General features: G+C 40.3%; 3 protein-coding genes across 4 annotated transcripts; all 3 read left to right on the top strand.

Annotated features, from left to right (window-relative positions):
* Positions 1 to 20822: 20822 nt before the first annotated feature.
* Positions 20823 to 21776, top strand: LOC108933693 (transmembrane protein 121-like). The gene has a single exon (XM_018750893.2). It carries the CDS (start codon positions 20823 to 20825, stop codon positions 21774 to 21776), a length of 954 nt encoding a protein of 317 aa, XP_018606409.1.
* Positions 21777 to 58054: 36278 nt separating this feature from the next.
* Positions 58055 to 131906, top strand: LOC108933753 (phosphofurin acidic cluster sorting protein 2-like). Of its 2 annotated transcripts, XM_018751034.2 has the most exons (25): positions 58055 to 58409; positions 89231 to 89318; positions 100575 to 100664; positions 100967 to 101092; positions 104107 to 104269; positions 105381 to 105472; positions 106583 to 106663; positions 108605 to 108664; positions 114191 to 114342; positions 115240 to 115333; positions 116750 to 116833; positions 117734 to 117861; positions 118082 to 118214; positions 118744 to 118848; positions 120080 to 120186; positions 120866 to 121020; positions 121334 to 121444; positions 122342 to 122444; positions 123041 to 123073; positions 124424 to 124466; positions 124737 to 124779; positions 125721 to 125859; positions 126444 to 126667; positions 127572 to 127685; positions 128523 to 131906. In XM_018751034.2, exons 1-25 carry the CDS (start codon positions 58159 to 58161, stop codon positions 128636 to 128638), a joined length of 2835 nt encoding a protein of 944 aa, XP_018606550.2. In that variant the 5' UTR covers positions 58055 to 58158; the 3' UTR covers positions 128639 to 131906. The 2 variants fall into 2 exon arrangements, with proteins under 2 accessions (XP_018606550.2, XP_018606551.2); XM_018751035.2 differs by lacking the exon at positions 123041 to 123073.
* Positions 131907 to 136411: 4505 nt separating this feature from the next.
* Positions 136412 to 143597, top strand: mrpl45 (mitochondrial ribosomal protein L45). The gene is made up of 8 exons (XM_018750816.2): positions 136412 to 136498; positions 138417 to 138615; positions 139532 to 139649; positions 140561 to 140659; positions 141249 to 141297; positions 142327 to 142476; positions 143071 to 143244; positions 143429 to 143597. The coding sequence occupies exons 1-8, from the start codon at positions 136436 to 136438 to the stop codon at positions 143513 to 143515; spliced, it is 939 nt and encodes a 312-aa protein (XP_018606332.1). The 5' UTR covers positions 136412 to 136435; the 3' UTR covers positions 143516 to 143597.
* The last annotated feature ends 582 nt before the right edge of the window (positions 143598 to 144179 follow it).

Below are 144179 nucleotides of genomic sequence, written 5' to 3'. Positions count from 1 at the left end.
TTGGTGGTTGGTTGTTGTTAATGGGATGGCTGGCTTGGTGGGTTAGGCTTAATTTGGTTATTTGGTGCATTTAAATCTGGCTTAGTTTCAGTTTGGTGGGTGGGTTAGGTCAGTTAAGTGTCTTGGTTTTGGGGCATGAAGATGTATGTTGGCTATGCTGGGTGTTCTCTGTGGTTTTGGTGTGGTGGATGGACTGGGTCCTTGTGTGTAGCTGTTGAAAAATGCACATGGGGCATAACATCTTTTCCTGTTTCTTTTCTATTAAGAATTAGAACAAAAAAATCAATAGATGTTACATCAGAGTACACATTTAAAAATCAATAATGCAAGTTAAATTTCTTAGTTTCTCAATGTGTGTAAAAATATAAAATCCAGGACCTATAGCAACTTTCATGAATTAATGTCTTCAGCTTGAATCCATCTAAAACAAACTAAAAGCTGTCATTCTTTTTATACAGTAATTGCCCCTGCAAATCCTACACTCTCATTCACTCTTATAACCCTACATTTAATGTTTCAGGAATACCACCTTCAATTTGCCATAGACCCAAATTATTTGTGCACCTATACAAGCCTGCTGAAAAGTGCTTACCAAAAGATAGTGTCAGTGGGGGATGTATTGAGTCAGTGTGACAGCTCCAGGCTGTGGAAGAGATAAAAGAACCTGCAGGGATTTGGTGAAGGTAGCAGGAATAGTCAGTGGCCTTAATTTGGTGGTGCTGTGAAGTTGGTGCCATAGCTCTATAGCCTCATAGCAAACCCAGAGGCAAGGTATTACATCTGCTGAGAAAGGCACTGCTACCTTTTTTTCTGTTTCCTGTTTGGACTTCTATTCTGGGCTATGTGTGTTTGTATCTCTTGCAAATTCATTTTGGGAATATACTACCCCCCCATGGCATGAAAATTACCACAAAAGATCACTGAAAGGAAACATGTTGTTCCTCTTAAGAGGGAACTGGTGAAAATTAGCTTGCTCTAATTGAAGTGGTAATATTTAGAAAGCTTTTTTAACAGGAAAATCATAAAGCCATCTGTTAAATAATGTGCTTGCCTAATTAAGCAGTCTAACTTGTCTAAACCCTGTCAACTCTAATCTCATTCTATGTTGTCCAGAAGTGATTTTTAGCAAATTACACACCTGAAATACAATCCACCCATCATGCTATCTGAAACAGTGTCTAACAAGCTCTAGGCATTTGTGGGCATGTCTCATTTCATCCCTGCCTTAGGACTTAAGGCCTCAACCAATTCTTGCCATCTCTCCTTATCTGCAACATGTTGTGCCACTCTCCCATGTAAGATTCACTTCCTCTAGAACAGATGTTACAATTCTCCAAGTAGTTTTTAGCCTTTCCTGTTTTCTCCTGGTGTCCATCTGAGGGTAAACTTTAGGATAGGTTGCTGGTCCATTCTTAGTATGTGCCCAAGCCATCTCATCTGTGGTACTTGATTTCTTGAACCACAGTATAGCATTTGGTATTCATATGCAGTTCTTGAGATCATTACTGGCCAGAATGTACTACATTCTTCTGAGGTGGTTATTTTGGAATGCCTCTAACCTCATGTCACTTTAGACCACTCTCCAACATTCAGAGCCATATAACAAGGCAGACTCTTATTTACTCTTGTAAATTCTAATCTTAGTTTGTAAGATCCATTGTTTTGACCTTCAGATGGGCTAAAGTATAAAAGGCATTGTGGGCTTTTCCAAGATGTGTACTGGTATCTTTGCTGACAGCATTATCAGAACTGACAAGACTTCCAAGATAACTGAATTCCTTCACCTTTTCAAATGGGTACCATTTATCACTTGTGTTCATAATAGGCTTGATGGATATAACTTTAGTCTTGAAGGTATTGAGAAATGGACTGGTCTAAATATCTGTTCTGTCTTCTTGCAGGTCTACATGCTTGGAGAAGAGTAGATCATCTGCAAAATCTCTTCTAGTTGAAAGTCCACTGGATACTTCTTGGATTGTCAGCTCTTGTCTTCAACATAATCCAGTTAACTAAATATAGAATTGAAGAAATGATGCAGCCTTAGTGTAGATGTGATTCTACAGGTAACTACTCTATTACTCATCCATCAAGGATGACACTGTATTAAGTCCTTTTAGAATAATTATCAAGGTTACAATCTTTCTGGGGACTCCATAGGATATCCTGATGTAGGCTGCCAAGCTTTTTGGGAGTCAAAAATTAATGTACAACAGGCTATTCTGCTCTAGGCAATGTTCTATGATGTTTCTCATGAGAATATCTGCAGCCTCCATTTTCTAAATCCTGCTTGTGTTCTTGACTTGCTGTCAGTAGCTGAATTCAACCCAGTAGAATTTTATGGAAGACTTTTGATGGATCTGAAAGCATAGTGATGCCTCACCAGTCCTCACAAACTTGGAGGTTTCCTTTCTTTGAAAGTTGGACAATAAGTCCAGAACGTCATCCAGTGATGTATGGATGAGTGATCCAATGTACGTGTATCCAGTGACCTAAGTCACCTTGGCGAATACGGTGTGTGTGTGTGTGTGTGTGTGTGTGTGTGTGGGCTCATAACTCTACATAGAGGTCTTTGGAAGCTGTGTATGTATAAACATACTGCAGTGCTGAGGCATCAGTGCATTGCACTTGTGTGTGCTGAGTGTAGAAATGAAGTTGACACGTTCTGTTCCACTGAACCTTGTGTGAACCTGGTTGCTTTGTGACTTGTGGACATAATTTTCAATGAGGATGCCATCCTTGCAGTAGGACAGGATCCTGAATGCGGAGGTAGTCCAACTGTGTCCTCAGAATTCTGAGGAGCTGCAATCCGGCAATAAGCACCTGCGCACTGATAGCGGTCCAGCGATGACCGTCAAGATAGCGGGTTTTATTGGACAGATCGAGGTTTATAACAATGCTTCATGGGATGATTATGGCAACAGGTTTGAACAATTTTGTATGGCAAATGCCATCAATAAAATCGCAACCTTATTAGCAGTAATAGGTGCTGAAGCCTACGCACTTTTCCGGATGCTGTTAGCTCCCGAAAAACCTGTGGCTAAAAGCTACGCTACCATTAAGATGCTCATGGAGCATTTATCGCCTGCTCCATTAACCATTGTAGAATGCTTTAGATTCTATGCAACCCAGGAACCACAGGAGGGGGTTGCAGAATTTGAAGCCAAGGTACATCTGGCAGAAAAAAATGTGAGTTTAAAAGTTTAGAGTGCTAAGAGACAGGTTCATTTGTGGGCTTGGATCTGAAGCTATCCAAAGGAAGCTCCTAACTGAAAAGGAACTGACATTAAGAAGGGCTGTAGAGATTATAATGGAAAGGGCTCAAGATGCCCAGGCTTCAGCACTGTCAAAGACTGCTGGTGCTAGCCAGGCACATTCAACACCAAGGTGCATCACATGGATCCCAGTAGAGCCCTGATTCCATTTAATAGGCCTAAATGGAAGTTGGACCGACCCAGGGTATGCCACTGTTGCAGGGGCTCACATCATGCTCCCCAAACCTGTTTCTATAGGGACAAGTCTTGTAAAGCCTGCCAACAGAAGCCACAAGCCAAGCATGTGATATGGGAAGAAACCCTAACCTTGCAACAGGGGTCAAGTGCATGCCATGCATAACTCGGATGACAACAGTGGTAGTGATTTAGAGTACCGATCACCACAATCCATTCAAAAACTGTAACTACCCAGCAGTTGAGCCACTCATGTATGGTGAAGGTTGAAGACAAACTCCTAGAGATGGAGATTAACACTGTTTTGGGGGTGAGCGTCATAAAGCAAGTCCAGTTTAATCAGATGTTTCCTGGGCTCCCCACCCACAAGGCCAAGATGTCCTTGACAGTCTATTCTGGTGAAAAGTTGGAGGTGGTCCAGGAGGTTAAGGTGTTGGTAAAAGAACTGGAGAAGCTGTTTGCTCTAGACCTGTACATGTTGAAGGGACTGGACCCCCCCACTGGTTGGAAGGGAGTGGTTATGTAAGATGGCAGACTGGGAAGCAGTCCAGAGTTTTTGGCATTAATCCTAGAGTCGAACGGTCAGGAAGGAGCAACATCTTGTATCATGACTTGGAGTCCATTGCGAGAGTTGGTACAGAAATACCCGATGGTCTTTGACAAGACTTGGACAATTAAAGCAAAGTTGCAGTTAAAAGGAGTAGTTTTCATAAAGCTCGGCTGGTCAGGCGACCTATGGTAGAACCAGCATTGTTAGAGCTGGAGATGGAAGGTGTAATTGAAAGTGTCCAGTCCTCCGAATAGGCTGCTCCTGTTGTGACCCCTTTGAAACGAGATGGTAAAGTGAGGTTGTGGGGAGATTTTCAGTGACAACTAATGCTGTGCTCCAGATGCCAGTATACCCGCTGCTGTGGATTGACAAAATATTCGTGAAGCTCACCAGGGGGACGGTGTTCACTACACTTGACCTGGCATCGGCGTACTTGCAGATGGAGGTGGAGGAGGAATTCGGGCACTTGTTAACTGTGAATACTCACCTGGGTCTGAAACGCTACAAGCGTCTAGTTTTTGGGGTGGCATCCGCCCCTATGTTATGGCAACAGGCCGTGGACCAAATATTGAGACATTCCCTAAACACAATGCTACCTTGACAATATAATCATCACAGGGCGAACTGAGGCAGAACATTCGCTCAACCTGCATCTAGTAATGGCACGCTTACAGGAGTACGGACTAAGACTGAGTGGGGATAAGTATTTTTGGAGCACCCAAGGTGCACTATCTTGGACATGTAATCAACAAAGAGGGGCTACATAAGTCAAAAGAAAAGGTAAGAGCGTTGCTTGATGCTCTGCCTCCCAAAGATGCACAGCAAGTACGAGCTTTTTGTGGTATGCTTAATTACTACAGATCATTTATGCCCAATCTGTCAGATTTAACATCCTTTGAACCAATTACTGAGAAAAAGACAATTGATTTGTATGGGGTGATTGTTAAAAACTTGTTGCTCTCAAAGCTAAGGAACTGATGGCTTCAGAGCAGGTGCTGTCATTTTGATCCTCAGTTGCCTGTCTGTAGATAGTTCATCATATGGTTTAGATGCTGTACTCTCTCACATGCTTGATGCTAACAAGAAACCCATAGCGTTTGCTTCCCGGACGCTCATGGATCCAGAGAAATTATGCTGTGGTGGACAAAGGTTTGGCTGTAGTTTGGGGAAATATGTAAGTTCTAACAATATTTGGAAGGCAGACACTCCACATTAGTAACTGACCAACCGCTGACCGCCCTGTTTCATCCACATTGGGGGGGTACCAGTTAGTGGCGGCAAGGATCCAAACATGGGCACTGTTTCTACGAGGCTTCTGCTATGATAGTCTACTATAAATCTGACAAGAACAGCAATGCTGATGGCTTGTCCACCTTCCATTGCCATTAAACGACTGTTTGGAGGACATTAACTTATATCATGTTGAAATGGTTGACCCTCTGCCCCTATCAGTCAAGCAAATAAGGCTCTGCACTCAGATCCCATACTCAGTCAAGTGTTTCAGGTGACAATGAAGGGCTGGACCTTGGTGTTGGATTTTCAGGGTCCCCTGAAACCATATTACCAAAGACAACATGAGGTGACAACACATGATGGGTACCTGCTATGGGGTGTAAGGGTAGTAGTGCCCCCTGTCTGTCAGCAGGCAGTGCTCAATGTCTTACATAGTGGACATTTGGGAGTGGTGTAGCAAAAAGCCCTGGTCCAAAGTTACGTGTGGTGGCCAGCTATGGACCAAGCACTCAAAGATTTGGTTAGAAGGTATGACAAGTGTCAGCTGTGGATACCCGTTGGCAAAGAGTGCACATGGGTTTTGCAGGGCCGATCCACAATGGCATGTATTTGGTAGTGGTGGATGTGTTTTCTAAGTGGCCTGAGGTGATCAAGATGCCTTCCACTACTGCCGCCTGTCTTGCGGAAGAAACAAGAACTTTGCTCACTATGGTCTTCCAGAACAGTTGGTCTCCAATAATGGACCACAGTTTGTGTCTGCTGACTTCCGGGGTTTCCTGAAACAAAACGGAATGCAGCATATCACGTCAGCCCCTTACCATCTGTCATCAAACCTTTAAGTATGCGGTAAAAGGCAAATGGTCTTGCAGGTGCCTGGACCAGTTTCTGCTGAGTTAGTTGCCCCTCATGCAACCACTGGGTTGTCGCCTTTGGTCTTGATGTTCGGGAGGCCCATTAGCTGCTTGCTGGATATGTGTTCCAGATGTTCGTTGGAAAGTGCATCTCAAATCAGCCCAGTTGCCAGCCAGGGACGTTCGCTCCCTTTACATCGGTGATATGGTGCTGGCTCAGTTACGGGAGGGGGAGAAATGGGTCCTTGGAACCATAGTAAAGATTAACGGGCCGGTTTCGTATGTGGTCCAAGTCAGACAGGAGATGTGGTGTTGGCATATAGACCAGATACGCTCCGCGGATACCAGCTTCCCCAACCAAAATCAACTGGAATGTGGCATTGACCTGGAGGATCCTGTTGCTGAGGGTCCTCAACTCCCTGCACCAGATACCCCAGATATTTCTCAGTTGGGGCCAGAAGTGACTGAACCACTAGAACTGGCATAATCCCCCGGGACTTTGGCCTCGCCTAACCACCCAGAAAGGTCTCCAGGGAGTCCGACACCTCCTGTGCTGTGGCGCTCAACACGGGTTCCTAAACCACCCCAGCAATTGGACCTGTGACGGCTGGGATTTGGTGACTTACAAGGAGGCTAGTTTGTTTCTGCAGGTTCTGTTGCCATTTTGAGTTCCTTTAGTGTTAAAGCAGATCCCCCAATATAGATTTTTAAGGGACTAGGTCTAGTAGGGGAGGGATGTTGTGTACGTATAAACATACTGCAGCACCGAGGCATCGGCACATGTGCATTGCACTTGTGTGTGCTGAGTGTAGAAATAAAGTTGACGTGTTCTGTTCCACTGAACCTCATGTGGACCTGGTTTGCTTTTGCATCACGGATTGCAGACATAACAGAAGTAACTTTGGAGAAAAGTGTCTGCTAAATGTAAGTCCTTTAGACCAGTTATCACATTACATATTTTTTTCCATGTACTTTGGAAGAAGTCCGAGTACATTTGAAGTATTCAGGTTGGCATTTAGCATCTCTGTGTGAATATTGTCAGCGTGACAGGCTTTTCCTTTTTTAATGCTTTAATGGCATGTGTGACTTCAACTTTTGTTGGAGGACTAGAATCAATGTCCAACTCTTCTGCTGATGGTGGGTTTGCTGGGTCTGCTGGTTCTGGTCTAATTAATACTTCACAGAAATGTTGGTCCCATCTTACTGCTTGTTCATGCTGTTGTGAGATTTTGTTTCCGTATTTGTCTTTAACAGGAGTAGATTGTTTGGTGTTTCTGCCACAGAGCTTTTTAGCAATTTTATAAACAGTGCTCATTTCTCCTTGCCCAGCTGCATGTTCAGCCTCATTTGCCAATTCCTCCATAAATAATTGTTTATCCCTTTTGGCATTCTTCACCTCTGTTTGATCTTCTAAACTTGCTGTGATCTGTGTAACTCTGTGTTGAAGATCTTGGCAGATTACTGAACAAGTTCCCGATTTTAATTTTTTTCTCTTTCTATAGTCTACGATACTTGTAGCTGTCTCTGCATAAATGTTCCTTATAGACTCCCATTTGATGTCAGGCTTTTCAGTCGCCATATTGGCCAGTAACCCAAAGCAGTTTCTCAGTTCTATAAATTCTTTGTTGGTTTTTGGACATCTTAGCTTGGCAATGTCAAGGTGTCCTACCCTGACTTTCCTGTTCAGCTTTGTGTAGCTTCAGCTTGACAGTCACTTTCACTACATGATCGCTATAGACATCTGCCCCACAACAAACGCTAACATTTTGTAATGACCCGCGCCATTTACCATTGATCACTATGTGTTAAATTCGATTGGTTGTACAACCATCAGGTGAAAACCAAGTGAGCTTGTAGATGTCTGTGTGGAAAGATGGTACCACCTATTAGTTGCTCTCCAGACAGAAATTTACTAATTGTCTGCCATTTTTACTCTTTTCCCCACAGCCAAGTTTGCCCATCGGACTCCCGCAGTTGCCATTATTTCAACCAACTTTCACGTTCATGCTGTGGTACTTTTGACAGCTAGTTGCTGGACTTCATACCAGTCATCTGTCAGTTCTCCACTTCATTTGTTAGTGCATATCACCACAAGATAACTTCAGTGCTTCCAGTCGAAGCATGATCTGATCAACCTGTTATTGATTGCTTTCCATTTAAGCAAGGTATTAACATCTGCTTTTGAGACTATGATGGCTACACTGTATTTGTGACTGTGTCCTGAGTGCAATATAACTGGCCCATTTAGTCACCTCTCTTCCAGCACCAGTCCAGTAGGATGCAATAATATCAATCATGTCCAACTTGTACCTTTCCACCTCACTAAGGACTTGAGCTAATTTTGATGCCTAGTCAATGGTTTGGACATTTTATGTTCTTACATAAAATGTTTTTTTTGGCCCAAAGAGCTTTGATTTTGCACTCCTGAGTTCCTGTAGCAGGCTTTCAGTGGGGTGGTCATATTGCCAAGTGATTTGGCTCATTAGCACTGGCTTCAGTTCACAACTGACAACAAAAACAATGGAATTGTAATTTGCATTTTTTTCAATTCTGAATAAAAACAAATGAATGCAATGTACACAGACCAAAAATACCTTTTACTAAGGGTAAATCTAGCCATTCTGATTTTGCCTGAATCAAGAGTTCTTAGTCAGCTGATACTGTACTCCAGTGGGGAACAGCAAATATTGTAAATTTCCTCTATCTTGAAAATGCTACTGTTGAATATGCTTTTTTCTGTCAAAATATTGCAACATCAGTATATCCCAGGACACATCATGTGGGACCTTGTTTATAAAACTTGGAAAGGATTTCAGTCTAGCTGGTAAAATGTCACAAAATGACATGTAGTGGTGGTCAAAGCAACTTTTTGTTCATCCCTTCCAAGGATTCTGCTAGACTCACAGATACTGCAGGAATCCAACTTTCTGAAGATGGCTGTTTCACTGACCTGTTCAAGTGCAGCTCCTGCTCTGTCAGACCCCTGAAGTCTATGCCTGGGACCCAAATTAAGAGTCAATCTCCATCAGGTCACTAAGTCTGACTCTCTAAGTTATGATTGTCTGTCCTCCTTAGAACTGTAGGAGGTACACTATCATATCACCAGAACAACTTAAAGAAAGCAGTAGAGCTGCTATACTCAAGACTGCCCCTGTTATCTGCTTTGTCTCATTTGGCTTTTTGCTCTTAGTCAAACAAAAACTTAGTTTAATAAATCAGATTGTCATCTTTATTATAGCACTAGGGCTAATTCCACTTTTGTCAGTTTGCATTGCAGAATTTCACTGTTGTGCTTGTGGTAAAGCTACCCAAATCTTCCATCCACCTGGAACCACCATGCCCAAGAAACATTTCGGTGCAAGTGAGTGTACAATAATCAGCTGTCAGTTTATTTCATAGTACATTTTTGTACACATATAAGCTCAACATCACAAGAAAATAAGGTTGAAGACATGAGGGAGGGTGTTCACTAACACTGCTTTAACCTGACATTTAGTTCATTGTTTATGCTTTTAAGTGAGCTGTGCAACTTATTAGCATGCCTAAAATGGAAAACACTAAGGTGATCCTAGCTCCCATCTCATTTTAACTAAATTATATTGTAAAACTACAAAGATCATGCAATGTGAAAACCTAAAATAATTCTGTAGGCAACTGACAATATTAAGTCTATTAAAGACAACCTGTGAAATCTTTAGTTGTCATAGGACACTTAGTCCCCCAGAAAGAACAATTCATATCACATTTGTTCATTTAGCAGATGCTTTTCTCCAAAGCAACGTACCTCCCATAGAAAATACAACTTGTGCTTCACGACATTGCACCTGATCACTCGCTACACCCCAACCAGACCGCCATGCTCCCCCACCCCTCTCCACTTGGTGGGTCTGACACAAGAGGTCCAAAATCAGAAGCACAAAGGTTTCTTGTTCTGGTTCTAATGTACTGGAATGACCTCCCTTCGTCACTCAGAACCCCCGAATCCCTCCCAACACTTAAGGACCCCAAAAATCCTTAAAATACATTTTTTTGACCATGCAAACAAATGCGCACACACATAGGAATAGAACATGCAAACTTCACACAGACTGGGAGGGCAGCATTCAAATTATCCTTTGATGCTCTTTCTGCTGTTCATCAGATTGACTACATCAAATCCTAGAGGAATCATCTTATAAGCTATCTGTGCACTAGTAATGTGTACATTTGAAGGATATGCAGTATTTTCCTACGCAGTTTGCTCTGATTAACATTGTTATGGTGCAATAAATGTGAAAATTTATCATTGAGCTTCTTACGTAATTTTGCCTGAACCCAACCCTCTTTCATAGAAGCAGAACAATTTTATTTTATCAACAATGAAATGCAATAAAACAAAAAATAACACAAAATAGCAACAAATTGTACATTTAAGTAAAGAAAGTTAATGGAAGCAAATAGTATTGTGGCGTGTAGCGCTGTGGGTTTGGATGGGGAGAAGAAAGATGCTAAGGTAGCGTTCGTTCTGAACGCTTTCTTTGAACATTAGCACGCAGGGAAATAACGCTCTCGGTTCAAGGACCCTGTTTCCTCCAGGACCTGTGCGTCTAGCCAGCCTTCCCAGCCTGCTTAGCGCCCCCCAGGCTTTCTCTTTTTCTCTCCGGCAGATGCAAACACCCCCTTATATTCTCCGTACGTCGCCTACCCCTAACCAATTACAATAAAACACGTTTCCCGCTCAGAACTAAGACGGGTCGTTACAGTATGTTTCATTTTCAAAAGCTCCGTTTGTGTGTTCCGTGAGGAGGATCATGGGATGTTACCTAAATGTCATAAATGTTTAATCTGACCCATCTTGGTGCAGACAGATACTGACAGGTTTGGGAAAATCTTTTAAACTCTGATCATTCATAAAAGACACAGGTGCCTTTTGCATGACACATATCTTTAAAAATATTTTTGTAAGGAAGCTGCCTTCTTTATCCAGAACAAAAAGAAACTAGACTGTTGACAGATGTAAGATGGAAAGTGATGGTTTGGTAGAGAAAAATTAACTTTTGGCTGTCAAACTCCCTTGACACCAAGATACTGATATTTTTGGTTGATATGCCCCGGATTCTCTCTCCATGGTGTATCCTTCTGACTTTTATTTGTGACATACTCTCTGCATTTCTCCTACAAAATACTAATGATCTGTTCAGGCTTCTAGTCCCATCTTCATTTCGCTAAAAGCTTAACAGAGGAGCACAGACTGTAATTGCCTGAAAGACTGCCCTATTACAAATCACTTCAAGTCACTTAATTTCTGTATGTGAACTAAAATTAGTTTTAGGCAGATTTAATTGTGACTTGTTATATTTATAAACAACTATAAAGAAACCCACACTTTTTTGAAATTTAATTGGTTTTTTTAACCTAAATGTCTGACACAGTAGGAATCCCCCAAGGTTTGCTGTCTTCTGTATCCTTCTCATAGTGGTCTCATTAAACTGGACCATGCGACAATGAGGAAGATCAACCACAACAACGGTCACCTCAGCCCCAGAGATTGACAACTTGTTTTCACTGTCAGGCTTGCAAAATGTGCCACTGATTCTGGTTCCTCACAAATATAGACACAAGTGAGGACACAGGTACATTGTTATTCATCATATGTAATGTATAAATAACAAGGTATTCCCAGGCAATCAGGTTATTGCATTGACATTTCAGTGGCTTAAGTCCTTTAATCACATGGCTTGGGTATTTTGACATTAACTCAGAGTTCTGACATGACTTGGCCTCAGCTGTTACCATGACAACCAGTATCCCCCTCAAGATGGGCACTTTTATAATACCTGAATCAATATCCCAATCCCTTAGTTTTTCTCCATCAGACAGGGACAAAAGATTTATGGGGAGACCTAGCGCCTCTAAATCATTGACAGTTTTGCAGGATGCTTAAAAATATGTCTTAGCTTTGAAAAAGATTTTGGAGCATATAGTGGAACAGATGTTTTATTTTACCTGATGCCTGAACTGCTCATGCTACATGATTGTATGTTATGTGACTGTATAAAGAATGGACAGGTTTCCCTCGTGTAATGAGGACTTCATTCACAAGAATTCTGAATTATAAGCAAATGTAATTTGTCTAAAAATTCACATTAGTCCGTCAACTCTGATGAAAAATGACTTAGAATAATTAACATTTCAATTCAAAATATGTGCCTGAGTGATTGAAATCTTACTGCAAGGTGACCAGATTCCTGGATGACTTGGCTTCTCCAGCACATATCAGTTGTCAGTGTTGTTTCCAGCTCACAGTCACAAAAATCTGGTGATACTTTGTCATGCATGACAACTATCAGTCATAAAGTAAAATAAAGTGCTAAAAATTGAAAAAGTAAAACCTTATGTAAAACAGTAAAGATGCATAGGACTCTCTTGAAAGGAAATATAATTTCAAATGACTTTGTATGAATTGATTCCTCATTTATGGCAATGAGATGTTTCAAATCGTTCAGCGCAGTGGTGTCTCAAAGCACTTGTCAATAAAATGATGTATTGTACAGGTTACAAGATGAAGCAATTCACAATATCAGCATTTTAAAAATTACAATAATACTAGAATTATTCCAGTTTCCATCTGAGTTTGCATGTTTCCCCCTGGTTTTTGCACCCCCAGATGTGCACTGGCAAACCACTTCTGTTCTTCCCTTGCCCTGGAAATCACTCAAGTGGTAACTCTGAGTCATCCTTGACTCAGTGGCACATCAGTTCAGTGTATGCATTCACATATTCATGTGCACACAATAAGGATAGTTTAGAGCCACAAAGTCACCTAGAACAAATATCTGACTGAAGTGAGATTCTGTTGGAGGACAACCTAGGAGGATCCATGAAGCTTCCGTGTTCTCCAGTATTTTTTATGCTGTTTTGTCCAGTGAAAATCCAGATTTTTTTTTTGCAATAAGCTTCCTGAAAAATTGCAGAGGAACTAAAACCTAGCTCATTTGTACATTGTGGATTTGTGTAATTTAAAGTAAGGCAAGAGAAGCCTGTACAGACAAAGTTGAGGAGTCCACTGACGAAGATTCCAAAATTTGTGAAAACAGAAAAGATATGCTCAAGTGTGCTTTTGCCTCTTTGCCTTCCAAAGCTCCTTTCAGTACACAGTTGTAATTAATTGGAATTAATACACTAATCAATTGTTCTATTACCATCATTGTATTAAAGTTTTTTCTGTCTAAAAATTTACACTATATTGTGTTATGCACCAGAATGCATAATAAAGCTAGAACTGGAAAAGAGGTAAAATATCTAGGCATTGCACATTAGCAAAGGCCTATAAAAAAATAAAAATAAATAAGGGGTGAAAGAAGAATGGAAACCAGCAACCATATGTCATTCCCAGTCTTTATTCATGCTTAGGAAACATTTTTTTTTTCCTTGTCATCGTCTGAAGTTGCCACCTGACCAACCTCAGGCTTATTGGTTAAGTAGCATGACTCTTCTCTTCCAGCAGAGAAGTGGTGACTACTTTTTCAGCAAGTATTTCACGTTGCCACATAGGCAATGCAATTTCTGTGAAATTAGGTCATATGCTTACTGCATGTAAACCAAGGAGATGTTGGCGGCATCAGAATGGCTAAATTGATTTTACAGCCCTTTTGATATAATAAGAAGTGAAGACCTTTCTTCTTAAGGACTGTTTCCCATTCCATTAGAGTAATTGCTTTAGCCTGATTGGCAGAAAATGATGTGTGGCATTCTCAATTAAATCAGACATATAATTAAAGTGAAAGAGACAGTCAGTTGACTATGGAAATCAGATGAATGGATCTGCTTGCAAGAACAATATTCTTTCGAAATTGTTGATTGAGTTGACACGCAGCAGTCATGTCTGCTAGTAAATTACCTCCTGTCTTCTATTTCATTGTGTTCATAAGCTATTGTGTGGAAAATGCTAAAAGGAGCTATTAAAGTTACTTCTCAGTTTTAGACATACTTCCTCAACTTGGTTTTCAACAATTTCCTCCAAACAGCAGCAGCTTTGAGTACAATGCAGTGGTTTGCTTGCAAAGTTATGATCTTGTTCAAAGATGAAGTCAGTGAAATGAGTCCATTCCAGTCATTGTCATACTAAGGAGAATATTTTTATTTGTTTATATTTTTGTTTTTCAGTGTGTAACAACAATATTTTATTGAGATAGATAAATCTGTAACGAAATATAATGATATACAGCTGTTAGAAAGGTTTGCAAACCTTTTGAATTATTTTGAGTGTTGCAGGAATGGTTCCTAATATTTGATCTGATCTTCAGAAGTCATAATAATAAATAAATGAGTGCAGTATTATTTAACACACATTTTGTATTGCCATATCTTTATTGAAGAAATGATTTAAGCAAAGTCACCGATAGAAGAATGTCCTTTATTGGCAATAACCTTAACCAAACACTTTTTTTTGCAACTGCTGTTCAGCCCTGCACAGCAGTTAGAAGGTATTTAAGCAAATTCCTCCATACAGAATTATTTCACTTTATGTATAGTTCTTGCTTGAACATTCTGCTTCATATCACACCACAATATTTCAATGAGACTGAGGTCAGTATTATGGCTATCTTGAAATATGGATATTGTTCTGTTTGAGCAACTCTCTGTACACTCACCACAAAGTTCAGCTTTTGTTCCAGAAGTGAGGCAATTTCATTTATATTTGCATAACTAATATAATAAAAATTTAATAATAAATTTAATAATAATTTTATAATTTGAAATCAAACAAAAATCTAATAAGATAAAATAAAAATCTAATTTATATAACTTTTTTCCTCCATAGTAACTTCCCATGAACACTACTTTTTTCAGTGTTTTTCATTTATGGTAGACTTGTGAACGTGTTGTTGAAGAACAATACCCAAATGTTGTAAATTTCTGAAAGGTTTAATATTGTAGCTATGTATTACCTGTAGTTCATAATGGTGTTTGGAACTGGTGCATATTTGATTAATTACCAATTAATTAGATTAATTACCAATAAAAAGCTAATACATTGTATAAACAAACACATTCTTCTTTTTCAAATTATACACTCACATACACAAAACAGTATATGCACTGTGTACTCAGATCCGTAACAATGTTCAGATTAAATTGTACCTTATTATATACACACACATACAGGGAAAAGTACTGTATACTCAGATCAAGAGCAATACTTTTCACATTAAAGCACACCCAATTATACACAAAACACATTAGATGACCAGTGTTGCAGTGTTTGCAGAATTCTTAATAGCTGCAGCGTATTATAAATTTAAATTTAAAAAAAAAAAAACAGTAGGCTCTTCAACCCGTGTCAGTCACAAACTTTCAAAAGAGATCTTCCTCCTTGATAAAGTTTTTTTTTTTAAAAAAAAAAAAAAACTATCCAAAATGGCAGGATAAGCGTTGAACTGTGATGTCCTTCGTGCAGTCCGTAATTTGTCCACACTAGCTGTAACATGAGAAAAACAATATTTCAGCATGCAGAATGAGCTAAAGGAACCTCTGTGCACCTGGGACACAAAACAGCACGATCTTGCCAGCCTCTGTGCATCAAGTTTCTGATGCGTGCTCCCATGTTAATATATTTCACGTGCAGTGCTGTCGCAATCGTTAATTAACAATGTATGGCAATGTTGCAAAAAACTATGACATCCCATGCAACTAACTTAACATAAGAATGAAGTAAAAATATCATGTGGCTCACAAACATGGATGTTATCAATGGTCTACCTCACTGTGGACTAATGGAGAGCCAAGTCTTCATCTTTTTGTAACCCGTTCCAGTCTTTTGAGCTTCAACAACTGTTCATTAGGTCATATTACACTTGAACAGAATTCTGCTGTGATGAGCAAGTAATCAAACCTGTATTTATTATATATTTTTTTTTTTTATGCATGCCAGGGCAGGTCAACCCATAGCTGAATTAGATAAGATACTTGCATTATTGACTGAAATATCTGACAATTATCCTCTTCTCAATATGTCATTATCTTATACTGTAGGTTCACATACTTTTCCATTAATAATCTTGATTGATACAGCTATGTGTTCAGTAAAGACGTGAAAATGTAAACTTCAGCTTGTGTTTGTCAGTTAAGACTGCCCTTATTTATTATTATGAGTTATATGATCAGATCGTGTTTTATGACCCATTTAGGAAGAAATCCAATTTCAGAGGGTTCATAAAGTTTTTCTCAACTGCACAAGGAAGCTCAGTTATTCTTTTAGATGCATTTTAAACTAAGTTGATTTTTTCATGTGATTTTTTTTTTAATCATTAAAGTGCTATTAAGTGCTATTTACAAAGAAAGGGTGTGTTTAAGCCTAATTTAAATGGTGTATTTCTGTTACACAAAGAATATAGAGTGTCATGGAACTAAATGAAGAAGTTCATGTTGTAGTGAATAAATGCAGGTATAACAACACACAAGACAAATGAGGAACTAAGCAGGGGAATTCATGACAATTCAGATGAGCAACTAATGATCACAGGGAGGAGGTGTTAGCTATGAGGGACGACTTTGCAATGAGAGACTCTAGTCACTCCTCTTTTAAAGGCTGTCTTGACTGGTAAATGCCTGTGAGATCCTGAAGAAGGATCCCTCTGATGGGAACTGACATGCCTCATACCTGGGGACCACACAGTTGAAAATTTAGGGACCCTTTTCAAAAGCTAGATAATAACTTTCTGTTTTAGAAAACAAAGTATTCATTTTGCCACTGCATCCCAAGAGTATAGACCTGGCTGAAAATAAACTTGTACAAACAAATGAAATAGCTAAAAAGGTATATCTCACATTCCTTCAGAGCACACAGAGAACAACTCTGTATTATTTCGCCTCTTCTACCTGTCATTTACACACAGGTACAAGCACCTTTCTGATAGGTTTCTTAGCAATCAAACAACACATGACAAAAAGTTGAAGTGAAAATTATGGAATTTTGGAGTTATACATAATATGTCAAATATGACATTATTTTCAAGCAATATGAAAATATTCCATAAATCCATGAGGAAACAAATGAACCCTTTCATGTGAGGACTGGGTTTATGGCTATAAGGCAGAGGATTCTGAAAAAGATTATTTGGAAATATCATTCTTCAAATTATTCTTCTGTAAGTTTTCCCTCTATAAGCGAGATTGTCTTGCAAAAGAATTGTAGTGTAATAATAGGAATTGCTACTATATTGTATGAAAATGTCAGTCAAGATACAGTGCAACAAAATTTCATTTAAAATGCAGCAAACCCCAGTTTAAACAGCATGTCTGCAACTTATTACTGGGGATGCCCCAGATTTTCCTTATTGCTTAAGTGGTGTGTCAGAAAAATAACATGTGGTTTCTTGCAGTATTTAATTAAGTGAAATCTGTTCTCTCAAATAAGACTTGAAACTAGTCTAGAACTGGCATCAAATAATGAAAGAAATACGCAACAAAATATATGTAGTAATTATCCTGATAAAGATGCATAAGGAAATGCTTGCTAGGAAAAATGTCTGCCTATGCAAATATTTCTTGATGTCCCTGGAAACTCTCAGGTGACAGTAATTCATTAAACTGTAGTCATAATGACTGGTCAAATCAGTAGCCAAGTGGACCGTAATACCATTAATGATGAGCTAATTACAAATGAAATTAATACTAGGAATGGTACAGAAAACTTAAACATGACTTAAGTATTTCAATAATTAAAAAGCCAATAAACAAAAATAATTTTCAGTCCTGTACTATGTTCAAAGGAAAAAACATACATTGAAAATGTTCAATTCTTGGATGGGCTCTGGGCTGTTGCGATCCTGACAAGGACAAGCGGTTTATGACAGTATGGCAAAAGTACCGGTTCATGGGACAAGAGAACTGACACTGACTCGGAGCTTCTTGGTTCCGTGACCTTTATTCTGGAACTCTTAGGCTAGGCACAGTGCCGCAGAGAAGGTGATGAGGGCAGTCATGGCCCTAGTCTATCTCCCCTTCCAAGGCAAGTTCTTTCTCACGGTCAAGCAGTGGCTTAAATGGAGGAGTCATGGCAACTGAGTGTTTGTTAATAATAGGTGTAAGAGTTAGGGTGGCATGGTTACCAGCATGGTAGATAGGTGTAGGCTGTGGTGAATGTACACTGATGTTCCATATGCTGCATTCTGTTCGTGCTGAGGTTGCGTCCTGTGTATTGTACGTGTGTACTGATATGTGAAGGTATACTGTCCTCCTGCATGCATACCACAGAAAGCAAGTGAAAATACCCATTAATGTTAGATACATTCCACGAGAATGAAATGTTCACCGCAAACATAAAAGTTGGATGACTCAATTTTTCTTGAAAATCAGGTTTTAGTCATGTAGAATTCACTCCTTGTGAAGCGATGATTTCTTGAATATTACCTACATACAACCAAGAGCAACAACCGCTTGCCCTGACAAGCCAGAGCCTATTCTGGAAACACAGGACACAAGGGGGAGGGGAAACAACCTGGACAGGAGGCCAGTCCATCGCAAGGGGTGCAAGACTCAAACCCCAGACTCACCACCCAGCAGGAACCAACCAAACCCACTGCGCAACCACCCCCTACATACAGTGAAAGTTCACTAGGTAGTAGATGTCCCGAAAGCATGAGCCATGAGACAGGGTGATGTCTCGAAAGCATGAGCCATGAGACAGGGTACACTCAGAAAGGGACACTAGATATTAGTAGGTGGATCAATGTTTAATCTACATACATGCTTATATAATATCTGTGCAGGTTTTTACTTGTACAGTTTCATATATTGAGTCCAAGCCTACGGTTGTTTGAACTGTTAATGCCTTGGGAGCCAATGAGTAGAAATTTGTCCTTCCACTTCTCTGTTTTTTTTTTTCTTTCTTTCCCCCTTTCTGCCTTTTTCTCACCCAGCTGACTCACCTTCATACAGTCAACGCAAGAGCTCTGTATTAAAAAGGCCAAATATCTCCTCACCCATACTGACTTCCTGAACCCTTGACCTGGAGGACAACTCAGAAGACCATCTTGAACAACTTAATCTCTCTGCTAAATTCTGGAAGTTTTCTTTTTTTCCTTCTCCATTCAAAGTCTACATGTCATGGACATGGGATGTTCTAGAAAGCAAAAGGAATTTTGAAACATGTTAAAAATTAAGAGCAAAATAAGACCTGAGGAAAGGAAAGTTTTGCATTCATTGGAAGACCACACAAGGGTGGCTCTTATTCTCACTTCCCTCGGCCGCAACACAAACGTTTGGGAGGAAGCTCCTTCCTTGCAGCTGTGCCCGGCTGAGCGCTTTCGCTGGACTGCCAGTGCTTGAATGTCCATGGAGTGAGAGAGAGTGGGGGGTAACAAGCAGAGAGATTTTTCTTCAAAAAAATAAATACATTCAGAGGAATAGTTTCAGCAGAAAGCTGCAAGTGCCACTGGCTCGAGGGGTCTTGAATGGACAAAGGACAACAGTATTCAATACAGTGGCCCCCCATCGCTGGTCGACACCCCGCCCCCTGCCCCAGGTGCCTCCGGCCAAGAAAGCTCAGCGGAGTTGACGGCACTCCAGTTGCAGCACAAGCTCTCTTCCCCACCCCCACTACACACATCTCCCTCCTGCAGCTTGTGAGGGACTGGAGGGGAGGGAAAGACGGAGAGAGGGAGAGAGAAAGGCACAGAGGCAATGATCGTCACGGGGGGGCAGATCCTCCGCCAGGAGGAGCCATGCAGACAGCGGCAAGGCTCTCAGACAGAGCTGAGCTCACCCAGCGGCGACCGCATGTCTCTGCTCTGATCTGCGCTCCCAATGATCCAACCCCCGGGGCACCCACCCACCACATATCTCGAAATGGAGAAGTACACCTGGATGCTGGAGGGGGTGGGACGTCTGAAGTGAAGAAGGAAAGAAGAAAAAATGCATTCACCATGATCTTCCCCTTAAAAAAAACTTTCTCTTTTCCTTTTGCCATTTTTGCTCTTGTGAATTAAAGTTTACTTTCCTTCTCTTTGGAAAACAGGTTTCTAGACTGCAGAGGTTGAGGGTGAGGTTGTAACAATATTTCAGAGACTCGGATTTCCACCTTGTTTCTTTGGCAGCTACAAAAGCCACTTTGGTTATACGTTTGAGCTGCACAATCTGGATTAGACCTCTTTGGACTTCTTAATAATTTGTATAATGTCATTTTCTTTGTTGGAACACAAAAATAGAGAAAAGGATCCTGTGCTTTCAGTTTCTCTCTGCCTTTTTGTGGATTATATGTGCAGTTACCCCCTTTCGGTCAGTCTCTCATGGAAGATTGCTCCCTGCCAATCATAATGATTAATTACAAAGAGAGGAAAAGAGTAAGTATACTGCCTTTATGATTTCTTTCCTTCAATTCTCATTCACTCCATCATGTGTCAAGCAGAGCATGACAACAATACGGCACTGCTAGTGGTTAACACAGTTAGAAAGGAATTAATCTGTGTCTGTTATGAAAAATCATCTACTTAGAAACAATAATCTAACATCCATAATAACATGCAGCACATGTTCTAATGCAAAGTTTTTCTGTGTCTACTCGCTTGCTGGCTGCCCGGTGTGCGGCACAGAGAATAAGACGAGGGTGTCTGTGCATCCTGTAAGAGGTACCAACCAAGATTTAAGTGAAGGTTCGGGAAAGGGTTGCCCAGCTGATCCTCCTGTCCTTTAACTTCTTGGGGACAAACCAGAGTGGTGACACCCCATCTGGGAGAAGCCTGCCACACCCCCCACACCATAATGGTGCGGCCACCACCACCTACCAACAAGCCCCACGTGTGCCTGTCCACTATCCTCATTATGAGCAGCATGGCACTGATGGATGCCTACCTGGTGGAGCAAAACCAGGGTCCTCGCAAGATTGGCATTTGCATTATGGTGATGGTGGGTGATATCTGCTTCCTCATCATCCTTCGCTACGTTGCTGTGTGGGTGGGTGCCGAAGTCCGCACGGCCAAGCGTGGCTATGCTATGATCCTATGGTTCCTCTACATCTTCGTACTGGAGATCAAGGTATACTTCATCTACCAAAACTACAAGGCTGACCGCAGGAGCCTGGACTCCATCTCTCGCAAGGCCCTGACTCTGCTGTTGTCCATTACTGTGCCTGTGCTCTACATGATCCTGGTGGGCATCGATCATATGGAATATGTGCGTGCATTCAAGAAGAAGGAGGAAATCCGCAACCGGCTCTTCTGGGTGGTGGTGGACCTCCTGGATATCTTGGACATACAAGCCAACCTGTGGGAGCCCCAAAAGAAAGGGCTCCCCCTTTGGGCGGAGGGCCTGATGTTTTTCTACTGCTACATCCTCTTACTAGTCCTGCCCTGTGTGTCACTGAGTGAGATCAGCATGCAAGGCATCAACATTGTGCCCCATAAGATGATGCTCTATCCCATCCTCAGCCTGGTCACCATCAACATCATCACGCTTTTTATCAGAGGCGGCAACCTGATCTTCTACAAGGACATGAGGGTTTCTGGAATTCTGATGGGAAAGAACCTCATAGCCATCATTCTAAAAACCTGCAGTTTTGTGCAGTACAGGGCACAGTTGCAAAATGTGCCCCCCACCCTAGGCATAGAGCTCCAAAAGAATGCCACCCCGCAGGCTCCTCCAATGCTTACGCCACCCCAGGTTGTGATTCAGGACATGACAACCTTGCCAGAGGTGACTACCTGTGAACACACATGACGCACAAAGCAAAGTGAAGTAAAAAAAAATGACAGTACCATAGTTCGGAAACATGCTGAAATATTTGTCAAGTCTTGGTGCCAATTATATAATAGAAAGCGAGGATTTCCAATGAAAGTGAAGAAGACGTATTTTTCAGATCCATATCAAGAAAAAACTGATCAAAAATATATATATTTTTATATGTGTAAATTCAGCTGTGTGGTTATTTATGACTTCAGTAAGTGTGATGGAATAATGTAGTGTACTGCACATTTCAATTTTTTGTCATTCTATGGTCAGGGTAACTGTTATTGCAAGGCTACTTAACAGTAAAAAGTCGAGTTCAAACACTTTTTAAAATGAAAGCGTATTTTATATGTAGTTATTTGATAAAGTATTGTGAATTCTTGGGACTTATTTTTATGATATAAACCTCTACTCAGAAGCTGTAATTATTAATATAGGTATTCATAAGCATTTTTTATCGCAGTTCACTACAGCCACTGTAGTTTATCATTTTACAGGTGAAAATAAAAGAAAAAAAGCATTTTTCCATCTAAATCCACCGTTTTTTTTTATACAGAGTAGTGATACTGTATAGGTGAGTATACTGAAAGGATAATGACAGACCCTTAAAAATTTCTTATGCTCAGCCTTATTAACAATTTAGGTAGCTCAGAAGAAAGATACTGGTCACAGATATAAACATGATTAAAGTACCCTTGCAAGGCAGCTGAAATATTCGTTCAACATTGGCCTTTAAATGATCACGCAGTCATAATAAAGAATAGCATTTGATCAATAGCTATATTAAAATTCATAAGCTAAGTCTATTTAAGGAAAGAATGGACAGATGTAACTATGCTATCAGGTAAGAAATCACCGCTACACTCTTCATTTTTATGCAATTTATTTTTGGTTCATCTTTCTCAGCTTCACCGTTACTTATGATGCTCCTTACCTGATAATTAAAGAAAATGAGATTTTGAAACAAAAAGTTGAGAGAAGAGTTGCCCGTTGAGGAAGATGAAGGGCAATGATGAAATGTAACAAGAACTAAGAATGTTTCCCAGAGGATTTGTAATTCTTTCAAGGATAAATGGTGCTAAACCCTTGCTGATCTGGCTCTGCAGACCAGTTGACTCAGTGTAGTGGTCACTTAAGTTTATTATACTTTTAACTGTGCTCTGAAAGGCAGATTAATGTGTGGACACAGCTTGTATAGAGCTTAAGGAACCAGGCTTTGCACTTTGTGTCACGATTGTACAACCATTCTTTTATATAAGATGACATATGTTTATAGAGCAAATGAACTTTACTGCAGTAACTGAGGTTAAGTGCCTTGCTCCTATGCTCTGTTTGGGGCTTGACCAAGCAACCTGTAGGTTACAAATCCATGTCCTTATTCATTATGCTAATTCTTACCTTTTATGCCTCAAAAAGTAGTTACCTTAATTTGACTGAAGTTTTCAGATATCCACAAGCGTAACTGGGTCAAATAAAAGTGTGTGCTACAGCATGTATGTTGCTTTGGGGGGGAAGCATTATTGTGGAGCTATGTAATTTAATGGAAAGCACAGTAAACTGAAAGGCGTGAAAAATTGTTGCTCACTGTTTTCAGTTTTACTTCATCTATGCAAGTGAACTAAAGAGCATTTCTGTGTCACTGACTACATAACTTTCATTGTACTTTCAGATTAACATGGAAACATTATTGCTTATTAAGAATATGTTAAGAATGCACTTATTTTTTGGGTTATCTTAAAAGTTCTTGTTGCTTTTTTTTCTGAAACAACTGAGCGATATGCCACTTCACCTGATGTTACAGGTGTAAAGTTGGCGATAGATATAATTTATTCTCTAAAACAGTCTTGCTGGGAAATGGACTGACAGTACTTCATGTGCAGTCAATTAACACAACACATTCAAGTTTTGTTAAGAGTTACAGATGGTCTGTGGTGCTATCCATGGTGAAATCGACCTCTACAAATTTCTCTTAAGACTTGATTTTGAAGTTGAAGATATTAGGCAAAACCCAAAACTAGTTAGAAAGAACCTGAACGGAACTCAAAACTGCCATTAAAAAAAAAAAAAACCTGACGAATGCAGTAGCCTAAATATTCCCTTTTAACCACAACCTATATTTGTGTTTGGACTGCAGCCGAATCTCAGCGCTTCTGAGATTCACGAGAGGCACACTTCTACTCACCGAAATGGGCTGTGCTCCAACTTTTATTGCCACTCCAACAAGCAACAGTGAAAATGAGAATCGCACTAACAAATAAGCCCCAACAGCTCATCTTATAAGCTTAGCCTGGTTGCTCATCCTAGATTTAAGGGTGACGATCAAAGACATATCAGTCTATTTTATATGCACAATGAATTACCCCTCTGTTCCATCCAGACATAACACCTTACATGCTGTTCTGCCTAATAGCGGTAGTTTCAAGCGCTCACTACAACTGCCCAAATCATGCAGCCTACTGGCTGGCTTTGCAGTGTATCGCTAATAAATAACACTTTCTGTTCCTAAAATGGATCTTGAACAAGTTAAGGCAGGCCTGCTATTATGAGCCTCCGATTATGATGATTGGATCTGTTGTTCTGCTGAAGGTGGCATAAGAAGCAGGTCAGTGCACTTACTGATCATCTGTCTGGCACCTGAGAAGTTTCATTATATCGCTGTGGGACTATAAGCAGTCTGCACCACCAAGCATCAAAACCCCTTCTAACTTCATCATTAAGCTTCTGAAATAACAAAAGTAACAAACTGTACACCTCCAAATGGACTGGGCATGAAACTCCTCTAATTCCATTTTATTAGGTTCACTGGAGATTTCAACTTGCAGAGTGTTCTGTTCAGCACTGTAAAGCTGTTCAAAACCTCAATCATTTTTTTTTTACCGCTTAAAAGAAATTTTAAGTCTTTTTGGCCATTTTTCAGTTTTTTTTTCTTTGTTTTTTTGTTATTATTGCTTTAAATGGACAAAAACCTTCCATGCCTTAAGAAATGAGTGACCTGATTTTCACACACGCCTTCTACATCACACAAATATGAGGGAAATTAGAAAAACAACTGAATATACCTTTTGTGAAAATCACTATATTGAGATTCATTTAATATTAATTGGTATGCACATCATGTGCGCAGCATGGCTAGCACAGCATTCCTGTTTAACTTAATGAATAGTGTAGGTTCCAGGTGTGTTTATTTTGTGTTTATTCCACATTTACATTTACATTTATTCACTTAGCAGATGCTTTTCTCCAAAGCGACTTACAATGGATACTATATAGTGTTACTAGCCCACACACCTTATTCACCAAGGTGACTTACACTGCTAGATACACTACTTACACTGGGTCACTCATCCATACATCAGTATTCCAAAATAGCTTTTTTTTTATATATATTTCCATTTTAATTTTTCACTTTTTGTCTACTTGGAAGCAAAAACTTCACTAGGAAGGGCAGGAATCAGTGTGGGTCACTCCATACATAGAAAAAAATTAATGTAATATTTCTGCACAAATGAGTCATACCTCTTCTGCAGTATGACTAATAAGAGAACGTAGCATTTTTGATAATTACAAAAAAATATGATGAAAAAATCCAAAACGGAACAGAAAACATTGAAATGTTTTACTATATTTCTTGTGACCTAAAAACTGAGAGTTGTACAGTTATTTGAATATAGATATTTGATAGTTTCAGTTTAATTACAGCTCACTTAGCAACGTTGCAAACACCTAACTCTGTCTTGTAAGCTTTTAAATGAAGCACATATGCATTTGTCCAAAAAAGAGAACAAACTGAATGCATTCATCTGACTTAAAAAATGTAACTAAATGTGATGGCAACCATGAACTCTGTAATATTCCAGAATATAAAGAAAAAATGTAACAAAGTGTCAAATAAATAGTCAAGAATCCCTTGTAGCATTCTGAAAATAGAGCAGACGACTGAAATATTGCTTGTTATAATACTTTGCCTTCAACTATCCATGAGGGCATAACTAAAAAGATTTAATTTTAGCAAGTTAAACTAGAGGGATAAAAATGACTCTGTGGACCCAATTTTTCCAGCTCTTTCAAAACTGGTTTACATTTGATGATTTCTGAGCCTTTAGAAAACACACAAATGATCACAGAACTGCAAAAACATCAAGCAGCACTAGAGATTAAGTACTAGCTGAATCCTTGGACCCTGTCTTTATTTGTCCTGAGAATCAAAATAGAGACTGATCATACCAACACTAAAGTGATCATTAATGCGCTTATGTTTTTTATTTTTTCTTGTTATAGCTGCAAACCACACCTCGTGCTGTAATGATATACAGGTGCTTTATAATGTGGAAACTTGTAAAAATATTAATGCATTTGCTGTTCTTTAACCCTCAGATTGTTTTATTTATGGGTTAGGAAATATTGTCTTTACAACTGTTTCTAACTTTTCTACTTTATACTAATTGCTTCCTCACAAGCATGAGCTATAGATATCAAATATATACAATAATTGAGCAGAATATAAGGGGGTGCGGTGGCGCAGTGGGTTGGACCGCAGTCCTGCTCTCCGGTGGGTCTGGGGTTCGAGTCCCGCTTGGGGTGCCTTGCGGCGGACTGGCGTCCCGTCCTGGGTGCGTCCCCTTCCCCCTCCGGCCTTACGCCCTGTGTTGCCGGGTAGGCTCCGGTTCCCCGTGACCCTGTAAGGGACAAGCGGTTCTGCAAATGTGTGTGTGTGTGTGAGCAGAATATTTGTTAGGTATGGAACTTGTTTTACATTTATAAGCACTATATCAACTGATTCTTCTTTTGGTTGTTCGCAGTGAGATAATATGTTGCAGCTTAATGCTCCACTGCAGTATTTTCCTGATGAAAAGTAATAATTAATTGAAGTGATGTAAGAGCCTGTCACTAAACACAAAACACCTTATTGGCAGGACAGCTGGTAGTATAGTGGTTAGGGCTGCTACCTTTAGAGCTGAAGGTCACAGGGTCAGTCCCCAACTCTGTTTGTAGTACCCTTGAGCAATGTACTTACCCTAAATTGCTCCAGTAAAATTACTCAGCTGTATAAGTGGATAAATAATTATAAGCTTGTGATAATAATAAGTTGCTTTAGAGAAAAGTGTCAGCTAAATGAATAAATGTAATGTCAGCCAAGAATGGGTGCTGGTTGCTGTGGGTGTGGAATGGATTAATGCATCATGTCTACACATAGACTCATGAGTCAGGGTTTGTTACCTCCAGTGTTGTGCTGGAGAGACATTGGCAGTTTGGGTTGTAGAAAAACTCATGATGTCAACATTGATCCTGTGCAGCAATGCCTGTAATAAGTTCATAAAATGTTGATTTGTCTTACTATCAAAATGATCATTTTGACTGTTGCCTATAAAATATGACATGAATACAGTACACACAGTCAATGAATTGTGACAAATTTTGCAACATCTCACACTGTCATATCCATCCAGAGGTGTAAGCTGAAGTGAACTCAGGTGCGATGTTTATTTTCAAGAGAGTGGTGGATTTAGTGATGATTGTGGACATGGAGCACTGGAGATCCAGTGACTGGTTAACCATGAGGCTTGAGTACTGGGAGATGCACAAACATGGAAACATGGCAATAAAGAGACTTGGGTGTCGCAGGAACGTGGAAAGCAGGGAAGACACGGAAACCCGAAGACGTGGAAATATGTCGGGCGATGACAGGAATACGCAGGAACAGGTACGAACAACAAGGGGTAGGTACACAGGAGCAACACCCACTTCCTCTCTAGCAGAAACATGACTGACGTTGATCAAGAATCCACAAGTTAATAACTGATCTTCTCCATACTTACACACCTAGTTACTGCTTGAGTAGATTGTTACTTCATTGAGACAAGGTGTGTCAGTCTCAGCCAGGCTTTAAGGTTTTACACACCATTTGATATTCAGTTAAAATGACAGTAACCGAACTACAAAATTTTACGTATTTCAACTTGTTTATAACCGTAAAATAGTGTGTGGAATTTGCTGTTCCTTCACTTTAAAGCTTTTGTTTTATTCAAAAAAAATTAATATACATTAATTCTGATTTCAAATTTCTGCTCTCATAAGGAATTTCTTTTGTGAAGTGACAGCTTGTTAAGCAAATTTAGAGAACAAATTTCATATGAATGTCAGTCTGAGTTCTGGTAATACATGTGTTTGTTACGTGAAGGAAGCCTGTAATGGAATCACTCACTCACTGTCATTAACCACTTGTCCAAGTTGGAGTTTCAGTGGTCAGAAGCCTATCCCAGTAACATAGGGTGCAATGCAAAACAGAGTACGCCCTGGACAGGGTACCAGTCCATCACAGGGAAGCTGGGATGTTACACTTAAATACAGAAAAAGCACAGATGTGGCTTCTTTCAATGGTGAAAGCCATTGTTTGTTTTTATAGTAGTTTATTAATTTTAATTTGGAGGGTCTGTCAGAGTATTGAAAATGTCTGTCAAATGTTCAGGCCTGCCAACCACTTCTAAATGAAGAGCTCACAAAGGAAGTGTCAGTTTGAGGCACAGGTAAGAGATGGCTTTTGAGGATACGGAGTTCTGTCGGAAATTGTTATACTGGGTTGGGTTGAAAGACTGTATCACAGATCAGTTATTTTAATTCACAGAACCTGAGGTCGATGCCTATGAGCTCAATTATGTTACATGAACTGCTGGAAGACACCTATCTACACTCCCAGTCTTATCAGACTAATCCGCTGTGAAGAGAATCATGATTTGTGAGATACATAACCACAGAATTTTCTTTTGAAATATGTTAACTGTAACGGGAATCCTTGCCTTGGTTTTGAAGCTATATTCATTTCAAATGACTGCTGCTTCATCTTTGAAATGTTCTGGCATTCTGCGAATGTGAAAATTCAAAAAGGGTTGAGAAGTTTTGTACATAAAGTTTTGGAAATTTCAGGAAAACAAGACAGAAATTTAAAAATTCAAAGGACTTCTATTGGGTAAGATGCGCAATCAATATTTCAAATGAAATTGCACTCTAAGGTTGGAACAGCAAAGTTATTCTATTGATTGAATAAAGCTTCTCAAAGAGCAGTCATATACAATCTCAGTTGAGCATAGACCCTTGTGAAAATAAAGTTTCTGTACAATTGTGAAACGCTTTGAACAAAAGTGTCAGCTAAAGAGTAATAAGTACGTACTATACGATGAACAGAAAACTGTCCTATTAACACACACACAATGTCTACAACCGCTTGCCCCGAGTCCATCACAAGGCACCCCAAGCAGGACTCAATCCCCAGACCCACTACAGAGAAGGCCCCAGCCAAAGCCATTGCGCCAACATGTCCACCCATTCCATTAACAATTACTCTTAAAAATACCAACCATCTTCTGTAATATGGTAGTTTTCATTTATGACAATGCTGATTGAGGTGATTGTTATACTCAGTGTGGTTAACATAAGGAGCAGCATTTTATAAAGAAATCATATGGAAGAAGCAACAATATTACTAAACAACAAAGACAGAAAAAAGTAACAAACTAAGCACCTAAGTTCAATAGTTTCCAAACTCACATCTGAGTAGTTTACCACGGATCAATAGATTGTTAATTCTGTTGGCGACTACTATATATTAACGTATGCTAGATTGTAAAGCTTTACGTTGGACATATCCGTTGACGACATAGGGTATGGACTGATCCTATGTTCAGACAAAGTGTTAAAAGTGATGGATGTACACCATCCATGCAATGCCCTGAATTTCCAGCTGTTCTGAGCAGTGGGTGATGTGCTTCCAGTCTTGGATGAGAAGCTTGTTGTTTCTAGGACATTGCTTGTTCTCACTACTGAAACTATAGGTCATCTTCGTCACTGACTTGGTTGCTGCTTCAGCAGCTGCCGGCTCACGTTCCGCTGGTTGTTCTCCCATTATAAAACTGCATAATAGTAAATCACCCAATAGGTGAGGCGAAATAAGACAACTCCTGTTGCTGATCAATGCTGCATCCCCAGGTATTGAACCTGGTTTATCATGCTTTATGTCACACTATGAAATAATCAGAATTAAAATCTGCGCATTTCATTGCAAAAAGCTTTCAAAGAAGAGAATGAACAATAACACAATGGATAGTTGAGACCAAAAAAATAAACTTAACTTTTATAGGTCAATAAATTTCTCTGCACCTTCATTCACAGTCTCCTGGAAAAGCTCAGAAAACATTATCCTGCCCATTTCCTGTTATCAGCAATTTGGTACATAAAGGTGCTGCCGTGGCAGGTTAATCTAGCTGTCAGAAGCCTTCCCATAAATACAGCCAGGGTCATGGTTAATATGTATTTAAGCTCTCAGCTGTTTCCTCTGTGCACTTCAAACCTGTGTGGCAAAGCACAACTCAGTGTAGTTCATCCACTCACCAGTAACAGGTAAATGTAATATGTCACCTCTCAAGTAAATATAAAATATCTCTGATTGTTCAAATACATTATTTTAGACACCTATTCAATAAATATTGTAGATTTACAATGGTTAAGAAGCCTGACTTGTAGCAAGAGTTGGACTTCACAAGTTACTTTATCTTTGAACAAAAGTGTAAGAAACAGTATATATACTGGAGAACAGTGAGCGGACAGCCTGTGATCAACTGATTTCCTCAACTTGAACCATCTCCTCGGTGGATATTAGTCTGGTTTCAAAGTTAGTCACTCCACTGAGACGGCGCTTTCGGCAGTGTCTGATGCTTTCCAATCTGCTAGAGCTGCCTCCCTCTCCTCGGTCCTCATCCTCCTTGATCTGTCTGCAGCATTCGACACTGTCAGCCACAGGATTCTACTCTCCTCTGTTAGTCGGCTTGGGATCAAAGGAGCGGCACTAAGATGGTTTGAGTCCTACCTATCTGGCAGATCCTATCAAGTGGTCTGGCGGAGCTCTCGTTTTTCTGTCTCAACTGGTGTCCCGCAGGGCTCGGTACTGGGTCGTCTTCTCTTCTCGAGCTACACTTCCTCCCTCGGCCTGGTCATACCCTCCCATGGATTCAAATACAACTGCTATGCTGATGATACCCAGCTCTTCCTCTTCTTTCAACCTGGAGCGTCAGATATCTCCGCACACATTGCTGCCTGCCTGTCGGACATCTCTGCACAGATGTCTGATCACCACCTGAAACTCAACCGCTCCAAAACAGAGATTCTTCACCTCCCAGCTGGCCTGTCCTCCTTTCACGATTTATTGATCAAACTGGACAACTCACTCATTTGCCTACCTCCTCGGCTAAGAGTCTGGGAGTGATGATTGACTCAAGTCTGTCTTTCTCTCAGCACATTGAAGCCACAACCCAGACCTGCAGATACGTTCTGGACAATATCCACAGGATCCATCCCTACCTCACAACTACCTCACAACTGACTCTACCCAACTACTTGTCTAGGCCATGGTGACATCCCGTCTGGACTACTGCAACTCTCTTCTATGTGACCTTCCTGCAGCTGCCATCAAACCTCTTCAGCTGATACAGAATGCTGCTGCATGAGTTGTTTGGTTTGCCAAAGCATTCCCACGTATCTCCTCTACTCATTTCTCTGCACTGGCTTCCTATAGCTGCCCGAATCAAATTCAAGACCCTGGTTATTGTCTACAAATGCATCAGTAAAACTGCTCCCAGCTATTTAAAAGACTTGATCAACCGTTACACCCCAGCTACACCCCTTTGCTTATCTACTTCTGCCCATTTGGTGGTCCGCGCATGACAAGTAAAGCATGGAAGTTCTCGGTTCTGGCTCTGTTGTGGAATGACCTCCTACTCTGACTTAGAACTGCAGAAACTCTGTCTACATTCAAGAAGGGTCTGAAAAGTCACCTTTTCTGGACCCACTTCGCCCAAGATCTCTCCAGCTCATGTATGGTGTAGATGTTCATGCACCTTAACTCTATGATCATCCCCAGATAACCCTTTACACAGCCGCTACTCTGCGCTACGCTACATTGTATGTAAATGTTTGGGTACCTTATAAAAAACCTTGTAAGGAAGGTTATCAGGATTCATCTATCCTGCATTTTCTGCACCTACTTGAGCGATCAACATCGGTGGAACAAGTGGAAAGTAGCAAACTAGGTTTACTGAAGAATCACATGTCTGCAGCTATGTCTCTTTCTCCTAATGTAATGCAGAAATTTGTATTTTCGCTGAGATGTACATCGCTTTGGAGAAAAGCGTCTGCTAAATGAATAAATGAAAATGTAATATATATATTCAGTACTGTGCAAAAGTCTTGGGTACTTAGATGTTTCACAACAATATTTGTTTTATACACTTATTTAATGTCTTCAGCATTAGTGTCAATGGGAAAGAGTATATTTTAGATTTCCAAGCATTCCTTTTGCAAAAAGTTACAGTATTACAGTATGGGTTTTGTATGTCATTAAAGAAAGAAAGTACACATACACACAGGCTGAAACTTGGCCCAAGTAGGGTCGCGGCAAACCGGAGGCCAACCCAGCAATACAGAGCGCAAGGCTGGAGGGGGAGGGGACACACCCACGATGGAACGTCAGTCCATCGCAAAGCACCTCAAGCAGGATTTGAACCCCAGACCCACCACACAGCAGGACCCAACCAAGCCCACCGCAACCCCGCTCGGGACAAGTGGTTACTGACAATGGATGGTTATTAAGCTTTGTAGGAAGTTTATTAATTAAGAACATTATTTTTGGAAGCATTCTCACTTTACAGCTTTTTTTCCCCAACCAAGTGCCTAAAACTTTTGCACAGTACTGTATGAAAATATATATATATATTCACTCATGATATAAACCGAACACAAGCTTAACAAATGCATGTTGACAGTTGCTTAATCATGTGCGTATGTAGGTACTAGCTTCTAAATTAAATACGTGGCTAATCATTCTTAGTACTTATTAACTGAAATAAAGATGTGTATGTGATCATCTAAATTTAACCATAACTCTGTGCTTGACAAATAGTGTTTAATTACAGATTTTTATGAATTCTTTTTTTGAGATTGTTGTGCTGAATCTAATCATTGGTGCTGAAATCAAATTAAGAACTGCAATCAAGGCAAATATTTTAATTCACTCTATTGATCAAATTCTCTTTAGTTATTAAACTCTGAGGGGGAAAAACCTTTAAAAGGGTGTTTTGGTACAAAAATATAAAGAAAATCCTAAAAAATAGAGAAAATGCTAGTGCATATCAAAATTCATAGCTGAAAAATTTGTACCATGAGGGTGCCAGCATAAAGATGAACTGAACTGAGATTTTGCAATTAGTTAAGACATTTAGTTACAGGCCATATCAGCATACCTGTAGCATAAAAATATGCTGCAGTAACATTATAGACAAATGCGAGCACAAGCTTTTTCACCATTATTGTTCCATGGTATGGAGCAGGCAGTACCCCTCACAAGTTCACGTTGCTCTCAATTGTTGCATGGCTTGATTTTCTGCATTCACTTTGGGTTCCAAATTTAAAAACATACACAGTGCTGCTTAAAAGAAAGGGAACCGCTTGTGTTCATTAGTTTTACCACAAAATGGTTATTTAATGAGAACTAGTCTTTCTTATGTGACATAACAGATGTGTAATGACCAATTTCATATGTTGCTTTACAGGAACTTGTCTGTAGTAGAAAAACAGATGTAGCAGAGATGCAAAGTTAAGTGAACCCCAAGTCATATTGATTAAACAAAGCAGGTAAGTAGAATTAAGTGTTTAAATCATAATGATTTATTCATTATAAGATTTAGTTTTTTTAGTTTATTTTAATATTTTATACAAGGATAATGGCCATCCATTTAGGTTTCACATACATTCAAGCAGCACTGTAAATGGTACTGCCTCCCTGTCCTTTTAAAATGGGATTTTATGGACTTTCTTGGGTATTTCATGAGATGGGGATGAAAGTAACAGGTTCCAAACATTTCATCTGCGTAAATGCAACCTTATCTTAGATTTACTTTACATCACAGGAACTTTAAAAGTTACAATTCTATAAGTATTTTAAAATATTCATTACTTTTGAAATTGCATTCCAGACTTATACAATATGAAGACAAAGAATTTTTTTGCTTACATAGCTTGCTGTAATCTAAAACACACACTGCCGACAGAGTAAATGTATGCCCTTTGAATGCCAGCAGCCATTGCAAAACCAACAGACTGTAACAAGAATAAAAATGACCAAAAAAAACATGTTCTTTGATGATGTTCTTCATCAATAGTTCTAGTTAATTTCATTAGTCAGATTTTTAAGCAGAATTTGGTTGTTATCCTTATAGTTAACTTTTCACTGTAGTGTGAGTGGCTTATATAAACACAGTGCAGAAATTGATTTGGACAAAGGAGAAAGCTAAAAGATTGCATAATGTCAAAAAAATAGTCAGGTAACCATGAAGGATGAAATATTATATTGCTGTTAACAGAAAATTCATCCTAGGACTTGAATAAGAAAGTGGTATAGTAAAAGAAATGATATTGCATATTTGTATCACACGTCTTGTGATGTACCTGGACACACCATCAGCATTAACACAAGACTTCAACAGAGAAGTGATGTCTGGCACAAAGATCAGAGAAAAATATTTAAGATACAAAGGAGCGGGATCCCATTTTATGCCAGACTGTCTTTCAAACTGTCTTTGTTCAAACCGCTAGAATATGAGTATGGTAAATTGCTGAGTATGAAAATGATAAATGTGGTTTAATGCAGAGTTGTCAAGTTGCATTCGTTATCTGTTTTTGGTAAAGTTTTTGTAACTGCTGATTATTGCCTCTAAATATTTATAAAACTAGCAGCATGCAAGATATTTTGTCTTAATTTTTTGAGGGGGTGTAAGCATAGACCACCATATTCTAATATGGACTGACAGATTTTCTTGAACCATTTCCTCCTTTTTTTCATAAGTTATAACCTCAAGTATTTTCAAAATGACTCCAGATTTGACATGCAGCATAGCTTGAAGCTTCCAAAAATGGTGACGATGACTTGTCAAATTCTAGTCAGAACTCTTCTGGTGTAGGGTGGCCCAGAGCGGTGACAGACTGGTGGAGAATGAATCCCTTGAGTGAAGTATTGGCACTGGCACATTGTGTATACCATCCTGGACCCTAGCCTGAGTTGTCTGAGTGATTTACTGCTCTTCACAAATCAGATCCCTGTGTGCAAAATGCCTAGCTGGCTCATTTCAATATCCATACAAATCAAACCTGTCAGGGCCAGGATGACACAGATGTAATATACCTCAAAATAACGGCACCCTCCAAATCATCTTTAACAACGTCATCTGTTTGTTGGGCAATTGGCAGATATGCAGCATCCATCATTACCCATCTCACCAACTGCATAGAGGGTGCCTCTTTGTCTCATATAATCTGTCAGCAAGCTGCAGGCTTATCTTACTACTTCACACACTAAGCAAGCAATGCAATACTGGAGTGGTGTCCTGTGAAGGTCTCCATAGCACACCCATACCTCACATCAGAGGGGTTCCATAAAAAAAAAAAAATCACTGTGCCTTGTGAAAATATTCTCATTCGTAAAAACAAGTTAAGTACAGTACTGTATTTTTGTTCATTATTCAGTCATTCTATTTCAATAATGATCCTCTACCCTCTTGACAAAGACACAACAGATAGTACAACCAGAGACGTATTCTGTCAACCCCACATAGGGGATTCCTGACAGCACACTTCCGATCCCTACCTGTCAGTTCACAGCAGTCATTCGGCACAACAGCAAAGTAAACACAGAATAAATAGAAAGACTTCAAAAATTTGGAGAACATAGTAAATGAATTTACTCTGACTGCGAACAGAAGTTTAATCATGCTTTTTGCAAGACAGCATGGTAGAGCAACATCCTGTCATAATACTAAGAATCTCAGCCAATTCCAACAGTTGATTCATCTCAATCTAACATCCCAACTGAAACAGGAGATTTATTTTTTTCCTTTAGCTGATGTTTCTTTCCAGAAAAACTTATGGTGTTAACCTGACTAAGTTATTTATAGTCATACGGTTTGGTAATTTTTCCTGCAGCAATTCAGGGTGAACACCTTGCTCAAGGGTACAACAGCAAGGGGTTAGAGACAAACCTGGGTTTTTTTAGTCGTTATTGGGGGGACAGAAAAGGAACTTAACTTAATCCTGAAATTGTTGTGATGCTGTGTTCTTTCAGGGCGCATACACAAGATGTGTGAGATGGGCTTTTCTTGTGCTTTTCTTGATATTTACGGAAACAGTGACTTGTGAGGGATGACAAAGAAGGACCCAACATGGAGAAGACCTGGGAAGCCGCTTCTCTCTGGCCTACTTCTCAGGGTTACGCACCTTCCCGTTGCCCAAACACGGTTAAACGAAGGTAATGAGCACACTGTAGACTTGTGCTATCTCCAGTACAAACCTCAGCCACATGCTCATGTGCCACAATTAAGCAGCCTTAATAAAACGAATATCCTTACACCAGCATAACTAAAGCCTTATTTGTATGATCAAATGAAGATGAAGTACCTCGGACAATATAATGTCTGCCTGCTTTACAAAGTGACATAGAAAGGGTTCTTGGGAACTTTATTCCTTTATATCATAAACATCCATTACTGAAAGTGGACAGCTGGGAGCATAGTCGTTACAGCTACTGCCTTTGGACCCAAAGGCTCCAGGTTTGATTCCTACCTCTGGCTGTAGTACCTTTAAGCAAGCTACTCGCCTTAAAATTACTCTAGTAAAGTTACCCAGCATGGGGTGAGTGGTGGTACAGTGGGATTGACTGGGTCCTACTCTCTGGTGAGTTTGGGGTTCAAGTTCCCCTTGGGGTGCCTTGTGATGGCCTGGGTGTGTCCCCTCCCCCTCTGGCCTTCTGCCCTGTGTTGCCAGGTTAGGCTCTGGCTCCCTGTGACCCCCATATGGGACAAGTGGTTTCAGATGGTGTGTGTGTGTGATGTATATTACATACAAAACACATCATTACCAATCCACATTTGCTAAATGTCACTCTTAGGTAACTGCAGTGTAAAACTTGTGAAGTGATTTAAATTTACTCAGTGCAGAGCTCTTTTATAATAAAGTCACCGTGTCTGTAATTAGGTAACCTTCACAGCACTGGCAAACTTCTTACACTGAAGGAGAGAACATTTTGTTTTCTCATTTGATTTTTGCTGTCAGTCTTTGTTTAACTTGTTCCTTTAGGGACATTTTCATATTGACTTACGTACTGTGCAACTGTGATTAGACATGGTTTTCCGATTATCTCCTTTTTTTCACTTGTTTTATTACAGGTTGTACAAGAATATTTTCAGCTTACTCCATGTTAGTAATAATAGTTTTTCTGTTCTTATCCCCTTGGAATATGTACTGTGAAGTTTCTTATGAAATTGTCACGTTAGATACAATTAGATGATGTGCCTTAGTAAAAGTTTTTAGTTATCCTTTATGTTAAATTGTGCCTTTGCTACTGAGGTGACCACTCACCCCCCACAAACAAGACAGAAAATTAAATGATGACCCCAAATAATATTTGTTTTTATGATTTAAAAAAATTATCAATAGAAAAAAAATAGGCATGATATTGGTTTTCTGGCACCTGTAAAACTCTGACTTCTTAAAATCTAGCATTAAATTCAAGTTTATAAAAATGCTCTTCCATTTAGAAGTTCACAGGTAGATTTACATATAAATGAGCAAGCCACACCAAAAAAGCATATCAAAGCATATAAAATACTATATGCCACCAAGTGTGGAGTTCTAATAGTGCAGTATTTAAACTTGTGCTAAATAAGAAATAAAGTGATGCACTGATACATTGGGAATTAGAACGGACATATCCTCCTTCTGAAGGGTAAGTAAAGAGTACAGTGATTTTACATTAACATGTCCCACAAGAAAGATGCTCATTTGCATCTCAATTACAATCTTTCCTGTCAGGCAGCAGCACTTTACAATGAAAATTTAGCCCCTGCAATGCAGCAATTAATTGTAAGTGTAATTGAATACAACCCCAGAGAAGCAATTCACATAACTAAAAAGGTTGAAAAACTTTTTCTGCCATCACAGAGCAATGGGCACTCAGGCTGTTTGTGAAGTTTTCCTATATCTTAAAACTGAATCAACTGCCCTATGAAGTGACTGATTGACTTTAGATATTTTTTTTAATTCATTGTGTTCCCACATAACAGGTTTGGTTACATTCAGGCCTTTATCTGTCCACAATGCATGCAATAGTGTCAGGGAGCTAAGGGTACCTGATGTGTGCCCATCTCATAAGCATCCCCACCAACTGCACTTTTTTTCATGTTGCGCATCAGCTTCCATCTCAGCTGACTTGAGGAGGTCACTGCTGAAAATGAGTCCCCATCAGACTGGTGAGGCTGAATGTATGAATGATGACTCATGAATGAGTCCTTCCCTCAGTAAAGGCCATGCTAGTTTTACCCACAACCAGTGGGCTCTGGTCACATTCAGCCAATTGGTCCATATTTCAGTAAGATCTGCGCACAGGAACTGACCACCTGAGTCTTTTGAGTGGCCAACAGGTCAGGTTACCATGCAAAGCTTTGACAATTATTCTATACTGCTTGTTATGGAAGAAACGCATTCCATAGCTCACTGGATCAGTCTCATAAACTCTAAAACAAAACACATGAGAAAATTGTTAAAGTTATGAGAAGTCCTTAGTATTTTTGTTCACAGTGGTAGCAACCAACATGATTTACCAAAAATTTAGTTAACAGCACCTTGGGCATTTCACTGTCTTTCAAAATGCTTAATCATTTTAATTTAAATTCCTTAAGATTTTCAACAAGAGCCTGTTAGTTACATGAACCCATTGTGTTACAGGGGCTTCAGGGAAAACAACGAAAAGCAAATAATTAAGTCATGCCGTCTTTATTTTTAATCTTAATTTCTTGTTGAGGCGTCATGGAAAAAAACAAACTGTTTAAACTTTGTCTATGACAAGGAACGTGTATGGACCCCATAATTTTGCTTAAAATATTCTTGTTACGTAGAGCCACACACACACAGTCTAAAAGCACTTGTCCCGAGCGGGGTCACGGCAAACCAGAGCCTAACCCGGCAACACAGGGCGCAAAGCTGGAGGGGAAGGACATACCCAGGATGGGATGCCAGTCTGCCACAAGGCACCCCAAGCGAGACTCAAACCCCAGACCCACCAGAGAGCCGGACGTGGCCAAACCTGCTGCACCACCACGCCCGCCATGGCTTGAATCTGTTAACAGTATTTATTTATGCATTTTATTTTCTTACTTTAACAAGATTTTAACTTGGGTTGCAGTGTGACGAATTAGGCTTGAATGATTCAGACCTTCTGAAAAGTATGAATAAGAGATAAGAAGGGTGTACTCCGGAAAACAGTGAATGTGAGGAAAGCTAGAATGAATTAAGTGCCAAGAATGGCCAGATGTATCAATCATGATCCACAGTGGAAGTGAAGCCAAGAGGAAATTTCTCAAAAAGCTCTTGTCAAGGAGATAGAGTTGGAAGAAGCATAAATTTTGAAATATAAACCACAAAACAAAGAGAATAAGCATTAACAGTGATTATAAAGAGCTCCAAAGTAGTACTGATATTCTGAGTATGAAGACATGATGAATTTCAGGGGAGAGTAATTTGCAGGGGTGCCTCAGTCAACCATAATGGAATTATTTTGTTTGTAGTATGAACTCATTACTAATGAACTGAGAACAATTCCAAACATTTTGTAATGCGATGTCTGTCTGGTCTTGGCGCTATACGCTGTTGACTGATATTTCAGCGCGGCATGCATATTTATTAGTCATGTTGCATTGGTTTACAAGTCTCTCCTCAGGGAAGTACATAATGTGATCTCTTATTCAGAACAGCCAAGGGCTTCAGTACGTTTCATTGTTTATTTGTACCGCCTGTTCATTTACGTCCTTGAGGACCACAGCCTAAAACTGAAACATGAAAATGAAAGGCTTCCAACACGTCCTGAGTGGTCAGTGGAGGCATCTTATGAGACTCAGAGGTACACTTGGCATGCCTTTACTAACAATCCATTAAAAAAAAAAATGACTCAAGCCCTATACCCGCCATGCTTCATTCAGTATTTGTGAACATTAATTTCGAATCAATCAAGACAAATGGATCAAATTCCATGGTGAAGGAGACTATTAGTGTACCATGATTTAAATCAGAATGCAAGAAACAGGAAAGGGGATGAACAATAGACTATGACTGAGGACACTTTCAACAATTATGACCATAAAGACAGCGGTGTAATTGGAACACATTTTCTTTGACTTAAAAATCATTGGCATTAGGAAAACAGTCTACAAGAAGGTAAATGTTACACCCCCTCCATCAACACAATGCACCTGCACCTAATCAAAGGGGCATAGTATAAAGGGAAGACCTGCCAGCTTCACCAATGCAGAGCCTCATTCTGAGACACTGCAATGGGCTGTGCTTCTTTTGGGTTCCTTGCCCCTGTTGCTGGTTTGACTCCTTGCTTTTGCCTTAATGACCCTGACCCTGACCCTGACCCTGAGCCTATGTATTCGCCTTGGATTACGATTGACGCTTGACCGACCTTCGCCTTGACCCCAACTATTCGCCTGCCTGTCCCTTCTCTTAATTAAAAGGACGAGCCAGCACCCGAGTCCTTCGCTCTTCCAAACCCGCCAGCATGGCAGTAAATGCTGACAGTTTCTGAAAACTATTAAAGAAACCTTCAATAGACAGGTCTAGCCATGGTCAGATGCATCAATTTCTCCCCTTCCTCAAACTTTCTGAGAGTCCTAAAATTGTATATGAGCTGGGTTTGTAGATGTAGCTACTTCAAAAACTAGATAGATTGTCAAGCATTGGAAAGATTTTTATAGACCCTGGGGGAAAACGAGGAGCCATATCAACACCTAGTAATGTCTACCTCATAGGTAAGACACACCATTTCAATGCTGTTCCTTAAATTCCAAGTTGCTCAAGAGAGGAAAGCTATATCTGGTGGTTGTCCAATGCTGCAGAGAATCAAGTAGAATGAGGACCAAAGAGCATAAGCTCTAACCAACTGCGGAGCTTCAAACACTGCAAGGAGAGTAGTCTCAGTGGAATGGCTGATCTTGAATCTAATCTGATAACTACCAAGGAAGACCTTCAACTGAATAGGTGAACCATTCTGTGTGTGTAACATTAAGGAAATCTTTTGTATACCAAGGGGTATCAGATTCATATGAATATGGCTTTTTTAAACAGCTTATCTTAATGAGTAGCAGCCATAATTTTAACGTCTAATTTTTAAAATATAAGCACATTTGAAAATTTCAGCTACATTGTTTCAGATAATACTCTACATCACTCTAATTTAGCGAAATAAGCCCTTCTATATTGGGCAGCACAACTGCACAGTGGGTAGTACTGATGTCTCATACATGGTTCTTAGAACAAATTCCTTTGCTCAAAATAATCCCATCCTTTTTCAAACAGGGTTAATTCATTCCATGTAATCACCCTGTTAGACAAATTCTCATTTTTAAGGGATTAAGTTGGAATTATTTCTTACAGTAAAAAAGAGGTGAGATCCTGGAGGAAAAATGTGTCAGCTGATATTAATTTAAAAACCAATATAAAAGGTATTTTATGCATGACAATGACAACCATCAAAATATTTTATATCTGTATCAAAAAAATTATTTCTAACTTGTTTCTAACGTTATAATTCTATTCATTCACTTATCAGCAACCACTTGTCCAGTTACGGTGGTTTCGGAGTCTACCTCACAAGCATAGGGTGTGAGATATGGTACACTGAACAATTTGAGTTTTGGCTCAGAGATTGTGATATGCCACTAATAAAAGCACAAGTTTCACAAGTCTGAAAAAACAGACATTTTCAAAATGCTTTAAATAACCGAGTAAATAATTACATTTATAGTTTATATCTATAAGGACCTGAAGGACCCAAATTTTTATATTGCCTAATTTTTTATCCTGTATTAACAGATAACTCAAATACCTTAACAAGTCATTTGTAAGTAATTGACTTTGGAGAAGAGTTTAAGCTAAATGCAATGGACTAGCATCCCATCCAGGGTGTATCCTCCTAACCTAGTGCCCAGTGATTCTAGGATAAGCTCAGGATCACTGATTTGGACAAATAGTTAATGATAGTGAGCAAATAAATGAAGATGATAATAATATTTCAGTTGTGATATTAGGTTGACATTAATGGATTGTTGTGACTGGCTGAGGTCAATGAGAAACTACCCTGTTCTCCCATGTTGCTTCATGCTAAGCATGATCAATTGATAAATGTTTTGTCATTTTCTTGAAAGTTTCTATGATTGTTTATTATATTTCTGCTTTGTTTCTGTTGTTTACTCTCTGAAGGGATATCCAGGGGTGAGAGATGTGTTGTCAGGAAGCACCTACATCAGATTTGCAGCATACATGTTTGGTTGACCTCTCTCTTATGTATTGAAGAGACATGATCACTTAATGGATATAAATGCCATTTACTGAATTATAAGTCCATTTTAAAAAGAAAAGAATATACATTATCCCAGGATATTGTAGTAGGTATCCATTAGACTCAAATACATGAAAATATTTTATAAAATATTAAACCTTGGATAAGCTTGTGTTCACAAGAAGATAGTAATTAAAATTTTTCTGTTACATTTCATATTCACACTTTGTTGTAAGTGATGCTATTCTAGGTTTATCAAGCAACTTGCACCAAAATAATGATTTTTAATGTCAGATGTGAGACTATGGGAGACTTTTGAATCTATGCAAAATATTAAATTGGGTTTTTCAAAATCAAATATGTTACACATAATTCAAATGTTGCTAGTGGTGAATCCCGGTTCACTGGGGGCACAAAAAAAGATGTGAAGGTTTTGTTTCAAAAGGCATTTATTGTGTAGTCCTTTTTTCCAGATGTTTCCCTTCCACTCTGAACCAGCAAAGCCCCAAACTCCTCACTCACAACAGTCTTTTCAATCCTGTATCTGGGGCTTTGTCTAACTTACACACACATCTCGCACCCCCAAGCCTACTTTGTGGAATGTGCCCTTCATGACCCCAGTATGACCAACATGTTCCCAGATTCCTGCTTCCAAGCCCCATTTTTACTACGATTGACAATCATGTTAGAGTAGGGGTGGGCCGCTACAATAGTTTACATTATGTATAGTATATAAAATAAACTGCAAAACAACTAAAATCTTAAAAATATACATTCAGTAAGTCTGTATTGCTGCTATGATGATCACAATCTTTAAGTAGTAAATAATTTCCTTGTTTCTCAGCACAAATGATGCACAACTTAATTAAGTCAGACATGTATTTACATGGCCAGCCTGTGGTGGTGCTTTCAGTCATCCCTAAACAATAACAGTGATGATGCATGGAATCCATCTGTATCTCTGGCAGCTCCCTTTGCAGTCTAATTACCCAATATCAATCACCGAGCAAGACTCAGTCATACTGCCTGCTGTCATACAAGCTCTGTTACATCATAACAGTAGTTGCCTAAAAGTCCAATCACAATGTACATCTTGGATTACAGTCAGGCAGGACCTTTTTTTCCCCCAGTTAAACCCATCCAGGTTTCTACATTATTCCCCACATGCGCACTGAAATCTCTCAGCAACAATACAGAGTCTGTAAGCTGTGTCCTCTGTAGCACTGCATCCACCTTTTCTAGAGAGGCTTTATATGCCACACAGCTGTTTGGTGTATAAATACACACAAACTGACCTCTTTGGGTCAGGTCACAAGGGTCACCCAGCACTCCAATTGTCACAGCAAACATTAATGCTTGGCTTCAGAAGTGGGTCCAATAACCCCAGTCCAAGCAAGGTGCTCATATTAGTATTATGAGCTTTCATGGGAGTCTATTATTTGGCTCACTTTTTGTCTGGCCCCTAACCTTCAGTCTATTTGCCAAGGGTGACCCCACCAACAGCATAAGGATTCAGACAACATACAATGCAGCTTGAAAGTGCTGTATGTGAATCCCTTGCATCCCTTAGTTTTACCAAAAAAATCCTTATTTAATGAGAACCAGTCTTTCTTATCTGACATAATAGGTGTGTAACAACCAGTTCCATGTGTTGATTTAGAGGAAATCATGTGTGTAGTACAAAAACAGAAGTGGTGCGGGTGTAAAATGAAGTTAAAATATAAAATAATCAAGGTAAACTAATAATCTTAGTTAACTAAGTAGGCAAGTAATAGAATCAGGTGTGTGAATCAGAATCATTTACTCATTGTATAAGTTTAAGATTTAGATTTTATGAGTTTTTTTTCATATTTTATACAAGAATAATGACCACCCCTGTAGGGTTCACATACTTTCAAGCAGCACTTTAGCTCTCAGGATCCCTGGTGCCCTCAAGCCCCTACTATGTTTCACTGTCCCCATGAGCAGGGCAGTAACATGCAGTATAGCACAAATAAAGATGGAATGCAGAGAGCTAATAGTATAGTGGTTAGAACAGCTGCCTTAATACCCCAAAGGTTATAGGTTCCAAGCTCCCCTCTGCCTATAGTATTCCTGAGGAAGGTACTTACTGTAAGTTGCTCCAGTAATGCTACCCAGCTGTATAAATGGGTAAATTATTGTAATTGATTAACACTGTAAGTCACTTTGGAGAAAAGCATCAGTTGCATGTAAATAAACTTTAACTCATTTTTAAGCGGTTCCATAGCATAACATCCTAAATGCGCAAAGCTGCTGTATGATCAGCTACTGCTGAGAGCTGGCAACAGCTTTATCATATCATGCAATGCTCTTTTGCTGTAACGGGGAGGCGCAGTGGTGCAGCGGGCTTGGCCGGGTCCAGCTCTCTGATGGGTCTGGGGCTCCGGCCCTGCTTGGGGTACCTTGTGATGGACTGGTGTCCTGTCCTGGGTGTGTCTTCTTCTCCCCCTCCAGCCTTGCGCCCTGTGTTGCCGGGTGGGGCTCCGGTTTGCCGCGACCCCACTTGGAACTAGCGGTTTCAGTCAATGTGTGTGTGAGTTTTGCTGTAAATGTATTAATCAAAGCCAGATGTACCCTTTATGGGGTATGCACTACTCCTGAACTGTAGCTTCAAAGAAATCGGCAGCATATTAAAAAGCAAAAGTGTAAAAGAAACTCCAAAAGAGTTAAATCACTCTGAGGGGAAATTAATTCTGTCTCCAACGGTGCTCAAGTTGCTAAGTGACATCAATATATTCATAATTGAAAGTACAGTAACGAGAGAAAAAAGTGATAGTTGCAGAAGTTTGCATTAGAATTTGTAACGTATGGTGGGTGGCACAGTGAGTAGTGCTGCTGTCGCACAGCGCCTGGGGTGGTGTGAGAGTATGTGGGTTTGATCCCCACTCAGTCTGTGTGGGGGTTTGTATGTTCTTCCTGTGTCTGTGTGGGTTTCCTCTGGGTGCTCTGGTTTCCTCTCACAGTCCAAAGACATGCTGTTCAGGTTCAGCCATAGTGTGTGAGTGACAGAGAGAGTATGTTTCACTGATGTATGGATGAGTGACCCATTGTAAGTAGTCTCTCTAGCAGTGTAAGTCACCTTGGTGAATAAGGTGTGTGGGATGATAACACTACACAGAGTTCATTGGAAGTTGCTTTGGAGAAAAGCGTCTGCTCAGTCAGTAAATGTAATGCTCCATTTTATTTTTGAAAGTATTTCAGTCTGTGATTCTATTCGCAAATGTATGCAACTCAACCAGTCAGGTAAATGACCTGTCTTTTATAGTATTACAATGTGATTTATGAACAAGAACACCGCCTCACTCCTGGTCACCACTTCAGCCAGACACATGTGGCGACAAGGTTAATTACGCAGCCAGACTTCGCCACAGAGGAGTTTTCCAAAGTTTTCCACACATCCTATTTTCTCTTTTTGAAAACGACTTTCTCTGCAAGTACTAATGTGCAGTACTTACACACGCTCACATTTTACATCAGAAGAGGCTTCTTAACATTGCCAAATATTCATACATGCAAATATACTTAATAACACTCATCTTTGCATGGGGCATACTTACTTTTTCACAGCACTGTAAGTGCTAAGATCGCAAGGGATATTTTTGACATTTTCTTTTTCCAGTTACATTTTTGACAAAGAATCACGCTCACAACTAAAAGCCCAAATGGAGGCAGTTGAGTTTGGCAGCACCTTGATTTCTACACTTTACAGTATTTTCTTTATCTTGCCCCCGGTAATGTCTGATTGCCTAACAGACAAACTTGTGGTGCCGTGGTCTCGTTCATTCTTTCAGTTCGTTTTTTGTGAGTTTAAGAAAAACTTGTCTTGCATCATGTAATGAATAACAAAATAAAGAAACCCATGGCTGTGCCCTGAAGCTTAAAGCTGAAACTCAGATACTGTTTCTTTCAAGCAAACATCACAGAGATAAGTTTTCCATGGGTGTGAGAAACACAGATTTATTTGTCATACATCCAACGATCTCGATGCTGAACTTTACAGTTTCACTTTTGTACCTGCATTTACATTTATTTATTTAGCAGACGGGGGGCGCGGTGGTGCAGTGGGTTGGACCACAGTCCTGTTCTCCAGTGGGTCTGGGGTTTGAGTCCCGCTTGGGGTGCCTTAGGACGGACTGGCGTCCCGTCCTGGGTGTGTCCCCTCCCCCTCCGGCCTTACGCCCTGTGTTGCCGGGAAGGCTCTGGTTCCCCCGCGACCCCGTATGGGACAAGCGGTTCTGAAAGTGTGTGTGTGTGTGTGTGTGTGTGTGTGTGTGTGTGTGTGTGTGTTTAGCAGACACTTTTCTCCAAAGCCACTTCCAATGAACTCTGTGTAGTGTTATTAGCCCACACACCTTATTCACCAAGGTGACTTACACTGCTAGATACACTACTTACACTGGCTCACTCATCCATACATCAGTGGAACATTCCATCTCTGTTACTCACACACCATGGGTGAACCTCAACAGCATGTCTTTGAAATGTGGGAGGAAACCAGAGCACCCAGAGGAAACCCACACAGGGAGAACATGCAAACGCCACACCCACTGCGCAGGAATCAATCCCATGTCCTCCTGCATCACCCAGGCGCTGTGAAACAGCAGCGCTACTCGCTGTGCCACCTTTATGAAACACACATTTTTATACGTAATGGTGGACTTACATAACTTCATACATTTCTGTTTCTTTTGTTTTCTCTGTAGCATTTTTTTCTCAATACAGAATGTTTTCTAGTAAGGTTTTTTGCTGGAAAATAACATATGACACAGCTATGGTTTGTCTCTCTCAGTAGTACTGAACTCTACTACAAAACAGTAAAAGTTGCCTTTACTTACTGTGTTTCTCCTACAGAAACTTCATCAGGGAATAATCTTGGTTACCTGCTTCCCATTGTCCAGTAAAGTGCCATCAAATGCCTGTGAGTCAGTGACTGTGTGTGATGGTCATGCCCTAATTATGACTCTAAATATTATTTTGATAATATGGAATTTTATTTCATGTTCCAAAGTGATAGTATTGTATAGTAAGAAGGCACATAGTTATTTACCTAACTTATATAGCTGGAGAAGTACAGTGTACATACCATGATCAAGAGCACTTGAGCGGAAGTAGGGATTTGAACTGATGGCCATCACATCACAAGCCAGTCGTTCCATACACTAGAGAATCTGCTACAGATAGCAATATTTGAATCATTCTCAAAGAGAATGTGCATTACATATCCTCTAAGTTATTCACCGATATTAAATGCTGGTATTGAAAAAAAAATCTTTGGAATTTTTTCATTATGATTTCTTTGTTAGACAGTCAAGGGTGAAGCTGCAGTTGTATTCTGAAGGGTCTTTTGTCCACGGAGAAATAAGCAGGGAGTTTTTTTTTGTTCTCAAACAGAAAAACACTTAGCCGATGTGGAAAGCAAAGAGCAGGTTTCCTCAGCAAACATATCAATGGATTATTCTGAGGGCTGGGAATTGGAAGATGTTGATCTTGGCCCCCAAAGAGGGTTCGTTCAGAAATTACAGAGTATAAAGTCCTAAAACTCAGCCTCCCCTCGCACAAAGAGTCAAATATGGAGCCATAGCAGCCCGGTAGTGTTATCCGTGTGCAGCACCCTCCGTTGCATGTTTGCAGTGCTTTCCTGAAAGATTCACTGTATAACTCAACAAACACACCCACACAGCATTTGTTTTTCCCATTTTCTTTATTGTTCTTCAACTTGCTTGAAATACTGACTTTCTGTTTAGCCACTATAAATGTTTCACCAACCCTTACTAATTAATTAATTGTGCCACAAACAGGAATATGCAGAGCAATTATTGTGAAATTTTAAAGTAATATTTTAATGGAGGGGGACGCGGTGGCACAGTGGGTTTGACCGGGTCCTGCTCTCCGATGGGTCTGGGGTTTGAGTCCTGCTTGGACTGCCTTGCGACGGACTGGCGTCCTGTCCTGGGTGTGTCCCCTCTTCCTCTAGCCTTGTACCCTGTGCTGCTCCGTTAAGCTCTGGCTCCCCACGACCCCACATGGAATAAGTGGTTTATTTTAAAGGATGGGGGCATGGTGGTGCAACGAGTTTGGCGGGGTCCTGCTCTCTGGTGGGTCTGGGGTTTGAGTCCCGCTTGGGGTGCCTTGCGATGGATTGGTGTCCCGTCCTGGGTCTGTTCCCTCCCCCTCCAGCCTTGCATCCAGTGTTGCCGGGTTAGGCTCTGGCTCTCCATGACCCCGTTCGGGACAAGCGGTTTCAGCCAGTGTGTGTGTGTGTGTGTGTGTGTGTGTGTGTGTGTGTGTGTTTTAAAGGAGTAAACTAAATTATTGCTTATAATACAAGATAATCATTAATAATTGAGCCATAGACAAACACGTACTCTTCCAGTCGAAGATGCCTCTTAAAAGTTAAAGTTTAACATGTTACATCTTGCCCATTTCTACCAAAGCACTTGACACCCCCTTTTTATTCGGCTCAGGAAATGTGAGCTGAAGGGCACGTGATATTGTGCTGTTTGTGCTAACTGCCATTGAAGATATATCTGCTTGGTCAGTTGCAAGTCCTGGCCTTCTGTTTTCTCACACCTTCGGTTTCTTTTCATCTCAAAGTATGCAGCATCGATAAACCCTGGGATTTGGTCAATATCTCCTGGTCGTGGGCTCACACAGAGTGCTAGATAATTTTGAGAGCCCTTAAAAGCCCTCACTGATTTCTTAATCACAGGAAAAAAGACACTCTAAGTCTTTCCATCTTGGGAAGGATAATATTCAGTATGAAAAACCCACCAGCTCCGGGTCTGTCAACAAATTATCAAGGTCTCTATGCAACGCTAGTCATATGTGGCAAATAAGCTGAGAGATGTTGAAATGGACCTTTTTTTTCTTGGCTGCCTGAGAATGTCTCCCTCACTGTTCAGAGCGACACCTCTAGCTGCCAAGGAACCTGCAGGGCTGGGGTACAATTAGACAAACGGCATCATACTCAAAGCTACTCATGTCACTGAATGGTGCCTACAGCCCAAAGCTACGCTGGCCGATATTGTGCTAATCAGAGCGCGCGTGTGACCGACAGAGCTTGTGCACCTGGGAGAAACAAAGGTCCCAAAGGTGGCGTTTCTGTCTTTTCGACTCCTTCCATCTCTTATCTAATAGGATTAATTAATTTCAAGAAATAACCCCGAGTCGTGAATTCCCTTTCTGAGGAGATCGGTGCAATGCGTCACCTAAAAAAACAAAAATAAAACCCGTACCGATGGAGGATATTGATGACATCAATAAATTTTAGAATATTTGTGCCAATAATTATTTCTAACTTGTCATTTTATGTTGTGCTTCCATTCTAATTATCAATAAGTAGTTGTCCTGTGAAGGGTGGGGGTGGTTTGGGGTCTAACTTTCAAACACATGATATTAAACATATCCTTGACTCATAGATGTTTGGGACACAAACAAATAAAACTCCCAAACACACTTTGTCATCAGCAAAGTAAGAGGAATATACTGTTAGAGCATTACTAACAAACCTTTGATGGTTGATGATCTTGATTGCATGATTAATGCTTTTTTAAAATTGCTGGCAGAGTATTTGTGTTCTACTGTTGGTGTCATTGCGGAACGTAATAATAAATGTAATAATAATAGCTGTGATATTAATAGATTGTGATTGGTTGAGACGGTCAGTTTCACAGAGCATTGTTCTCTCGCATTACCTTGTACAAAGATTCTGTACATACAGCACATTCACACACACACATTGACTGAAACCGCTTGTTCCAAGCAGGGTCACGGTGAACCGGAGCCTAACCCGGCAACACAGGGCGTAAGGCTGGAGGGGGAGGGGACACACCCGGGATGGGACGCCAGTCCGTCACAAGGCACCCCAAGCAGGACTCGAACCCCAGACCCACCGGAGAGCAGAACCCGGCCAAACCCAGTGCGCCACCTCCTGTGCATACAGTAAATAAATGAATGTATTGTTTTCTTTAATTTTCTTGATTTCTTCACTAGGTGATTATTCCATGTTTATTTCACTATTGTGTTGACTGCTCTGCACTGTTACCCAGGAACAGGAGCTACTGTGTGTGTGGGGTTCTCTCCGTGTTGTGGCCGTTCTGTCTGTTGTGTGTTCGGCTGGATGGCGCGAGGTACATTTACGGGAATGGAATGACCCTGCAATGGGCAATGATGCCGTTGTACTGAATTTATTTCTACATAAAGGTTGTATAATTTTACAGGTCGTTACAGCATTATCTCATTGCCCGGGACACCGTTAAGTGAAGAATCAGTGTATTCATATGGTGATTAAAAGTACTTTTTGGCGTAATCTCTTTCCATTTTTTCTCCTCATCTACACTAGGGCATACGTGTCATATGCTCCATTTATGTTAAGCAAAAAGCAGAACAACTTACAAATTTAATCTGCAAATAGAGAAAGTCTGCCACCTTCTGTGTACAGTAATATCTACACCAGCTCACCTGTGTGCTTCTCCGTGTTCCAAAACTAGTAACCACTGTCTTTTTTTTAGTCCTGGAAATAACATTGCAAACAATTTGAAAACCTATGATTGCATTTTTATTTATACAATGAGTAATATGCAAAAGTCTATTTCTGATGTGCGTTTAAAACTGTGCATTTAGAAAGCAGTTCACATGGTCATTGTTACACGGCGTCGTCCGTATGGAAAACATTACAAGAAATTCTTGAAAGTAAATACGCACAGTTGTGAGTTATCTAGAGTAAGATCATACAAACAATGTGCGCAGTGAAAGTATACAATGTTCATTTAAAGCTTTGAATGAATTTTATGACATTCTGTGAAAAAAAGAAATAAATGCACTGGGTCCTCATCACAGCTGGGACTGGAAGCCTTTTCACAGCTTAACTGGTTCTGAAATCCAAGCACTACATCAGTGACACACCCAGGACAGGACACCAGTCTGTCGCAAGGCACCCCGAGCAGGACTCGAACCCCAAACCCACCGGAGAGCAGGTCCCGATCCAACCCACTGTGCCGCCACCACACACACACACACTTTTAGAACCGCTTGCCCCATACAGGGTCGCGGGGAACCGGAGCCTACCCGGCAACACAGGGCGCAAGGCCGGAGAGGGAGGGGATACACCCAGGACGGCACGCCAGTCCGTCGCAAGGCACCCCAAGCGGGACTCAAACCCTAGATCCACGAGAGAGCAGGACCTGGTCCAACCCACTGCGCCACCGTGCCCCCTCAAACAAGTTCCGTAATATTTAACATTTGCTGTAACACATTTATTTAATGAGGGGTGTGGTAGCGCGGCAGGTTCAGCCAGTGCCCGCTGTAGGGAGTCTCGTCCTGGGTGTGGCCCCTCCCCCTCCAGTCTTGCGCCCTGTGTTGCTGGGTTAGACTCCGACTTTCCGCGACCCCGCATGGGACAAGCAGTTTCAGACTGTGTGTGTGTGTGTGTGTGTGTGTGTGTGTGTGTGTGTGTGTGTGTGTGTGTGTGTGAGAGAGAGAGAGAGAGAGAAAGAGCATTTTAAATTGCTATATAGATGAGTGACTGACTGTAGGACAGTACTGCAGTATAGTATGTAGCACTGTAAGTTTCCTTGGTTGAAGAAGTGTCAACTACATACTATATAATATTCACTGTAAGCTGCTTCGGGAAAAGTGCCTGCTAAACAAACAAATATCAATGCAAAACAAATTTAAAAAGTCTGGAATTTTTTTATTTTATTATTTAGTTTTTAAAAAACAACTGTAGATATTTGACCATATAGCCATACACACCAGGACTAAAATGGGAGGAGTAAAGGCTTTACACAGCATGGATTTTGTAGGCTTTTAGCCGTACAGAGTTTGTACCTTGAGCAGAGCGCAGATTTAACAAGCATTTGCAGCTGACTGAACCAGAGAGGTGAATCTTTTTAGTGACCAGGAGAGTCCCAGGCAGAAAGATTTCTGATCCTCATTCTCTGGTATGGGAGCCCTCGGGTGTTTACTTGGCTGCAACACCAGCTGGGAACATGACCGTTATCTGCTCCTCCGCAAACAGCTCCTGGACCAGCTCTCAGACGTGTACAAGGGTGGCCTCTACACCATCAGCGACCTGCCGGTCTCAGGGGAGAAGAGCGAGCAAACTATTGAGCCATCCACTTTTATAGGTGGAAGATGGAGCGTGGAAGAGAACTGCGAAGGCTGAGAAATATGAAAAGCAGGAGACATTTAGTATTGGACATCCTTTTCTCCACAGCAACATAGTTCAGATTCAATAAACATGCGTCCCACAGCAGACGGAAGGCTTAAATACATGTACGTCATAAGCGAATCTCAGCTTTTTCTTGTATACAGAAACTGTCGCAGCAAGCGTTTTCAGTAGGTACTGTTCAGTAGGTTCAGGAGGAAAATGGGTCCAATAGAAGTGAGTTTCGACACACTTTCTGAATACCAGAAGGGATTCAGCACTTCTGTGGGACAGAGGAAGTTCATTCCACCACAGTGAGACCAGGACTGAGCGGTTTAGGTTTTGACCCGATTCAATACATGTAGGGCATGTTCACAAAGTTACAGATAAGCCAAATGAGAAACCATCACGTACAATATATTTGCATAAAATATGTTAAAGTCATAGGCACACTCAAATAATGTAATTCTTCTTTTAAAAAAAATTGTTTAATGGGTTCAGCATCTTAAAGTGGGAGAAAAATCACTTTGCTCACAATATGCATTGCACATAGACTTTAAAGATGGACCAGGTTTTATTATTTGTAAGTCATATAATTCTGATGAAAATCGTTTTATCATGGGATGAGAAATGTTATGTTTTCCTGCTGTCTTTCTTCTTTGTTTTTGTGTAATACTGTAGATACACTTCAGTTATAGTTCTTCTCAAAGTGCACTTAATTATCCTTATTTTTCTTCCTAAAATGAAAAGTAGCCAGAGTGTAAATTATCTAGATAATAACATTCATCGAGTCATAATGTGTCAGATATGATGTTCCCTGAGCCTATACATAGACCGATGTCTCCAGCTCACAATGTTGCTAAGGAAACAAAGAAATCACACAAACAAAGCAACAAGTGCCAGGTTGTGAAGGTTTTTTTCCCTCTGATCTATATCGTGTGGTAAAATAGTATATTTCATTCAGATAAGATCAATAAGACGCATGCTAAATTTTGCGTATTTATATTTGACTTCCTTATATTGCTAAAAAATATATTAAAATTATTGTAGCTGTCATAACATGGCCACAACAGAAGAAAGAAATTTGAGAATTAGATTATTTTACAACTTTTATAGAACATGTAGGAAATATTTATGTGCAGTTAAACACAGTAGTATGTTTTATACTTAGAAACATTGTGCGGAACAAGATTCTCACTTCCACACCCAGCACAACAGGTATACTTTTTTTTTGTTCAAGTAAACTTCTGGTGAAACTGGAAACATTTTTGCCTGCAGTAACTTCAGCAAGTCACAACACATATAAACATTTTTCCAATTTAACGTAATACTAACACAGTTACATTGTACATGATACAGATCATTTTCCCTTCGCACACTTTTAAACCAAATAGCGATAAAGTCACTATTATTCGTGATGTAATGGTGGTAAATGTTCATGCCCTTAACCACTACACTGCTAGGAATGCTTTTTAGGGTGGGACACCTGAGGTCTCCTGCTGACACCAAACCTTTACAATCATGTTACCTTAATCTGTGACATATCAGGGTATGGAATTTTATGTATTTATTTTTTGGTCAACAAACAGTTTGGTGTGTAACGAATAAACCGTATAAACCTATAGTTTTGTAATTGTGCAGCTGCAAAAATTTAGAATGTCTACATATTAGGGTATGAACAAAAAGATTTCTGCCAAAATTTGCTAAGCCATTGAAGAGAATTAAAAGCAACTGACTTGTGAGTACCAGTAGAGGGAAGCAGAATTCTATTCATACATAAATAAATAATGTTGCGTTGCAGGGCAGCGGGTTGGGCTGGGTTGGACCGGGTTGGACCAGGTCCCACTCTCCGGTGGGTCTGGGGTTTGAGTCCCACTTCCACTTGGGGTGCCTTGCGACAGGGTGGCGTCCTGTCCTGGGTGTGTCCCCTCCCCCTCTAGCCTTATGCCCTGTGTTGCCGGGTTAGGCTCCGGCTCCCTGCAACCCCCAAATGGGACAAGTGGTTCAGACAATGTGTGTGTGGTTGCAGGGCATACAATATACAAGGTATGTACAGGTCCACATACATTGAAGGCAGAGGAATAAATAAGTCATGTCAATGAATAACTTAGGTACATAAATAAGCAAGTGACTGCACTCAAGAATCAAGTACCTGTATTCAAACTGGTGATTTAATACACCTGTTTGAATACAACTTCTGTTGATTTAATACACCTTTTTTTTTTAATATTGTTCTCTGACAGGAGGGGTATGGTGGCGTAGTGGGTTGGCCCACAGTCCTGCTGTCCGGTGGGTCTGAGGTTCAAGTCCCGCTTGGGGTGCCTTGCGACGGACTGGTGTCCCGTCCTGGGTGTGTCCCCTCCCTCTCCGGCCTTATACCCTGAGTTGCTGGGTAGGCTCTGGTTCCTCGCGACCCTGTATGGGACAAGTGGTTCTGAAAATGTGTGTGTGTGTGTGTGTGTGTTCTCTGACATATACATCGCTTTGGAGAAAAGTGTCTGTTAAATGCAGTAAATATAAGAAATGTAAAAGTAAGTGTACTGAAAAGAGGGCACAATGAAGTGAGGTGGTGCGAAGTATGCAAGGTGTACCGAGGGAGCATCACGCAAATCCGTAGCACTCAATGTGCAATAACTGGAAAGAATCCCAAAAATAATTGAACTACAATATAACTTTATTTATGTGAGGTTAAAGGGTCATTTAAATTAGCAAGCGTATAAAACACAGTTTAAAACGTACACTGCATGTTGGTCAGCTACAGTTGGTCACCTTTATCCAAAACAGTCATTTGCATTTCTAAGTATATGCACATGAGAATCCCTGATGCTTGCAGACATAACAGAGACAGTGTGACAGTGAGCAGGTACGAAAAAGAAAACAGGAAACAATCCACATGCTTTCTAGTTGTTGGCAGATGGTGCCCTTTACCGAAGCCCGAGTACGACCAGCTGGTGTCCGTTATGGCCACGACTGCTCCGGAGATGCCGCTGGTTGAGACAGTTATGCGAACACGAAGACGCAGAATTCAAAAAGTCCTCCTTAATTGTGAAAATCATCTGAGCTCATCTGCATTCTGCAACAACTCCCTTACATTGCCTTCTCTGACGTCTATGTAAGTCTTTTAATTTTATTATGTAGGCTTCCCTATTAACAAATCCTTTTGTATGAGCATAATACACCTCTATTTCTCTCCCAGCTGTAACAATATTGACAAATCCTCTGTGTAATTATACATTAAATATGAATTAATCTTCATTTTGACAGCTCTTTTAAATAGGCACTCGAATTTATGCAATTTTTTTTTTGTGATTTTCAGTGTACTGTGGGTTTCTGAGACATGTTGAAGGCACTTGGGAACTATTTTCAGATGACAAAGACATTTTTATGCAAATGAGAACTACATAATGATTAAACGATTAGCATGCCTGCTTGTCCAAAATCTAGATATGATTTAAATCTGGAACAGTTCAGACTCTTTTAAATATTGAAAATAAGCTATTACTGAAGGAAATATTGTTTGTGTGTTCTTGACAAAAAAAATACAATTTCACTTTTTTCTTTCAAAGTTGATGTTGTGAATAAACAAGCAAAGAGCTCCTTCAAGCAAAATTAAAGAATGAGTCTGGATGCACCTGTTCACGATGCGATTTAACCTCTTGAAAAGCCGAGGAAAAAGTTCAGTCCTATTCACCCTTCTTGATCACAAGAATGTGTTAAAGTGCGCCATTTGTAGGCTCCGAAATGACATTTATCAAAGTATTGCTAAGACTCAATACATTTCACTCACGCTCACAGGCTGAAACCACTCGTCCCTAGCGGGGCTGTGGCGGGCCGGAGCCTAGCCCAGCAGCACGGGGTGTAGGGCTGGAGGTGGAGGCAACACACCCAGGATGGGACACCAGTCCATCACAAGGCACCCCAAGCGGGACTGGAACCCCAGACCCACCAGAGAGCAGGCACAGGCCAAGCCCGCTGTGCCACCGTGCCCCCCCCAAATACATTTCGAACAAAATTAATAAAAAATAATTATTCTATACAGCTTTATAGGTGCAGATTGTCAATGAATTCAGTGAACTAATTTTGTACCAGAATGATAATGACAAAGATACATTTCATTTTAAAGCATAACTAAATAAACCGAACTTTAACCTATTTAATATATCAACTGTTACAGAAGAAAGGTGTGTGCTCACTAAGAGACAGTATTAATGTTTGTATTATTACACAAGACTAGCTGCAAGCGAGGACTTGTCTGTCATTTTCTACTCACTGAACAGGTCGTCGGATGAAAGGTGGGGATGGGACACTACAGTTGTGAGAAAAAGTTTGTCAAACCTTTGGAACTATCTGGATTTCTGCATGAATAACTCCTAAAATGTGATCTGATCTTTGCCTTGGCCATACAGGTAGAAAAGGCAGTCTAATGTGACAAACACCACACATTTATGTCTTCCATGTTTACATTGTGCACTGTACACTTTATACATGTACATAATTATGACTCTTGCTTTTGCACTAATAGTTATTTTGTAAATTGTAATTTATGTCTTGTGTCTTTTTTTCCTTATGTCTTTATAATTTATGTCATAAGCTACTGGGAGGATTCACAGAGTCAGAATATCATTGTATGGTGTAACAGACTGTTTACTGTACATATAAAAATAAACTCTTGAATCTTCAATTTCGACACCTTTATTGAACAAATAATGAATAAAGGTCACTCATTAAAAAAGTATGTAAACGCTTATATTTGGCAACTAGCAGAAACTCCTCTCTTGCCAATAACCTCAATCAAAAGCTTTTTGTAGCTGCTGATCAGACCAGCACAGCTGTGCAGAGGTATTCTGGGCCATTCCTCTGTACAAAACAGTCTCACTTCATGGATATTTTTGGGATGTCTTGCTTGAACAACCTGCTTAAGATGACACCCCAGCACTTCAATGGGGCAGACTTTGCCATTACAAATTTCAGAACTTTTTCAGTTTGACCAACTCTGGTGTTGATTTACACCTGCATTTAAGATCAATATAGATTTTTTGCTCCAGCATTTTCACAGATAGTCTGCAGGATGAGGGCAGGTTGGTCCAGAGTGAGAATTATTGCTGGTACCGCCTAAGAAAGCACAGCGCACAGCTTCAGTACCCCGATTGTGTCCGCTGCCTTGGTGATGTTATTTGAAATGTTACAAGATTACAGTCTCTTTTGAACAACAATAAACATTTTTTTTAAAAAAACACATGCAAATAAAACATGACTTTACAATTTTACAAATTTGTACAGCTGAATATTTTATTCTTAAAAAATTCAGCAAGCATAATGGATCTATTTCATCCTATTTAGGACTAAAACCAAGTTGTGTCGTTAATACCTATGCTCCATGATGCTGTATAATTATGAACACCCTTTTCCATCTTACCTGACCATAGCAATACAACCATACCTCCTTACCTTCTTCAATAGCTTATAGTATAGATGACAAAAATACAAGAATGATCTGGTTTAACAGCCCGGTGTTAGAAAGAAAGAAAGAAAGAAAGAAAGAAAGAAAGAAAGAAAGAAAGAAAGAAAGGGAGCGAAGGAGGCAGCGCCCCTAGCGGTGAGCAGTGGAACTCCTCCCTGTTGTATGAGCGCAGAAGCCCCGCCCACGCCTCGCTCTGCCGCTCGGGGTGCCGAGGCCGTCTAGAGAGCGAGAGGCGCGTTTACAGGGACGCGGGCGGTGTGTTCGGCTCTCCGAGTGTCCAGACCACACTGTCAGCCTGAGCTGCGCCCCGGGAGAGCCGATGATGGCGGCGGCCGTGGAACGAGGAGGGGTCCGAGCCGCCTTCCTCAACCCAGGCGGCGGCGGCGGCGGTGGCGGCGGCGGAGGATCAGCGCCGGCTCCCGGTTCCGCGGTGCTGGGGGCGGCGGCCGGATCCCTGGTCCTGGGCTCGGGGGTTTCGACCACTCCGGGGGGATCCGGCCCGATTCCTGTCCCTATGAACCTCTTCGCAACCTGGGAAATAGACCGCACTTCCCCGAGCTGCGTTCCACGGTACAGTACAAATTTACCACTCCGATATCATCATGATAATCATGTCATCATATTTGCTCGCGAGCGTTGGTATGACTACTACTCGCTGTTCTCACGGCGCACGTGGAATTCATTGTTGCGTTTAAAATGTGAATTTCAAGCTGTGTGTGTTGCGCCCGAGCTGTGTGTGTGTGTGTGTGTGTGGAGAGAACAAGGGAGATCATGGGCTGGTGGTGGGGAGTTCCTCTGTAATCCGTGTGTCAATGGGCTGGGTTGTCCTCGAACCCGGGTGCACACACCGAGAGACACAGTTATGTTGAAAGAAAAAAAAGGAACACACACGCACACACAGAGCGAGGAAGCGCGTCTATCGCAACTTCTTCACTCCGCAAAAGCGCCGGTCTGTATCTGAAGGCGGATCGCCGTTATAATAAAAGAAACACGTTCGTTTTTAAATTTTTTAGTCAGTCAGTCACTGAGGGCGATCACTGATATCGCCACCTAATCACACAGTTAACCAAACAGCAAGAGTATTATATTATTAATTTTTCTGGTTAATCAGCCGTATTCAATTTGTGATAAGTAACCATGTAGGCGTCTTTTAATTTCGTCCTTTGGACCACATTATATATTAAAATGTTCCTCCCATTTAGTTGCATGCACCAGGTAGAACGTTGAAGACTTATTGAAACGGCTGCACGCGTGTGAATTTGTCTTGATTTATTTAAAAAGCTCTTCTTGGATAAGAGTGCTTCCTTTACCCACACAAGTCGGGTAACTGTCGAGCTTACTATTTATAATTTTTAAAGTGACACGTGCCTGATTTGTTCTTATCAGTACGTTTTTACATTGAAAGTAGCGTGGTACGATGAATTTGATTGATCTGTGCCCGTTTTCCTTGTGCATGATGATGATCAGAATTTATGAATGCTGTACTTGGTGACACTTATTAAGCAACTTAGTGTTGCGCTACTTCGGGGGAAAATACCCATTGTACAGTGGGATAACATTTACTATATCGATTCAGGTAAATCGCTTCATCGGAGTACCCCCTTCAAACTGTAGTCGCGTTATTTCTGCAATAACCCGTCTGCACCGTGTTGTCGGCGGGAAGGGCTCGGCAGATAGGTGGGACCACGAGCAGTTATTTGGCATGCATGGATTATTAAATGTAAGAAAATATTAATGAGCTAATATATATCTCCACATTACAGAATAAAACATTAAAATGCGATAAACAAGTCAACTGTGGTCTCCGCAGATCCCCTATAATTCTCCAAAACGGTTGCCCATTCAAGAATTGTGCATACCTTTCCCATAATGCAGTTGGACACAGCACTCTCCAGCACGCTGCATGTGCTGTATCTGTATGTTTCACTGTGTAAGTGCCAGTAGCTACACTCTGCTCACACATTTTTATTTGTTGCAAATAACTTACACGGTCAAGAGTGATAGTACTTCACTGAAAATATTGCATGTTTTGAATAAAATGCGTTGAAATGGCATGCAGCTTGAGTCTTTGGCCCGCTAACCAACAAGTTATGTTTAAAGAATGAGATGAAATTTGAGCTGATCAGGGGAATAGACATGATGCTGTACATCGTTGCACTCTAAATCTTTTGGGAAATTTTCCGTTATGAAGTCGGTTTGCTGTGGATATGTTGTATTATAATAGTGTACCCTTACATTTTTTGGGGTGTTTCCAATTTTTCTGTAGAGCCTACATGCTGTGGACACATGACTGTGTATTTTAATCCAGAGCAATTTTCTGTATGCAGCGGTCTGTCGTTGCAACTGGAACTTGCTGTCACATGTGATTTATTTAAATATCTTAGCCATGACTGATCCAGCTAAAAAGGGTTAGCTAGAGCTGATTGTTGACATGATACAAGCTGAATATTTCTGCTTGGCCATACATTTTCAGTAGAGATTAACCAGTAATACTCCATGGAGCTCACCCTCTGTCGATGTCTTAAAAATGATTGCTGTAACAGCACTAAGGGTTAGGCACTATTTATCCATGCAGTATTTCTAAGTGCAAAATGCTGCAAAGCTCATGCAGTGATAAATAGTATTCAAATTCTATATTTTTAGCAGTGCTGGTTCTGAAGTTTACATGTAGTTACAAAATGTAACTGCATATCTTTTAGTCATATTTCTAATATTCCAGAATTATCAAGAACAAAAGAAATAACACTGTTTTACCTCATTTATGATTCATCAGAACGTTGCTTTTTATGATAAAGTAACTGCTGTCAATTAGTCTGATTATTTTACCACCCTTGGGGAATGTGTTACACATTTTTATGAATACTGTGTTATATAATCAATAGTAAATTGGGAAAGTTTATCAGAGTATAATCTTTTACATTAGAGCCTTTCTGAGACAGATTGGTATAAGACAGGATGACCCTGTGAAACTGCACACACTCATTCACTTACACAGCTGTAGTAAGAGTTATTTAGAGATCAAAGTTCACCTGACTCGCAGCGTTCTGAGCATCCGAGCCCTTAACTTAATTCTAATACCATGCTCATCTTCTGTTTTTCAATATAGGAAAGTAGAGCAGGGGTGCGCGGTGGCACAGCGGGTTTGGCCTGTGCCTGCTCTCTGGTGGGTCTGGGGTTTGAGTCCTGCTTGGGGTGCCTTGCAATGGACTGGCGTCCCATCCTGGGTGTGTCCCCTCCAGCCTTGCGCCCTGTGTGGGTTAAGCTCTGGCTCGCCGTGACCCCACATGGGACAGACTGTGTGTGTGTGTGTGTGTGTGTGTGTGTGTGTGTGTGTGTGTGTGTGAGAAAGTAGAGCACCTGGTGGAAAACCACTACAGCGAACCGGCCGTTGAGGCACCAGATAAATAATGATGTGAAAGGGGTGAAAAAAAGAATACACAAATGTTTTGCATGAAAAAGTTTGAACGTGTGAGCTTTGATTTAAAGGTTCCCAGAGTGGTTCTGATATTTTTGACTTGGTTTTGCTTTACATTTTATCCATACTCCAAAAAGAAAGGCAGGAATTTTTCATGTTTTTTAAAAAAAAAAAAAAAAAAAATGCATGAACCTTTTGTGGTTTGAGAATTATTGCCCCCCTCCCCCCCTTTAAATTAAAGATGATTGAGTTAGTTTTACATGAATTATGAGCAGATTTTCAGGAATGCATTGCACTTTTTATGCAAGGGAAAGCTGTATATTTTTGATCGCTACAACCTGCCAGTTATTTTTGTTGTTTAGTCCTGTATTGGTCTTGTGTATTGCTGGACATTCCATCCAGATCCAGTCAACTTTTGATCTGGATCTCTTAACCTGGGATATTTTGTGTTTATACAGTTTACTTCCTTTGCTGAATATGTTCATTTTACTTCAGAATTTAATTAGATTTTCTCTACTGTTAGTCTTTTGGAATCTTTTTGTATTCTCAGGCTCATTCTCAAAACAGTTATTTATAGTAATTTAAAACAGTAATTTAATTTAGGAACTTAAAGTAATCATTTTCTCTTTATTGACATATAGCCTGTTAGTATAAATTGCTATTAGAGTAAGTGGTTACATGACAGTAGACATCAGCAAAGGTTGAATGGCTTTAGTATAATATACAGTGAAGAGCTGTGGAATGCAGGACTCCGTCAGGAATTCTTGAGGAGGTGAGAAGCTGAAGTGGGGGGCAGCAGGTGTTTATGATCTGTTTGTTCAATGTGTCCGCTGCATAAGTGCTGGGGGTTAATGCCTCGCAGCTTTTTAAATGTTGCGCGAAAGCATTGCTTGCATTGGATGCTGTTTTTATTAGGTTAGTCTTATTAGGCTCAAACTTTGTTTTACATTTAAGACGGTTTTTTGATCATGAGTTTCAATTTAATTTTTTCCAGTTTTCATTTTGTTTGTGTCAGGCATTTGAGTTTTATTTGGACCATTTTATAAGTGATTCTTGACAGTAATTCCTGATATTTAGTATTTCTTTGTACCTTGAAAGGATTGTCATACATTGTCAATAGCACTGTGAAGCATAACAGTCAGCCCCTGTTCTTGTTTTCTTTTCATCTTGCTTTGTAAGGATATCACTTATAAAGGTTACTGAATACCAGGAGACTTAAACCCCTTTGAAGACCTGTGCGCTCAATTATTTGTCACTGACAAGTAGAAACCAGTTTTTCTTATATTATTATGGTGTACAATCTCATAGTGATAGTATACCCATATTGATGTGACCACCCTTAGAATACAAGATTTGAAAAACAAAAATATACAGACAGGCTATAATCAACATAGTAGTGTTGAGATATAGCGTTATGCAATATATTCTTATTTTTACTCAGAAAATTTGTTGTTACGGCTGTATGTGAAAAGTGATCAAGACTATTATGTTAAGCTGCATAGCACATCACTTGGTAAATTGTATCCAGCTTTTCCAGCTAATCAGTGTTACTTCTGATTTCTAAGAGGCTATGTGTGCATTAACCAATTTTTTGCAAGATTTTTAGCTATAGTGGAAATATAGATAATGTTCGTGGATACCGACCTCAGCTTCTACATATTATAAGTGTGTCTAGACAGACATACTAGTCTTTTGAATTAAACGTCTGCAGAAATCCCCGGTTACGACATTAGAATATTCAGGATGGGGACCAGCCGCTCGAACTGAATTTTTCATTTGAACTAACATGCACACGTATTTAAATTGAATTTAAGTACGTGTGCACGTTAGTTGAGCTCACTAGTGATCGTACATCAACCTTTTCCTTGGGTCATGATACCTCCTGACAGTCCTGATAGGATACCCCCTCATAGTCTTTCTTACTTCACAGATTTTCACTCAAGGATTAATATTACATACAGAAGCATAAAATGTGTGGGCGTTTTAAGTTTTTTTTTTTTTTAAAAACAAAAAGCTCTACCAATCATTTGAGACTCACTATAGAGAAAAAATATGAGTAGGAAAAAGTTATTGCTGGTTAGCTACTGTAGAGGGCCAGTCGGGCCTTTGCCTTGAGAGCAGTGGGCACCGAATGGCTACGTACACCAGAGCTGCAAAATGAGCAGAAAGGTCAGACTTTCATCATACACTTTTTAGAATTGCATTTTCCAGGTCTGGTGTGTGGGGCCTGCAACGCTGCGTACCTGTCGTGTTGCACGGCGTTTATAGACAGATTTGAAATTTACAGAGTGACGCTGATGTGTTTGGCCACCGAGGAGTGCTTAGTGCTCTGTTGGAAGTAACCAGGCAGAAAGTTAATGAAGCGCAACTAAAAAAAAAAATGTTGCCAGCCTCCCCCACTGTCCAAACCTGTGCTGATAGCTTAATTTTGCACAAAAGGCAAATCGATGGAAATTCGGAGGAAAAACCCTGTACAGTGGTACAACCTTACTGTTAGTCTTATTATGGTTTCTTGGAATGGTGAGCAGTTTCTTCTCGAGGAGGGCAAACTCCTCTTGTGATAATCGTAAAGCCAAAGCATGTTTGCACCTGAGAATATGCGAGACGTGAGCGTCGAGCCAAGGAAAGCATTAATCATCCCTGGCCCACATGTGCCTTTCTGCTCAGGATAAGTGTGGAGAGCAGGTTTCCTGAGCTCCGGCTGCGCCTGTTTTCCTTGGGGGTTTTCAGGCAGCAAGGGGGTTGGACACGCAGGAGCAGGCCAGTGACAACCATAACGGAAGTCGCTGCTGCGGTAAACCAGATGCCAAAGAACTGGATCTGAGAAGCTAGCGAAGATTGCCAGCATTAAGCAGTGATGCGGTTTGCCACTGAAAATGCGTCTGGCTTTGAAGAATAAAACATTTTTCTCCAACTGTGCTGATGGAAGGGCTTCGGCTCCTGTTTCTTTCATTTCCTTCCCAAAGGACCTTCCGTCAGATTTTATGGAAGGTAGTTGTCAGATTTAAAAAAAAAAAATCTGTTTAAATACGTAACTGCTTTCTTAAAAACTGCCAAACCACTTGAAGATGTCAAAAAAGCAGTTAACTAGAGAACATGAGTCCCCTTTACCGTATGCTGGCCGGGGCTGTACAATTTGCAATGAAAAGACTCTCCAGCTTCTGCTTCCCCATGAGCAAGTGATCTTGGAAATATTCTGGAATAAATCTTGTTGCAGTAATTAACTGTGTTTGAATCACTAAGGGAGGCTGTACTATATCAATTATTCATGGGGTTCTATTGGAGCGTAATTGGTGCACGACTCCGTACGGCCTATTATCTCTGATGGAACGGTGAGCTCACTTTGAGCTGCTAGAGGACAAGGTGCTCGAAATAGATGAATAAGGACTGCATTATTCCCGACGCATATTGCATGTATTTGAGCGAAAGACCCGCGTCGTTAGCGTGGCAAGCCGTGGATTTCCACACGCTGGTGATCTGGAGGGCAGAGATGCACGTCGTCCTCGGCTTGCGATGGATTCCGATCCGATGACCCCCATCATAAGCCGAAAGTCCCCTAATGTTATACGAACCGTAAGGATATATAAAAAGTTGTCATGCGTAAATGCTACACTCTAACATTTGCAGGGCTCACTTGCTGGCCATTTTAAATATAAAGTAACTTGAAAGGAACCGCGGACAAAATGTTCTGTGGACAAAATGCTGTAGCTGCTGGACACCCAAACGCCGACTGAGACTGAAACGGCAACAAATATAGGTGCCTTTCAGCAGTGCAGACAGCCAGTTTTATCGTATGGCAAATGGATCAGTCGCCGTTAGATTTTGCTACCAAATGTTAGGACTTGAAAATAGCATAATAAGGTTAATGGGACAGCTATCATTAGTCCAGATGGTCGTACATCGCATATGTCGTAACTTGGGGACTACGTGTCTCCTCAATTTCACCAGTCTAACGATAGCAAATCTGCCCCAGTTAAACAATAAAGCAGTTTGCTCTGCTGAATTTCAATTTACAGATAGCAGAGTGGACTAAATTCATCTTGTCCACAAAGATGTGAGATACAGCAGATGCAAGTGTGAAGGGTGTCATTTTGTGGGGGAGATGTGGCAGTCGGTCTTTTTTATGCTATAGCTTGTACTCTGCTCAGCTGCCCTCTCTGATTTCTACATGTGTCTTCCGGAAAATTCTTGTTGTATTTCTTCTTGGTTGCGCTGTGATGGAAGTGAAGCATCTGAAGGAAGACGGAGATACAGCGGTGGGTACCGGCAGGACTTTGCATTCTGATTTGCTGTCTGTCCTGAAAGGTGGATGCATGTTTCTTCTTGAACACCAACTGCCGCTAGTGAAACTGGTAGGGTGGTGACCCCTCCATATCTTATTACTTGTTGTATCTGTTGTAGAACTGCAGCTGTATAATTTGTTGGTGCAGTGGTAATGTTCACTGCAGACATGTGCATTAAGCTTTAGGCAAAAAATAGAACCCCTGCTGGTGCTACATCTTGTTTTAAGACTTAAATCCCTAACAAAGTACCATCCTTTATGATTTAACACTCTGACCCAGACTGAAACGGTACGGTTCCCAATAACTCTTTGCTCGAAAGCAATGTTGTGTGTCTGAATTCATTTGGATTATTGAATTGTGAACTTCGGAGAACTTGTGAATTTATAGAAAGTAGCAGCTCCTAACAGGGCCTGTTGGCACAACAACCTTTATCCTTTCTGACAGAGCTCCTGGTACCATGTTCAAAGCTGATGGCAGAGCCTTGAGTCTGGTAGAATGTCACTTTTCAGTGTCCAGATCCTGTTGCTATTTTAATTCATGTTTTCAGCCAACAAGTTAATTTTGTTTTGGCAGCTAAAGACAGCCCCTTTCACCAGTTAAGATGTTCTCACACCCATTACATTTGTTATAAACATGGATTGCTCTTAAGTCATGGGGGTAGCAGGGGATGCAGTGGTTAGAGTTGTCACCTCGCACTGGAAGGACCAAAGTTTAAATCCCATGTCCTGCTAGTACCCTTCAGTAAGGAACTTACCCTGAATTCCTCCAGTAAAGTTCCACAGCTTTGTAACGTAGCTCTGTCTGACACACACACACCAGTTTTTTGTTGTAAACATATTCATGTGAATCCCCTGTTACTGCATTAGAATGTCCAGGAGGAATGGGCAGCCACTGGTTCTTGGACCCCCAGAGCTTTAGTTTTCTCCCAGTGGGATTTTTTTTTAATTTTTTTTTTTCCTCGCCTCAGCTGCCATCTGGAAAATCATAATAGCTAATTATAATTTCTTTTGTTGTGTATTGTGTCCTTCCCTGGAACTTCATTCAGTGCTGTGTGTCACCTTAGTGAGAAGAGTGAACTATAAAAAATAAATCTGTATTGAATGTAAATGGGTGAATAACTGTAAATACCTTGACATTGTATGCTGCTTTAAAGAAAGGTGTCAGCTAAGTGAATAAATGTAACAAAGCCAGCTCCTGCGCCACTGTTCTTGCACTATTCCTTGCAAGATTAAATCATGGAATTGTGGTTTCCAAGAGTGTGTTAGGATGAAGAGCATTGATTTTCCCAGATCTATGTTCTATGATTGCAGTGAATACAAAAGCTCTGCTGTTTGAAAATATCTGCCCCGTGGGCTTGTGGAGAAAATGCAGTCTGATTTAAGACAAAAGCTTCCCAAGCTTTTTTTCTGACATCGGGCAACATTTGCATTATTTAACAAGACACTGGCAGCTTAAATCTCAGCAGAGTAGACTTGCGAACTGTATGACTTGGTTTAATGCTGCAAAATAACAAGTCCTCTGTCACATTGCTGTTTGTCGTTAAAGTCTCTATTACTCTATTTTCCCAAATTTTCAGCTTGAGGTTCTTAGCCATCCTTCCATTTGCATATTAACTTACTTTAAAATAGTAATGATTATTGTTCTTTATTTCCGTCAGTCTTGTTTTCATCTTATGCATGGCTGTAACCTGGCAGGAAAGACATGTAATCCTCTGACAAATCCTTCTCTTCATGCCCAGCCCAGTCCTCAAACGAATGATCCTCACTTGGTTCATGCTTGCAGAACTTACAGATGTACGTTGAATCCACTGGTCTGAAGCAAGTAGGAGAGAAGAAATGGTAAAGGTACCAGAAGAAAATAGAGGACCAGAGTGTCTCCACAAGGGATTTTTTTTTTTTTTTTTTCCCTGCCCCCTTGACTTGCAAGGAACTGAGTGTTTGCATCTCGGTATATTTCAGTTTGCCTATAATTTCTCTTTTGCCTACAAAGGCCAAAATGCCTGAATACGTTCCTTCATGTTTCTTTTATCGTCACGTTTTACATTCCGTACTCGATACATCCAATTACCTGTCTTGCCTTCTGGTGGGCAGCTTTGCAGGATGGCATTACGGAGAAAAGCACTTGATTCTGCAAGACTTAGTCAGCTGGGCTCTTCTGGTGAAGAGACTCTCTCAGCTGTGCCTTGTCAGAAGAAAGCCTCCGTATGGAATACATAGCAAATAAGAAAGATGGATGATGTTGGAAGTGCCTCTAAGGCACAAAGCATCAGCTGATTGCAGTGGTGTGCGCCGGAGGCCAGTGGCTTACTGCCAGACCACGGTGGCACTCCGTCATCCTGATCATTAGGTACCTCCTTGGGGGCTAGATAGTGCTTCTGTAGCAGGGAGTCTCCACCACTGTTCTGCAAAGTCTCCACTCCAGTTGGGTTCATATTGCTCTAATTTGCTAGTTCCTGGAGGATTAGCATCTCCTGCGAATCGACCACAGTCTGACCTTAGCAGACCTGCTTTAATTAAGTAATCTTCAACGTGTTGCACCTGAGAATAGCTGGATTTAATGAGGGGCAGCAGCTGGGGGCTTCCGCTCGGAGACAGTGGGTAGGTGTGGCTCGACTGTCTCTGCTACAAACAGCTGCTCTGGGTCATTACCTAGGTGCCAAACCTTATTGGTTTTTCTTTACTTGTTTTCGTACCTTTTGCTCGGCAGTTGCGGCTGTTATGTAACATAGATGCAGTCTGAAAACGAGGGGGTTTTTTTTGTATGTCGGCTCAGATTTTTGCAAAGAGCAAAGTGTATATACCCAAGTAATATATGTCACTGAAAGCTAAGGTTTGGCTTTGAGTATGTAACCTGTTCTTGTGCATAATTCAGGATTATTTCTTCGGTTTCTTCGCATGTGCCAGTTTTTGTGTTTTTCAGTCAAATGGTACAATGGCAACATGTACGAAAGGTGGGTTGTTTGTTTTCATAGGGTGCTTATGGCTAATGATGTCAGCAAAAAAAAAAAAAAAAACCAAATTCAGGGACGCCATTTCACAGGGAGGTGCAGATTCTTGCGCAGGTCCCTGAAACACGTTTACCTGCATCTCCATGGACGCTGAAGCAGTCAGGATACACTGAGCTTGTGTTCCTCTCCTTACACTCTGTGGCTCTCTGTGTGACCAGATGGGGTGTGTAGTGACATAGAGAATAGGCAGAAATCTGTTAGCTGTTTAGAAGTACAGAAATTTATATATAATATATACACATTGAAAACCTCTTTAAGGTGGAGTTCCGGCAACCCTGTCATAAGCTGAACATGGATGTGTAAACAATTTATGCGACTTCCACATTGTGCATAATAATATAAATTCAGCACAGTTATTTTTTTTAAGCTGCACTATAATTTTTGCTTTCATTTCTAAATATAATGTGTGTGCTTTATTTAGCTATCCAAAGTAACTTACATTTAATTCATTCTAAGTACCATGCTGAAGGGTACTGCAGCAGGAGTGGTATTTGAACTTGGTACTTTTACATTGTTAGGCAGTGCCACATGTCATTGCTCCCTCTCACTAATTATCTGAATTCTGTGTTGCTGTACGTGTCCAGTTTGACATCTCACTTGGTTCTACCTTCTGAATGTGGAAAACTGTGTTTGACAATTAGGGCAGCAGTAATTGTCTCGTTATCCAATTTGTACAGTCATCATTCAGAGTCTGTGCTCTGTCCTTTGGTGATGCTCATTCTGCTGTTAATGGCCTACTTTTCCCCAAGTTACTTCGCCTGGTATTTTCCGTTCCAATGCTTGAACCATGAATTACTTTATTTGGAGAATCAAATGAGATTAATAGCGCAGTAGGAATTTTTTGTTCACATCTTAACATGCATTTCTGTATCTTTTTTTGGTTCCTTGTGTGTTATTTGGACGAGTCTAGGACTAAAATAAAGGGATTGGAATTCGTTTGAGTTTATTTTATGGATCGCTCTTTTCTCCAGTGTGACACGGAGTGCCGAACATCATTCCTTTGAATGTGGTACACGGAGAGGAAAATGGTACGATGCAGATATCACGTTACTAAGGTGACAGACATATACAACTGTTTGGATAAGCCAGCTAGCGAAAGTGGAGAGGAAAACAAAAGCTTCCAGATGTAAAGAAGGAGAGAAAAGTAAACTTCTGGAGGTATAAGTACCAGTGGCTGCCCACCCCTCCTAGGAATTCTGCTGTGGTGACAGGAGACGTGTGTGGAAAGCTATGGAAACGTGGGATAGGCTGCACCTCAGCTTCAGGCATTTTGTCTCACATTTGCAGTCCATCAGCTGCTGCTAGGCCTCAGTCGTGTTGGTCTGGCGGCCAGAATAGCAGCGGCCCAGTTCCATTAGGCAGCAACTGTCTGCAGTGAACACCATCATCCTTGAGTTTTTCTTTTTTTTTTTTTGAGGACTTTTGATTTTTGTCTACCTTCGACAAGCCCAGCCAGGCCAGTCACGCTTTTTCTGCCGTGCTTTATCAGACAGCCTTATGGACAGAATCCAGTTCTATAGATTGACTGTAGTACCAGTGGGAGTGTTACCCTGGATGTGACTGTATGGTCATGCTCCTGAAAATAAATTGTTGGTCCTGCTTGATCCCCACCCAGGAGGATGCCTCAAAATCTTCTCTGTTGTTCTTGGCACCCACAGTATGAAGAGAGGAACTGATGGAAACCCCATCTCCCTGCCTTGACAGAGTCAAGGGCACTTAGGAATAACATTCCCCACCCACTATGTAACTCATAAAAGCCAGCCATGCTGATCATGTGGATCCATTCTAATACATGACATGCTGGTAATTTAACAGCCTCTGGTACCATCCGCCTTTTCAGAAGTCTACTATACTGGTTACATGAGTTTACCCCACATCATCCAGCACTAAGGTCTGAGGTCAGGTAACATCTAGGTCTATGCTTATTCCTCTTAGCCCAGAAAAATATATATATGTGTGTGTGTGTGTGTGTGTGTGTGTGTATATATATATATATATATATATATATTTATTTATACACGTAGGTGATTGAATTTATTAAGCAGCATGGCTAAGACACAAGTTATAATAAAACGGCTATAATAAAAAGTAATTAAAGTAACACACACTGGAGATAATAATGATCTTTGATCTATGTACAGGAGTGTATACATTTGCTACTGAATTTAGAATATACTGTACAAAGCTGAATAACAAGAGAGAGGTGGATGTTCATCGCATCCAGTTTATTCAGGTGCTTTAAAGCTCTCTGACTGAAATGTGTAATCCATCTGACTTTTTCGTGGCTCCAGTGATTTGGCCTCAAATTCCAGGGGATTTCCAAATGGGGGGGGGAAACATTTAAGAAGAGGTGTTCATGCAAATTTTTTTCATTCCAGCCATGCCCACATCATCTTTTTCCCAGCTCTCTTGAACTCTGTTAACAAAGATTTGACCTTTGGTTGTTCTTGGGAGCCATCTGTGTGCAGCACTGTTTTTTTTTTTTTTTTTTTTTTTTTTTTTTTTTTTTTTTTTTAAAAAAAAAAAAAAAAAGGTGTACCCATGCTTTAGGTCCAGCCCATAAGAATTCACTACCGTTTGTGTCAGCCCCATGTGTTCATTTTCTCCGCCGATCCCCGGTCATCCTGGGAACTGGCAAGCCATTTAACCGGATGTGACTTCCTTCCGCATTGTGAGTCTGTTATAAGCTGGTGATGTGGTACAATGTGGTACAGTGTGCAATACTTATTATGCAGACACAAGTAAACCATGGCCAACTATGCTGAGGGTGATAACTGCAGGGAGAGTAGATGGACCATAGGAGGGTCCCAGCTGTCGCAAAACTCGCGCCATCAGTTCTCTCTCTGTGAAATCTAAATTTGGCTCTGGGGGACCTCAACCCTCTGTTCCTGTGCCCTTTCAAGAGACCCTTCATGTTTGCTCCAGCACGCTTGGCCTTCCGGCCTGCAGCTCTGTGACTCACACCCTGCCTTCAGGTGGATAGGCTGAGTCACAGCCAACAGCAGGACGTGAAGTGGCATCAACCCACTGCACGCAGTGCACAGTACTGGAAGTGCAGCCTTTGAGCACACCTTTGTGCTTACCTGTCTTTCACCACAGCTGAACACTGTAAACTTCATATGTCCTTGAATTCTGATGTCAAGTAGCTTGAGAATAACATCATTTTTCATTTATTTAAAAACGTAAAACAATTGTGATTTTTTTTTTTTTTTTTAATGTCACACATGCATTTGGCAAGACTGTTCTTTATTTGAAAGTTACCACCTTTTTGTAAAACCTTAAGCGAGTGAATCAACTCATTAATATTTAGTTAGCTGACACCATTCCCCAGGGCAACTTGTAATATTTGGTTTGTACACTAACATGTTTTCACTGATTTACCCATTAATATAGGCAGGCATTCTTACTAGAGTAATTCAGTGTAAGTACCTTACTTAAGGGTACAGCAGCAGGATTGGTATTTGAAGCCCGGTCCTTCGACTGCAAGCCAACAGCTCCAGCCACTACACTATGTGCTGTCCCTGTAAGACAACAGCTAATTTATAAGAATAAGAGGTATTTATTTCAACAGTGGTCAGGTCCTGAAAATTAGGATTGCTAAAGAATACTTAGGCATAATTTACAAGCTATTTTAGCTCAGAGAATTAAAGCCTTGTTATGAGTATGATGTTAAGCACAACCTTTATTTTTTAAATGTCAAGGTATTTTAAGCCAGCAAGTGCGAATTGCTTAGAATGGGTCTAGTACCGTCCACGAAACAAAATAGAATTCCGAGAATTTTAACTGGGAAGTTGTTTTGCTCCCAACGAAAATAAGAGGAAGCTTATATTAAAGACAGAAAGCACAGTGTTGTTCGCTAGGTGCTGCAGTCATCTGGTCGTCTATACTGAATTTATTCTCTGCATGTTGTTTCTACATTACAGGCCTTTACTGCACAATGCCTCTGGAGAGCAATTAGCAACCTTTCTGTGAACATTTACTACATTTAAACAGCTTGACTGAGCAATGGGTTCAGTCTATTCCAGTGCCTAAATAATCTTTTTGAATTGTTTAAAGTCGGCAGTGAAAATCTTCTTTCGTGCTCTCCTACCTGCTCTAAATTATAATTATTTTAGATGCTCATGAGTTTAATGTAAATTGGCAGACAACTTAATCATGCCTAATGAAATGTAGAATGTTGCATCTTATCCATCTTACTTTGCATTGTTATTAAAAGCAAGGTACATAAACAGTCCAGCTACAAATCTTTTATGTTGTCTTGCTATTTGCAGCAAATGCATATAGTCTATTTTCAGAACTCGTACAGATAAATGTGCTTTTTAACAAGTGCATATCAGCTGAGTATGTTTCTTTTCATTCCTACATGGAGTCCTCAGCAGGCTCTTTAGCTATTATGAAAATGCCCCTTCGTGGTTATCACGAAGATGAACACATCTTGAATTTACTCGTTATGCAGTTGCTGGAGCTTTATTTCTGAATCCTAATTTCAAGGCTTTTCACATTAAATGAGTTATATTTGGGACTGTCCTCAAAATGTGGAATTTATTACATTTTGGTTATTTATTTGCATGATGCCTTTTTTCCAAGGGGACTAAAAGGGACATGGTCCTTCTCTCAGCCTCCTGGTGGGATGATTGGATTGTGGACTCAGTTGTGATGATCATTTCGAATGAGTACGTATAACTTGCTTGGGGAATGTCAGTATAGGGCGATTGTATTAAGGGTTTCACCTTTCTTTGTTACCAGGCCATGTTTTCTGGTGTTCCTCTGTGTGCCAGCTGTGTTCTTAAAGGCACTTTCAAGTAGGAATGTAGGCCCTGAATAATGTCGACTCCTCTGATTAGACAACCATTTAACTCCTAACGTAAGTCACTTCTAACTATACTCCCAAGATCATCATGCACCTCAAGCAGATGAACAGCATCAACAAATGTTTTTCCCTCTCCCTAGGGGCTTTTGCCTGCTCCCTTCTCAACTCTTTGTTGTAGTATATTATCTAAGCTCTTATGGCCATTCTGTGAAAATGTGTGGCCCACTCAATTTAGGTGAATGAATGATTATGTTATAAATATTTCACAAAACCTTTCAATTGCTGTATATAGTGTACATCAGTAAAATTATCTGACTATTTGTCTGAGGGATTCAAAAAATGTTTGTTTTTCTTCATGAGAAGCCTGCGTTTGGCATTGTGTATATATATTTTGCTTTGAACATCATTAGACTTCTGTTATAAATGTACTGAGTGAAAATTTTCACGAAGAGTGTTGTCATTTCTACAGTGGAGTGGCCAGGGGAAAAAAAACAATGGTTACCACCCCTCAGATGTAATATAAGCTGTTTGCGGTCTTATATGTTACTTACAGTTTTTCATTTAGCAGTTGTTTTTCTCCAAAGTGACATATGTCTCGGAGAACAATACAAAGAGTGCGTTGCATCAACATACTTTCCTGGATTGGTTGTTCAGAGAGGTGCATTCTGACCAGTTATTTTGATGCAGGTGCCTTAGTTTTCAGTTTGTTTTCTGTGTACCATGTCTTTATTTTAACCCCCATATAGCTGAATATTTCACTTCAGCATTTCAGATAATTAGACTGAAGGTACTACAAGAGGATCCCTTCTGGGTTTCAAACCTGCAGTGTTCGGATTACAAGTGCCTATCGTTAACCTCTATGTCCTGTCCTGTTTGTTGGACACCAGAGGCCAGCAGTCAGAGCAGTGGTTTGGTGGAGTGTCATACCTCTATGTTTGCTGTCCACCATAATCCCCCTGCCACTCATCATCGGGGGGGGGGGGGGGGGGGGTTTCTTCCCTTGCTCTTGCTTCCTGACCAAAGCCTTCCTGGACCATTTCCTTGGGAAGCATTTTGCATTCCTCTGTGAAGTCTCCAGCATGCTGATAGAGCAAGTTGAGGAGCTCCTTCCTGAGAGGGCTCAGGAGGCTCGTCTTGTGTTGCGTGCGTAGAAATGTGATGACTAGAATGGACTGGAAGCAGGTGCAGCCCAGCTAGTCAGCTTCTTTACAGCAATAGGCAAGCTTCATGGGACAGCTGGTAGTATAGTGGTTAGAGCTACTGCCTTTGGATCCAAAGGAGGCAGGTTTGATCCCCACCTCCAGCTGTAGTACCCTTCAGCAAGTTACTTAACCCTAAATTACTCCAGTAAACTTACCCAACTGCATAAATGGGTAAATAGCTGTTAGCTTGTGATAATTATTACCTTAAAACTGTAAGTTGCTTTGGAGAAAAGCATCTGCAATATTATGAAGTGTACTGTAGTCTTTAGAAGGAATTGGTATGAAGGAGGAGGAAGGATATAATGGCTCTGCTCTTTCTGTAGTTGTGGAGAATGCACTGCTGATGCAAAATGATCTTTTTTTGTATTTTCAGTCAAGCATAACTACAGCAAAGCTATTGCTATAGTTCTGTGTCAGAGTTGTTCATCCAAGCAAACTTGATGTCATGCAGAAGCACATAATGTCTCCATGAATCTGGATCCAAGGGTGTCAAGCTCTGGAAAAAGACTTAGGACAAGAGAGGCTGTAAAGCTTCATGCAAGAGGAAACAATATTTGAGAACTTTGTTTTTTCCCTTTTTGTTTCAGCTCAGGCATTTCCTGGACACCTGTGTGCCAGCAACAACAAAGAGTCTGTTCACTGTGGGACAAAGACTGGGCCTATCAGCACTGTAATGTACTTTTGTGCTGTAGTGGTGGTGTCCTGGATCTTATAAAAAGTATACTGCATTCGACCCCAGATTTATTGCTTCATAATGAATGAAAAGTTTGTATTTTACAGCTCATGTTCTTGCCGAAAGGGATATGGAATTCTGACAATTTCTTTAAACGATCTTTATGGCAGTATCAACACTAGATTTTAAGTTTTAATTTTTTTATCTTTAATAAATTGTAGTATTAACATTGTGACATTGAATATTTTTTTTAATGCACACACTGAGAACTGCAGTTATTTCATCTTTGCTAAATCTGAATTTATCTGCCTTAAAATATCATGTACACTTACCGGACACTTTATTAGGTACATGTGCTCATTAATGCAAACAGCTTGCTCCTTCAAACTCCAAATCCTGTAGCTGTAAAGCAGTATGGCAGGGTGCTTAGATTTGGTTACTACTGGACTAAGCATTATATTTTACAGGAAAAATGATCTAGGCAATATCGCATGTGGTATGATTGTTTATGCTGGATGTGATGATTCCAGCATCTCAAAAACAGCCACACTCCAGGGATTTTTGAGCACTACAGTGTCACGAATTTACATGAAATTATGCAATAAATATAAAAAAAATCCAATCAGCAGCCCTTCTGTTTGTGAAAAGATCTTGTGAATGACAGAGGTCAGAGGAGAGTGGCAGACTTGTTAAAGCAAACCGTAAGGCCATACATGCAAAAATAATAGCTCAGTAAAACGATGGTATGTTAAAAGGCATCTCTCAACACACAGCTCGTTGAACCTTGAAGCAGATGGGCTACAGCATCAGAAGACGATGTTGGGATCACTGTCTGTGAACTGAGAACAAGAACATAAGGTTCCAGTGGACATGCAATCACCATCATGACTGAAAAGCAGAACATTGGTTGGTTGGTCAAATCCCAGTTTTTCTTTTAACATGCTGATGGGTCGGAGACTGGTGTAAAAGGAATGAATGTATGGACCCACCCTGTGTGGTATACAGAGGTGATGGTGGTTTGATGGTGGGGGGGGGGTGATTTTTCGGCACACATTAGCATTTTTTGTACCAGCTGAGAACTGTTTGAACGCCACACAGCGGAGGTGGAATGCAATATTGGTAGAAAGAATGTCTCGCCAAAAAGTCTGCAGAAACTGTATGAAGCTGTCAGTCCAGCATGAACCAAATGCCCTCTATAATGGCTCCAGCCCCTTGTTGCTAAAATCATGCTGTTCTAGATGCGCAAGAGGGCTCCACCTGGAACTCAGCAGAGGTACCTAATAAAGTGGCTGGTGAGTGAATGTGTTTTTGTTTAGCGTCTTGTCCTCAGAGCGTGTTGGCATGACCCCCTGCCTTGAGATTTATATTCGTGCGAGAACTGAATCACAGGTTACTATAGCCTCACCCTGCAAACATGAGGCATGGGTGAAGTAGGGGCAGGTCCTGGGAGACACAGTGTAAATTCCCTCACTGCTTAATTTTGTTTTGTCAGCAGCCGCTGAAGTTTGTCTGCCAGCAGACTCATTCACTCTGATCAGCTGTTCCACTTTGGTTACTCTTTCCCACATCTGATAGCGAATTTTGTGTTCCCTGCTGCATTGTAATTTCAGTCGTGTGTCATGTCTGTGATGTGTTGGTTTTCACATCTCAGATTTATTTTACTGGGGCTGTCTGATTTTTGCCAACCGCATTTTCTGTTTGTGAACAAATACAAAAGAGAGGTTGTTTAAATATTGTACAGCACTTTTTAGCCCTGTATTTCTCTTAGCCGATGCTTTAAATCCAAGGTAACTTACAATGCTGCCCATTTAATAGCACCATATATTTTGTAGGATGAATTTTGGGTTCTAAGGGTTCTGCAATGGGGAACCAGCACTAACATGACCTGGCAATAAATCAATGTATAAACTGTTGTGCAACTTGCTGCCCTTGGATAATTCCTCCTCTTCATTCACTTCTAAATCAATTCAGAAGCATTGCCTGGCATGATCTTAAATTATGGGACCAAGTAATCAGTGTTAATAGTTGTTTCCCTGAGCAAGAATTGCCATGTTTTTGTTTGTAAGTGTAAATTGCCATGTGTTTGTGTATTTTGCACAGTCTCAGAATACCTAATCTTCATAGAACAGGATAGATAAAATAGTCCTTTATTAATCCCTGCAGGTAAATTTACAATTCCTTCATAAAGGTAGAAGTCAGTGGCCGGTTGTGAAGTGGGTCCCATCTGAATTGGTGTGGTTGATCTATACATACATTCACCCCATGAGCTACTTCATTTCCCTTCTTGGGTTCTGCTCAACCCTCTGAGTCACTTGTTCATGATTATTCCTAATGAAACCGCATGTCACCCTTAATTACATTCATGTCATATTTATGCCAGTTTCTCTATTTCACTATTAATTTCTTTTGTCAGCAAGGGATAAATACATTACTGCTTTATGGGGGAAAAAAAAAACAGTGGTATACTTTTTTTTTTTTTTTTTTTTTTTTTTTTAAGGTTAACAATCTCTACATTGTGTTTGCCAGTTTTATTCAAGGAAAATGTGATGTCAGGAAGAAACTGTTTCTCTGTGATTGTGATTGGGACTCAGATGATGCTGTGTAATTTCGTTGGATTGAGGGTGAAAAGAGGAAGAATGAGATGGCCGTAGAGCAAGGCCATTCAGCAACAGGCATTTTATGAATATTTAAGAACTGAAATATCATTGGTAATAATATGTGGGAATATAATGCAAATGCATTTTGCATCCACTTCAGTGCTGAATCACTACTCTGGTGCCAGTTTCGTCATCTGTGTCCTTTGGTATTGTAATTAAATCCTGTTTATGGCTTTATAATCTTCCAGAGATTAAAAGCCAATGACCAAGCCAGTTTTAGCAAGAGATTTTTCACAGATGCCAAGTGGACTGCATGTGCCAGGTTAATATTATCAGGGAAAGCCCACCAAAGAAGTATGTTTTGTGAGTGGCTGGTTCTCTGAAAATCCCAAAGGAGGGGGGGAGGAGCTGAATATGCCTTGCACCTGCTGTTTTGGCAGATCCCAGTCCAACTCGAACATTCGCTCCTTATTTATAGCTCACCGTGCCACCACGGTCAGGCTGGAGCTTTAGTTCCATGCACCATGTGTTGAAGATGGTGAGCACAAGAGTGCATTGCTTTTTACATGATATGTACCATGCTGGTTCCTGAGCAATTTTCCTCTGATTTCCTGGGGATTGTGTTGTGGGGGGCATTGTATGTGTTACGTATACAAGCTTTGTCCTGCGAGATTAATCTAGAGGGAGTGAGCAGGAACAAGTAATCCCCTGGTTTTCCTTCACATCATGGTAGGATATACCATAGGAGCAAATGCCCACTTAAGACTTATCGTCATTGCATCTGCATATAGCTGTTTGCCTTTTTTTTTCTTTTTTATGAAGTAGTTCTTTCAAGCACCAAACAAACATGCCTTGAAGAAGCAATCCAATTGCAAATGCCTTGAGGCTAGTGTATGAGATTCATATAGTGTAATGTTTCCAAAGCACAATCAGCTACTTTCACTTGCTGTTTTTATTTTTGTGCCTCCCCTCTCTGTACCTGATTGTAATGCCAGCAGTACAAAAGATTGTAAATCTGCAGAACTGGCTACATTATGTATGGTTAGAAGATACACAAATGTAACAGACCACTTTTTAAGAAATACGTTATTTGGTATACCAGGTGTTCTACATTTTTTTTACCTGCTTTGATTTTTGGAATGATGTCAATGGAAAAAAGAAGTGCACCCAGCCCTGAGCTGTGAGGGTCAGGTCAGCATGGAGAATCATTATCATTACTGATATTATACAACCTTCGCTCAATCCCTTCAATTTGTTCTGTTGATGCGTTCATTTGTGACTGAGAAAATAATCTTACTGTCTATGGAATACAAATATTTCTTGTTTGACTATTTTTGACAAATTTCGCTGTTGCTCTACCCAAAAGTGAGTAAATGAGTGCCTGGCCACCACCCTGAACTCTGGATCGCTGGGGCCTCACTCAGCCAATGACATCACCAGCCAAGGATGCAAAAATGTTTATCAGAACCCTTGCATATGTGTTTTAATTATTAAGGCAAGCCCTACTCCTGTATGATGTGTTATTTTAGGCAAGACATGTAAGGAGTAAAAATATTTGATTTAGTGGTTCCAGCTACAGGGGATCACACTCGTCATCCTCCCTGGCAATGCTGATGTCAGGGTGCTGGGAAAGCGAGCCTGTCTGATAGATTAGCCTTACATTCAGGAGTAATAATGCAGATTTCAGGGTTGTGGAACAGTGGACCAACTCTTTTCCTCAGTGCAGATGTTTGAGGAGGCATGGGAACTTGCTAAACCAGTGTACGTGTTTTTGTGGACTTGGAAAAGTCTTAAGGCTATGTTCCTTGGCATGTGCTATAGGAAGAGGTACTTCAGGAATATGACATACCAGGACCACTGATTTGTGGTGTCTGATCCTTGTATGAGTACAGTGTGAGTTGTGTCTATACCCAGTGTTAAGGTGGATCCATTCAGTGTAAATGTTGAACTCTGCCAAGGTTGTGTTTTGTCTCCATAACTCTTTGTGATTTTCATGGACAGGATATTAAGGTGCAGCCAAGGCTCAGAGGATGTCCATTTGTTAGGACTAAAGATGGTGTTTCTGCTACTTGCAGGTGATGATGCCCTTTCAGCCTCATCTGACTGTGACTTTAGATGTGCATTGCAGTGGTTTGCTACAGAGTATTAAGTGTCTGGCATCAAAATCAACATCTCTAAGTCTGAGGTCATGTGACTGGGGGGACAAGTGCTCCTTTTGGAGAAGTTCAGCTGTTAGTAAAACCCTCAGTCTATATCCCCATCCTCACCTATGACCCTGAGCTTTAGGTAATGACGTAAAAAGGAACCTATAGGGACCTGTTTGCCAACTCCTGTGAGCAATGCAGCAACATCCTAAGTATATCCTTTAAAAGACCAGTGCTTTAAACAGCAGTAGCTCGTTGGGATCTTCTTCTATTAGGATCATAGATTGTTGCACTTAAATATCTGTGCCTTGAGTTGTTTACTCTAGAACATGGCCCTGAGGCTGAAAAAGGCTGGCTTGTATGGGCTTACGTCAAAGGGAAATGTTTTATTTTCCTCTTTCATAAACATAGCCATAGTTGAGAAATTCATGGGGTATGGCGAAGTGGACAGTTTCATTCAAACATGTAAACCCTGGTCATACATATCTATTTGACTCATAGTAGCTACTATGTGTTCTAGGTCTATCAAAGAAGACAGCATTTATGTTTAAATCTTCTAGTCTTATGCTGTATCATATTATAATTTTTACACTGCTTTTGAACACATTCAGCTTTTTAAAAACACTGTGCTGTAACCTCCTTTTGTTTTGCTTATTTTAAGATCTTCACACACTTATGTGAGTCTGCGAATATATCATTTCTTTGTTTTCCAGTGTTACTGCAAGCTTAATTGAATACGAAGATAAAAATGAGCACAACAGTGCAGCCATAACCATAAAAGTGTGTGTAGTCTTATTAGATGGTTCACCAGGAACTCGTTTAGAGGCTTATATTTGGGAAACGCATAAGGGGAGAGGTTTCCTTAAAGCTGTTCAGGTTTATTACATTATGGGTTACCGAAGCAACACAAAATGTCACTGAAGAATGATTACAATGCCTTTGTTAGTTTTTACTGCACAGGATCCCTTAGCACATCTGAACCACCATCTATGTTAGGTTGTTTCTCAGTTTTTCCTGCTGGACACTTTCCTTGGGTAGTTGTGGGTTTTTTGTGAAGCGGAATGTGGCTTGAAGGCTTTTTCAACAAAAAAAAACCATGACCTGAAAACATCAAACGTGCAAACACTGTCAGAATAGGCAAATGGTTTTGTTTCCCTACCCACTCACTTGGACCTATTCCACTATTCTCGGCAGATTTGTGGACACACCCCTTTCAGTGTAATATTGTGTTGCAGGCTGACTTTTTTTTTTTTTTTTTGAGCCCCTCCCAATAAGCGTAGCGCTGTGTCCAGGAAAATGTTTGACTCTGGAAAACATTTGGTTTGCTGACCAAGGAGAATACTAAAATGTGTTTTTGTTTAGCCATTATTTCCTGAATATGGCTTACTTTGTGTGTGTGTGTGTGTGTGTGTGTGTGTGTGTGTGTGTGTGTGTGTGTGTGTGGTATGCAAGTTAATCTCTAACATCTGAGTCTCAAAGGCCTGCATGCATTATGACCTCTTAGATCCCCTGTCTCTGTGTCACAGAAGAGCATTCTTACCCTCTTTACCACTGAATCATTTAATTCATAACCACATATAAAACTTTGATTGAAAACCAGCTCAAAATGTGTGTGTCCTGGAGTCTTTTATAATATTGTTTATTTTATATTCATGTGCCACATATAGCGGACTTGTTTGGGATACTTCTGCGGGAAGAAAAACCCAATTTACAAGTCGTGTCAACTTCAAGAAAGATACTTATGGATCTCAAAAGTATGTCTTTTTCAATAAAGGTCTTAGCCCTTTATTGATGTCACCTCACCTGGGCTGTAGGTATTACCCCTACTAATTAATATGCATTCCCAAAACTCTGCTGTGCACAGGAGCTGAAGGACCAACCTTAGGTTATAAGGAAAGCTGAGATATGGGATCAGCTCAGAGACCCACGTTAAATGAAGTCAATCATATTGACTAAAACCGCAAGATGCAAGCAGGTTGTCAGTCCTGGGGATGCACATTCATGGTAAGGAACAATGGTGGAGAGTCTCTGTGTAACACGTGGTCTTCTCGTTTGTCAAGTTTTCAAGAGTTGTACAAGATAGGCAGTAATGATGAGCGGTTTGGCCATGCACGCTTATATCCGGCTGCTGCAGCACCAGATGGGCTGTTTGGGGGCTAACGGTGGAGATTACCGCTTCCTGCGTAGCTTGTCCAGAGTTCACGTCTTATCCTCAGTTTGCCTAGACTGTGAGAACAGCAGGTCCTTGGGCACAGATGGGCTGCTCCTGTAGCTAAGCACTTTAATCCAGGACTCTGTGAGAACCTGTCAAAGTGATGGCAGATCCAGGGTCTTGGCAACAACAGCCTTTGACTGAGGTTCTCACCTCATCAAACACATAGAAAGTTTTTCAGTTTCAGATTTCACTTGTGTGGTTTGTATTGTAAAGAACAACCTTGCATGTCACCTTGGACAAAGATTTCAGGTAAATAAGAGAATAACAATAAAGCACTCATGACTTTTTAAGCAAGTCTTTCTAGACCTTCAGCCATTTGATTAGAAATAATCAAAAATTATATAATTTTGTCAGGACTCCAGTTTTGAGTGTAGAGCCAGTGGATTAAATTACACCCATGTCTATGGTATGCATACATTATGATGCCTTCTTTATCTAGCTTTGACCAAGGCAACTTGCCACTTTGCTATTATGATGTTACAGTAGCGTAGAGTATGTCAAACAGCAGCTTGTTATGTTGACCTCAAAACATATGCAGTTAGAGCACTCTGTCCTCAAAAAACTGAATCTCAACATTCTCAAATTGTGAAACAATACTTATTTGGCACGACCATAAAAAAAAATCCTCACGAGTAAGGATGTTCTACTCAAAAACCAGTGTAAAGCGCTATGTTGTAAGCCGATAGTGGCAGCTGATCGTGTAGCAGTTAAACCTGCTGCCTTTGGAGCCAAACGACGACTGTTTAAATCTTACCTACTACTATAGTACCCTTGAGCCAAGGTACTCACCCTAAATCCCTTGTTCAAAAATATCCAGTTATATAAATGATTAAATAATTGTGGATATCTTAACATTGTATGCTTCTTTGGAGAAAAGTAGCAGACAAATGCAAATGATTTTTCACATAACCTAGATTAACAAATGTCGTGTTCTTTGATATTAATTAAATATTAATTAAATGATTGGAACAGATGTCACTGGTTGCGCAAAAAAAAACAAAAACAAAAAACTATAATTCTGCATGTTTTCTGAATACTGAAAAAGCCATTCAGTGAATGGCACTGCCTTAAGGTGTATTCTGAGTCGGTGTGTCTTGACGTTAAAGACTGATGATGCTGGTCTGAAAGCAATAAGCACATTTGACCCTTGAGAGGAAAATATGGGGAGACTGAACATTCCAGGGGCTGAACACTGAAGAGCAGTGAGTTTGAGGACTAGGATCCAGATTTTAATCCTGCCTATGACGACAGTTCTGCGCAAAGTGGGAGTATTTCCAGGGATTCGGTAGGGTGTGTGTTTATTTCAAAAAAGTGTAGCTTGAGTAGCCATTGCATAATATCTCAAAAGGAGGTAGAATTTATAATTAAAGTGGGTTATACTGTGTGTGAAAACTTATGTCCTCTTTAAAGAGTTTATTTTTTTTTTTTATTTTTTAAATCTCATATTAAATGTATATGGAAAATAGCAGAGGTTATTTCATTTGGGCTGTAAACAATTGATTTCCCAATTTACTGATTTTATAAAGTGTTATCACTAGATTTTTTTTTTTCTTACTTCATTAATCAACCCAAGAGAACAGAAGGATAGCTGACCTTTCAGCCTGGAAGGTAATGTTTTATTTTCATCTGTTTACGAAGCATGTCCGGCGAATTCGGGAGAGGCACATTAATATTCAGCAAAAGACACAATAGAAGCTAATAGTTAACAGTGTGAAAATGTTTCCGCATTAACGTCTGAAATGTACCCCATGTTACATACTGTATTTTAGGAAGGAATTCACATATGAAGATGTTGTAATGTATATGGTAATGATAGTGCTGATGTTGTGTTGTCCTGGAGTTATCCTCTTAAAGTAGTGTGTTCACATGCTTTCATTCTTTCTACCGCTGTGGATACATATTTGACCTTCTGAATACCAATGATATCAACCAGTGACCTGGAGTTACTTTTCTTTTGAATGATTTAAGGTAGTTTGAGTGCAGCCACTGCCAGCTACATCTTCAAGTAGTTAACCCTGTAGTACGAATAAGTGTTTCCGTCTTATCCAAAAAAATTGAAATTACAGATTGCATGTTTGGACCTGTGGCAGTGGACTTCTTTTGTAGCCCTTTCCACGCAATGTCATTTTGATGATCAGAAACAAGACGAATTGAGTCCTTCACTAAGCCGTCACACAGAGGTTGTGTTTGATGTGTTAAAGAAAGCCTATACTGTTTCGGAAGCCTACCTGGTTCAGACACAGCTCGAAAGGGAAAGCACTGGATTCTTATTTCAGGTGAGAGATCGGTGAAGCAGTAGATTCCTCCAATTCCTCATCCTCTCCATGTGTCACACTGGTGTTCGATGTAACCACGCTCTAAAAAACTGTAGTTAGAACCCTTTCATAATAACCTTTTCAGCATTTCTGTCTCATAAGAAGATCATGCACTTTTTTAAAACCGTATAATCAGAGATGAAGAAACAGATCTGAGTGTGAAGTGTTGTAGTATATCAGTTATATCTGATGAGGAAGGGGATCAGGCAGTTTGCACCTTTCCCAAATATCCCTTCATTCATGTACAACCTCACAACCATTCGATTCAGATCATGCATTTCAGTTTGGAGTGAGGGGAGTCTGATGTGCTTAGAAAAACATGTAATAATGAAACACCACAATGAATTGCTTGGGAAACACGAGCCAAACTTGATTATGCAAGGCAGACGGAAAGAAGAAAAGATAATTCTGGCACGGTTCTGGCTTGTCAGAAGGTTAATGTGTTTATTGGCGGAGAAGACCAGCATTTCTGTGGGTTGATCATTTGGGACCCTATGGCTCACTTGTATGCCCCTGCGCTTCTTATATTGTTACGACTCAAAATGAGATTTTCGAATAATACAGTCCTTTCCAGTTGTTTTCTTCTTTTATAACTTTATTTACTCACAACAGAAAAAGCAGAAAGAGGCTTAAGGGACCTGTTTATTTTGCTAGGAGAGGAACTGTATGGGTAATGTAAAGGGACTTCTTGCTGAGCTACGTTGTTTATACATATGGGGTAGTCCAAAAGTTTTTAGTGATAGTTCTTCCAGAAGAATTGCTGTTGTGTTCCACTTGAGATACAGACTCAATTTTTTTGAAAAAAGAAAGATTACTAAAACTTGTATGGAGCTCATGACATTTTTAGTCAGCGCTCTCGAGCAGCTTGGCAGCCACAGAATTTGTATTACATGATCTCACTGCAACACAGATATGATTTCTTTGTACTCAGTAACAGACTTCAGCCTGAAAAAATGTGTTTTCCTTTGAAGGATGGTTCTGGACAGAGGCATACAGATTTTTTTTTTTTATTATTATTTTTATTTTATATCACATTTTGTCATCTGTATATATGCGTGCGTGTGTGTGTGTGTGCGTGCCCGCATATACACAGACCAGATATACAATGCTGAAATGTGTATGGTTATATTTACTCGAAGTCACAAATCAACGAACTGACTATGGATACACAAGAAACTTCCCAGGAAGTTTGTCTCATTACAAAAAATAAATATTTTCATTGAATTTTAGATTTATTTGGAGGAACTCTGGCACCTCTCCTCTTACATCCCCACTACCACACACTATAAACGACTAAGCCAGCCTGGATGTGATCTAGTACGGTTGTCTGCGTTTCAGGCAACAAGTGAGGTTATGGCATGAAAACCTGCATTAGAAGTTCTTCTCGCATCATCAAGATCCTATATAGGTATGCATGAATTGAGCAGCCGCTCTCTCAATCCTTTGAAGAATTGAGACGGCCAAGATAGATGTCTGCAGCATATGAAGAGGTTCATGCAAGTGACAATTTTTTCCCAAGGCATTTTTACAGTGTCATGTTGGCTTAGAGTTTTTGGGCACCTAACTTTCTGACAAAGCAGACTCAGTGTTAATGCTCTTCAGCAGAATAGGTGACTCTACATACCACATGATGTGTAGGTGGAGTGACCTATTGTTAGGAGTGTATCTAGCAGTGTAAGTCACCTCAGTGAATAAGGTGTGGTGAATGGTACATAGTATCCATTGGAAGTCGCGTTGGAGAAAAGCGTCTGCTAAATAAATAAATGTAAATGTGTAATTGCACAAGTGCTTTTGTAAGGGTTGTGCAAGGCATTGGTGTGCTATTCAGAATGTATCACTCTATAGCCTCTTAATGATTAGCTTTGGATCACCAGAAAGGTTAATGGATTACAATGAATTAATATAATACATAAATATTGAGTACTGTATGTATGATTTTTTTTATTTTTTAAGTATCTGTTAAATGTACGGTATGTAATAGTTATACATGGACACACATTTACACGTGACACACAACAGACTCCTCTGATGTCTCCATGGTGCCGTCATTGTTTCTATATGCCTCTGCTTCATGGAGAGCAGTTTCCCATTTTTTTTAATCCATAAGACCTTTCCCATAGCTGAAAAAGTAACTTATAAATCCATTTTAAGTAGAAATTTAGTTTGCTTGTGAAAATGTTCTTGTGAATTTGGGTCCGGTAAACTAGGCTATGGGTGTAGCTGCATAAATTGGTCCTATGTTTGCCTCATAAAAAGCATCATCTGATCGACAAAATAATAATATTCCGGTAATGCAGTAATGTATAGCTGGAGAGGACAGAATGGATCAAAAGCAAGTTGTGTAAATGTGTCTGAAGACCACAAAGGAAAGGTGTGAAAGAGGAACCTTTAGGCAAATTCCTCTGGCAACAGCACTCCCATGTTCAACAGTTGAGTGTATTGATGTTTGCATTTAGTTCCTGCAATTTGCCAACAATGTAAATCATTTGTCATTGTGCTTCGGAACAAACTGCTGTTTCATGACATGAGGTTGTTCCAAATAACAATGACGAAATACGGCCCAGTTTTCCCTCCAAAGTGACCTGTGATCTCCAGTGGAGAACAGTTTGCAAGGATGATTATTTGCAATTGATTATTTTTGTATATTATTTCTCTGTTTCGAGCATTTTTTAAAGAACTTCTCGGTCTAGCATATCTCGGTTCTTCAGCTGCCAGTGTTTAGCGTCCATTTCAGCTACAGTAGTCATCTCGATGTCAGCACATACAGTGCATATCATTAGCAATCAGGACAAAAGAGTTGAATTAGCCAGTCTGACAGGATTATAATTACAAGAAGCAGATTGTGAGCAAAAGGAAGTCTGTCGGCAGATTTGGGGTTTTTAATGAGCACTTCAGGCAACAAGGGCCTCACATCTCAGCTGAAAGACAGCGCCTCTAGTCTTGTCCTGACCCGTACACAAAAGCGCTTCATCCAGTCGTTGTTCATCGGTATTCAGCTTTGGAGTCCAGCAGGGTTCACAGCCCTGAGAGCTCACATGGAGATTTAAATGAGTTCACTCAATACAGGACATCACATCAGGCAGTGCCAGTTCAGGCCATGAATGCATGAAAGCATGCATATTTCTGACATTTACAATATTCAATAATCATTTTGCAAAGAAGAGTGCATTTGTCCTAAATCGTAAGAGCAGATACTCGGATAAGAGCAGATAATCGTGCAGTCGGCGTTGTGAGCTTCTGTTTAGCTGCAGCTGAAGTGCTGTGGTTAAGAAACAGGAGGGAAAAGTTTCAGACTTGGATCCCAACAATGCAGCTTTTTTTTTTTTTTTTTTTTTAAACACATCTAAAAGGAAAACTGAGCATATGTTCAACTCTGAAATGGATTAGGCTGACACATTTTTTGTTACTACTGTGGGTACAATAAAAAAAATTGTAAGGTAAATCACTTTAAATTGCACACAGGAACCCAGTGCAAATTGACAACTTATGTTATTGCATTTTAGAAGTGATACCCTGGGAAACACCTGGCTCAGTTGGGGCTTCATTTGGAGTAGCAGTCTGAGGCGCTGTGTGTTCGGTACTTCCAGTGCTGCTGGTGATTTTCTCTGACACTCCGACAAAGAATGGACTTTCAGGAATGTATATACTCACTTGGTTCTCTGTGTGCTGAGTGAGCACAAAGTGTTGTGTTCCCCAGCCGGGAATACACTGTTCTGTGTGTGTGTGTGTGTGTGTGTGTGTGTGTGTGTGTGTGTGTGTGTGTAAACTAAACTAACCTCCTTATCCAGCTGCTTTATGAGTGTATTTGAATTGACAGTATTATCTTAATTTTGACTCTGTTTTCTCATTCTATTCAAACAGCAATAATAATTGCTAATAATTAATTAATAAACTACTATGGGTATGTGGGTTGAGTAGTTATTTCAAAGAATTAGGTGTCGATTTCACAGTAGTGCATTAGCTTTAATATCTTATCTTGAATAAGCTTTTTTCCCCCCACACTACTGTAGTTAATTTTGCTTATCTTAGAACTGTCTAATACCTATTAAAAGTTAAGAAATGTAAACGCATAACAGTTGTAGCCTTGCATCTGTCTTTACAACCTGCTTATTCATTACAGAGCCACAGTGATCTTGGTCTTGGGAAGCACAGGGCTTGTGGGATGTCAGTCCATGATAAGGCACTGTCTCACACATACATAGGGCACTCACTCACACTCTACCACGTTCACCAAGGTAGCATATCATGGGCAACTGAGAGTCGCCAACTCTCCTGAAACACAAGTCCTTGGGTTTCGAGAGGAAATCTACATAAACGTAGGGAGACCGTGAAAACTCCTATGAGGCAAAGCTGAAGCTAGATTCACATCTAGATACCAGGAGCCCTCAGGCTCCAATGCTGTCTATTCCACCACTACTGTATGTTGCCCAAGAAAAAAAAAATTCACATAGTAAAACCTGAATAGTCTATAGCTGAACATATTGTATCTAGCTATAGATAGTTGCTCTCACTGGGCATTAGATCTTGCCATTGGCCAACTGAATCAAGAGAAAGTGAAATGTTGACATCTCACAGGGCTCTTTTGCTTATGTTTGTGTTGAGGTGCTCCACTCTGATTTCCCTTGTGGACACCTGCGGAGCTGCCTGTTGGAAGAAAGGTGAGCTCCTGAGTGTCAGAAGGTGGAGGTGTGCTCAGGGGTATTTAAATAGCTCTTCCTTTCTCCATGCAGGTTGTGCAGCCTCACCCTTAAGAAACTTGTTGTCCTGAAGGAGCTTGATAAAGACCTCAACTCTGTGGTGATCGCCGTTAAAATCCAGGTAAGGAAAAAATACCCCCATCCCACTGTCACACACGAGCTCTCTGTCATTATCTACCTGGTTGAATATAAGGCTTCAATTCATCTTCCACTTTCTGTTATTATGGTCCAGTGATATTTCTGTTTTTCGACCATCTCACTTTTATAAAGTGTTTTCTTTTAACATCTGCTCCATTAATAGCTTTTCAGCTGCAGTTCCCTCCTTTGTCAATGATTGCCAAAAGAAAGAGGTTTCTTTCTAAATAAGCTAGTCTGCTGGGCAGCAGGCATTGTAGTGGTTAGAACTGCTGCCTTTGGACTCCAAAGTCACAAGTTTCAATCACACCCCCTGCTGTAGTACCCTTCGGTAAGGTACTTGCTCTCAGTTGTTTTAGGGAAAGCGTTCCCAGATTTATAAATGGGTAAATAACTGTAAGTAGCTTAATAACACAAGTTGCTGTGGAGAAAAGTGTTCAGATAAATGAATAAATGCAAATGCTGACTGTGCAGAAGCATTGCATGTTTCTTGAAGCATGTTAGGTACACACAGTTCTCTCTTAGTTGGCAGGGTCAGTGGTAGGTGGTAACTGAGTGCAAAGATTTTTTTTTTTTTTTAATTTTTGAATGGTCTGTTTTTCTCTTGATGGACCTTATTTTACACAGTTTGCCCTCTTGATTGTATTGGAAACGGTTACTAATCCACTTTTTTTGCTGCCTTGCTCTCGTTCTTCATGCTCATTTGTGCCACACATGTGGACCACTCATGTGGCTCATCGTATGGGAGCAGTGGGTGTAGACAGTAAGACGTGTGAGTGTGGGTTAGGTAGGTCAGAGCTGTTTGCAACCTCTCGAAAGGTGGTATGTTTGTCTCAGCGTCCCAGGGTAACAGAGTCTAGAGAAAGACCCCTGTTGTACTCACAGCTCATAGCTGGCAATAGGTGGATTATTAAAGTCACACACACCCCGGTATCTAGGTTTTCAACAAAATGCTAGGGCTGCGATATTTTTCTTCAGCTCAATTCACTTTTGGTGACACAGAGCACTGAACAAAGTTCAGGGAAAAATAAAGTTGACAACAGCAACAATTACAGTTAACAATTTGGATAAGCCAGCTGGCAGCTGAGGAGAGGAAAACAAAAAACTCACACTGGTGGAAAAAAAAATAAGCCTCCGGGGGTCCAAGTAACAGTGATAGCTCTCCCGTCTTGAAAATTATAATGTGGTAACAGGGGACCTGCGTGGATATGTCTACTACAAAAGACCGCTGTCTGTCAAACAGAGCTACGGCGTAGAAGCTAAGGTCTGCATCCAGGCCTATGGTTGCTGATTCTGTTTTTTTCACACAGGTTTATTTTGACTGTTAGATTTTAACAGTTAAATTGAACAGTCATTATAGACTTTTGCATAGTGTTATCGTTATTATCATAACTTTACGTCTTAATTGTTACATTTGTAACAATTAATTGTTTATGTTTGCATTTCTTTCAAGTATTTAAAAGTAAAAGTTAAACAGACAGAAAATATCATCACCTGACAGGATACACATATATACTGGCCTACAACCAGTATGTTGCAGAAGGATATAGAAGAGACTTCAGCAGGGCCTCATGCACACTTCACCAGAATTTTCACCAGGCCTTTACCCACAGCAGAAGAGGAAGTTTTATATCACATTTTTCTATGCAAATTTTACTTTCTTCTAAAACCAAACCACACCCACATCCATTCTGCTATATTTTTAATCCTCACTTTATCTGCATCTTATCACTTTCCGGATTCTGCCTTCTTTTCTTTTTCGTGTATAGTTGCAAATTGGCAGCCTACAAAATGAGAATTTACAAAGGCGGTAGACTTTATTAATATGTTTTTTTTTTAAATCTTTTATTCTCTCTGGTAGTATTATGAGAAATGTAATAAAAAGGAACGAAATGAAAAATTCCAGTAGATAATGTATAAAATATAAAAGAAAGCAAGGAAACAGCTTAGATGTTTGCCTGCTGCAATGGTAATTTAATTCACTTCAGTCTTCCTAAAATGTTACCTTCATTTTATTCAAATACTCTTGCTCCCTTGCTTCAGAAATGCTGATAGTATTTCAAAATATAGAGGAGGTTAGTCCGGCGAGGACAATAATGACATGGCTTTGGGCATGGGGGACTGGTTGGGACTAACTTTATTCTGTTTTGCTGCTGAAGGAAGCTCTTCAGTAGTTATTTTCAGTAACATCATGACTGTAGGGAATCTTTAAATAATCTCTACTGGACACTGAGAAAGATCAAGCTACTGTCTATTTTGATTTTGTTTGTCTTACAGTATAGTGTGTATTAAGTGTGTAGTTTAAACCATTTTTCTTTCATGTTTTTTAATTTCTCTATCGTACATTTCTATTGGGACAGTTGGTACGGTAGTGATTAGAGCTACTGCCTTTGGATTTAAAGGTCTTAGGTTCAGTTCCCACTGGCTGTAGTACCCTTGACCAAGGTACCTTTTGTGCAACGGAAGATGAGACTACAGAATTTAAGTGTTATACAGTACTATGTTTGTAATGGTTCAGAATTTTCTGAACCACATCAGAACTTTATCATTCATGCCATCATAATCATTTTCCTTGTTCATTTTTAGCGGATGACCTTGTCCAAGGTGATTTACCGTTTTTAATTGATATGCTATAACGTGCTTAAAGTATTCTTAAAGCAGTTAACTTCCACATTACTAAGGTTCACATGACAATTAATTTTGCATCACCTTCAAAAAGTGTTGCCAAAGAGGCTGGAGATGTACCACCAATAATTAGGCCAGGTGAAAACTCAAACTTTGTCTGAAATTCAAATTCAGACTTTAAGATGGCCAGGTAGAATTACTAATTAAAACTGAGCGTTTCAATAGGAATAATACTAAACAAGCCTTATTCAAAGTTTATTTCACCAGACAGGTTATAGACAGCAATAATCAGCTAAAACTGGCTAGAGGCAATCTTTCAACTGACTGTGAAAGGTAAAGGGCTTTGAGATTTGTCCTTCAACAGAGAGTCAAAGGAATGCTCAGTCATTCTTTATTCACATCTGTGTTTCCCTCTCATAAAGCTGCTGGATTTTATGACTTCTTTAGGTAAAACCAATGAAGAGTGAATTCTTCCATGGTAGCACACCATGAAATCCATTCATTTCTGCCACATCAATGGGGAATGAAGTGCTCTCCCTGGGTACAGAGCTGGAGCATTAAATCCAGTTATCGGAAGTTCCCTTACCCACCGGGAGGTGGGCCAGGAGCACGAAAGGGTAACATTATGGGAATGGAGTGAATTAATATCCAGTTAGGGATATGCATAGTTTAGCTTTTGTCAGGTTGAAAAGAACAGTAGTGTATCAGCAAATAACACTTTCTTTCACCGATTTAACTAATTTAAACCCCTCAGCTCAGTTAACTAAGGTAGAATATATCGTTTATAATTGCCTTTAGAAGTGGCTTACAGACATTTATTTGGTTCCAAAAGCAATGCTGTCATTAAGGCTCAGAATCTGAATAGTTTTGTTTTTTTAAAAAAACAGCTTAAGCTTACTGACATAAAATCTTTCAAACCAGACACATACCAGAGGACCAGAACTGTTAGGAGTCCATATTCTTTGGATGAATCAGACTGTTTTTCTCTTATGTTTAAGCTAATTTTATGCTTGGAGAGGGTTATTACCATTTAAAAATAGGCTGGTAGCTGTACTGTAACAGGTTGTTTACACCAGGCTGAGTATTTTGCATTCATCTACTGTTTGTATCAGTGGGCAACATTTGTCCTTTAGTGTGAAAGCTCTCAATTGTTCTCAGGAACAATTAAACCAGGAATAACTGGTAATGCTGATGGGAATGATCTCAGTGTAGTCGCTCACTTTCTCTGTGTGTTTTTGCTTATTTTCAATGACCCGCAAATGCAGTACGGTTAAAAAAAAAATGTCATATGTGCGGAGGTTTAAGGGATTAATTGGACAAAGAGCATTGACAAGAGCTTTTTAAAGTTTGAGTTTTTACATAATAAGTCTTGGAAAAATGTTTTATCAGAGATGCTACAAAGCCTTTTAATTTTTTGTTCCCAGTTGTGTTTCTCTACAGCAGGGACAAGATATTGTTTATTTTATTCTTCACTCCATTGCTCCAGCGAACCCATTTATTAACAGGAATTCAATCCCTTTAATAATTATGCATATGTAAATCTTTAGCCAAGCTGATGCCAGTTGAACCATAAAGGTACAGTGTGCAGACAGAAATGAACAAGGCCTGCTTGCGTAGGAAATATTATACCTTATCAGCATATTCTCACAGGAGCTCAGCAGAGGAAAGGTAAATTGCACTGTAGCGTTATTTAGTTGCTTTGTCGAAGACTTTACGCAGAGATACTTAATTTATTTGCGTATTTACAGAGCTTGATATCACCTGAAATTTCTGGTTGACAACCTTGCATAGGGGTATTACAGAGGTTCCTCTTAGAAGTTAAATAAGTAACCTTCAGATTACTAGTGCATTTCAACCACTTTGGCTCGTGCAACCCCACAAATGAATCTTGAGGTGATATTTGAAGTACATCTCTTAACCCAAATGTCACGAAATATCGATTTAAAAACATACGTATCAGTGGAGGCAGGTTGTGCGCGCTGAGAAATCAGTATATCGTGTGTGTTTCTAGGTGCTTCCACTGTAACTCATATTCCTGCCTCTCAGAAAAAGATTACACAAGGTTCCTTCGTGGTACATCCAAGGCACAATTTCTGCAGATGGGGATTATTGTCAGGAAAGAGCACATTCCAGACTTAACTGTGCTACGTTTTAATTGGCTTCTATCCCTCGGTGCAACTGGCTGGTCTCCTTCCCTTAAACACTGGTGCCAATGTTACCTCACGGTTCCCTTAAGGAGACACCTCAGGGTAGAGTATATTTGTTCTTGAGGTGAAAGGGCAGGGCCTCTGCTCAGGTGTAGTTTTAGAGTTCTGAATGTTCCAGGATTTTATATCTTTCCTTATACTGCTCAAAAAAGCTCAGAAGGGGAGTGATGGGTTAAGTTAAAGCAGTAAGTTAAACCAGGTGGTTTACTTCCCTGGCTACACCTAAACTAAACTTCCTGGACCCAGTGCTCCAGAACTGTAGTTAAATTGAGCTAAACATGTTTGCCTTCCTGAAGTCCAGGCTGAGTTGGAGCTGTGACACCACGGAATAGGAGCCAATTCCCACAGATTGAGTATAGTGTTCCTCCCTTCTGGCGATGCAAGCTTCTTCTAGCAGTAGTGTGCTAGTACGCTTTCCAGCTCGAGTTGTAGCCATGACTGTTAATTGCCTCCAATTTTTGTCACCAGTTAGGACCAGTTTTATAATTAGGCAAAAGTTAGCAATTGCCTAAGGGGTACCGAAATTTGGGAGTGCCTAATGATGCTAGAAAAATCAAAGAAATAAAGTGTAGCTTTTGGGAAATTAAATTTAAGGAAAAAGCCAAATAAAACATTTAATAAATCTAAATAAAGATGCCATGTTATTAGATATTTGAAATATATTAGAAATATATTGTGTAGACTTCACTGATCAGTGTTTTTCCATAAAACAAGCTCTACCCAGTGGATTACATACATATACCTTTATTCCCTTAACGAACTAAGGGAAATTAAAATAAGTTTCGTTTTCAATCGTTAAAGCATCAATTTCTGTTCTGTGTATTTGCTTATAAAATAATAAATATATATACAGTATATTTCATATAAATACATAAAGTAATATATATAGAGTCTTTGCCCACCTTACAAAGGTAACGTGTTTGTAATAATGAAGGTATGTGCATTAATATTAATGGACAGCTGGTAGTCTAGTGGTTAGAGCTGCTGCCTTTGGATCCCAAAGTCGCAGGTTTGATCCTCATTTCCGGCTGTAGTACTCACGAGCAAGGGGCCTACCCTAAATTGCTCCAGTAAAATTACCCACCTGTATGAATGGGTAAATAATTTTAACATTGTAATTTTCTTTGGTAAAAAAGTATCAGCTAAATGAATAAATGTATTGGTAAAAGTTTTTATGTGTTCCTGATCCTGCAAATGTGACATCCATTGATGGTAAAATATCACTAACACCAGCATTCCGTTAAATAGCACAAAATTACTACGATATTTAATATTAGTTATCGTCACACAACATAGCTGGTCACCTTCAGTAATTTTTCTATAATACTGTATGGCTTATTATTATTATTAGTAGTAGTGTACAGCTGTCTACCTGTGCTCATTCAGCTGTATTTAAACCTTTAATACTGTAAAGACAAAAGAAATGTATGGTAACTGGATAATGAATTCATATTCAACGAGCAAGCTGAACAACTGTAGGGATTTTAATGCAGTGTAATTGTAATGCAAATTGTAATCACTGTAATTTGCTTTGAAGAAAAGCATCTGCTAAATGCAATAAACGTGTGTCTTGTGCTGTGAAGAGGTGCACAAAATATAAACTTGGTCCCCATAAATACGGAGAAATGGTCACAGAACAAAGTAAGGGTATGAAATGAAGCGCTGCGGAAAATCGAATTCTCATAACTCAAATAGGCGTATGTCGGGACTAACTATATATAGAGATAGAAGTCTAAGAGGTGGCAAACTGATTCTTGCCTAGGGGCACCAAAAACCCTAGTACCAGCTCTGTTCCCAATTCTCCCTTGAATTCTTCAATTTTAAAACAGACCCCTTTTAAGTGAAAGAAAAAAATCCTGACACATCTTCAGCACAAGCATGAAGTCATCTGTGTGAAAGCTGAGAGACCCACATTCTCTTTCCACTGTGGATGGCAGAACACCCAGAGCACTGCTATGGCCAAGGCCCTAATTTGCTTTGTCAAAACAAGGCCTGTATTGATTTACTCTGCTTTCTATTTTTTTTTTTTTTTTTTTTTAGAACTGAATGATCACTGTGTTGTTTCCCGGCCGCAAACTGACAGGAGATGCAGAGAGAGGAATGCGGGCCGATGTGTATTTCCCTGCCATTGGGCAAATTATCCAGATTTCCACTAAAACTGTCCAAAATCGGTTCTGTGATTCAGAAACCAAGAGGCATTCAGTGGAGCATTTGAGAGAGACAGCCACAATGGATGTGACAAATAGTTCTTTATTTAGCTGTCTGTACGTGGTAGTCGATGGCTTGCTGCTCTGTGTCACATCCCCTCCTGCGAGTTATCAGCTTGTGGTTGAAAACACTGTGCTGCGGAGATCATCCGTTCTATCCAGATTCATAGAAAATTCGTAGAAAATTAATTACATTGAAGTTGCATTCAAGGTACTGCATATTTGATGAGGTTTCATTGTATTTGCTCTTTTTTGTCTATATTGGGGGATATTAATAAATCGTTTTACTCAAAATTTCTTTATATATTTATGTCTTCACCAGCTTCATGGAGCACTGCACGCCTCACCATAATTGCTCATTAAAAGTTTGAGGTGACGGTTCCCTAAAGGCTTGTTAGTGAGGAGATTGTAATTCCCCTGCCAGCAGCTCAGACACAGGCTCCGCTGAGGGTGACACGTGATGTTCGTCTCAACGGCGGGTACCTCATCCTCAGCCACAGATCCATCTGAGCATCACATGAGGCAGATAGACTTCAGAAAGCCACTTGGTAACCAGCGCTGCAAATGCAGCACAGCCGATAATTTGGGAAGCCCAGTTCTTGGAGAGACGCTGAACTAAACACTGTCTGCATAAGGAATATTCCAAGCAGAGCACCGATTCAACACTGTCATCACTTCAGTGTAGCCATAGGCTTCTAATATGCTTGGACCTTGCACTCCACCACTATTTAGGAGAAGGTGCTCCATGCTGCATACACAGAAATTTTCCACCTACCTTTCCATCACCTTGTCGTACTGAGGGAGCCTGGGTATTGGGCATTTGGAATAATACAGTATATGTCAGTACAGTATTTGCAATGCCAGCACTGGAAAAAAAAAGCTGAAATAAAATTGCTCTCTTATGTAATTTAAAAAGTTTTAATGAGAGCATTTAGATTTAGTCTTTCTCGTTGACTTTATAATGGGAGTCAATGAGAAGAATTATTTGATCATCCAATGTGGAGCTATCTATGGGAAGGACCTGTGCTCTACTGGTGCAGACTATTTCCAAGGCTATTTTACTGAGTGTAGCGGTCCAAGTGCAGTGTTGTCTGTGCATCGTCATGGAAACCTAACTAGACACATCATCTGTGAGAATGCAAATGAAAAGGTCTTGTCCCTACATTCTGAAATACAGGATATAAAATCCATATGTGGTATGTATATATGGCACAATATGGAGTTTAACAGTGTGAAAATATTTCTCATTTTTAAGACCATGTATCATAGTCCCAAGGTCACCTTTCATTAAATAGACATGTCACGTGTGTCATGTATTAATTTTTGTTTGGTTCTTTCTGTTATATCTTTAGTCATTTATTTCCAGGGCTTTCCTGAAACAGAGGGTATAATTCTACTGATATTTAATCTGAATAAATAAACGACAAATAAAATAAAATAATATGGTCATCATGCAGAAATGTACACCTGAAGCTGAGCCTAATAGTGTTGTCACGTATATTCTTCACAGTTCCCCAAGACATAAGATATATTATTATGATTTGTTTTCTAATTCCCCCAACAGAGAAGTAAACATTTCTGCATATGTCTTGATAGTCGTCAAAATTATTTCTGAAGGACTGTGGAAGGTGTGGTGGTGGCCCCATTAATATTCTTTCTTCCCATTTTGTGTCTGCCAGGAAGTGGCTATTTATTCATAGCCTATGTTAGGCACTCATTACTTCAGATTTTTTCCTCAAATAGGGCACTGTGATGCTGATTTAAATGAATAATCATAGTAAAACAGATGATATCCTCCAAAAAACATCCAGAAACAAGGTGAGAAAACTGGGATGTGCTAAAACGTAATTTTGTTTACCAAATTTAATAGCAGAATTGTGTCATGTAGAATGTTGAGACTGAATAAGGTTTTAAGATGGCCTGTAACTTGCAGTTACATTCAATTTTTTAATAGTATCTTCAGTCGTTTTATTACTGACTGGCTTTGATACAGGAATTTTGGGAAGCTTCTGCAAAGTATAGGCACTACTCCTTTCAGTAAAGTAACGACGTTACTCGTACGATGTAATAGCACATGATGCGGTACAAGTGATTTTTATGTGCTGAGGGACAGCTCATAATTCACCCGAAGACAGGCCATAATTTTAGAGTATCCAAGAAACCAACACTGTGACAGCCTGCTAATCTGCACAAAATCTGTTATCCTTAAGTGTTTGTCTGAGACTAGTTCGCTCTTTGCTATGTTGCACATAAGTGGTTTGCCTCTAACTGAACTGATATATGCTGGGCTGGTTTAATAATTGGGCAAATCAAGGGCGATAACCCAGAGGTGTCAAATTTTCGACTAAAAAAATTAAATTATAGACTTGGCAAAATTTTAAAAAGAAATAAATAAAAATACATGTATTCATTTAGCAGACGCTTTTCTCCAAAGTGACGTACATCTCATGGAAAATACAATTTGTGCATTACATTAGGAGAAAGAGACTTAGTTGCAGATGTGTGACTCTTACGTACAATTAGTTTGTTTCATGTTTTCACCTTGCATAATAATGAAGAAAGTTTTCCTAGAAAACTAAAGAAGGACTGCTGCCTCATGTAATATGGAAACATTGTATGATTCCCCGTGGCTTTGAAACATTGCAACTTTGCAGGTAAGATTTGTATGAAACTAACTGTCGATTGATTCAGTATTTATTTATTTGTGAGCCAAAAGCAAAACAGCATCCATGTTTTCAAGGACCAGAAATGTATTTGGTCTGTGGTGTTTCGTCCGGTGTGGATGCTCATCTGCGAAAAACGCACCACAGATTTTGAACTCGTAGTCATCGGCTTCGGAGAAGCAGCCACGGATTTAACGTTTTCCTTTGAACAACCGTGCTCTGGGGACCCATTAAAGCTAAACCTCAGGTTTTAATTGGTCCTGTTGAAGATAAACCAGAGACCTCGTGCAAGGAGTGGATGGTCAGATGCTGTTTGTGGAGATCTTAAATCTGAACCGGCGCTGTCATTTTGATTTGATCAGCAACCGGAAAGTCGTCGTTTGTTCTCTAAATCACGCACGAGTCACGTAGCAGTGGTGCACATGCACTAGTCAATGGATACATTTTCATCCGCTAAAAAAAAAAAAAAAACCTTCTAAATTACCATGGTGACTCATTAATAGATTAACCCAGAGTTAACCTGATCTTGGTTGGATTTAATCCTTCGTTGTTGTTTGGGGATGACAGGGATTAGTCCGTAAGTGCACTTAGTTTGGTCATTCATCACTTTACACAACTGCACCACTTCTAAATCAAATTGAGGGGATGGCGCTGAGGTTCGTTCGCTCGGTGAGGAGAGCTAATGCGCGCCTTCACTGGACTGACTCACGGACTTGGCTTATATGTTTGTGTGATTTAGATTTTACAAGGACCAGGTGTCAGCAATGTGTGAGGACACAGCAGGAGTTTCCGTCTCGGGAGTTTCCAACGTCCATCACCGAAGTCATAACCCTTGAGTGTCGACTGTGTCCGAACACTTTTTTTACTTTTTTTTTTTAATGTTTTTTTTTTTTTTTTTTTTTTAAAATATTTCAGTTTTTATCAAACTGCGAGGTCAAGGTTATACAGACAACCCTCCCCGCCGCCTCTTGTGATTTTAAAATGCAGAATTTGCAGATATAAGCAGAGCATGGCTAAACCTCTTGGGGCAAATTTTCTGCAAACAAAACAAAGAATATAATGATTTCAGCTTTACAGGGACTCGGTGCTTGTGTTGCTTTGCTGTGTGGCCAGGCTGCCTGCTGACGGTTCAGTCCGTGAAAGATCCCTTTGCCATTTCTTTAAGGACTGCTTACCAGGGGCGCTAGTGCTCACAGGCAGGTGCCAGGCTTCACAGTCCAAATGAGCCTGTGCCTGCAAATATAACTGTCTGTCTCTCTGTCTGCTGGCACACGGAACATAAAAAAAACTGTCTGGGGGCATGAGGACTTATACGGCCTAATTTGTGTGACAGCATAAATATACTTAGCTGCCGCAGCAGCAGAAAAGCCAATCCTGTTTTTTTTTTTTTCTTCTTGTTGTCAGTCTGCAACCCTGTCAGAACCTGATGGTATTTTTTCTTTTGTGAAACATAGTCCATTTGTGCATTGGGGCTCCGCTCGCCTTGTGGAAAGTGGGTTTTTTGTGTGCGGATCCGCTCACTTTCTTGTACTTCCTCCAGGGTTCCAAGCGGATATTGCGATCCAATGAATACGTGCTCCCGCCCGGTGGCCTGATGGAGACAGACTTGGAGCTTACCTTCTCACTGCAGGTAAACAGGGCTGTTATAAGCGAAAGGAGGGGATAATTGCATTCGCGACACCAAGATCTTCTGCCAAGAGGCCCCTGGAAGCCAGATGCTGCAGTGGGACTTGAATGTCGATGCTGGCAGACAGGCATGATCCTGATTCTCTGGGCAGCATCTAAGAATTGCTGTTCCTTGTGCACTTCTAGTTTCAAATTAAAGTGGAGATCTGATTTTTTTTTTTTTTTAAAAAAAAAAAAACAAAATTGCCCGCTGGCCCAAGCGATGCTGATCTCAGTCCTCTGTTTTTTTTTTCTCTTGTTCTATAGTATCCGCACTTCCTCAAGAGGGATGCTAACAGGCTGCAGATAATGCTGCAGAGGAGGAAGAGGTATAAGAACCGCACCATTCTGGGCTATAAGACGCTGGCAGTTGGGGTCATCAACATGGCAGAGGTATAATTAAACAAGTGTGTTCAACTTTGTCTCGGTGCATACCGTGTAAGCATCGGAAGTCGTGTTTTGCTCTACCAGCCTTGAGGCTCCTGAATATTAAATGTTGTCTAATCAATGGGCATCCTCACTAAATTCAGCTTTCTACTTCCAGAGGGCGGCACCACGATTCATTTTGCAAATATAAACCACGCATGAATGCACGTTAAATCGTCAATAAAAGCAGTTGTTTTCAATTTTTAATTAAATCTTTTGGTTTTTCTTAAATCTTATTGTTTATGAACAGCATTGGGTTACTGCATCTTAGAGACGGTGTGTGAGGCACAAGTTCAAAAGGTTATAATATTTCAAAAGTATGATGATGTAGCCATGTGTAATAAATATCAGAAGGGTATGTAGACATTCTGCAATTCCTTTTGTAATGCTGATTAATTTTTCAAGCGGCAGAAAATTAAACTCTGGTTATTCACATGTTTTTGGAGAGAACTTCCAATATAGACAACAACAGTGAAATATATTCATGGCCGATGTGTAAGAATAATCAGCTCATGTTCTATAACTTCTTCAAAGATGGAATTTGGCTTGTGGCTTAACAAGAAAAATAGAGTGGGTCTAATGTCTTGTTAAAGGTTTCTTAAATGGTTGAGTGAGATGTCACTCTACACATCTGGGATGTCCCTGGGAACATCATATGAAGACATACTGCTGTAAGGTGGATTCTCTGAATGACCTTTAAGTTTTGTTCTTGGATGCCGAGGGAGAGTTTGGCACCTATAGGCGGCGTGTCTTTTATCTCCAGAAGTTTGCCATAGTCACCGCAAAGGGCAACTGATCTGTCAAATGACACCCTGCTTTGGGTCTGGCCAGATTTTGAGCGGATGTCCCGATCCTCATGTTGGGCAACATGTTTGAATAATCAAGCATGCCTTGTTTACAAATGAAAGGAGCTCATCTCCACCATCAGGGAGGAGTGCGCCTTTTATACTGGAGATGAATCATGTTCACAGAACAAACACACAAAAACAAAGACTGCAATTACAGACCATCTGGACAAGGTTTCGTAAGAGAATTTTGAAGTGAGTGTGCTGGGCCCCTGTTGACTGGACACTTTCCTGTGACACGAGCCTGGAAAAGGGCTTTAATGACAGTGGGAGAGGGTGAAGTACTTGGGGTATCTTATGAACATCACTTTTTACATTTATTTTCCTTTCTTTGGCATGCTGTGCACTTTTTTTTTTTTTTTTGTTGAATCCCACCAAACAATTGCACAAACTATGCTGGGGGTCTCCTCAATGATTTTTCTAGTCGAATTTATTGTATTTTTTTTTTTTTTTTTTTGGAGGAGGTCATTACAGAATTGGATAACACCCTTCTGTCACTGCATATTTTTTGTGTGGAGAGTGCATTCTGAGCAGAGGGGAGATTTAGTTGAATTACTTTTTGCATTCTAATGGGTAAAAGCAGCTATTTCAGCAGAAGCCATACATTAATATCTGTGTGCGTGGGCAGACTGACAGCCAGTGAAGAACATTTCAATACATTTGCAGCTTGCCTGAAATCACACTGTCATTTTCAGAATCTCTGCTCCACAGTGCAGATGATCTGCATGGAGTCTGTAGAGTTTGGCAACTGATGGAGAATGCGTCATGAGAAATGGTGATATGGATATTGAGTATTGAATTTCAGTAAAGGTAAACTGAATGTGTGACCAAAGCATTGTCTGGCATATGCCACTCAAAAGAGGGCAAGGCCCAAAGAAACTGCAATTCCAACAGCATGTCACCTTCTTGGTAATAGCCAGCGAATACAGAGACAGTGCAAGGGAATTGCAAGTAAATAATGTGACCATATGCATAACAGCAAAAGGTTCACATTGGTGGCAGAAAGGGCATGTATAATGGTTGATCTCACAAGGAAAATAGTTGACTGGATGGGTATAGTCTTCATGCAACTTCTCGCAGCTCCTAGGTTTCCAAGTGAGTCTGGAGTTTGTTTTCTTCATGTTTGTGTGATTTTCCTCTGGTTTCTTCCAACAATCCAAATTTGTGTTCCAGGCAAATTGGTGACTCTATAAACTTCCCTTAGAGTTTGCATGCGTTTATGTGCCTACACTGGACAATAAGTTAGTAACAATGGTTGGATCCTGTTACTATTTTACTGTCGTTCTTAAAGCTTATATTTATTATAAATTCCTTTACAGGTGTAACCTGTACTGTACATCTTCCTACCTTAGTGTAAAATGCTTTGAGAAGCTACTTTAAAATGGACTGAGCAAAATAAAGATTTTTTTATTTTTATTATTATTCTTATTATTATTATTACTGTGAGGGGGTGCGGTGGTGCAGTGGGTTTGGCCTGTTCCCGCTCTCCGGCGGGTCTGGGGTTCGAGTGCTGCTTGGGGTGCCTTGCGACGGACTGGCAACCCGTCCTGGGTGTGTCCCCTCCAGCCTTACGCTCTGTGTTGCCGGGTTAGGCTCCAGCTTGCTGTGACCCCTGCTTGGGGTAAGCAGTTTTATTATTATTATTATTATTATTATCATCATCATCATCAGAGCACTACATAAAATAGCAGTGCTTGTAATTGCTCAGAATGCTCATAATACCTCTATATTGAGCTGTTTATGTGAAGTGGGGATTGGGGTGGTTCAGGAATACACTCTAAACCGCTGTAACCCTAACTCGGACAGGTGATTAACGATAGAGTGATGTCCCATGTTTGATAATTTCATGATTTTTGTGAGAGCCAGAGCTCAAGCAGTGACAAGTCATGAAGGTTTCCATGTCTCACCCGGGTGAAAATTGAAAACTTTTTCCTGTCCTGTGAAATTGCAGCTCTGTTTGCTACAAAATTAAATGTCATTGTCTTCCACACATTTGATAAGTATCCTTTATAGTTCAGTTATTTTAGTTCCCTCTCGTATTAGCAGCAGTTCGTTGGCTTTTTGAAGTAGAAGTATTTGGGAAATAACAGAGACCAAATTACCGTCCAGCTCACTGCATTCCTGACGTATGTCCAGGTTATGCAGCACCCGACCGACGGAGGCCAGATCCTGGGTCTCCATAGCAATGTGAAGGAGGCTCCAGTGCGTGCAGCGGAGGTCAGCGTGCACTCGCTATCCAGCCAGCCAATCGACCACGAGGACGGCAGCGTACAGACGGGCCCCAAGACCAAGGCCTCAGGTTGGAGGATGCATTTTGTTTTGTTTGTTGTCTGCAGAGCCCTTGGATGCATACGTGTTCTAAATTCCTAATTTACGTGAGTCACGATGCCGTGCATCCTCAAGCCCGGTAATGTAACACAGTGTTGAGAAAGAACATCTGTCAGGTAAGGATGCCTTTCTGTCCACATGTGGCCCAATTTCTCACTAATAGCTTCAACAGGGTGGATTGGAGGTTTGTGGCCTGTCACGCATTCCTTCCCCCACCACTATCGTTACAGGCAACGCTCAGTCACACATAAAAGATGAGCTCAGCGGTGGAGCTCCGGGGCAGTAGGCACAAAGGGTAATGGGAAGTATCCATCTACAGACTGGAGCATCACCACTGCCAGTACGGTTCCCTCACAACCGAGCTGGAACAGATCCCTCAAGTCATACATTTTGCTGTAAGGGATGATGAAAACTAGGTGAAAGTGATTTTCTGGGTGGTACAGCAAGTAGCACAGTACTCATTTTATAAACATATGTGTTTGAAAAAATGATACTCTCTACTGCTTTTATATGGGGCGGCACGGTGGCACAGCAAGTAGCGCTGCTGTCTCACCGCGCCTAGGTGGTGCAAGAGGGTGTGGATTCGATCCCCACTCAGTCCGTTTGGAGTTGGCATATTCTCCCCGTGTCTGTGTGGGTTTCCTCCGGGTGCTCTGGTTTCCTCCCACAGTCCAAAGACATGCTGTTTAGATTCATCCATAGTGTGTGAGTAACAGAGTGTGTTTGTTCCACTGATGTATGGATGAGTGACCCAGTGTAAGCAGTGTATCTAGCAGTGTAAGTCACCACGGTGAATAAGGTGTGTGGTCTCATAACACTACATGGTATCCACTGGAAGTTACTTTGGACAAATGCGTCTGCTAAATAAATTAAATGAAATCTAAAGTTAAAAACAGACCTGTGATAAGTGTTGCTGCTATCTAAAATCTTGCCAGGAATCTTTTCTAGTTTTGAAGCCAAAGCTGGGATGAAATGGTGTTCTAGGTGGCAACCCACAATTCACCACAATCCGATTGTCCTCCTTTAAAATGTGGGGACACTGATGTTACTCACAGTGTTCTGTGTTGGCTTGGCTCCTATAGACCGATCTCCAGACATCGACAACTACTCTGAGGATGAGGACGACAGCTACTCCTCGGAGCAAGAGGCCAGTGACGATGCAGTTCATGGCCAGGTGAGAGCCATGCCGGAAGAGCAGCAGCCCTAATTCCCAAAAATAAGCACAATCAAGCATTAAAACAACCACACTGCAGCCACATCTCTGCCACCGCTTCCAAAATTATTGTATTGGAGCTCTCGTGGTATTATGTAAAATACTTTCTTTCTTCCCCTTTTTACATTTCTCCAGAAGCAATATGTTGTACACATTACCAAACACCCTTTTTTCAAAAGACGGAAAAGCAGGGCTTTCCAGTGTGTGGCCTGCCTTTTTACAAAAACATTTGTAAAATTAGCAATCTGTACAATACCTAAAATAAATACAATAAATTCTGTTGAATCACATCAGAAGTACACACTTGAACAGACACCAGTTAAATGAAATACAATAAAATATAATTTCTTCCACATAGCCATTTAAGATTCAGAATGCCACGTACTATGATTATTACATGTGCAGCCCTCAGATCTGCACTTAAATACATGGATGGAAATATAAAATTGATGGGATTTCGCAGAAGTCCGAGTATTAAACTGAGTACTAAAATGTCTATCTGCTGGGTGATTCTGACCCTGGTGGCGGTTGACACCGGTCATCTGAAGCGCCTGTTCCACATGACAGGCGATGACGTCACATGACCCCGGGAGAGCCACTTCTCTTCACAGTTTAACAGTGTCACCTTTTCCCTTGCTAATAATGAAGCCCATTAATATTCACATCTGAACTGTTTTCCTGCTACTTTGAAGTGGCCATAGCACAGGAGTTAAGGTGTGACCTCTGCTAAATAACTCTGGATCCCTGCATTACTGCATTCTTTCTAATGGTGTGTCCTGACATCTGAACTGTAGCCTGCAGTGTTCATTACATACAGGGTTACAGTGGAGCCAAAGCATTAACAAGACGACCTCATCGGGGAAGGTAGAAACTTGCGTAACATCACTTTTCCTTTATGGGTTTGCTTGTTGCTAATTTGAACGCATAATCTCTCCCGGTTACTTAAGGCGAAAGCAGCCCTTAATGCCTTGAAAACCATCCATTCTGTGGCAAGCAAACAGTGTACATGTGCACAGAGTGTGATACCTACAGAAGGCTGGAAAATTGACTCCCTCGAGTGTTTTTCCCCAGGACCTGTATGACGAAGATGATGAGGTCAGGAAGCCCAAGAAGTCCCGGAGGAAAATGATCAGGACCACCTCCATGACGCGGGTATGAGAGAAGCACTTTGTGGCGCACATCTATAATGGACAGTAAACCCAACTAAGAGGTATCCAAGTACCCAAGAGATAATACTAAGACCAAGTCTCTGCTTACATATCGGAAACTGAATCAAAAGCCCTGACATTGTGCTTTTCCACCTTCATTAGGTGATAAAATGTCAGTTTGTGACTTTTTAGTCTTACGTTTATATTAATTTGTTTAGTAGAAGCTTACAAACAGTTGTCAAAGCATAGGTAATGTGTTTGAAAGCATGCGTCAAGGCATTAAGTAGATGCCTATAAAAGTGAGAATCAGCAAATGTATTTATAATCAATATAGATGGTTTGGCACGACTGAAAGTAGTTGTCAGGAGAATGGGGACAGTAAAAAGTCTGAAATAGATGGGTTTTGAGACCTTCTTTAACTCTAGAAAGTATTCAGCAGTTTTGAGGGACAGAGGAAGTTCTTTCCACCACCTTGCAGCCAAAAGTACGATCCCATGCACTTCTGAATTTGGATCCCTTGAAAGTTGTATAAGTGGCAAGAAGTGGAGGAGCATAATGCTCTGGTTGGGGGTGTAATTTTATATGCTACAATGAAAGTCATGGGAATTGGCCCAGCGTCCATCCAGGCTATTATTCCCTGGCTTACGATTGCTTGTTATAGAACAAGGCTGCCATACACAAACAGCTTGATGGGGTGAGGACAAGGTCATTCATAGCTACTGAGCTGTGCCCTCTCTGACCTCAAAGCTAATGAACCCTCACTGCTTTGTGGAAGTCTGCATGACTCCCCTAAATGTCCCCTAAGCTGAAGAACGGGCCAGGATCCAGGGAGCGGTATGTCATCCACTGTCATATTGGTTTAAATCCCACCAATTCACTCTGCTATATCCCATGTTCCTCCGCTCACGTTTGCTCCCTGCCTGTGCGCTCGGCTTTCTGATTGACCCGGTTATCCGCTCACGGAGACGGCGTGCATGTTTGGGAGTGACTTGAGTTCAAGCCTTTATTCCACGTGAATAGTAAGTGACTTTGTCGGGCAGTCCTGTGGCACAAGGCTGCAGATAGGCTCGCCACTAGCTTCTGGCGTGAAGGACCAGCAGTAGCACACATACTCTACCATGCGGCTGTGCTTCTGTGAAGGAACGTAGTGCTCTTTCTAAAAACTTTACACCAGCGGCTTTCAAAGAAGGGAATAGAAGAGGGTGATTGTAGGCAATTTTCCCTTGGCTTGCTTGTCTTAATTATTCTCATACATTTTTTAGACAAATATTAACTGCAACAGCACACACATAATTTTCTTTAATTTTGTACTGTTACACATACATGGCCAATGATAAGTATTGGTCACTGTCTGTCTGCGTTCTTTTTTTTTTTTTTTTTTGTTTATAGTTGCCCGCCATCCAATATGTGATCAGTTTTAGTCAGTTGATGTATTCAGTTAACTAATCACTTTATTACTCATTAAGGAAGAATTTACTAAGAATAAGTGTTGTTGAGGAAACTGCTCCAATAAAAATTGACAAGGAGTGTTACAGCACAGAATATATGACCTGAGCATGTCAACAGTAGAAAACACTGCTGCTTTACCCCATGTAACAGGTACAGCTAGTAGTGTAGGGGTTAGCACTATGGCCTTTGAACCCAAAGGTCATGGGTTCGATCTCCAGCAGTAGTACCCTTGAGAAAGGTGCTTACCCTAAATTGCTCCAGTAAAATTACCCACCTGTATAAATTGGTAAGTAATTGTAACCTCAACATTATAAGATGCTTTGGAGAAAAGTATCAGCTAAATATAAGTGTGATTTCAAATGCATAATTATCACAACAGTAGAACTATGCATTGCAAGGATTAAGATTGCACTGTAGAGCCCTTGGGTAAAAATGAAAAAGTACTAAAATGTTCAGATCAGCAATAGGGGTTCATACTGACTTCCTTTCTCAACAGCAACCCAACTTCAAGCAGAAGTTTGTGGCCTTATTGAAGAGGTTTAAGGTGACGGATGAGGTGAGTGCATGTTTCTTTGCAGAAGTCGCATTTTGAGCTATCTGCTGTCCAGCACTGGTTGCACACATGTAGAGTGAGGAGAAAAGCACTCTTTGGTCTGGCGATGCTATCAGGTATTGTCATGCCACTGGAAATCAACACGGTGCGGCTCAACTGTGACGGATGAACTGGGCACGTGTGTCAGGCATTGCATACTTTGTAATCCAAAGTGTCATCCAGTCAAAGCAGTTTAGTGTGAGAGCCCAGTGGTCCAAACCTGGATCGTTGGCTGATATCTCAGCTGTTCCCGAGCCAGATAGCAGTTTATTCAAAGCAACTTGAACAGTTTTATATGCTGTACATTTATATGCCTAGATTTGTAAGAAATGTTCTCTCCAACAATGTAATGTTCAGAAAAAGAAAACAGCTGATTTATATATGCCGTTTGCCTTTTATGGAGGTTGTTAGTGTTGATACCTCAACCCAGAGATGTAACTAGGTGTGATACGATGAGACACTGGAACCAGTTTAAATTTATATTTAGTCCTTGCTGCTGTGATTTCCTCATTACAATTTATGCAATCGCATTATAGAAATATTTAGTTTACATATTTTAACCTTGCTCATTGCCACCTGGATCTCTGCCAAATGTTAAATGGTAATGAACATACAGTATTCATTTAATGTTGATATGGATGATTTTGTATATGGATGGAAAAGACCAAACCTTTCAGAATCTGCCAGGTTTTGTAGCCCACAGAAGTCAAATCTTTGTCCACACAGTGTGCCAATCATGTGTTTCACTTTAACACGCTCCCACTCCCCCCAGTTTTTTTTTTTTTTTACTTTTCAGTTTTTATGCCCGTGGTTCATAGACAAACGGCAGGGAAATGCAGCCTTCATGTAACGCGGGGGCACTATTGACTCGCTATTGATCAGTTTTTATCCAAGCAGTGGTTGCAATAGCACTTTGTTTTAAAGCACAGTATGGCTGACAGAGGGAAAACGAAGAAAACTAATTAAACTGCAGCAACAACTGTTGCACCAGCCTCACTTTGTTAGGGTTATATTTTGCCGTTTAGTGTGGCCGACGTGCAGTTCTGTCCGTCACATTTAGATATAAACACAGTGCCGCTTTATCTGAAAAAAAAAAAAAAAAAATTGATTTGTGTGCATTTCTAAGGTTAATCTAATAGCTTTGAGTCTCCTCTGGTCACCCATTCTGGGCTTCTCAGTTGGCTCATGTGGCTGTTGTCCTGGGACCATAATTGCATTAGGAAGAGCAGGAAGGAGGGGAGTATTACCAGGTCACCAGCCAGAGCCTGTCAGAGGCCTTCCGTGTGTGTGTGTGTGTGTGCGCGCACCGGTGATTCCATATCTCGGTCAATCCAAACGTCGACGCATGACTGTCTCAGCGGGGCTGCTGTGATGCTACAGTATATAGGGCAGCAGGCCACATGATAACAGGATGGTCATATAACAAAAACGTCGGCCTTTGTACTTTATTGCATTGCTTGCTGTATAAAATGGTGTAGTCTAAAATTAAAGTTAGCTGGGAGGTCACTTTGGGTAAGTCATGCATTCTTGAAAAACCTTTCATAAGTTATATTCTCGTAAGCTGAAGATGTACATGCAATTAGTTTGCATGGTATAAATTTTTATGCATTCCTGAGCCCCAAAATTTATGGCCATAAATATCAGCAAATCCCATTCAGATTTACACCAATACTTGAATAGCTTGTTTAGCTGTTTCGAAGCTACTAATATATGTAAGTATGTACATAGGTAAGTACACTTATCAAGCACTCACAAACAACCTTTATTGTAAGAAACGATCAGAAAGGTGAAGATAGAAGAACTCGATGAAAACAGCTTGTATGAATTCATACTCGCCACGCCACTCGGCATGGCGTCTCACGATCCGACGTGGGTTCGATTTCAGCTAAGTCTGTGTGCGGTTTGCATGTTCTCCCCTTGTTTGCTTGGGTTTCCTTCCACAGCCAAGGGGAGACTTGGAGGTGACTAAATGGCCTATAGTGTGTGAATTGTGTGTATGCGTTACCTTGTTTGCCTTTATAAATGCGTGAATGCGCGTAGGGAATCCAGTACTCGAATGCAAAGTAATGACCTGTATCCCGGGGTACGACTATGTACAGTTAATGAAACCTTGTTACTGCTGTTGGTGAAACCTCGAGGACTATCTGTTTTTCTCTTGCCTTCCCTCAAGTTTTACTTTGAACATCTGTTCAGCTTCCTGAGATTGTATGTCAAAGCACCTTCGCCCTCTTCAAAACCTCCCCACCGATTTCCTACGGTCCTCAGTGACCACTTCCAAGTGTGTGGTGCACCAAGCTGAGTGGAATCCCCCAAGGACTCACCGGGGAGGTTTCCAGGAAGTCAACACTCTGTTTCTCTGCTTCTCAGTGTGCTGCCAGAGGGCCGAGGCATCAGAGCTTGACATCGATTGATTTAACCAGGGACCATTTGTTTAAAATTACTGCATGGGTTTAGCCACATCCAGGCCAACAGGGAGGATGTTTTTCATGGGCTGCACATGGAAAAGGGCAGAGTGTTTCCTTTTGTTGTGGTTTCCCTCCTTTTTTCAGGTCTCTGAAAATCTTGAATGCCCTTAATGTTCAGCCCTGTGGTTTGACATTATAAAGACTAACGAAACCTGGTTGCAGTTAGAGCGCTTCAGGGAATGAAATGTAAATAATTTGTGGTTTTTAGTGAGTTGTAAGGATCAGATTAATGTTTTGGTTACTTTTTTTTTGTAGAAAGTCGCTTTATCTTTTGGTCCAGTTTACCTTGAGGTGACACAGAGCTCAGTCAAGGGTGTCTTGAAGAATTACAGCTGCTATTAGAAATTTTAAAAGTAGAAGACGTTAATTACACAAACTGCTTTAACGTGACGCAATGTTAAAAGCAATTTATCTGGAACATAGAAGCTTAATTTTACCAAAAGCAGTAGAATTTACAGAGTTTATGGTAGATATGACACTATATAAATAATTTATAAATGTTCTCACAGGCTGCATTTTGTGAAATAGCGAGCCACACGTTGGATACCCCTGAGTTAAGCTATTAAATATTTTGCAAACTTAAAATCTTTTTTTCCATAACTGTCTTAATGTCATTCTGCTTACAGATTCATTCAAGAATGAATGCCTCATTTATGAAGTGCAACGTGTTGTCATGAGATGTAATTATAAAAAAGAAGAATTTGCTTAAAACCACACAGAGGCAGATGTCGCAGTGTGTGCCAAGTTATTTCAAAGCTGACTAACAAGTGCTGGAGGGTCGATTCAACTAAGTAGGAAGTCCTACACATTAATAATGGTTATAAATCATGGCACCTGTAGATGCTTTTCTTGTCTGCTCAAACACAGTTAGTGGTGCTCAATTACTCCAGAATCTCATACTTTACAGGGAAGTTTATTAGGTAATGGAACTCGCACTGTTTCATTTGCAGCTATGTCTTTTTCCAGAGTTGGGGTGAGTGATGGGCACTATGGGTTGTCTGCAGCTCTCATTTCTCTCTGGTTTAGTCTTGTTCCTTTCTCATTTTGCTCATCCCCCTGGGGATTATCCAATCTGGATATGGTTTATCAGACTCCCACACGGGAAAGAAGGGCAGCAGTCAGGTGACAGGCGGTCTCATGGCCTCAGTCTCACACCATCCTCTCTGAAGGTATCAGATATGTCATTTATCTTTAATATTTGGCTTGTAGCCTGAACACATATGCTATTTTTGCTTCAGTGGTTTTGGCAAAGGTATAAATAGTACATATGATTAGCATACAAATTGGATTGGTTAGGCCAGGGAACCGGACTGGAGTGAAGTCAGGGCACAGACCACCCACTTCGAACTATGTTTAAGGACGTTGGCTTCAGGGAAACCTACTGCATACCTAAAGCCTGAAGTAAGTAATTCCAGTGCTGCAGCAAATGACTGCAATTGCATGCAGATTTGAAACTCTTTGTTAGGTTTGTCTACCTATTGTTTGTTGACCACGAGCCCAATGAGGGTGGGATTGCTCAAAAGCATTTATTCTCTTTAAGTTTTGAAAGAATCATTATTATTTTCAATATTCTCAGATTAGGAGACTTTTCACTCACTTTTATACTCCAGGGAGATTATGTTCATGCATAATACACATTTTGCATTTGATAACTATTCAATCTGGCAATTAACACATTCATAACCTTTTCATTAGAGCCTAGTGGCCTGCTTTGTAATCGTTTGATGTCAATAAAATGTCTTTACAATAGATAACTCGAGCTTATTTGAACCTCAAATGTTGTCAGCCCTGCACATGTCCTGTTGTTCAGCAGGTAAAGTACAGATCTTCTCCGCATTCCAATGAATTTAGCATTTGTCCAGCAATGAAGGCGTTTATATTTTTAATGAATTAATGCACCAGTGAGTTTATTATGAGCTGGAGCAAGAAGACTGACACCACATTGTTGACTGATTTTTATGCTACATTCATGGCTATTAAGGGTTTTCCTTATTATTTAATTTCTTGTATTTTTCTTAATTAAGCTGTTGTTATACACCCATGCTATTATTCAAATCTCGCTCCTTCCTCAAAATCTCTCTCTAAGGCAAGTTTTGGGATACGGAACAAACTGTTATTATCACATCATGAGGGAACAAAATGTAATCTTTTCCAGGACTCACCAATTTGCATTCAAAAACCACCCAAAACACACAATCAAAAATGTTATTCTAAGCTGTATATGGAATACCATTGGAATGAAACTAATTGCTCCTGTTATCAAGTTTCATAAGGCACTACTACTGGTGTTACCTTTATATGACTGAAAGGGGTGGGTAGTGGATATTCCACTAGCAGAGTGCACATAACAATGATTCACTATGGAAAAAGTGGGGGAAAATAGCCAAGGATTGTCAACATGAGTTAGAAAATTAAAATAACTCGTAGAATAAACAAACTTTCACCCATTAGATAAAAAAAAAATAAATTAGCAAAAAATTAAATTGCTTAATTTTGTACTGAATAAGCTGAAAAAGGGGGGTTACTGGCTAAGAAAGTTACAAAGATTAGGTTACTACTTGCAAGTTGTTTAATCGTGGTAAATGGAAACTTGCTTTAAGTTTTAACATATTTAAATCTTATTGATTTTATCAACACACTCTGGCTTGAGCGAAAATCTCCACCTGCACTAGCCTTACCTGTCTATTTCTCATGTCGACATACTTTGTGTTTAAATGTAGATAGTGCTTTTTGATAGCCTCAGTAACGGCTTTGCCGAACCTTCAAACCTGACTGTACTGCGCTGACTTATCACTTTCATTATTCTTGTTTTGTTTATATAATAAGTTATTTCCTTTTTGTTCTACAGTTGGTATTTTAATTAGAGTAGCTAGGAAATGGAAAATAACTCAGGCTTCAGTTACAAGTGGTGTGTTGTCAGTTTATGATGACTTATATTCCATGCAAATATGCATTAACATGCATTTTTAATGAATATTACAGAACTTTGGCTCTTCTTAAATATTTTAGTGTGTTTGGGTCACAGGTTCTGGATTCAGACCCAGTGGACCAGACCCAGGAGGTGGAGGAGGATCTGGACTTACTTTATGACAGCCTGGAGGTGTACAACCAGAGTGACAGTGGCCCAGAGATGGAGGACAACGAGAGCGTGTTGAGCACCCCCAAACCCAAACTCAGGTGTGCTCAACAAAAAGGCCTTTCTTGGAAAACGCCAACAGACTTTAATGTAACTTTCACATGTAAATTCCATACCTAAATTACTGTCCATTATTTAAGCAGCCTTTAATCAGTTACATACTACTGAAAAAATATGGCTCTTTTAAGTAAAGAAAATGGGAATAAAAATAAATGAATACTGAAATTTGTCATAGGCCTATGTTTGCATTTCAGAATGACTTGTCAATAAAAAAAAAAAATAAAAAAACATGCGCTCCTTCTATATACTGTACACTGAAGCGTTCAAATAATCAGAACATGACAAAATTAGATTCCTGGCAGTGCAACTGAGCTCGAGCAAGCCTTCATCGTAATCTTATATTGAATTTTATAAGCCAATTTTGAATGTCAGTTTACATTTAACCATTAAACATTTGGCATTGTAATAATGGTATACCCACTGGTTGGGGATCAAACTTTCAAGGAGGCTGCATTTAGTAGCTTGTTTGATTAGAAATGAGTTTTTCCCCTGAGGCTGCCGGCTTTAAGTGCTTGGCTGCTAATGTTTGATTAGGGGACTGTCTGATTATTTAATTTATTCCATGCTGTGGGTTTCCGTAGTCTCTCCCCCTATAAACAGCAGAGCTCAGAGGTTTGTTATTTATGTGTCCCCCACCCGCTTGTTTATATCCTCATTTATTGCTACATTTTGGAGCTGTTTCATTTATTCATTCACTCATTGTCTGCTCATTCACTCATTCACCAGATCTCTCATATGCTCATTTATCCACTACCTCATCCGCTCACTTGAGAACAGTGATTTGAGGCACACGTTCCACTCTGTCTTTCACTCTCATCAGCACATTCATCCACTTGTTCCTCCTGCCTGCCCTCAGCAGACTGGGTTTCTCTTTCCAGGCCGTTTTTTGAAGGGATGTCCCACTCGAGCTCCCAGACAGAGATCGGAAGCCTGCACAGCCAGAAGAGCCAGCCGAGGGAAGCCAGCAGTGCGGTGAGTGCACTCCTGCACCTAACCCACGAACCGCCACCACACCTGCACAGAAAGCTGAGAGTGAACAGAGAGCTGGGCACCGTGCAATTTTCCAATCAATATTGTCACTCTGCCACTGGATTTCTCAGGAAAGATGATCGTCTGTGTTCATGGGACAAATAGTGTTTGTTTTTGACTCTATGGAGGACCTTCACAGCACCACACCTTCCATCAACAACTTGTTCCAGACCGGCATCCCAGGCTCACAGCCAGCAGGATCAGATCTCCATCTAGATCATCAGCCGGCCTTGCTGTACCATTGTATTTTTAGATTTTGACATCAGCAACCCCTTCAGTATCGTTAGATCAACCAGAGCTGCACCCAGTTATGTTCATCCCCTTGAAAGCATATTTATAAGGCTGTGGGGAAGTGGGAGGTGATTTTTAAAGGCTTCATTCTAATGTATCATTACATGGAATCCTAAAAGCCCCTTTTTGTGCTCCAGATGCATCGTAACATGGTTAATGAGACTGTTGCAGCATATTACTTTCCCGAGAATACTCAGGTATTCCTTTGCTTCCATTACAGCAGAGCTGCACTAGAAAAAAAGAAACTGGTCAGGAAATGGAGGGATGTTCAAATGCTATTCGTGTGCAGATCTATCCTGTTAGTTATATGAACAAGATGAACACAAGCATTTGTTTGTTTTTAGAACCATTATATTAGTTGTATGTGTTGAGGTTGTGCTCTGCTCTTTACTTCCTTGAGCTAGTTTCTGGACCTTTAAGAGTGGGTTGTGCAATTTGTTAATTGTCTAATTAACATTTTCATGGTTGTTATGTAATAAATATTTTTTCAATATCCAACCAAGATAAAATTGCATGCAACTACATCCGAAAGAAATTTCTTAGTGCATATGTAATACAGTTCACCTTCACATGAGTGGACTAATTGGTGGGAGAAGGGACCATATGATTGAGCAGTCATTCCAATGTGTCATTTTTTTCATCATTTTCACATGGTAGTATACTTGTTATATGTAAATAAAACCTTTTATTCAAAACATGACGCAATATCACAAATTAAAACAATAACAATGACACACCATGTTGGAAGATGGCACAACTTTTAAAATGATCTCCTTACCAAATCTGCAGTTCTAATTTATTATTAAAAGTTCAATGAAAGTAAATACTTCATGCAGTGAAATAAAGTATTTTTTTTAAGAATTTGTGTTTCTCTCTCTCGCGTTGGAAATTCTGCACAATATATTAAAGAAAATATAGTGATACCTTGGATTGATCTATCATTCCAATATCCAGTGCCTTCAGATCTGCTAATAGGTGGATGAACTGCAATATGTTGACAGACCCACATTTGCACCTGGATGCTGTCTTTAACACAGTGCTGTGTTATTGTTTTGTGTTGCTCTGCAGAGTCGAGACCTCCTATCTCCTGAAACATGCAAAGCGACAGTGCCCAGATACCAAAATGATGCTGCTGCAGAGACGACTACAGGGGTGAGTGTTTTTCGCTGGATAGGGCCTTTACTGAGCAGTTTTCTCTGATAGCCCCATTGCTTTGTCTCATGACCCAAAAACCCACCATCTCTCCTCCTGTTTTCTCCCCCCAATGAATTGACCTGCATTGTGTTCTATTTTTTCTGCTATTGTGACTGGAAGTCGCTTTAGAGAAAAGCGTCTGCTAAATGACGTAACGTAAACGTAACATAAGCGTAAGCATACGAAAAACAGTGACAAAAACAAGCAGAAAGGTGGTGCTGGATCAAGGCAGTCATCAGAGTGCAGTCCATGTGCATGCCCCCGACTCCTTAGCACAAGCCGGATTGACTTTCTTTTCGCTGAGAAACAAACACAGGGGTTAGAGGTTCCTTTGTTAATTCATCGATGTCTAGGTTGCATTGTCAAGTACCAAACACAGCATGAGCTCGATTTCTCCTCAGTCAGGTCTCAGCCCACTACTTTGAGCACCTGTAAGTGTTGCAACCTATGTGTGACTACACAGCACTCTGCAACTGTAAGACTTTGCCTATCTGTACAATTTTTAATATGCTCAGCAGTGGCCCCATGTAGCATGGAAGTTTAAATTCTAGGCTAATTAAGAAAGAGTGTGTGTGACCCAGTGTAAGTAGTGTATCTAGCAGTGTAAGTCACCTTGGGGAATAAAGGTGTGTGGGTTGATAACACTAGAGTTCATTAGAAGTCGCTTTGGAGAAAAGCGTCTGCCAAATAAATAAATGTAATGTAAATGTAAAGATGTAATTACTATGACATAGCCATTGGTATAAATTGGTAAAATGTGGACAATTTCTGTGTGAGTTGTTGTGGATAAAATGGCCCTATTAATTAATATTTATTTTTAAAAATTATACATATCTTAAAATCTCTTTTTCACTCCAGGATACCGAGAGCGAGGAGGTGGGAACTGGGACTGGAGACACCAGTGGTGGCTTGGAAGCCAGTACTGACAAAACCAGCTCAATTGGCAAGCTCTGCAAGACAGAGTCGCAGACCCATATGTCACCTAGGTACCTACAGCCCACGTGGCCGTGCATTATTTCATGTTTAAAATCTTTAACAGAGTCTCTGGTGTCTTTCAACATGAACACCATATTAACAAGGTACCAGTGTTTATTCCAGGTTGCTGCGGTTCTAGCACAGCTTTTTTGACTGCACCAACTCTTTGGCCTTTTTGTGTGTACCACATTTCCCTCGTTGCTGAGTTTATTGTGTTGTCCGTCTTCCCAGCAAAGTAGAGAACAAGGTGCAGCGGCGACCAAGGAGTACCTCCATGAAGGATCGTCAGAACTCCAAAGCCCAGAGTGACCGTACTAGCAGCATCGACAGCGAGACCTCACCGGACTCCCGGCTCACAGCTCAGGTGGGGTTCAGGAGGAGCTCAAGACAGAGGGAGCACAGTGTAAAAGTAAAAGAGAATTGGATTTTAATTTGCTTTTCACAGGTATGTGCAGTAAGAAAAGAAAATAAAATACCAACCCCCTTCACTGAAGAAGCTGATAATCCAAGCCCAGAATTGCAGGAGTCCTCTTGTAGCCTTGTAGACATTGAAAATCAGCAGAACAGAGAGTTGGAGAAAAGAAGACCAAGGCGGTCGTTGTGACTTTTGCCACAGAACAGAGAGCTGCTAGAGAACACTGTTGAAAGATGTTTTTCATTTTCACTGGCTAATGTTCTTTGCTGGTGTGTTTTATAACTTTCCCTGGACATGAACTGGAATTACACTCAGAAGATGGTATTTCTACTGTGTGTTTAAAAGTTTCTTGCTCAACTGACTATAGTAGTTCCACGTAACAGAGCCATTAAAACGAAGGATGACTTGCACAGAATTCTGACCTATGACGACTTACCACCCCACCCCCACCTGTCTCCTCTTTTTGTTATTATCTCAGATCCCCAGGAAGTCAGTGTATGACCAGCTGAACCAGATCTTGATTTCAGATGAGCAACTGCCAGAGAACATCATCCTTGTCAACACCACAGACTGGCAGGGGCAGGTGGGCACAGGCTCTGTTTAGAGAGAGAGAGAGCAGAGGCATTGGTTGTGGGGAGTGGGGGGAGGTTGTCACACCTGCCCTCAGGGAAGCTCAAAGAGCCACACAGAGATTTTTATGTAACTCTACTGTCTAGTGCAGGTGTTAATGTATACCTGGTATGTTTACCTTGCTGCTGAAGATGCCAGTCTTTCATGATGTATAGATTTATGGTGCCATCATGCATGCATGCAGCATTGAAGAGGTGCATGAGCCACACTACTCTTACACTTTCCAGGGATTTTAAAAATCTCTGGCTTTATCTAATCTCTCTCTGCATCCTTACCTATGGAGGGCTTGAATTACATTTGTGATTTCTGGAACAGTCATGAGTTACAATCCAAGGAGACTTGAAACACTCTCTACTAGTAGGAGGGCGTGTCCACTAGAGGTTCTTCAAAGTGTTCCTTCCAACACCCAAAAAATGTCCCAGTAATTGTCAACACTTCCCTACCCTTGCTTAGCACAGTGTTGGCAAGATCACTCCTACTCTTCCTCAGGCATTGAATGGTTTGCCAGCAAAACTTTAAGGCCACCACAGTCTTTCTTCAGGCTCTCTCCAAACTCCCTTGCCCTAGCTTCACTTAAACAACTGCCTTTCCTGTGGCCCTTTTGGTCTGCTGATACCCCTTAGCTAAATCAAGGGAAAACCTTGAAAGACTTGCCCAGAAAGCTTCCTCCTTCAGCTTAACAGCTTCCTACCACTGGACCCTAGGACTGCTCCTGTGGGAGGAACCAGCTGCCCTCAGACCACAGCTTTTAGCAACCACATCTTTGTAGTCTTGAATATGGTCCATTCTGACTCAATGTCCCTGTTTTCACTTGGAAAGTGAAGGTTGTTCTATAGGTTGGAGGTTGTTCTATAGGATGTGACACTGAACTTTTCACTAATCATGCGCAGAAAGCCCTCCTACAATATTTGAGTCTCAGGTTGCATTGTCCAGCAATATAGTTGCACTGTACACTGAGTTGTCCTTGCTCTTACTCCTCAGGGGTTACCATCTACACTTTACCACCCAGCTTTCCTCGTGTAGTCTATTCCCCCTGAGTGCTCACAAACCCTGTACCATGACCTGGTCAAAATTCTGATACGTTTGCCAGGCCTCCTCTTCTAGTCCATAAGGACACTTAACCAGGCTTTACTATAAGGGTCCACTTGGTTACCCTTGTCTCCTTCACTGACCACCTATTACAGTATCTGGCAGAGATCCTTCATGAGCAGAACCAGCCTATTGTGTCCACCTGCTCTGCCGCCGACGTGCAGGCTGCCTTCAACACCATCGTCATCCGGATCCAGAGATTGTGAGTCCAGTACTGTGCTGTCGTATCTTTACATGTAGGGACTCTACTTTATAGGCAATCATATAATTTACAATTTCACCATTAGTGTCTGAAATACAGTCAAAACTGAAGAAAGAACATATCTTGCACTTTCCACTACGTCAGTGTTTTTCGGTTCAAGTGCAGAGATGTAAGGAAATACACATTTGTGTCCTAGCTCAGTACTAACGCACCCATTTCATCCATTCGGCAGTAATTTTCTGAATAATATTACACCACAAAAGCAGGTCACACATCTAGACCGGTCTCGCAGATGAATTTCTTGCCATGTGTCACTCTCTTTTTTTCTTCTCTACATTCTGTTCATATTGCTAGAAAACCTGTTCTTTCAACACAAAGCTGGCTTCCTTAATCTACCAGTTTTCCTCATCATTAGCCCTTTTCATAATTTTGTTGAGTGTCTGGCTGCCTTTCTTTTTTTTTTAAAACCCAGAAACAATTTACACCCGTGAAAACTTGAATCTCACTCTTGAAATAAACTGAACTGAGAAGTTCACACTTTGGCTGTACTTTTGAATTTTTAATTTACCAATCAGCATCATCTGTGGCACTTCATTTTCACTGCTGCAACTTGAATTTGTTCCTGAGAGGCCAACCTGTCTCCCTGAACTACATTTTTTTTTTTTTCTTTTCTTCACAGCTGCAACTGCAATGCCCAAACGCCTCCCACCATTAAGGTGGCCGTGGCAGGGGACCAGAGCTACCTCAGCACCATTCTAAGGTTCTTTGTGGAGCAGCTGGCTAACAAGACACCTGACTGGTTGACTTACATTCGCTTCTTGGTCATCCCCATTGGTAAGACTGGGAGAACAACTGTCAGCATTTTTAGGTTATCCTTCAATTCGAAGTAATTGAACAAGCTCCTAAGAAACGTAAAAGGTAAAACAGCAGATCCAAGATATAGGTGTTGAATAGGCTAATTTTTTCATTACAGTACATTTTTATGTTCTTAGCCAGCATGCTACTTGCATCCTTCATTCAGTAAATATGAATTGTTGATGGGAAATAATATATGGTATGTTACCAGTGTACTTCAGTTTTTTTTTTTTTTTTTTTTTTTTTGTATTACCAGATGAAGTTAACAAAATACTCTTTATGAATTGATCAGGTTCTCATCCCCTGGCAAAGTACATGGCATCCTTTGACAGCAGGTTCAACAACACCTTCATGGATGTTGGATGGAGGGAGTTGTTCGGTCGGACTGAGCCCCCACTCTCAGGTGAGGACCATGTGCATCATGCCATGTGATTATGTGTCCTCTCTTGTGATAGCTGTTTGCAATGTACTGCAATGTACTGAGCATGCTCTGCTATAGTCAAGAGGTTATAATCGTAATAATATCAGCAACAAAGCACATTCACCACTCGTACATATTTCTTTTGTTACAGTAAATACAGCCTTTTCTCACTGAAGCACCCAGAATGAAGGGGTTATTGAATTATAGCAAGGTCAAAGGCCATCTGCTCCAAAAGTGGTCTGCTCCATTGCCCAGGGCAGGACTTGTGGCGGCCTTACAGAGACCCTGTACCTCTTTTCAGGGAGTGAATCGATTCTGGAATAATGAATATATTTACTGAGTATTATCACATTACTCTAATGTAACAAAAGATAAAGTGTGTGAGGGATTCTAGAGTCTTGGCAGGTAACTACAGTAATGTTGGCGTGCCACTAGCGAAATGTTAGGGTACTGCAAATTGGCAGATAATTTGATAAACTGAGATGGTAGGCCTGTTAGCATAAGGAATGCTATAAATGAGCTACAACTCTTCATTCATCATGTGTTATCAATAACAGCTTGTCCAGTTCTTGTCCCAGTGGTCTGAAGCCTATCTCAGATGTATAGCACATGAAGTAGGGTACACCTGGAAAGGGATGCTAGTCCGTTGTAGGGCAAAATACACACACACGCTCCTTGACTCATACACACTACAGGCAGTTGAAAGTCACCATTTCACTTGAGACACTTTTCCATCATATGGCTGTGGGTGGGATTTGGAGCACTTGGGAAAAAAACAGTAAGAGCATGAGGATAAGTAAAGTTCAGGTAGACTGAGCTGGATTATAACCCACATCCCAGCAAGATTAATTTACTGTGTGGTTGTGCCTGTTTTTGCAGACAACATTGATGTGACAGGGAGAGTGGCACAGTACCTGGCTGGGGCGAATGTGTCCCATCAATTCCCGATCTCAGAGGCTATGCTCACCTATAAGCAGAAGAGGTAAGTCCTCAGTTTGTGTTTATGCATGTATAGCATGTGCAGGAGAGCCCATGTGTTGGCCAGAGTTTGAGGCAATGGCTAATTCTGCAGGGTCAGACACATCTCACGCTCAAAACTTCTGCAGTTTTATGCCCCCCCCCATTTTGACAAGTATGGCCCAAATAAATTTTCTTGCTCCTCTACTTGGTATATTATTAAGTGTCTTCTTTGTCATCTTTGTTCCTGTTTTGCAGTTTTCTTTTTTAATACATCCTATGTGATTATCATTTTACTTCTTGTTGATGTATGACTTGCTTTGGCATGCATTTTAAGTGGACTGTTGGCATATTTACACATAGAATTTTTATTGAATAACTTATTATGTTCATCTTTATAGGAGTTATTATTGTTCCCTCAAATTTTTACATTGCTCTTTCAATTGCCTGTTCTAAAATTTAGTAAAAAACAGTTGTTGTATTTGTTCAGTCAGTATTATTTAATACAACACAGTCCTTCTTTTGCACCTTGGGTTTACTTTTACTACAAACGAAACTGAAACCTGGACATAAAGTGTAACACTTTTGCACTTTAATATTTCCCCCTTTTTCGCAATCAAGGAAGAGAAGTTTATATTTTGATTTTTACATCAGGTATCTGACTGCTCTTTTTTGGTTTTACCACCTTTACTCTCTCCTCCCTCTTTGCCCTGTTGCCTAACCTGCCGTCATCATGATCAGCACTCACTGTAACTTCACTACTTGTCCACATAAGTCTTGGCCTTCCTTCTGCAGTTTCTTGGTGTGTCTTCAATGTTAACCATGCCTGTTTCTCTTGTTTGTTTCATGCTGTGTGGAAATGCCTAATTAATCCCTAATGAAAAATACCTCTTTGCTTGTTGTGTCCAGTGCCATTAATGATCCAGCATGTTCAACAACAAATTTTTTTTTATTTTTTTTTTTTTAAATGATCCAGTGTTCCTTTACATTTCATAACTTGACGGGTCACTTGGATTTGATCACTTGACTGAAAGCTTCATTGAATATGACCTTAGGGTGACCTTGTGTGAATGCCAATAACTTGTGACCATTGGTGGTGAGGTGCTGAAAAAAGTTGTTTACCGAGTACAGTTGGAAAACAGAACTCTACTTCAGCATGACATGTTTAACTTGTACAGAGATTTTCCATCCTTTGGTCACCATTGGCTGTGGGTTAGCTGTGACACCATGAATGAAAATAGGTTGGGCAATGGGCCCTGTGTTCTGTAATCCCTGAATTTCTGCCCCCATTTCCAACAACAGGCACATTCAATTCCAAAAATCAAACTAGTGGTTGAGTTGACATGAGCTTATTGCGCTGGACAGCAGGAATGGTCCTCTGTGTTCCTGGAGCTAGATGAGCCCCCACCTTCCAGCATTCCACCATGGTGACTTGCAGCCACCTGCACTTCTGGGAGACGCTACAGAGAATGCTCTTAGTGACAGAAAAGAGACATGACATACAACTGTAAAGGTGAAACTTTCAACAGGCTGTATTTAATTAAAGGAAAAAAACAGCCTGTGATGTAATCAGTGCTTCTTGGTTCCTAATGGTGTTATGAAAGGTCGGCAAAGGCCAGTGAACGCTCTTTGATTGAGCTGGGTGCTATAACAGGGTGTAGGTCTGTGTCATGGTCTTCAAGCCTGGGAACTCTGAAATGCTGCCATCCCTCCAGGCCTTACAACTGTCCCTAGGTTGTAAGCGATTGTTTCAGAATTTACTTTGAAGGTCCATGAGCCACTTGAAAAAACTCCATCAGGTCTCAGTTGCCATGTCCCATCTGCAATGATGCACATGGTTTGGTATGCACCCCTCAACCCTTTCTTCCAGTGCCATTAAGGTCATCAAACATCACTGAAAGCTCACAATGGCTTTCACACCAACCCCATTTCTACTAGTGAGGAAAGTGCTGATCCCTCTGCCTCAGTTGCATACAGAACTGACATCTTCTTCTCCCTCTGCAGCCCTGATGAAGACTCCTGCCAGAAGTTTGTGCCATTTGTTGGGGTAAGGCCACTGGGTTGTGAGGCTTTCTGTTCTATTTCCTGCTGTGGTAGGGATGGATAAGACCTGTAAATCTTTCCTCTGGGCCCATGTGGCCCCTGCGATCAGCACCAATGGGGAAGTACGCCTGAATAGATCTACCTAGTCTCACTTAGAAACAGTGCGAGTCCAGTGTGGAGGAAGTCTAAATTCCTGGGAAAAGTATGTGTCTGCTATTGCATCCAACAAACAAAGGTTCTGTGTACAGCAATCCATTCTTCCCATTCTTTGCAGGTTGTGAAAGTGGGCATTGTTGAGCACAGTCTCTCCACCTCAGGTAGGATCTCTTAACTCATTTCCTGTGAAAGACTGACTATTTAAGCTGAATTACTGAAAATAATTATGATGCTCAGTGTCACCATGAAAGTAATTTTGTTCCTAACCTCAGAATATGACCATTACCACAGGCGGTATAAATGGGCTCTGTAAAAACTAACAACTGCTGCTGAACATATGTTGCCTCTTTGAGAGCTTTCAAAATCTTTCCTGCTTCCCCATGATGTTCTGGACTGGCATTTCTGGTAATGGGACATCAAATTGATTGACTTGATCAAGTCACGGCTGATTAAGGATCATCCCTTTTTAATTGCGATCAAAATAAAAGGACATATCCATTATGCCATGGATCATTAGACTGGTGTGCTGCACAAACAGAGACTTTAATTCAGATTCCAGCTTGTCTGAAAAATCACTGTTTGATATCTCTGGGATAGTCAAAGGTTTTACAGTTGGGTACCAGCTGTAATTGGGTTCATTCACTTCTTCTGTCAAATTTCCTCATGTGACACCATCACCCAAGTTATTCATTCGGTGGTTCGTAAATCCATCTGAGGAGAAGTCTGGTCCGACTAACCTTTAAATCTCTCAGATGGTGCCTCGCAGGGTCCAAAGAATTAGGTCACGAGCATTTGAACATGGAGAGAGATGCTTCAGGAGATGCTTTAATCTTTGCTTTTGTGCCACAACCAGCTATGTGCTATGAAGAGAGGACTGCATTACTTCCTGAGATCCCTCTTCGAGCACTGCTATTTTCCAAATTCTATTTCAGGACCACACAAACCTGCGGACGACAAACCTGAATTAGTTCATTAGGTGAAGCAGTCATTTAATTAATGAGTAAGCTCAGTAGTATCAAAGACACTTCAGGTTGTTGCCTGGTTGTTGCTTATTCACATAATCCTGTGTCTGACCCATCCTACACCTTCTCTGCTTCACCAGTGGATTCCGACGACGCGATGGTCGGAAGCCTGAATACGCTGGTCTCTCCGCCCCCCCAGACAGGGGCATCATATGGGAAGGATATGACATGTACCCCTCCATCCTCCCCTTCTGTCTCTGCCGCACTCTCTGGAGCTGGGTACGCCCACCCCCGTCAACCTCATTTGTACCACACACACAAGGCAAATGGCTCTTCTGAAGCCTTAAAATAGTTGCTTTGCATAAAAGTTCAGTTAGTTGCTTTATCCAAAATTGCTTCAAGTACTTAAACCGTTATAGTGTATAACATTGTAATGATGAATCAAAACAGAAGAAATGTAAGTACTTTTTTCAAGGGAACAACAAATGCACTTATCAGGGATTTGAACCTACAAGCTGTTCATTAAATACCACTGAGTGGGCAAAAGAGGGCTGCATGGGACCCAGAACCCTGCTGCATCTGATCCTGTCCTTAGAATGGCTGCTGCCATTTCCACTGTCCATGGGGACCTAGGAAGCTGGCTGCAGATACTTCCTTGAAGCAAGGTGTGTCAAACAGGAAGATCCTCCTGTTGCCAGCCTTCATTAAGAAGGAATCATAAATCAATTCTGCTCTCTAGGAAATTTCTGTCGAAAAAATGTGACACCACCCAACAACGTTCATGTTTTTGTTCGCCGATCTGATGTATCCCCATGTTTTTGTGCACGTATGCACATGCTTGTATGGGTATTTGTGTCGGCCAGATCTCCAGGTTCGAGCAGCGAGGTCATGGGTCTCCAGGTGGACTACTGGACGTGGCATGGCCAGGAGAAGAAACGTGAGGGAGAGAAGCGAGACATAGGCATCAAGAACACGCTGAAGAGCAACTTCCGCTCGCTGCAGGTCAGCCGTATTCCCAGCGGGGGCGAGCTCACACCCCCACCCTGTATGTCCATGACTGTAGTCATGAAGGAGAAGAACAAAAAAGGTAAGCCTTTCTCCAGCAAAGATAGGCTCGATAACTGTTATAAAAAAAAAAAAAAACCTACTTGCTTTTAGTGTTTTGCTGAAGATGCATCCAATGTTATTCCATAATTTAACAGCATTTTAAGTCAGTGCATCTAATAATTTTATTAATTTGTACAGTTTGATATTTCACTAGAACAATTCAGGTTAGGTACCTTGCTGAAGGCCACTATAGCAAAGGGAACCTATGTTCATCAGTGCTCTGGAATTACCTAAAATAGTGTAAAACTATACTCACCATCAGTGTTATTTCTGTGTTGTAATGTGTTGATGCACTGGATGTTTGCCCAGTGTACATTTCCAAACTAGGCTAAATTTAGCTTCTTGTTTTGGACAGACTAACCTGAGCACTATTGTAAAAGCTTCTAGTATTGTTTGTTTGCATATTCAACATTGTAACATTAGACTCACTTAGTGTAACATAAGACTTATTTTACTGTACAGAGTATTTATTGATTTATGTATCTACTGCGATGTTATGCTGTTGACCTGTTGATTTAGACACAAGAGACTGCAAAATAAATATAATGTTTTAACATGTAAATGTGAAACTTCACACCAGAAATCACAACACTGCTGTGTGGGCTGCAGACACTTGTGAACATTAATGTATTTTTGTCCAAACTGTCTCTAACCTCATTGACTGCAATTCTGTGTAGACATAATTATCTTGAGTTGTGCAGTGTGTATTCTTTAAATGTTGGTTGCTCTGATCCTTATAATTCATTTTTGCCTTCATTTAGAGCAGTTACAAGTTTTTACCTTTAATATATTGTATATATACTGTAATATACAATAATAAATAATGTACAGTATAACTATGCCTACTATAAGAGTGCTTCTGCTCTGTGGTTCTTGGCCAACAGTTATGTTTCTCAGTAAGAAGCCCAAGGAAAAGGAGCTGGACTCCAAAAGCCAGGTGATCGATGGGATCAGCAGGTTAATCTGCACTGCCAAACACCAGCACACCATGCTAAGAGGTGAGAGTTCTTACAAGCAACCCTGGTAACAGCTCAGATTCAAAGTCCTGATATATCATTATAGGATTTCAAAGTCAACTTTACTGTCATTCCACTACAAGTGAGTTTTATTTCTCTTGGACCTCTGTGCGACAGGACAATTCAGTACACAGGCCAGAGTATGGCGACAATACACATAATATACAATATACACAGACAATATAAGTAACACTAAAAGATTTACATGTAGGCTAATGTACAGTGTAAAGAAAAGTATACAGGACATAATTTACACTGTAGCACTAGAGACAATAAAACACTAGAGACAGTACTAGAGACAGTGGTGTGAGCTGTAGGAGCACAATAAATAAATAAATAGGGGGACAGGGTCTGCTAAGAATTTAACAGTGCAAGTAGATTTTTGAAGGCTAATGCTCAACTTTGGTGCGGAGGATTCAGTCATTGCGCAACGTGTTATTTTGCCTCACAGTGACATGTGATTTCTGAACGCAGTGGCACATGTCATGTTCAAGTGACTTGTAACCATCTGAGATGTAGCCCTTGATGGTTTCAGCTTTCAGTGTGGATAGTCCACAAAACAGACCTGTATGCCACAAGGATACAGAGTTAAGTGGACTGTATTTTAATTGTAGTTAAAACTTCTTGACCTTTTTCCACACAGTCGTAACAGCCCTTGGTTTTGTTTTGTGAATGCTCTCCATCTACTGGTTCAGGCGAGTGTCACTGCCCCCCACGCATACAATTCTCCCAGTCTTATGAGAATTAGGCTTGGCTTTATGGTGTAAATTAAGTGTGTTGCCCACCTCAGCTGACTGTTGTGCCACTTTCTATATGTAGTGTCCATCGACGGAGTGGAATGGAACGACGTCAAGTTTTTCCAGCTGGCTGCCCAATGGCCAACCCATGTGAAGCACTTCCCTGTGGGGATCTTTGGTTATTCCAAGCCCGCATGACATCCACCACCATCGCAAAAGTTTCTCCTGTGCTGATATTTTTCAAAAGAGGCGAGGAAAAATGAACCAAGCAAAATCATGATCGATTTCCTGTGGAAATTATATTGTCTGAAACCCAATCTTATTAACACTTTTTTAATGTTGCTATTGTGTTGTTTTTTTTTTTTTTTTTTTTTTTTTTACACCAGCAGAAGTTACAATGAACCTTTTGTGACAATTTTGCTGCCGCTGGAATTTGTTTTGAGGCTGGGAAAAAAAGGAGACGTCATTTTTCAATAACAGCCATGTTTGCACTTTGTCATTATCTTTTTATTATTTCTGTGAAATCCAACATGGATAGCTGTTATATAACCATGTGTAACGTACTGCTACGGAGGGTGGTGTTACAGGGTTTCAGCAGCAGCATTTTAGATACTCAAACAATCGCTTTCAGTGCTCATACACATAGTAATAGTTTTTCATGATTGTTTATGACCATTTTTGCATGTTGTGTTGATGACTGAGGGATTGAAGTGATGGCACACTCTGAAACTGATTGAAAATAATGGTACTAGTGATCGAAATAACGGTACACCCTTTAAGTGATACGGCTGTATCTGGCTTGGACGTCGTCGCTTGGGCAGGATGGAGGATTAAAATAGCATGTTTTTCTAACACAGAATTAGAAATATCGGCCAGTTTAAGCAAAACCCAAACAAGCAAAACAAACAAGGTGAACGTGGCAGTAAAAAAACATCGTGCTTCAGACCAGCTGTCACTTTCAGGGCCTTGATTGTTCAAGAATGGCCAGCAGTTGTTCATTAACCAGAACTGGCGGGGATGGGACCTGGGAGCTGTCCGTCAAGTTCAGCCACACCCCAGCTATGGTTCCATGTGCTACTAGCCACTAGCTCATGGTAGTAAACATTTATAGCCATCTGTTTGTGTTATTTACATAGCGTTTTCAAGGAAACTGACACTGTGGAAACAGTTGCTTTTAATGCAACAGAAATCAACAGACTGCCACGTGTTGCTGTTATTTCAATCAGGCAATAGTCACTTACTTAAACTGCTAATCTCTCAATATGTCAAGCAGGCCTGTCATTTAACAAGCGGTGTATTGTCTTTGAATACTCAAAACACTAGTCGTGGAATACTGCTGCTTTTTGTTTTTTTGGTGCAAGCTGAGAAGAGTGCTGCTCTGGCATTTGCCTGTCCAAGTACCTAATAGATGCGCTGTTGGTCTCTTTTTGTGTGCTCACGTGATGTTAGCCTTCTTTACTCTTAATAAGCAAACTTGCCTTTTATTTTTATAGTACACTGTGCATCAGAAGCAAAAAAATACAACTAACTATCTTAGTGACTGAATGCAGTTAGCAGGGTATTAAGTGGGGTAAAAGGAAACATGGACTTAGAGTAGCAGTGAGTCAAAATGATGGCCTTATGGGAATTGTGGTTTTTTGGCAGTGTTGCAAGATATCCAGGGATCCTTTGACTTTTTTGGGTCTCTCTGTCATGCCTGAGACTGTTCTCAGCAGAAGAAAAACGATTTCTCCACTTGAGGGCTCGAAATGCTCTTTTCTCGATGTCAGTCACTCTTTCCGCTCAACTGTTTTCTTGCAGCTGAGCGCCAGTGTGGCAGGTCATGCCACATGTAGGTCTTCACATATGTTTTGTGACTGCCAAGCCCCTGCTTCATACACTGGGTGGTTTCTCAACTGAAGCCATCAAAATAGTTAAATTCCATCTTAGTTATTTCTCTGTGCGGTTCTCACATTCTAGTATATCATCCGAATCATCATGAATAACCTGATCCTAGAGGAGAGGACTTGCCTGATAGTGATTATTAACCCTTGGGCTGTGAACGTGGTGGCTTCCTATTTTTGGTGTTTGTGTACAAAATTGCATCGCCAACTAAAATTGTTTAGAAAGCAATAAAAAAAACAAAATTATTACTTATTGTTTTGTTACACATTTTAACCACCTTAATTCCTAGCTGTTAAAACATCTCCAACACTTTGTTTTCAAATTTTGGGTCTATAGACCTCTTACCTAAAATGATACCATGTGTGAGTGTGTCAGCTCACACATGGTATCATTTTAGGTCTCACCCATTCATGTCCTGTGGCCGGCCAGATCTGACCAGACACACCACAGATACAACCAACCAAAGTCAACAACCGCTTGTCCCGAGCCCATCCCGGAAACACAGGACGCAAGGCTGAAGGGGGAGGGGGAACACCCTGGCCCCGCCACACTGCAGGCACCGGCCAAACCCACTGCACCACCACATCCCCCACCACCACAGATACAGAATGTACAAAATGTGAATAAGACGTAAAAGTCAATGAAACTGATGATCATTAATTTTATTGGTTCAGATGCCTAGCATGGAGAACGTCATGAAGCCTTATGGTAATCAGATGAATGAAACCATATTTACAACAGATTAAAGTTGTTAATGGGTCAAATTTGACCAGAACACAACCCAAGAGTTGACAGCCGCTTAGTGCTTTTGACCTGAGAGGTGATTTACTTTGAGTGTGATGGGTTCTGAGGGGGGCAACCACAGCTCACTCTTTCTCTGCTACTGATGCACAGGGAATTAATATTCCCGTGGCCAATGAGTACTTTCACTTAAAAGCAGATCAGTAGCATGGCTGGGAATTTTGGGGTTTTGGAGAAAAAGGTTATATTGTGTTTATTCATAAACCAAATAGATACGAATTCAATGTAAATGTTGAAGTCGTACACACTTGTAAATAAAATCTGTGGTTTTATATGTGGTTTATATAAGTAGAGTTTTCCCCCTTGTACTATTTAGCGGCAGTGTCACTTTTCTGTCATGATAAATATTAGAAAGCTTATAATACAATCAGACCTGGTGACAATATGTTTAACACGACTGAATCCAGGACAGGGGTGGGGAAACGAGACAAACTAGTCAATACTGTTATAGTTGAGAAGTCACTAATTTGTGTGAAATCAAGTTGACAACTGTAACAGGTTAATTTTTCCTAGGAAAATGTAACCACCATTTGTCAAAATAAATTTTAAAAAGTATTTAATTTAGCTTTATTAACCCTTCAATTTTTTTTTAATTGTCTAAATAGACGGTATTGTTTTGGAGTAAATTCAGAGATTTATAAATAACTTTTCACCATTGTGATAGTAATTTTTTGATATACAATTTAATTTTGTTTTGCACTATTGCAAAATGGAGACAATTTCTCAACAAACATGTTGGCTGCACTATGGCTTGTACCACATAATGTATTTAATTTAAAAATTCATTAAAGGTTATAATTACGTGCTCAGCTAGAACAAGAGGCAGCACACCCAACATAACATCGTGTGAGAACCAGGGTTCCCCACCCCATTTTACATACGGTCCGAGTGTCTAAAATCAGCCATAGTTTTCCTCGAGGAAAATTTTTGAAGTTGACAGTTCAGATTAGCTTTGTATGTACTTCTCGTATAACCGGTTAGAGGTTACAGTTTCGGTCAAGATTTATGTCATGCAGGAAAAATCCTGATTGAAATGCTCCATCAGTGTGGGGTCAATGCACCTTGCATACAACATAACCAAGCTTACTGGGTTAGACATGCCCATGTATGATGTTCTTAATCAGTGATGTCGAGGGTAAACTAACGAACATTTTCTGTAACACAGATGTACATGGTCCTCTTAAATGACATAGTGAAATGATCTGGCAAATGGTAGAACAAATATTATAACAGCAATGATAATGGGCTGAAACAATGCAAGTTAGGTCAGATAAATCTGTGTTGACACATATGGGATCAGCCACTGGGTTACATGGGTAATGTTTTGTTAAGTAACTGCTAGATGAAATTTAAAGAAATAGAAAAATGTGTTAAATGTATCTAAATATCTCAATACTTTGTAGCCATGCTCTCTGTGGCAGCCAGAAAAATAGTTCGATAACACTGTACTTGTCCAGTCTTTAACTTTCGTCATGCTAAAACTAACTTTATAAGCAGGCTTCAAAATGATGTTTGCGATTCTGTGTAAATGGAGCTACTAGCTGAAAAGTAAGATTGGAAAACCCTGTCTTCAGCATCGGAAAGGCTCAACGGGGCCGAGGGAAAGAGTAACTGGCTGCGTCTCTTACCGTTACTAAGGAGGCAGAGGCACTGGTAGGAATCGCCGCGAGCGTGAAGCGGGGCTCTCTTTGACACCGTCCGCCTTTGCCACGGGCCACAGCATGTGCTCATAATTTTTTTTTTATTATGTAAACTCTGTGTGTTACTTCAGTGATGAGTTGATGAGTTTTTTGTGACTTTGTAGTGCTGGGATTTTCTGATAACGTACCATAGATTATGTTGTATTCTAGCTGTAAGAATGGGAGAGCAGTTCCGTTTTGAGTGCATAGAAGTTACTGCAGGGTATTTATTTAAATGAGAAGAGTTTTCCAATTGGTGTTCTGATGTGATTTGCGTAAGTTGTTGGTGCCACTGGTTTCAGCCTGTGGACTTGGTCTGACACACGGGTTTTAAGCGATATAAGGTTTCGCATCCATTTTCATGAGAAAATTCACTTGAACAGCATGGGCTTGACTTCTATCCAGTTTCAGTTCCGTGTATATAAAAAAAAAAAAAATGGGTGAGAGGAAATTTAAGGATTTGAAGGAGATGCTGATTGTTATGGACTGAGAACTTCGAACTCCAAATAGGGAAAGATGTGTTTGTGTGTGATTGTGTTTGCCGGTTCTGCTCAGAATGAATTTGTTACAACTTTTTCTATCGAACCTCCTTTTGGAGTGCTTGTGTGGGTGTGAGCAGTTTGTATTTAAACCTAACTGAAAACATTTTGCTGTGTTCTTGATTCTTACACAGTATCCCTTTTGGGGGCTTTCAGAATGCTTTGGGCATTATTACAGGTATCCTTAAACAAGCACAATAAATACAACTTCCATCCTTCAAAGATGTTGCACAAACTTTCATTTATTCATAGGGTTTAAGCCATACGAAAAGCAACCTAAACGACCCACTCCAGTTGTAGCAAAAAAAGGATTTTTCATTCCGTTTTATTAGTTTAATTTGTATTTAAATCATTAAATTGCTAGCATTCACATATAAATATTGGATGAGATTTTTTTTCTGTAAACACTAATGTCTGGGTTGTTATAATATATTTCATGCTGTATAATGCTGGGTTTATAATATTAGCAGTTAAGAACATTCTGTGTTTCTTAGCGGTATGTACTTTTTAAAACATCACAGCACAATTTCAACTCTAAAAACCCTTTAAAACTTGATTCATAAATATAAGGATACTGTATCTTATACAAGAAATATGTCACAGAGCTCATGAAGGTAGCAGAGACTGTCGTTTGTAATTATTAAATCACTGCACTGCCATTGTGACTTGCTGCCAATCCTGTATAACAACATACATTACGTTTACGTTTATTCCTTTAGCTGACGCTTTTCTCCAAAGCGACTCACCATGTTAAACTAAGAAACATGCTTTATAACGCAAGTTGCTACTGGGTTGGTTTCCCAAAAGCTTCACGGCTTCGTGGCTATTTTACGATCGCTGACTGGCTGCCGGACTATGATGGTCGTAATACTACACTGCATTTGGGAAGCTCGCACACGGTGAGTTGGCCTTTCTAAGAGGGATACTGTGTGTTCTTGTTCTGTGTGATAATTCTTAACTCCTGCAATGTGCGTCTTAAATTTTTGTCCAGATTGCATTCTTTCTCTTCATATGGTGTGTTGATCAGAGAGCAGGACATTCTGGAACATTTTATACCTGTTATCTTGTGTCCATTGCTTTCTAGGTGGCTTCTATGCTGTTTGGGAGCGACCCACTTAGGCCCTTGTTCATTTTTTTTTCTGTCATACTAGTTGCTTTTTAAAAGCGTTAACTTTAGCTGGAATCCAAGAAGACAAGCCGGAAATTTTTCATTAAAGCCGGATTGTTGCCACGTCTGCTACAAACAATTTTAGATAGCAGGCACATTTGCACAAACCTTTAAATTATATGACAGTATTTTTTAAATTGCCACTAAAGGTAACATAGATTAACCTGTGCATGTTTTATGATGGTTGTAAATATGTACTGGAATTTTATATTGTTTTGTTTTTTTTTTTCCATGCTGTCACAAGCAGCAGTGTTTATTAAACTATTTTTAATCTTCTTTTTGCATTGTTTACTGTTTGTTGAAAACCTATATTTGTCTGAAAAGTGATATACAGCTAAGCAAAAGTAATTTGTTCCTGAAAATAAGTTGAAGACACAGCTACCATTAGTTTCAATGGTAAAAATTTGTATAGATTCCTGAGCCTCATAACTGACTAAATAAAGATTATGCTCAAATTGCACCATAACCCATTACATTTTTACATCATAACATAAGGTTTCTCTTCATTAATTACTTGGTTACACTGTACGACTGTATACCTGCACTCCTTCATAGCTGTTGCATACTGTAAACTTAAACGTTCACAAGCAAAATGTAAATACATTCATAATCACTCAGTGTTTATTAACTGCCACTGCAAAAAAAAAAAGAAAAAAAAGTGAATTCACATTCACCAGAAGTGCTGACTTTGTTTGGACAGTCCAAACAGGGACCATGATTATTGAGATTGTAGCAGGCTAAACTAGATGCACAAGGGCTAATGGAAGTTGAGAACTTATACTATTATAACTATACAGGTGGTCCCCGACTTGCAATAGGGTTACGTTATGCGAAACCCGTCATAAGTCGAAAATGCATTTAATGCACCTAATACACACCTCTGCGTGGCAGACTGGGAGATGAGGATCGCTGTCGCTGCCCAACATCACGAGAAAGTATCGCACCATATATCATATACTGAATCAAAATTCAAAGTAAGGTTTCTACTGCACACTAGACAAGTTTGCTAATGAATGAAATCTTACTGTTCACCATGTGTCACACAAGCAGGCACTTGATAAACAACCATTCCCATTATGTGCACACTGGTCAAACACGGGAGCACTTTCAACAACCGTCTGATCCGGGTAAAGCGGTTACTGGAGGTCATTTGTACCAGCAGTGACCAGGTGTCCAGCAGAGTCGCCTCTTAATGACCGAGTGGCACTGCGCTGCTCTGAGCCGTCTCAAAACGCTTTGCACCATCTCACTTCACTCTGCTGTCTCTCAGGTAAAGGCACTGCGCCACCGCGCCACCGTGAATGGAACTATTGAACATTGAGTATACTATAATTTATATTATTTATATTTATATTATAAGGAGGCGCGGTGGGTTGGACCGGGTCCTGCTCTCTGGTTGGTCTGGGGTTCGAGTCCCGCTTGGGGTGCCTTGCGGCGGACTGGCGTCCCGTCCTGGGTGTCTCCCCTCCCCCTCTGGCCTTATACCCTGAGTTGCTGGGTAGGCTCCGGTTCCCCGCGACCCCGTATGGGACAAGCGGTTCAGAAAATGTGTATGTGTGTGTATTTATATTATTATTAATATAATATATTCACCATAATTACATTGTATTGCACAGCAGTACAATGACAATAGTCTTCAATTCAGTTGAGCTTGAATTTGATTTGATTTGAATTGGATAAAATGTTGAACATTTTTTTTTTAGTTTTAATTTGAATTTTATTTGAATTGGACGGAACTGTTGGAAATTTATTTTGACTTTGGCATTGAATTGAGTTCAGTTCAGTGCTGTAGCGCTCCTTAGCCGACTGCAATTCGCGGAATGTTTCACCTCCCGGGCACTAGGTGGCAGTATGCAGTGATGATGTTACCCGCCGCCTGGGGAGTAAAGACACAGAAGAAGAAAAGGCCCTAAGCGCAGAAGTCATGGCTGCTCCCATGACGAGGTTGCGAGCGCCCTTTCAGCGGCTCATGTGCCACTGCTTTCAGGTATTTTTGTTTTTTTCTGTGTGTGGAAAACATTTTAAATGTTAAATTTAAAGTTGACGATTACGTTTTGCCAAAAGTATCCCGTCTAGTTACATCACCCACAGGGTAGTTCTGATGATACTGCTGCTGTGTGTCGTTCTACTTCTTTTCTTCTGGTGATGTCAATGAATGACAGTGATGTGCAAATAATTTTCGCGCGTTATGAAATTACGTTTCCAACGTGTTCTTACGTCGTCTTATCGTTTGAAAAGAGTGAACATAAAGTACAGATAATTCACCGTGTGTGTTGGCTGTTGAAGCCGTGCTAGAGATTTTCGTGCGAATGCCTGTGTTTTTTTTTTTTTTTTTTTTTTTTTTTTTTTTTTAATAAATATATGAGACAGTGGAAGTTCCCTCCCAGACTCTGCATTCATATGAATATGAATCAAAGTTGGAAGATAAAATTGGTCAAATTGTGACATCCTATAAGTAACCGGTATCAAAACCTGTATATATAGATGTTCTAATTTTTTATTATCTTACGTGAACGAATTCAAACTGGACAAAAAATTGAAGCATCATTGTATAGTAAAGGAAAAGGCAGCAAGTGTGAAGGACTCTCAAAGTAAAGTTTAATAGGTTTATTCCAGAAATGACTGTTGTTTAATAACTGACCCCCTCCTCCCACGTGTAAGAGGTTAATGATGAAGAAAACCTTAGTTTCTGAAATAAGCAAGTTGTGTTTTAAGGTAATGTTGACATAGAATTAACATGAGCAGTCTTGTGAGTAACAGTGAATTTTTAAAGTTGGAAATGAAGATAACAATGGCCTTTGTTTTCCTGTCAGAGATGCAGATTTCCAACAGGAGAACCTCCTGCAGCCTGTGGCTCAGTGCTTTCCTCACTTTCTCAGAGCATGCCATATGATGGAAAAGAGGCCTTTCGCCCTCATCTCTGACCACTTTAGAGCTTCGCACCTCTGTGACACAAGTACAAGTTCGCACAGATGGGCGATCGCTCGTATGAAGGCTTAAACGTACCGCATCGTTCCAGGAACGTGCGATGATCTAGCGATGATTCTCGACCATACCGGCAACCGTTGAGAGCCACGTTGAGCAATTACGACTATACCAAGGGCTCAGGAAGTTAATATGCATTTGTATTCGTATAAAAGCTTTTACTGATCTCATTACTGATTGATGAATAGTGGAAAATTTTGAGGCAGATTTGTTTCGTAGGATAAAAACTTCCGTGAAAATTGGCATCTTGCTGGGATTTAGTTAACTATGTAACTGTGATGTTTTTTAAAATGTAGCAGTGTCTTCTATGGGTGGTGCGGTGGCGCGGCAGGCTTAACCGGGTCCCACTCTCTGGTGGGTCTGGGGTTAGAGTCCTGCTTGGGGTGCCTTGCGACGAACTGGCGTCCTGTCCTGGGTGCGTCCCCTCCACCTCCAGCCTTGTGCCCTGTGTTGCCGGGTTAGGATCCGGTTCGCTGTGACCATGCTTGGGACAAGTGATGTCAGACTGTGTGTGTGTGTCTTCTATGTCATACATACTGCGACAGCTGAATGATTATAGAGGTGTATATGGCTAAGATCATTTATATGAATTTCTTCTGTTGCTTTTCATGTTTCTGTTTTAATACTAGCTGTTGAATTTTAGTAAAATGCTAGCAGAGAAACGTGTTTCAAATGTGAGAATTTTTTTCTCTCCGATTGCAGCATATCAGGCAAACCTGGTAAATGTGTGTCTCCCAGTATTTTTCAGAAGTTTCCTGTATATGATTTGTGATCTGCATTCTGTGCTTACGTTTGTGGATTCTCTGTATTCGAAATTTTCGTACAGTTGCCCGACTACAGTTTTAAGTTGATCGCCTCTTTCAATGCCATTTTGTTCTTTGCGTGAATGTTTGTGATAACTTCAGTGTAACATCTTACAGCGAGAACAGGCCTTGCTTGACCCAGCTGTGCAGTGCCACTTGCCATCTCTAATCCTGCTCCGGACTAAGAAGCGCTATTACGTTCCAAAAACTGATGATGCAAAAAAGCACACCGTTGATTATGAGGCACGGGCCCGAGCAGCTGGAATAGTTGTTCAGCAGGAGTACATGGAGAGAGCTATCAACATTGCTTGCACTGGTAAGTTGGGACTGAACAGATGCAGTTTCATTCTGTAATTCCACTTACGTTCAACTTGTATGCAGACTATATTTTGGAAACAAAATAGTCTGTATATTGTACACGTTAGTGCTCTCTTTTAATTTGTACTAATTAAGAACGTGGTAGCTCAGCTGTAAATTTTCCTGCAATCCAAAAACATATACTGTTCAGATCGCTATGTAGGCGGCACAGCTGGTAGAGCTTGTGCTTCACAGCACTAGTGTTGTTTGGGAAGTGGATTTGAATCCTGCTCAGCCTGTGTTGTTTTTCCTTTCCTGTTGCAGACTCTGGATCAAAAATAATAATGAAATTAATCCATTTAAATAGCTTTAAAAAATTGAGACTGTTCTTTGTGTGTTAATGATTTTTTTGTTATGATTAAAACAAAAAATGAATGATTGAGATTTGTTTTAATTACAATATTAAGATTTACTGTTTTTTAACAGGAAACAATATACTTGTATAGTTAAGAAATGATTAATTCCCAGGAATAAGAATTGGAACAGTTTAGTTTAAGATTATTAGCTCAATACCAGTTGGTTATGTTGATGAGATTTGCTTTGCAGATGGTGATTGCATTTTTGCGAGTACTGTTTTATCTATGTGTATTTACTTTTTTTTTTTTATTATTTATTGGGTCTTTGAACAAGTTCAGATTTGGTATCCTGGACTAAGGGATTATAACTCTATTAAAAGTTCCATATAGATCCATGTGAGATTTAAGTTTTCTGAGTAGTGTAAATCAGATGTATGTTTCAGCGTTCCATTAAATGCTGTTTATTGTGATACCTAACTAAAAGGCAATGCCAACAATAGTGGATAGTGGTTAAGACAGTTGTGGGAACATTGCTCATTTTCCTTCTTACTGTTTTTTCCCCTCCTGTTCTCTTCTCAGCTGGAATCTTTGATCCCTACATTCCACCAGAGGGTGATGCTCGACTCTCAAAGCTCTCCAAGGAAGGACTGAAACAGCGCACAGAACAACTTAAACAGAGTGCCGCATCGCAGTTAGCGCAAGTATTTCTTTTCTCTCAGTTCGCTTTCCTTCCATCTTTCTCAGTTTTTTCTTTTCACTTTATCTTTCTCTTTTCTATTTTTATTTTCTCAAATCCTTCGGTCTGTCCTTTATGCCCGCAACTCTAGAATGCACAGAATGTGTCCTTCACCCTTAAGTAATCCCAGGCATTCATTTTGTGAACAGTCATGCTTTTCATGCATTCGTTCAAAAAATAGGAAAGCAACTTTTTAACATTGAGAAATTACAAATTTAAATGAGTCAAGAAAACTATCTGCTGCCCATTACCTATTCTTCATAGCATTTTTGTACATACCGATCCCCTGGTATAGTGACTTTTTCTTATTTATACTCTTGTACCTTGTGTTACAAACATGTGAGTTACAAATTTTCAAAGATGCAAATGTTTTCACATTTATTTTTTTTCTTTGCATTTTCTCGCTGGTTTTTCTCCAAAATTTCCCTGTGGAGTAAAAAATGGCCTGCATTTCTCTTTGCTGCCATTTGAGGGAAATGTGTGCAGGAAGAATAGAAACTCAAATGGCACTGTGGTGGGAGAAATAATGGGGGCATATAGTGTTTTTGGTAAGGTGAATGTTCAAATAACAATGGATTTTTAAGAGTAAATTAGGTTTGGATGTGTAGTAGGCGACCTTTTCGTAATAATACAAAAATTGCTGAAGAAAAAAACTCAAAACAGTATAAAGATGAGAACAAGCTGTTACAGGAATAAAACATTATAATTTTTTAATTACTTATTTATATTCATTTGCATTTTTGAATCTTCTGTCCTTTAATGAGCTTTCTTGTTTTCCTGTTTACCTCTTCCTGCTTGTCTACAGTGCTTTCTGAATTATTTCTACAGAGAAAATACAGGTTGGGTTACATTTTTTTCCCTCTGCTTTGCAGGATACGGAAGATAAGGGAACATGATCCAAAGTTCAGCACCAAGGAGTTTCCAGATAGAGCACTGGAGATCTTTATAGAGGCTCAAACTGCTCTAGCACAGTAAGGAGGTCTAAAACACCCATGCTTGACGTAACTGCGGGATATATTTTGTTAGAAATATTGTATTAAAAGAATGCACAAGTTAGTCTTCTGCAGGTATGATTATTCTTTGGCAGATGGCTATGAAAGTTAACTTCCTGGATTAAAGAGAGTAAATTTATGACAACATATCCCACATGTGCTCACAATTTGTTGCTGATCTTCTGTACTTTGGGTCTACATTTGGCATGTTGGTGGATTTCCTTTGTTACATGTTAGAGGACACTGTATTGTCAGTGAAATGATAACGGTAATGAACACTGGTTTTTGCGCAGAAAATGTCAGGTTCATCAGCATGGTATCTATATTATTTGCTTATATTCTGGTAGTCTCTGTCCTACATACACAGTCTTTGAAGTACAAGACATGTCAGGTGTGTTTGTACATTTTCCACATCTCCTGAAAAAGAAAAAAAAAAAACACATTATGTGATTTATTGGTTGATCGTTTAGCATGAGTGAAAACAGAAAAACTTTTTACAATTGAGTAAATGTTTTCAAGTATAAATATGTGTATGAGTTTCTTATTTCTGTCTTTCCTTTTGCTTTAGGTTCAACAAGGAGAGGCTGCACAAGCTGGTGACAGAGAGATGTTATCCTGTATGTTACTAAGTTGCACCTTTAGCTCATTGTGACATTGACAGAATTCCTGTGAGCAGTACTGTACACAAGACTGCTTCTGTTTTCCTCTTAATCTTAATTAACTGTCAACTGAATGAATTACGTGATCCATTGTAACCATTGCAAGAAGGAACATAAAACTGACAGCAGCCTTTATGCTACTTTTCAGTGTTGTTTTCACATATCCAAACAGATTATTTGTATCTGTTACCTTTCAGTTAAACCTGTTTTCCATTGTGGAATTCATAGAGGAGATTGATCAGTAAAGGCATGGTAAAAGCATAACAGAAATTTAAAACTGAACTCTGCATGCATCATACATGTGGCTCATCTGGGAATGGGAAAGACAAAGCACTTTGGTACAAAGGAAATTAAGATTGTCGTATTTTAAGATGAACTTTGGCTTTGCAAAATGGGTTCAACACAACCAGGACCCCAAAAAGGTCAGTTAAAGGGTCAAGTTTGATTGCGCCCCATTCATCGGGGGTCACCTGTTTTCACTTTGTTACGTGCTGACAATGTCACCTTGGTTGGTAAGAATATATTCACACCTAAAATGCAAAGTGCAGTCATAAGATGAACATAAAACTTTGTCTGTATCCATTACTTTTGATAGAGAAGGGTCCAAGGTATATCTATGATTCTGTAACTTAATATTAGAAATATGCAGTTTGTCCTCTCTCTGCTTCTAAAGCTAAACCCTTCCTAAGTTAGAGGTTTAATGCTGCTGAAAAGTCTTTCCACATAAATCTTTGCGGACAACTGGTAAGGTAGTGGTTAAAGCTGCTGCCTTTGGACCTAAAGTTCATAGGTTTGAATCTCACCTCTAGCTGTAGTACCCTTGAGCAAGGTACTTACCCTAAATTGCTCTAGTAAAATTACCCAGCTGTATAAATGGATAGATTTAAGTAGCTTAACATTGTGAGTTGCTTTAATGTAAAGCATCAGCTAAATGAGTAAATGTAAAAGATCAGTTGAGATCTGAAGCTCTGCTCTTTGCCTTTACAGGATATGGTGAGGGGTAACCGCTACAAGACAATACGCTGGCAGTTTCTGGAGTCTCTTGAGCCCCCTCGTGTTGTACACGCTCGCTGTCCAGACATGGTTAGCAAAGGAAACCTTTATGGGCAAGTGACATTGCGTATGCATTACAAACAGGTAAGAGATTAAGTGGAATAAGTTATTTTTAAATGTGTCTGTGTCTGATGATATTTATCTTCAACTGTGAACTGTGGGGGGGAAATAAGGTTTTAAGTGGCATGATCAAGACATTTAAAAAGATGTTTCAGCCTTTATGTACATTTATATTTTTTCGTTTAGCAGATGCTAAATGCAAAAGCGACACAAAGCTCAGAAAGCAGAAGTGTGTTTCACCAACAGATAGTGAGATGTAGAGGCAAACATGAGTATTGAAATAGTCTGTTTTCTGATGTCACCGTGTGTATCAGCATACAGTGCATAGGTAGCTGCATGTAGTTTTTCTTTAAACTCAGAGCAAACAGAACAGAAACCATAATTAAAAAATCATTAGGCAAAACCACAATCGACAATGTTTATTGTTGATTTATATAAGTATCTGAAGATTTCCTATTCAAGACCCAGGAGGGACAGTGCTGCCTTTAGTTGGGGTACTAATCCTGAATTGTTACATTAATTCAACCAGCTATACAAATGGTTATGTATGAATTGCTTTTGAATAAAAATGTTAATTAAGCAACAAAATAACCCCTCAATCAACACCCTGACTTGTAGACTGTGGCTATCTACGATCGTTTTGGAAGGCTGATGCTGGGGGATGAAAATGAGCCACGGGATGCCCTGGAGTATGTTGTTTTTGAAAGGCACCTGAAAAACCCCTACGGTACTTGGAGACTCCATGGCAAGATCATCCCTAGTTGGGCACCACCCAAGGATCCCATCATCAAGGTGAGAAAAAAAAAAAAAAAAAAAACTCTTTGGGGAGGCAAAGTTAAAGATTCTTTTTTATCCACATTAAATATTTTTTAATTGGCAAATATGCAATAGTTCTAATATAAAATATTAATATGTAATTAATGTGTGTCTGTGTGTAGTTGGGTTCACTGGATTTGTCTGTTTTTTTTTTTTTTAGACCCTCATGATTCCTGGCCCACAACTGAAGCCCTGGGAGGAGTTTAACAGCCATGAGCATGAAAAGTCCACAGCCAAAGCAGTGTAGCAGCCCAAGTAGTCTCTGAAAGTTGGTGTCAGTCAGCTTTATCTTTTTCTCAATAAATTCAGTCTTTATGTTCATTCATTCATTCATTATCAGTAATTATTTGTCCAGTGCAGCATTGTGGTCTTGTGCTTATCCTGGAAACATAAAGCAGGATACATCCTGAGCAGGATGCCAGTCTGTTGATTGGCAGTCAGACACTCATTTGCACACATGCGTGTTCTCACACACACTACAAGCAATTTAGTCACCAGTCTACCTGAAACACATGCCTTTGGAATGTGAGAGGAAACCAGAACGCCTAGAAGAAGCCCATGTTAACATGGAGAGAAGATGCAAACTCCACACAGACTTGAGTCAGATTCAAACCCACCGTCCAGGAGCTGTAAGGCACCAAGCCCTACCCACAGCATCACTGTGCCACCCTCATATTTAAATAGTTAAATCCTTTTTTTCCCCTGCATAAAAAAGAGCTAGTATGCCTATTCAAATTGCACACCAAAAAGTCTCTCAATGCATTGACAAGGCTCACAAATAGTAAGTGCTGTTTTAATTTTGCAAAGGAGCAGAGAAGTTAGAAAAGAAACGAACAGAAGGTAAACAAGTTGTAGGTTTTGTGTCTTGTATATCTACCAGTTTTTGAGCTGATGGTGAAGTGCCACCTGCC

This window comes from Scleropages formosus, chromosome 16 (assembly GCF_900964775.1).
Source record: "Scleropages formosus chromosome 16, fSclFor1.1, whole genome shotgun sequence".
NCBI lineage: Eukaryota > Metazoa > Chordata > Actinopteri > Osteoglossiformes > Osteoglossidae > Scleropages > Scleropages formosus.
This window is presented reverse-complemented; position numbering and strand designations above follow the sequence as displayed.

Excerpts from the sequence above, each read along its gene's own strand:
- LOC108933693 (XM_018750893.2), top strand. The coding sequence starts at position 20,823 with ATGGTGCGGCCACCACCACCTACCAACAAGCCCCACGTGTGCCTGTCC.
- mrpl45 (XM_018750816.2), top strand. The coding sequence starts at position 136,436 with ATGGCTGCTCCCATGACGAGGTTGCGAGCGCCCTTTCAGCGGCTCATG. Across the intron at positions 136,499-138,416 it reads TCATGTGCCACTGCTTTCAG|CGAGAACAGGCCTTGCTTGA; the intron begins GTATTTTTGTTT and ends AACATCTTACAG. Across the intron at positions 141,298-142,326 it reads TGACAGAGAGATGTTATCCT|GATATGGTGAGGGGTAACCG; the intron begins GTATGTTACTAA and ends TTGCCTTTACAG.
- LOC108933753 (XM_018751034.2), top strand. The coding sequence starts at position 58,159 with ATGATGGCGGCGGCCGTGGAACGAGGAGGGGTCCGAGCCGCCTTCCTC. Across the intron at positions 106,664-108,604 it reads GGACCACCTCCATGACGCGG|CAACCCAACTTCAAGCAGAA; the intron begins GTATGAGAGAAG and ends CTTTCTCAACAG. Across the intron at positions 124,780-125,720 it reads GCACAGTCTCTCCACCTCAG|TGGATTCCGACGACGCGATG; the intron begins GTAGGATCTCTT and ends CTGCTTCACCAG.